Source organism: Oncorhynchus tshawytscha, linkage group LG19 (genome assembly GCF_018296145.1).
Source record: "Oncorhynchus tshawytscha isolate Ot180627B linkage group LG19, Otsh_v2.0, whole genome shotgun sequence".
NCBI lineage: Eukaryota > Metazoa > Chordata > Actinopteri > Salmoniformes > Salmonidae > Oncorhynchus > Oncorhynchus tshawytscha.
Window position 1 is genome coordinate 26,548,614 of NC_056447.1, and position 108,360 is coordinate 26,656,973.

Below are 108,360 nucleotides of genomic sequence, written 5' to 3' on the forward strand. Positions count from 1 at the left end.
CCTTAAGCCATTTTGCCACAACTTTGGAAGTATCAAGCATACTTCCAAAGTTGTCCATTTGGAAGACCCATTCGCGTCCAAGCTTTAACTTCCTGACTGTTGTCTTGAGATGTTGCTTCAATATATCCACATAATTTTCCTTTGTCATGATGCCATCTATTTTGTGAAGTGCACCAGTTCCTCCTGCAGCAAAGCACCCCCACAACATGATGCTGCCCCCCCCGTGCATCACGGTTGGGATGGTGTTCTTCGGCTTACAAGCCTCCCCCTTTTTCCTCCAAACATGACGATGGTCATTATGGCCAAACAGTTCTAGTTTTATTTCATCAGACCAGAGGACATTTCTCCAAACAGTACGATCTTTGTCCCCATGTGCAGTTGCAAACCGTAGTCTGGCTTTTTTTATGGCGGTTTTGGAGCAGTGGCTTCTTTCTTGCTGAGCGGCCTTTCAGGTTATGTCGATATTGGACTTGTTTTACTGTGTATATAGATATTTTCTACCCGTTTCCTCCAGCATCTTCACAAGGTCCTTTGCTGTTCTACTGGGATTGATTTGCACTTTTCGCTCCAAAGTACGTTAATCTCTAGGAGACAGAACGTGTCTCCTTCCTGAGCGGTATGACGGCTGCGTGGTCCCATGGTGTTTATACTTGTGTACTATTGTTTGTACAGATGAACGTGGTACCTTCAGGTGTTTGGAAATTGCTCCCAAGGATGAACCAGACTTGTGGAGGTCTACAATGTTTTGTCTGAGGTCTTGGCTGATTTATTTTGATTTTCTCATGATGTCAAGCAAAGAGGCACCGAGTTTGAAGTTAGGCCTTGAAATACATCCACAGGTACACCTCCGATTGACTCAAAGATGTCAATTAGCCTATCAAAAGCTTCTAAAGCCATGACATCATTTTATGGACATTTCCAAGCTGTTTAAAAGGCACAGTCAACTTAGTGTATATAAACTTCTGACCCACTGGAATTGTGATACAGTGAAGTTAAATAATCTGTCTGTAAACCATTGTTGGAAAAATTACTTGTGTCATGCACAAAGTAGATGTCCTAACCGACTTGCCAAAACTATAGTTTGTTTAAAAGAAATTTGTGGAGTGGTTGAAAAAATTAGTTTTAATGACTCCAACCTAAGTGTATGTAAACTTCCGACTTCAACTGTATAACATGTAGAAATACCTGTGCTTTGTCTTCAAAGATGGATCGTACTCATGTTCTGTGCTCCCTTTTGTGTTCTCCCCTGCCCTGAGGATATTCACCAATTGTACAGAGTAGCAAGGGCTTGTAACTCTTTGTCAGGCATATGTGTATAGGTGGCAGGGAAGTCAGGCGCAGGAGAGTCTAACGGAGTGTAAAATGGAGTCTTTTAATAATGTCATAGTAACATGCTCCATAACACTAAACAGGAAAAAGAACATAAACAAATATGGGTACGAAGTCCCGTCGCGCACCTACAGTGCCTTGCGAAAGTATTCGGCCCCCTTGAACTTTGCGACCTTTTGCCACATTTCAGGCTTCAAACATAAAGATATAAAACTGTATTTTTTTGTGAAGAATCAACAACAAGTGGGACACAATCATGAAGTGGAACGACATTTATTGGATATTTCAAACTTTTTTAACAATTCAAAAACTGAAAAATTGGGCGTGCAAAATTATTTTTTGTGCAAGGCACTGTATACAACAAAAACACTACGCTGACAAATAAACAATCTCTGACAAAGACATGAGGGGAAACAGAGGGTTAAATACACAACAGGTAATGAATGGGATTGAAAACAGGTGTGTGGGAAGACAAGACAAAACCAATGGAAAATGAAAAATGGATCAATGATGGCTAGAAGACCGGTGACGTCGAACGCCGAGCACCGCCCGACTTCGGCAGAAGTCAACTACGGTACATGACCCTAACCCTCTAAACTGTTTTCATGGATCTGACAGAATTGGATGGGTGTAAGCAATATGGTGGAACCTCTATCTAGGCTACCAGAGGACCAGGTGGAACCTAGGGGTTTCGGATAGGGATGCATTTTGGACTGGGTATGAAGGTGGGACTTGTATTTTCGCCCATGGAAGGTGAGACTTTTTAATTCATGAGTGACATGTCTCTTGGCCAACCCACATGGTTATAGATCTTGTTCAGCCTGACCCGTGTGTTGTGGTTGTGTATTCCCCTAGCTATGTGCTACATCTCGTTCCTCTCCCTCAGGGAACTAAGATTACATATCGTAATGAGTCGTTCTCATTACACATGTCATACCTCTACATTAACAGTTGTGTGCTGCTCTACGCTGGGCTTGGTTAGTGTTAATTACAGTTGGTAATGAGAGAACTCATCCAGACTGTGAGACATTGGATATTTTTAGATGTTCAACAGGGTTATCTAACATTCAACTTACTTACTGCTTTATTCCTTTAGAAATAAACAGAGTGCTTTCACCTGTAGACTTCCTTCCTATGTTTTGTGAAATAATATTTTTGCAGCCAATTACATGCAGTAGGAATGTAAATGTGTTAACGATTATTCTTACTATGAATTCAAGTAATAGCTTTAATAAGCTTTAATACATTTTGGGGGGAGTTCTATATTAGTGTATTGTTACATTCAGACATTACTGTATATACAAGTTCTTACAGTTGCTTTCAAAACAAATTCTGTCAAAATGATTTTTTTTAAGTGTTGAACATTTCAAATCAAGTTTCAAGACAATGTATTGTATGTGGTTTGTTGACTGTCTCTGCCCCATGACTGGATTTGGAGAGTGCCCCCATTGAAAAAGCAGAGATTGAAGAGTCAGGGATTGGAGAGGGGCGCTGAGGGCTTTTTAGAGGGGCTGTTTTAATGAGCCTCAGATAAGTGTTATTTCAGAGCTGCATGGCCAGACCAAGGTCTCTGAAAAATGTGTGACACAGGGAACTTTGTGGTGTCCTAATTTACAAAGTAAACATCTATTTCTTTCTTCAATATCATATACCAGATCAAACTGGACTCGAATGTACTGTCTGAGGGGTATTTTCTTCAATCCATTTTTTAATTGGAAGGAAAGTCTCTGGAGCTATTTGTGGGGTCTGGTGCAAAGTTGGAAATGCCAGCTGTCTCCCATCAGAGCTCTGATGGAACCAGTTGTTATCTTTTGTGTTATTGCGACTTAATATTCATGCCAAATATATGATTTGATATTAATACATAATTCATGCATATCCATTTTTTTTAATAGAAAATTAACTTTGTTAACAGACTTTTTTCATACTTCATGATTATATGCTTCCTGTGGAAGAACCGACTGAGTTGAAAGGTGTTGCGTCTACTGCCGTGAGGTAGAGATGAAGGATCTCTTTCCTGAACCGTACATTAAAAGTACTGTAAATCATGTTTATGGGTCATTTTATTGACCAAATAGCGTTTAATCATCAGCTCATGAATACACTAGAGCCACTTTTTATCAGGAAAAGTCATTTTTACTTGATAAGTCATGATGTTTGCCCGTTGAGTGTAAAAAACACGAAGAACACTTTCCTAATATTGAGTTGCACTCCCTTTTGAGAACAGAACAGACTCAATTTGTTGGGGCATGGACTAGAAGGTGTCGAAGGCGTTCCACAAGTTTGCTGGCCCATATTGACTCAAATGCTTCCCACAGTTGTGTCAAGATGGCTGGATGTCCTGTGGCTGGTGGTCCATTATTGATACACACGGGAAACCGTTGAGGGTGAAAAATCCTGCAGGGTTACAGGTCTTTACACACACAAACTGGTGTGCCTGCACGTACTACTGTACCATACCCAGTTCAAAGGCAATTAAATCATTTGTCTTGCCCATTCACCCTCTGAATGGCACGTACACAATCCATGTCTCAATTATCTCAAGGCTTAAGAATCCTTTAACATGTCTCCTCCCCTTCATCTACACTGATTGAAGTGGATTTAACAGGTGACATCAATAAGGGATCATAGCGTTCACCTGAATTCACCTGGTCAGTCTATGCCATTGAAAGAGCAATATGTTGTACACTCAGTGTATATGAATCACAATAACACAATGAGGAAAACCTCCTAACACCTTCTGTGCCCATGACTGACAGCTGCGGCTGGTCCAGAGAGCCCCTGAGCCAATCCCTGTCAAACAACGCATGCCTGGCATGTCTGCGTCCATCTGGGGTCCTACCCTTCAAATTGCTGTCGCCCCACTCCCTCCCGGCAGAAAGACCAAGGGACAGGAGGAGGCAGAGGGTGTGAAGTCAGGCCTCTCAGGGGCAAGAAGGAAAGCATCCAAAGCCAGCTGGTCTGGCTTTGAAGTAGAAAAGAGAGAACGAGTGATACAAAGAAGAGAGACCGAAAGATAAAGAGAGGAAACATGAGATATAGAAAGTGAATCCTTGCAGGAAAAAACCTGAAGACCCTTTACAGCAGGTTCTGTGAAGGCATTTGTGCAACAACCCAAACAGGTGAGACACGCAGTGACATAGGCCTTTGTGTTACACAAAGGTTGGTGGGTGTCATGAGTGGCATCTTTGTCTTGACTTATGGAAGAGGAAGGTTGGATATGAGAAGTGTTACCCATGCAAGGAGCATTGATGTGGACTCAACAGTACTATTTAGTAGGTGATGAAAGCAATGATGGGTGAGCAACAGCTCTTTCTACTGAGAGGTCATTCCCCTGAATCTCTTTAATTCACAAACAAACATGGTGATCATAAGATAGTTATATTTATTGTTATGCCTCAATCATGTGTTGAACTGCTGAACTGTGACGTCACACAATGATGTAAATCTTAGTTGTGTTAAGGATTTATAACCTGGTTGATGATATTTATAGAATCAAAGAAAAAACTATTTTAAATTGGTGATATGCATAGTTAAATCAATTGTTGCGACATGTTATTGCATGAACACACTGTGAAAGTCTATAGCATGTTATAGCATAAACACACTCTTATAGTACATTATAGTATAGTACATACAAAAATATACAAATCCACTTCCACAAACTTAGTAAATTATGCTGAACAAAAATATGAACACAACATGCAACAATTTCAACGATTGTACAGAGTTACAGTTCAAATAATGAAATCAGTCAATTCAAATAAATTCATCAGGCCCTAATCTATGGATTTCACATGACTGGGCAGGGGCACAGCCATGGGTGGGCCTGGGAGGTCATAGGCCCACCCACTTGGAAGCCATACCCACCCACTGGAAGCCAGGCCCAGCCAATCAGAATTTGTTTTTCTCCACTAAAAGGCTTTATTACAGACAGAAATACTCCTCAGTTTCATCAGCTGTCTGGGTGGCTGGTCTCAGACAATTCCGCAGATGAAGAAGATGGATGTGGAGGTCCTGGGCTGGTCCTGGCCTGCGGTTGTGAGGCTGGTTGAAAGTACTGCCAAATTCTCTAAAATGACGTTGGAGGCAGCTTATGGTAAAGAAATTAACAAAAATGATCTGCCAACAGTTCTATATGCTTTCTTATCAAAGCTGGGGCCGTGGAGCAATACACTTTTTCTTCATTAATATCACCAGTAACTGTGTATATGGTGAGGTTTTCAGGGGTACATGGGGAGGTTCACAGGGGTACATGGGGAGGTTGCCAGGGGTACATGGTGAGGTTTTCAGGGGTACATGGGGAGGTTGACAGGGGTACATGGGGAGGTTGACAGGGGTACATGGTGAGATTTTCAGGGGTACATGGGGAGGTTGACAGGGGTACATGGGGAGGTTGACAGGGGTACATGGGAAGGTTTTCAGGGGTACATGGGGAGGTTGACAGGGGTACATGGGGAGGTTGACAGGGGTACATGGGAAGGTTTTCAGGGGTACATGGGGAGGTTGACAGGGGTACATGGGAAGGTTTTCAGGGGTACATGGGAGAGACAGGGGTACATGGGAAGGGGGGTACATGGGGAGGTTGACAGGGGTACATGGGGAGGTTGACAGGGGTACATGGGAAGGTTTTCAGGGGTACATGGGGAGGTTGACAGGGGTACATGGGGAGGTTGACAGGGGTACATGGGAAGGTTTTCAGGGGTACATGGGGAGGTTGACAGGGTTACATGGGGAGGTTGACAGGGGTAAATGGGGAGGTTGACAGGGGTATATAGGTAGGTTTTCATGGGTACTGTATATGGGGAGGTTTTCAGGTATGGGGAGATTTTCATGGTTATATGGGATGGTTATCAGGGGTATATGGGGAGGTTTTCAGGGTTATATGGGGAGGTTGTCAAGGGTACATGGGGAGGTTTTCAGTGGACCGGGGCTAACAAGTGTTTGTGAAACAGATCTACAGAATATGCCTCGCCATGGCAGGACTATTTTTGCAGGTGGCTTGTGCTTTGTCAGGACCAAAGTGGAGCTACAGAAACGGATTAATAAACCCACTAAAATCAATGATAGTACAGCCATAGGAACAATCTAATGTGGGATTAAGGAGAGCTTAATTTTAAGGATTCATTACTGTGACCCAGTTGCTGGATTTTGGAGATCGAACATGCCTGGGATGTAACTCTGTGTCTGTAGAGGCAGGTCTACTGTGTAGTGTACACACCCTGTTTCCATGCAGTCACTTGGTGCTGCTCACTTGTGCTCCTAACACACACACTAGTCTGACATAAGGCCAGTATTTTCCTGATTCCTGTATACAGTCATTTTAAAGAAGAGCAAGAATTTGATACCCCAAATACATTGAGGGTTGTTCATCTAATGAGTTATAGCAATGGACATCTAAATGTTATTATTATTATTATTTTTAACCTCATGGGTAACACTTTATAACATTCATGAATAGTCTTCAATAAACTATACTACATATATAAACTATGAATATCCTAACTTACTAATAAATAAGAACTTAATTATTTGTAACTTGTTATCATGTATAAAGGTTTTATAAACATTGAATAATTCCTAATGGCTTATGAAACTGATGATAGTATTAACCAGCTCATAACAGTGTGTGCAGACTGTGCACATTGATGAAAATAGTGCCAGATCATTTATTTATTTTATAGGTGTTTCCTAAACCCATTCTGGTAAGGTTCAAATGCAAAATCTCATCACAAATTGTCAAGTTACAATAGCGTTACTTTATTTCCACATGCACCTGTTCCTTTAAATCCTGGTAAAAACAATGTGAGCCCCGCACCACTCCTCTTCCTCAGATCCTGCACTTACACGTGACTTTGCCACATGCCAGCTATTCAGATCCCACCTCCCTTCTGTAATTGGTTACTGACCAGCCGCTGAGTATTTCAATTGGATCAGAAACATGTCCTTTCAAAATCAATGTTCCCGAGTTGCTGTTGTCTTTGAGACATATGACGTCAATCGTAGGGAGTGAAGTGAAAGAAGCCAACAATCATAATTAGAATAATTTTTGAAATTTTATTTTATTGCTGAGATTTCAATTTATATCGTCATTTGAATTAATTTGAGTATAGTTGCTGCCACATTTACACTGTCAATCACTTACAATGTAAGATAGCCTACATTGTTGTATTACACTCCCTATGTCTCACTAATTTACTTGCCTCAAGACACAGATGTTGCAGATTTAAAACTTGACACTGGAATACAAAAGGGCAGGGGTGCTATGTTGACACCAAGACTTCCAATTATCATGTAGCAAGAATGCAATTACTATGTTATTATCATTGTAAATTTGATACAAACCATATAAAGTTTACCAAACTGTAAATAGCATACATAGGCTCGGCCTACTTGAGTAACATAGAGCACATCTTACTAATCATGTCATCAGATAGCCTATATCATGCCTTCGCGCACACTCTATTTCACTTTAAAAGTCACATTTATCGAGGTATATAGGTAGCCTACGATGAAAGTTAAACAAGTTTGGGTATAGTTTTTGTAACGATAGACATGAGCGGGAGGAGGTTGATTTCTAACTCGTCTGGTGTTCGTCAGATAAGGGGAGGAGTCTCACTGACAAGAAACTGGCTCTACTGAGTTTGGCTGCTCCCTAAAATAGCAGTTGTGTGTAAATGTGACTGAAATTACGTTAATGTTCCACGCACACGGTATCCATTGGAGGCTCTGATATAGAGTATCTATATACAGCGAGGGACTTGAGAGACAAGGTGAGTAATAAAAATAGCAACAATATTGCACTCGTGTGAGAGAGAAAGCGCAAGAGGGAGACGTAGAGTGAAAAGCCATCCCATACTGTAGCGCTATTATATTATGTCAGTTTCTGTGTCTATGCTGGATAAAAACATTTTTATTTGTATGCCTATGAAAAGGCTACAGTTATTTAATATTCATATCGATCGTATGAACGTGCGTCTTTGTACTTATTGACCCAATCGACTAAGTGAAGAGTTCCGCTATCTTTATCTTATTTAATTTGATAGTTTACGGTTAATTTGATAAACTTTTTCGGAGTCTGTCATTTTAAGGATATTTTTTAGAATAATAGCTTTTTATCATTCGTCTTGAATTACTAATGGCTATGACTTTACTGAAACTAAGTTACAGTGGCTACAATAAGCTATCATAGAGCGCGCAATATCATTTGACAGTCAGTGTCGGGGACTTCTCATACAACGGGAGGCATACCTTTGCTAATTCAATTTAACTTTGTTTTGTATTACCGACACTAAACATGTATTTTACATTCACATAAATGCCATCACATCATCACTATAGTCTACATGCTATTAAACGACTGTTTGGCTTTTGAATACATGGATTGCTTTGAAATCCATTATAATTTTCTGTGCATACTATAATTGCATGACGTACACTATAATGGCCAGCTGATTTAGATGTCTGAACCACTAAAGATTGTGCGATTAAAAGTAAGGATATTGCCTATATCCATTCCATAGGCTTCTTGCTGTCACTGTAAACTCGAATGCATTTTCTTGGTTGTGTACCTGTAGATTTTCTTATTTTAATAGGTGACACAATACCAACTAGTAGCCTAAGCATGCAATGACATTGTTATAATCAAAGAGTATCCATGTTGAAAGTGTCAGTTTATTAGTAATATGCTTTGTATTGAAGTCCTGAAATGTATATGGTTCTGGTCAGCTAATGGCCACTTTGCATTTCCACCTCTGCTGTGGAGAAATGTATGTTTTCCACCATTGTCTCTCTTACTCTCCTGATATTGATTGCACGATTAAGGTGAAAATCTATGTTGTGTAGGACATGCCGATACACGTAATCTGAATGTAGGTTTTGTCACTCACTCCTGGCTGAATTAAGCTTCCTCTAAGTGAAGAATAAACTAAATTAAACAGCAACACTCCACAATGGAATTAGTCCCTGCACCTGTTTGTAGGTTTTAATATCTAATTACAAGCTTGATGGGAGGCAGTCAGGTCATGGGGAATAGTTAGGAGAATGACCTCAACATGTGTGTCTGCTCTCCTGACAGATTTTTAACAGGTAGGAAGGAGGCATTGATTTGTTTTGATAATTTATCTGCCATTGAAAATGACCATAAATAGTTACCAGTAAGTGAACGTTCAACATTATAATAAATTACACTCTGCTCATTTAACATATTTCCACAAGTCCACATGCCATATTGCACCTGTCAGTGTAAATTTAGATTTTTTTGTTTGTACCAATTGTGCATTTTGAACTTGTTAATGAAACATATTGTTTTGTAAACTCACAAACTGAGAAAGTAAAATAATAAACCTGTCCTTAGTATAGTAGATAATTAACTGTCTCAGTCAGTTTAAGGACAAACGTTTATGTCGTCTTCACTTAACCCCATTGTTTATAAATCCAGATGAAGGTAAAGAGTGTGTTTGGCCGAGACTGACTGATAAATGTCTAACGTTCCCTATGGTCTCCCCAACCATGAGGTATTCCTGGCTTGGCACTAAATGAAAATAGCAAAGTTTTTCAGGGACAGCCGTCTTGGCAGCAATATAAAGGCATATCTGTGTGTATTTTTATTGAGTATCTATTTTGGTCCCCTCTGGAGGAGCCCCCCAAACCCCCCACCCCCGTTGCATTTACATTACTTCCCCAGCAGACCGATAGTGACTATTAATGCAGCAGAGCAAAGCACCCTTCAATCCGCCGACGTTAGGTTCTGAGACGCCCAAGGCTTTACCAATAATGAGGCCCTGTTGCTCCTGATGCACTTCATGTGACCTCTTATGTCTAGGGTGTGGATGAGTTACATATAGCAAGTCAGACAGCTTCCACCCATCTTACAGACAAGTGTTGTGTTGAAGTAGAGTAAACTTATTTAAGAACATGCAATATGCTACTGCAATCACCCATATCACCCATAGCCACCCATTACTTGTCTGTAATAGTCTACTGCAACATGAGCTGCATTTTTACGCTCTAGTGTTATGTCAGGGTGCAGTAGAGCAACTTATCAAATGAATTTGACCTTTACCAGGTCAAATTAATTTTACTATTACCACATTACATCATGGGTGTGTATAGGCCTAAATGTCCCTTTATAAAGTGATAGATGTGTAAATACAGCCTTTGGTTTGAGTGGAGAAAGTTGACCCAGGTAAAAGGGATAAGTTCTGAGGTGGTGATTGGTGCAATAAGTGTGGGCCTGGAGGGTCTCCCACAACACTCCTCTTCATAGCACCAGAATATCACAGTCTGATCTCAGCTCCTTCCAGGAGACACAGGAGAAATGTGGAGTGTGTGGGCGAGTCTGATCTGCAATTAATGCTGGTTGTCAGAAAAAGAATGCTGCCGTTGACACCATGCCTCTGAATCACTGAGCAAAACACTTTCTCTCCTCTCCCCCTCCCAGGACATTTTTCCCAAGGAGGAGAAATCTGCAGGAAGCTTAACGCGAGTGAGGGAAGCATTGAAGGCTAAAAGAAGAGACAGACAGACAGACAGACAGGAGCTGGATATTCTTGGTACGATAAAGAGGTTATCACTGCTTTCATAGTTGGGTGAGCCACATGTTCTTTTCCCCCTCTTTCTTGTTTACCTGTTTATTTACTCTGCTGTTGATTTATGTTTGATATACTTACTTTTGATTGTAATTGACATGTATCTCCATTCATGTTTCATGATGATTTGAAAATTTGATTTGATTTGATGTTTTATTTGGTCCTTTTGGTTAATCTCTTTATATACGTTGGGGGGAAATCATTAAGACCATCTGGTTACATGAGAGTTTTAGCTATACATGGATTTTGTAGTGTTCACCATGTTACATCAGTGTACTGTAGGCACAGCACTTCCCCTACAGTACACTGGAGAGTTGAACTGTGTCAACTGCAGCTGGCTCACAGGCACAGATTTATAGCAAATGACATAGCCTTTGTTTGAGAGTTCTACAAGACTAGCTAAATGTTTGTTAAAAAGAACCAGTAGCTAACATGATGAGCTATTTTCATCTTCTTTAGATAGATCGATAAAATAACAAAGAAGACAGGCAAAGAAGAAAGGTTGTGTATTCGGGACAAAAAAAAACAAGTATCTGCAAAGGTCATGATATGAACTTTTTTTTCATCAAAGTATGTGTGTATATTAGTAGTTGTTTCACTGTTTCTCTCTCATTATTCCCTAGTGTGACTGTGACCTTATGTAGCAAGTCCTCTCTTCTTCTCAATGTTAGGTGTGAGGGCACTTTGGCTATTACGTTAAAGATATTTCTCAGTTCAACAACGGGGAGAAACTACTCTTGTTCTCTATGTCCACTTTGCTTCATTTTTTTTCGTTACAAAGCTCTTTGCGCATGCTCTCTGCAACATGATTCATTGTTTTTTGGAGCTCCATCATCGAACTGGAGATTCCAGCATTCTCCCGTGAGACCTGGAGGCAGGATGCAGAATCTTGAGCCCTGCAGATAATGTTTTAGGCCATATTTTGCTTGTGTATTCACTAGACTCTCAGTTCTAAAGGAAAGCCTTCTAAGTACCTTTAATAAATAAAAGGGTATAAATTAAGTTCTTCTATCCCAGAATGACCAAACCATGAATAGCTGTGTAACCCAGAGGAATGCGCAGTGTCCTAGCAGGGTTACCCAACCCCACAATCCGACCCAACAGAGAGCTGAGCTCCAAACCCAGAAACCCCTGGCTGCCTCCTGTCTCACCACCAGGCCACAGAGCCTCACCTTTGATGCTAAATGCGTTAGTTACCCCAGGATACCAGCCAGTGACATGTTTGACAAACATACAAAATCATAATTTAAAATGTGTATCAAAATATTTGCTCCTTGTTAGTTTTTTTCTCTCCTTCAATCTCACAAAACTGAGTCTGTGTTATTGTGCAAATACGTTTCTGTGGAGTGTGCCAAATCAAACTGTCTATCATGTTTTAATGCAGCACAGTTATAACTTTATTAGGCAGGCCCTTAACGTGCTGTGATGATGAATTCCAAACCTTTAGCCTGGGGATCAGGGACCAGCCCTGGCACAGGCTAGTATACCACATATACACTTCATAAATATGGCTTACTTTCCTACATGGCAGTGTGGTTTTCAAGTTAATGTAATTATAATATTTATCAAATCATATTCAAACACTTATTATGCAGAATTCATATATTTTTAAAGAAAAGGCTCATATATATATATATATATATATATATATATATATATATATATATATATATATATATATATGTATGTGTGTGTGTGTGTATACACACATAAACACACAGTACCAGTCAAAATGTTGGACACACCTACTCATTCAAGGGTTTTTCTATATATTTTTTCCTACATTGTAGAATAATAGTGAAGACATCAAAACTATGAAATAACACATATGGAATCATGTAGTAACCATTTAAAAAAAAAAAAAATCAAAATATATTTGAGATTCTTCAAAGTAGCCACCCTTTGCCTTGATGACAGCTTTACACACTCTTGAAATTCTCTCAACCAACTTCACCTGAAATGTTTTTCCAACAGTCTTGAAGGAGGTCCCACATATGCTGAGCACTTGTTGGCTGCTTTTCCTTCTCTCTGCAGTCCAACTCATCACAAACCATCTCAATTGGGTTGAGGTCGGGTGGTTGTGGAGGCCTCCACAATCACCCGACCTCAACCCAATTGAGATGTTTTTTTGTCTGGTACTGTATATATACTCATATATAAATATATACATTTACAGTTGAAGTCGGAAGTTTACATACACTTAGGTTGGAGTCATTAAAACTTGTTTTTCAACCACTCCACACATTTCTTGTTAACAAACTATAGTTTTGGAAAGTCGGTTAGGATATCTATATTGTGCACGACACAATACATTTTTTTCAACAATTGTTTACAGACAGATTATTTCACTTATAATTCACTGTACATACACAAAGTTGACTGTGCCTTTAAACAGCTTGGAAATGTCCATAAAATGATGAGACATCAGACAAAAAATTGTAGACCTCCACAAGTCTGGTTCATCCTTTGGAGCAATTTCCAAACGCCTGAAGGTACCACATTCATCTGTACAAACAATGGTATGCAAGTTTAAACAACCATGGGATTACGCAGCCGTCGTACCGCTCAGGAAGACGACGTGTTCTGTCTCCTAGAGATGAACGTACTTTGGTGCGAGAAGTGCAAATCAATCCCAGTACAACAGCAAAGGACCTTGTGAAGATGCTGGAGGAAACAGGTACAAAAGTATCTATATCCACAGTAAAACGAGTCCTATATTGACATAACCTGAAAGGCCACTCAGCAAGGAAGAAGCCACTGCTCCAAAACCGCCATAAAAAAGACAGACTATGGTTTGCAACTGCATGTCGGGACAAAGATCATACTTTTTGGAGAAATGTCCTCTGGTCTGATGAAACAAAAATAGAACTGTTTGGCCATAATGACCATCGTTATGTTTGGAGGAGAAATGGGGAGGCTTGTAAGTCAAAAAACACCATCCCAACCATGAAGAACGGGGGTTACAGAATCATGTTGTCGGGGGTGCTTTGCTGCAGGAGGGACTGGTGCACTTCACAAAATAGATGGCATCATGAGGATGGACAATTATGTGGATATAATGAAGCAACATCTGACGACATCAGTTAGGAAGTTAAAGCTTGGTCGCAAACATTTGACCCAAGTTAAACAAATGAAAGGCAATGCTACCAAATACTAATTGAGTGTATGTAAACTTCTGACCCACTGGGAATGTGATGAAAGAAATAAAAGCTGAAATAGATCATTCTCTCAACTATTATTCTGACATTTCACATTCTTAAAATAAAGTGGTGATCCTACCTGACCTAAGACGGAATTTTTACTAGAATTAAATGTCAGGAATTGTGAAAGACTGACTTTAAATGTAATTGACTAAGGTGTATGTAAACTTCTGACTGTATATACTAATAATGTACAGTGGTGCGACCCAGGATTAATGTGTACTTGGAAAAGCAAATGAAAAAACACCATTATTTCCTATAGGCCTATATTTTCTTATCACATCTGCCTATTATGTCACTGTAGTATATCAGCAAGGCAACTCTGTTGACAATTAGCCCCCTATCATTCTGACCTAGATATCAATATCCTGAACTACAGTGGCTTATAAACCTCTGATGGCCAGAAACACTGTTTTTAACGCAGACACACTAATGAACCACTCACTAACGTACTGTTTGTCTAAGGGAGCAGCTAACAGTGACCTTTCAACTGCCCTGCCCTTGGCTGTGACCTCGGGTAGTAAGCAGCCCCATACGGCCCACTCAGCACATGTGCTGCTGAGCAGGGCAGAGCGGCTTAAGGATCGACAGCCTCTTCCTGTCTTCTTTGCCCTTCCCCTGCTAGCCCTCAGTCAGACGGAGGTGTCCTTACCCCTCAGCTTTCTCTGGCCATACTGGAGAATCAGCAGTAAGATCCTAAACCAAAGTGGCAGCCTCAATCTGCAGTTAATCCTCTTTCACAACTATCATCCCTGTCTCTTTCTCCCCCTCCCCTGTATAAGTGGCCCACACAGGGTTAAGAGTGCAAGTCAACTTTGAATGTATATTTGTATTTTTTAAGTAAACACTAGAGAAAGTTTGCATAGTGTAAGTTGAGTTAAGGTTTTATAATATAATATAATAATATAATATAATAATATAATAATTACCCTTTTAAAGCTATTAATCATCACAATGATATATTTGAGAGTTTTAAGTACATTCTGATCCATGTGTCTCTCTATACTGTATTGATTTGGACTGTTGCCATTTGAGGTCTCCTGTAGGCTGGTTTTTCAAAGCATTCTATTCTGATGACAGAAAATCCCACCTCTGATAAGAGCGCTCATATTTGCTTAATTTCATAATTTTCCATCAGTTTGCCCTTTTAAAGTCTCAGCAGTAGCATAAATAACTTCTTCTCCAAAGCCAAATTGACACAGGCCATATTTTGATTCCCCATGTACAGTAAATCTACGAGCTTCGCTTCTACAAAGCATTGTGTTGGAATAGCTTATGTGAAATGGCCTATGTGAAATAGACTAGAGCTGTTTTCGTGTTGAGTCATGTTGGATCAACAGTGCACTCCTATCTTTAGACGTATTTATTTATGAGTGTTTTTTTGACAGGCTATCTACAGATGAAAGTCAAGCCAATGCAGTGCCACTATGGTACACATGATACACAAACCAGAGGGCTAAACTGACATTGTGTCATAGAAAGAAATTACTGGCCATATGTGACACACTTAACTTTCAGGTGTACTATTATGTTACTTAATTGGAGTAGGACAAGAACCACACAATTAAGTTTAATCTATTCACCAGTCCCAAGTCAAGTGACTTGACTTGAGTTATAATGGGGCGGCAGGGTAGCCTAGTGGTTAGAGCGGTGGACTAGCAATCGGAAGGCTGCAAGTTCAAACCCCTGAGCTGACAAGGTACATATATGTCCTTCTGCCACCTGAACAGGTGGTTAACCTGTTCACTGTTCCAAGGCCATCATTGAAAATAAGAATTCGTTCTTAACTGACTTGCCTAGTTAAATAGAGGTACAATTTAGAAAAATACTGAGGACTGACAGCAGATATAAAGTGAAAAGACAGAAGTTGTAGATGCATGCTTCTCTAGCTGCAGTGTGGCTTCTGGGGTTAATCTGTGAAAGCTTCTGCTAGGTGGAGTAGAGATGATGGCTTTGACCAGAGATGTCTGGCCTCTCATTCTATAATATTTGTGTCACTATTGATATGTTATCAAAAATTAGGGTTACTTGCGTATAACCAACAGTGGTTCCCAAACTTTCTATAGTTCTGTACCCCTTCAAACTTTCAACCTCCAGCTGCATACCCCCTCTAGCACCAGGGTCAGCACACTCTCAAATTATGTTTTTTGCCATCATTGTGACCCGGCCACACAAAGAGACAAAGAGCAAAGTGACAAAGAGCTCTTATAGGACCAGGGTACAAATAATAATATAAAAATCAATAATTTTGCTCTTTAGTTAGCCATCTTACATATTAAACTTTATTTGTTAATCGAACATTGTGAATAACTCACCACAGGTTAATGAAAAGGGTGTGCTTGAAAGGATGCACATAACTCTGCAATGTTGGGTTGTATTGGAGAGAGTCTCAGTCTTAAATCATTTTCCACACACAGTCTGTGCCAGTATTTAGTTTTCATGCTAGTGAGGGCTGAGAATCTACTCTCACATACAGTTGAAGTCAGAAACTTACATACACTTAGGTTGGAGTCATTAAAACCCATTTTATTTCACAAGTCTGGTTCATCATTGGGAGCAATTTCCAAACGCCTGAAGGTACCACATTCATCTGTACAAACAATAGTATGCATGTTTAAAAAACCATGGGATTACGTAGCCATCGTACCGGTCAGAAAGGAGACGCATTCTGTCTCCTAAAGATGAACATACTTTGGTGCGAGAAGTGCAAAGAAGTGCGAGAAGACCCAAGTTAAACAATTTAAAGGCAATGCTACCAAATACTAATTGAGTGTATGTCAACTTTTGACCCACTGGGAATGTGATGAAAGAAATAAAAGTTTGAATAAATCATTCTCTCTACTATTATTCTGACATTTCACATTCTTAAAATGAAGTGGTGATCCTAACTGACATAAAACAGGGGATTTTTACTAGGATTAAATGTCAGGAATTGTGAAAAACTGAGTTTAAATGTATTTGGCTAAGGTGTATGTAAACTTCCGACTTCAACTGTAGGTGTGTGGTTGCAAAGCGCATCAGTGTCTTAACAGTGCAATTTGCAAAGACAGGGTACTCTGAGCACAGCCCAATCCAGAAATCTGTCAGTGGCTTCTGATTAAATTCAATTTTCACAGAACCGCTTGTTGCAATTTCGATGAGGCTCTCTTGTTCCTGTATCGGTAAGTGGACTGGAGGCAGGGCATGAAAGGGATAACGAATCCAGTTGTTTGTGTCATCTGTTTCGGGAAAGTACCTGCGTAATTGCGCACCCAACTCACTCAGGTGCTTCACATTTGACATTGTCCTTAAGCTTGAGTTCTTTTGCACACAAAAAATCATACAATGATGGAAAGACCTGTGTGTTGTCCTTGTTAATGCAGACAGAGAAGAGCTCCAACTTCTTAATCATAGCCTCAATTTTATCCCGCACATTGAATATAGTTGCGGAGAGTCCCTGTAATCCAAGATTCAGAAAACGTCACCCAGATAGGCCAGTCGTGTGAGAAACTCGTCATCATGCAAGCGGTCAGACAAGTGAAAATTATTGTCAGTAAAGAAAACTTTAAGCAAGTTTTTCAATTAAAAAAAAAACGTGTCAATACTTATGCCCCTTGATACCAGCGCACTTCTGTATGTTTTAAAAGCGTTACATGGTCGCTGCCCATATCATTGCATATTGCAGAAAATACACGAGAGTTCAGGGGCACGGCAAGTGGTACCAGAGCGCCAAGTCTAGGGCCAAAAGTCTCCTCAACAGCTTCTACCCCCAAGCCATAAGACTGCTGAATAATTAATAAAATTGCCACCGGACTATTTACATGTTATTTTCTCGACCATAAGCTGCCTCCAACTTCGTTTTAGAGAATTTGGCAGTACGCCCAACCAGCCTCACAACCGCAGACCACGTGTAACCACAGCATCCCAGGACCTCCACATTCGGCTTCTTCACCTGCAGGATCGTCTGAGACCAGCCACCCAGACAGCTGATGAAACTGTGGGTTTGCATAACCTAAGAATTTCTGCACAAATGGTCAGAAACCGTCTCAGGGAAGCTCATCTACGTGCTCATTGTTCTCACCAGGGTTTTAACCTGACTGCAGTTTGGCTTTCTAACTGAATTCAGTGGCAAATGCTTACCTTCGATTGCCACTGGCATGCTGGAGAAGTGTGCTATTCACCGATGAATCCCGATTTCAAATGTACCAGGCAGATGGCAGACAGAGTGTATGACGTTGTGTGGGCGAGCGGTTTGCTGATGCCAACATTGTGAACAGAGCGCCCCATGGTGGCGGTGGGGTTATGGTATGGGCAGGTGTAAGCTACGGAATGCACAGATATACCGTGACAAGATCCTGAGGTCCATTGTTGTGCCATTCATCTGCCACCATCCCCTCATTTTACAGCATGATAATCCATGGCTCCATGTCGCAAGGATCTGTATGCAATTCCTGGAAGCAGAAAATATCCCAGTTCTTCTATGGCCTGCATACTTACCAGACATGTCCCCCATTGAGCATGTTTGGGATGCTCTGGATTGACGTGAACGACAGCGTGTTCCAGTTCTCACCAATATCCAGCAACTTCTCACAGCTATTGAAGAGGAGTGGGATAACATGCCACAGGCCACAATCAACAGCCTGACCAACTCTATGCAAAGGAGATGTGTTGGCTGCATGAGGCAAATGGTGGTCACATCAGATACTAACTGGTTTTCTGATCCACGTCCGTACCTTTTTTTGGGGGTGTCTCATGTGAAATCTATAGATTAGGGCCTCATACATTTATTGGAATTGACTGATTTCCTTATATGAACTGTACGTCAGTAAAATCTTTGACATTTGTGCATGTTGTGTTTGTATCTTTGTTCAGTGGTTGACATAGGTAAAGTTTTCAGAGCAAAGATGTTTAGGGACCGGGGAGAAAAAAAACGGGAAAGATTATCTATGCAACATTTCCAAATCATTTTTACCAGTTTGAAGGTAATAGAAAGCTGTGAAAACGACCTAAAATGTTTCTGATAAGATTTCAGTTTTGCTTGGATGCAAATGTGACTCGTTTCAGGAAACCTGGCATATGTCGCGGGTCACTACTTCACAGGAGAGCGATTTGAATGTAAACTTTAAAATAAATCAATCAAAATGCGTTTTTTTGGAAGAAATGCCTTCTGGAACATGTGAACTTTCATGTGCCTTAACAACAAACGTGTATGGCATCTGTAAATACAAATAAAATTGTTAAATTAAGCGCCTAGTTGATTTAGCCACAGAAAAAGACACCAATCTTCCCGCTGGTCATGATTGGCTGACATAATGAGTGGGCTGGACATGCCGAGAGATGAGTTCGGATTGGTTTGCCATGTAGAACGCTTCTGTCTATTTGAGCTGGTCAGTATGTGTAGGTAATCCTGTCTTAACGGAGCTTTTGTAAAATATATATCACGTAGTAGAACTACATAAGTGTTGCTCTCTACTTTCTGGAGGACCGAGTTTTGAAATCAGTGGAATTAGAGTAGCATAGCTAAGGAGGTGGAGAAAACACCTGTCTCCAGATTACGTCTTCAATCAAATTGAGGGCAAACATGGCATCCGTGAAAGGGAGAAGCGTCCATCCATGATCTAGCTAGCTACATTTTCAGATATAACACGTCTCTAATTTTGACAGAAAGTCGTTGTCATTTCAAGTTAACGTGTACTGTTCGCTAGCTTGCTAAAGTTAACTGACTAGATCGCTAGCTAATATTACGTGTATGATCTGTTTAGTAATATTATTTGTATCTCAAAGCCATTTGCTTTGCTAGTTGTAGGTAGCTAACATTGAATCTGGTTGGTTAGCTACCTGTAGATTCATGCAGGGTAGTAACGTCATGAGTTGGGATTATGGTTCATTGTTTACCTAGCTAGCTACATGTCAACAAAATACTCCACTATGCAAGTAACAATTTCAATAGAATGTCACTGTGACAACTGTTGATAGTAGCTGCTAAATTCACGTAGCTGTTAAATTCACTCTAAATTCACTATAAACTCAGAAGGCAGGAGTCGTGGTTGCAGGCAATGGTCAAACACAGGTAGGCAGTCAAAACCAAAACAATACCTCACAACCATACAAGCTGAAAGAACTTAACTAAATAGGGAGCTGATGAGACCAGGTGAGAAACGAACACAGGTGAAATAAATGAACAAAAATGAAAGATAGGGCTACGTTCCAGAACACAAAGAAACAGTGCTACGTTCAAGAACACAAAGAAAAAGAACACAAGTTTGACTAAGAAAAGAAAAGCAGAACCTTACCATAGCGCCTCACAATCATCACACATAGCATAGCCGGCATTGCTATCATCCTCTTTCATCACTTCACCAAATCTTTCCCAAACATGACTTTTCTCACCATGCATTCTTTTTATTTTAAACTCCATTTCGTAGCTTTTCTCTTTTTGAATTATACTTTTTGAATTGCCTCCATGGATAGACATGAACTTTTTCTGTCCCTTCCCAAAAGCATTTTGCGATTGGCTTGTAGGCTATTTAGCGTGCGTACAGTTAGGCCCTAAAGCTTGCCAGATAGCCAAAAATAATGAAAGAAAAACTTAAATGTTGCCTATCGATATAAATTGCACAAGAAGGTTACTACTACTACATTTATGGATTTTTTAAGGTATTGTTTTCGATTTATTCAACCTGCCGGCCACCCACCCGCCATTCATCCACACAATATTTCATTACCCTTAACCCGCCCTCCCTGTCAAACTGTGCGTGCAAACTGCGAATCAAATCACTTGCCCACACACACATATTATGCGCACACATGCATACTTATGCCACACACACACACACACACACACACACACACACACACACACACACACACACACACACACACACACACACACACACACACACACTTTTAAAAATCTTTATCTTTAACTCTGCATTGTTGGAAATGGACCCGTAAGAAAGCATTTCACTGTTAGTCTACACTTGTTGTTTACAAAGCATGTGACAAATAGAATTTGATTTGAATACCTACAGTATCATAGATCAAAATTGTTGTATTCATTTTCCCTTGAAGTTCATCAATTTGCTGAGTTGCACTTTGACTGAATTTCAATGAGACTTTGAGAAAGCATATACAGTATCAAAGGAATACATTATAATCTAATTTGCCAGATCAAAAGATTTCTTGTGATCGCTAATATGCTCCCCTGTATCACATTTAAGACGCAACCGCTTAATCTTAACATAAAAAGTCTGGAGTCCCCATGAAGACCTGATTTTTCTTGCTGAGTTTATGTATTTTGAGAGTACTATATATTTACAGTATGCATAGACAAGCAGCTTGTAAAGCCTAAAACATATAGTGTAATGTCTTGCACTTTAAGCTCCATGCATGTAATACAGGCAATACAAAGGCAAGGTTGCTCTGTGTGTGAACATTTTGTTTCTAATCAATGCCACTGATAAACATAGTGTATGCTGCTCCTGTTGAGAAGGCAATCTGATAATGAGTTCCACAGCTGCACCACTGAGAGCATCTTGACTGGCTGCATCACCGCTTGTTATGGCAACTGCTTGGCATCCGACCGCAAGGCGCTACAGAGGGTAGTGCGTAAGGCCCAGTGCATCACTGGGGCCAAGCTCCCTGCCATTTAGGACCTCTATACCAGGTGTTGTCAGAGGAAGGCCCTACAAATTGTCAAAGACTCCAGCCACCCAAGTCATAGACTGTTCTCTCTGCTACTGCACGGCAAGCAGTACCGATGCAACCAACAGGAACCTGAACAGCTTCTACCCCAAAGCCATAAGACTACTAAATAGTTAGTTAAATAGTTAACCAAATAGCTCTCCGGACTGCGTTGATCCTTTTTGCACATCCTTTTTGCTACAGTTTATTAGCTATCCTGTTGCCTAGTCACTTTATTCCTAGTTATATGTACATATCTATCTCAATTACCTTGTACCCCTGCACATCGACTCAGTACTGCTACCCCGTCTATGTAGCCATGTTATCATTACTCGTTGTGTATTTATTATTACTTGTATTATTATTTGTTATTACATTTATATTATTTCTATATTGTCTTTCTCTCCACATTGTTGGGAAGGGCCAGTAAGTAAGCATTTCCCTGTTAGTCTACACCTGTGGTTCACGAAAGTATGTGACAAATATAAATGTGATGTTAGAGGATCAGCAGGATCATACGGTGGAATCTGTGAGCTATTCTTATAGGCACTAGCCATGGTCACAGGGTTGTGTAAGATATCCCAAAGCATTTGGTAGAAAACTATGGTATTTGCTCAGACAAAAGAAATATACAATAATATAGAATTGTATCCCACCAGGGGTCTTCTGAATAATAAACAGATTTGCAGGTGTTTGTTTGGGGATCTGGAAGTCATAGTCCCTAGTGTGATCCCGTGCAGTCAGTAGGTACAGTAGCTGGTGGTGGGAACAATCAGGCCTCCTGCAGCTGGAGCGAGTCAGGCAATGTGGGCTGGAGGAAGAGCCTGGGGCCTGACTGTATCCTTGTTTTTCTGCCTGTCTGTGAAGCCCTCTGAACCTGGACAGCTGGAGGGATGTCGTAATTCCCATTATCCTGCAGCACACAACATGTCTATTACCAGTGAAGGACTCAGCCTAGAGTTCAAGTTCTGCCATCTCTCTGCTGTGAGGGCAGGATGTCTTTACTCACCTTTGCTTTGACACTGTAAAATGATCTAAGCTAGTGTTGGACGGTGTACCGTATACCGGGGTATTTGGAAATACAGACGGGATGGTTTTCATATACCGTCAATATCGTTGAAACTATTTCTTTGAAGTACTTGTAGCTACTTGTTAAGTACTCGGAACAAAAATATAAACGCAACATGCAACAATTTTTACAAGTTTACTGAGTTTCAGTTCATATAAGTAAATGCCTTAAAAAATATTACAGATGCCTTAAAAAAATAGGTAGGGGCGTGGATCAGAAAACCAGTCAGTAGCTGGTGTGACCACCATTTGCCTGATGCAGTGCGACTCTCTTCTTCGCATGGAGTTGATCAGGCAAAAGATTGTGACCTGTGGAATGTTGTCCCACTCCTTTTAGATGGCTGTGCGAAGTTGCTGGATATTGGCGAGAATTGGAACACGCTGTCGCACACGTCGATCCAGAGCTTCCCAAACCTGCTCAATGGGTGACATGGCTGATGAGTATGCAGGCCATGGAAGAACTGAGACATTTTCAGCTTCCAGGAATTGTGTACAGATCCTTGCGACATGGGACTGTGCATTATCATGCTGAAACGCGAGGTGATGGGAGTGGATGAATGGCTCCACAATGGGTCTCAGGATCTCGTCACAGTATCGCTGTGCATTCCGTAGCTCATGCCTTTACCATAAACCCACAGCCACCATGGGGCACTCTGTTCACAACATTGACATCAGCAAACTGCTCATCCACACAACGCCATACATGCTGTCTGCCATCTGCCTGGTACATTTGAAACTGGGATTCATCTCTGAAAAGCACACTTATCCAGTATGCCAGTAGCCATCGAAGATGAGCATTTGCCTACTGAAGTCAGTTATGATGCCAAATAGCAGTCAGGTCAAGACCCTGGTGAGGACAACAAGCACGCAGATGGGCTTCCCTGAGACCGTTTCTGACAGTGTGCGCCGAAATTCTTAGGTTGTGCAAACCCACAGTTTCATCAGCTGTCCGGGTGGCTGGTCTCAGATGATCCCGCAGGTGAAGAAGCCAGATGTGGAGGTCCTGGGCTGGCATGGTTGCATGTGGTCTGCGGTTGTGAGGCCCGGACGTACTGCCAAATTCTCTCAAACGACGTTCATATCTTGAGACATCTGCGGCATTGTGTTGTGTAACAAAACTGCACATTTTAGAGTGGCCTTTTATTGTCCCAAGCACAAGGTGCACCTGTGTAAAGATCATGCTATTTAATCAGCTTTTTGATATTTCACATCTGTCAGGTGGATGAATTTTCTTGGTAAAGGAGAAATACTCACTAACTGGGATGTAAACACATGTGCACAAAATTTGAGAGAAATAAGCTTTTTGTGCATATGGAAAATGTCTTGGATTTTTATTTCAGCTCATGAAACATGGGACCAACACTTTACATGTTGTGTTTATATTGTTCAGTATCAATACCAGCACTCAACGTGTGCAAGGAGATAAAGCGGATTGCATTCTTCGTTTCGCCTGTCACATTGTTTTTTTATTATTACCGTAGTTCCCCTGAACATCAGCCAGTCACATGTTTGTTGTAAACAGCACAACAGGAGAAAGCGGGACCTGATATGTCCATAGCATTCTATTGGTGAGTCTCTCTCTGTTGTACGGCTGACATGAAGTGATGAAGTTACATGTGTATGCTATCCGATTACACCAAGACAGTTGTGAAGAGGGCACGACTAAACCTATTCCCCCTCAGGAGATTGAAAAGATTTGGCATGGGTCCTCAGATCCTCAAAAGGTTTTACAGTTGCACCATCGAGAGCATCCTGCTGGGTTGCATCACTGCCTGATATGGTAACTGCTCGGCCTCCGACCCCAAGGCACTACAGGGAGTACTGCATACGGCCCAGTACATCACCGAAGCTGGATTTGTCTTTATAATTACTTTGTTGGTTTGTGCTTGTTAGCATTCAGCTAAAAGTTTCCTTGAGAATTTTCTATTACTTGTGCAAATTTTTTAAGCATTCTGGTAAAAATGCCCAATACGCTTTTTAAAAAGTTTTTAATGCTCCCTTGTGTGCTATGCCGGTAATACTGTGAATCCTGGGAAGAACCGTATGAAGGTACGAAAAAATGGATACCGCCCAAGCCTAATCTAAGCAGTAGGTACAGCCAATATTTCTCCCCATCAATTTCCCCTACGATGTTCCTACGCTAGTGTAATGAAAGAGACTTGACCCCTGCCTTATTAGGAGAAGTGGAAGCCGGGACGGGGACGTATCACTTTTACTGGGCTGGGCATGACATCATCCCTCTGCCTTTACAGCCCTGGCAGCATCCAACCAGGGAAAACATTACACCACTCCTGTATGAAAACATGTAGTCGCACAATCTCGCTGGGAGCAGTAATACAGTACAGGTTATCGCCTGGAATGTAAAACCAAAGTTTTATATTAAGGCACTCATTTTCTTTCTTCATCGCAAAAATATATATTTAATTCCTGTCCTGGCTGCAGTAGTTGTACCCTAATTTCAGTCTCCAGAGCCTGGCTCTCTTAAGCCTCTGTGTGAGAGTTTGTTGAGTCTGCCAGCTGTCTCTGCCCTCCCTCTCTCCTTCTCTCTCCCAGTCCAGTCTGTCTCTGCCTGGGACCAGACTGTGTGCAGTGTGTGTGGCGCATGTGCGCTGCTGATCCAGGTGAAATAGTAGACTGACTGATCCCACTGGTGTATCAGCTGTTTTCTGGATGTACTCGGCCAGTGTCACACTCTCTGCTCCCCAGCTTGTTCCTAGTCCCCTCCCTCTCTCCCCTCAGCCCTCCTGTCACTGTCCAAGCTGCCAACAGTGTTCAGACCATGCATGGGGGGAGAGGCATCCGTCACCAGCAACTGGGCCTCAGTCAGGGCCACAGGCTATCACAAAACAGTCGGGTTGGAAAGATTCCTGGAGAGGCAGGCAGCAGGGCCAGTGGGTTTCTGTGTGTGTGTGTATGTGTCTCTGTGTGTGTGTGTGTGTGTGTGTGTGTGTGTAGCACACTATGTATGTATGGATGGGAGGATATGTTTGTATGATGATCTGTCAAACAGCTTTATTTTGTGTTTGATCCATCTGTCCTATTGACTTTGAAAATAATGATTTTCATTTAGTATAATATCGACTCAGAGGACATTTAGGAAATTCCAAAAGGCAGAGCTGTGCTTGTAAATCCCAAAGTACAAAACAAAACATGCAAATTGTGGTAAAGATAGATTGTATCAGCTTTACATTCTCATCCATACATAATTCCTGGTTGTTCTCTAGCACTGCTTCTTTATGGAGGTACTGAATCATTATGCAAACTAAGCCAATTCTCTCTGGAATGCCTGGAAATATTCATAATATCGTTTATTTGATGTTGAGCCCGTGGCATAAGAAATACATTCCTGGATCATTTACAGTACATTATTTTTGATCTTGGGACATATTTGCTGGAGGAAAGTTCTGATGTTTGGTTCAGATTTGGTGTTCTGAGCAACAAACAACAAGTATTGATAGAGTAGATACTTTAGAATGTCACATTTTCTGTTCTTTTTGTCCTGTACAAGCATAAAGTTTCCAAGGATATGCCCCCATTCAAACGCTGGTTGCATAAGCGCCAGTCATGCACCAGGCAGACAGCGTTTATATAAGAGCACATCTATATTTCAAAGTGAAAGTTGTTCCTCAGCTTTGGCTTGGTATTGAAGCAAAACAACTTTGCGTCCACTGAGCATTCTCTCTGGTGCCTATATGATGTGGTTGTTTAATGTTATCGCTACTGTACATCTTTCCGCTTTTCCCTGTCGTTCTTGACAAGCACTCCTTTACAATAAACGGAAGAGTTTTATCATGCCAAAAAAAAACACGAAACAACAAATTGAAACCAGTGAACAGAAAAATGAAAATCAGGGCTTTCGTTGCAATGGAAATAAGTGGTTTCACCTTGCCAAAGTGACATGGATTTATTGGCTGTATATTGAGATCAGTCTATTCAAGTTACAATTCTGTTAATTAGCATTATATAATCTTCCAACCTCTGTACCCTTTCCTTACAGGATTAGTGTTATATTTTGTGATTTCCGCGATCATCCATGTAGGTATGTGTTGAGTCATCCATTTTCTTTGTTAAAAAAAATCTAATCAATGTTGAACCTTTCACAGTTTTCGTGAGTCATAATGGTCCATGCTGCTTGGGTTGCATAAACCTTTTATGTAATGGAACACTGAGAAACAGAGGGATGGAGAGCAAGAGAAACATGGAAAGAGAAAATCTAATATTTATTCTAAGCCATTTTTTGAAGAACAAAAAAATCCATTAAAAGAAGCACCAGTGCTCTGTTGGTCAAGACAGGACTTAACACACTATCAACCAACAGAAACAGTGTTGCACATGATGTGTAACACAGCATGGCCAACTCAGAGTAGTTTCATTTGTTTATATAGTTAAATCTGCCTGCTGTTGATCAAACAACATATTTGAAGAATTACATATCTAAACTGTATCAGATTGTTTCATCTGGATGTGCAGTTCGTTTAGTGGGGATGAGAGCTGGTAAATGTAGTTGTGCCGAGACACATTAATGCAATGCGTCCCTAATATCCTTACACAGCGTATTCCCCCAGGAAGAAGATCTTGATTCATCTGTGCTGTTTACCATTTTGGATTTGCGGTCTGTGGAACATCAAAAGGCTGCCATGCCGCTTAACACAGTTTGCAGGGTGCCTTGGGGGCTGAGGGTAGGGGGGGTGTCACACCCCTCTGTGTTGGTGTGATTATCCTCCCTGGGGAGAAGTCCCTGTGATGATGGACAACCATGCAAATGGACACATAGCATCACATCACACAGACAACAGGTCCACAGTCCAACAAGGCTGCCATGCTAACCTTTAGGATGCAGGAATTTGGGTGTGGGTGCATGTATGTTTATAGGAGACTCTGAAAATGGGCTTTTCCTGATATCCCTGAAAAGTTGAGATTATGAAGGATGAAGAAAGTGTACAGAAATGAACAGAAAACTTTCTGGAATGTTCGGCTTGTGCATTTCTTTTAGACCTGTGTCATCTGTGACTCTATCAGATTGATTTAGAAAAGGAGAACTTGGGTGCGCCGTGACACTTGAAGTGCTCATCCATAGAGAATGTCAGATTCTGATGCTGATTCGTGTCAGGAAATTCACTTGTAAAATTGACATACTGTCATAAGGGATGTTGGTGATTAAATGTTTTTGGAGAGAGGTTTTGGCTCAGAGACAGTGATGTTGAGTGACTGTGTTTGGCCGTTACTCCTAATTTGATGTGAGTGCTTAGACACTTAGTCAGTTTCATTTTGGCAGTAGAATATGACATTTTGGTTGATTAGAAGTGATTTGTGACTGTCACATAACACGGTAATACGTTTTGGGATTCATCCAAAAACAGCAAGATGCTCAAATTAAAATAGTTGCATATCATTTGCATTTAGCTTGTGGGTTTGTTCACCATTGCAAATCTGAGCGGGTTTCTTTTTTTTCAAATCTGAATAACCGGGAGTATAATTCCTCTCAATGTATATCATGCATTTCTCAACCAGAGCTTTTTAATGAAGAAAAAATCATTACTCTAAAAGCTTGTGTCCTTTTCTTCCTGCTGAAGCGCTGTACTACAATTAGCATCAGGAGACAAACCTTGAGAAGGAGAGTGGCCTCTGCACATGAAATGGATACAACAGTTAGGATAGGGTCATCGCTTTATCCTTGAGAAACTGAAAATCCATTCATCGGCTCGGCTCGAAAACCTGACTGACGCAAATGGATCATTGGGAATAGAGGCGCCCCAGCAGTAATTATGTTACAACGCTGCTGCTACCACACACGGCTAGAAAGCTGGGGCTGGGGGTGGGGGTGGGGGTGGGGGGGAACTCTTCCATCTCAAGGTTTTATTCCTGTTTCCTCTCTATTCCCTTTAAGTTCACACACACAAACACACGTGCGCTCACATACTCACACTCATACACCAGCTCCAGCACAACGACATCTGTTTGGACTATGACGTTTATCGAGCTCTGTTGTCTGAACTTCAATGCACTGTTCCATGCCTGTAGAAGATACATGAGCAGTCAGGGTAACTGGCTGTCTGCTAAGCCAGTTAGGTTGTACATGTTGGCAGTGATCACAGTACACTGTGTCTCCTGCTTGTTGCAGGTGACTTACTGGCCTCAGATTCTTCTTTACTGTGCCTTCAAGCCAAAGGGAATATGTGTTAATGCCCTCTTAGTTTCATCATACAAGCTTTTAGGATTTAGGATGGTGATAAGTGAGAAAAATATGCCACAGTCAAGTCAATGGCTTTCTGTCATGGACCCCAGGCATTTAGTCAAAGTCACCTTGCATAGTCCTCTCATCCCCTGACATTACTGTGTGACTTGAGAGTGAGGGTGTCTGTCTGCTAGCGCTCAGTTTCACTGTCAGCATCTCATGTTGTGTTTTTCTGTCCTTCTGGATATGTAGCCTATTATCCAGACATTACCATACCTTGAAACTTGCTGATTTCAGCATGCAATAGGAATACATTCAAAAGTAACAATAATACTGTATATCCATCTTGATTGGCAAGACTGTAAAGCTGTATGTTCTGTTATTGACCTCTCTCCTAAAGAGATTCGTTTTTGCAGTCATCTATTTCTCCCAGGTTATTGATGGATGTTATATGATGGTGGTCTAAAACTATTTTCACCAAGAGAAGAGCCACTTAATCCGCTGGGGTTTTCCTGATGATGTCATTGTGGAGGTGATAAGTAGCTTAGTCCCTGTCTGTAACTCCATCTTCCCAGCCAGAGTTAGGTGCTAGCAGGATGGATGATTGTTTGAACTTGCATTGATCCAACGTGGGATTACAGCTGGGTCAGTGGAGAGTTGAAGTGAGGTAGCAGTCATCATTGGGAGAGATTAACCACTCGCAGCCTGGCCTGCTCTGGTCTGCCTCCTCAACACAACCACTCTGTGGTCTGTGAATACTGCATCATTGTCCCCTACACTTCATACTCTCATACATGTCAATGGGAGAGAAAAAAAAAACTTGTGCAAGATAGGCCAACAACTTCAGTCTTCAACTTTTGGTCTGATTAAGATGCGCGCTAAAATAGTTATACAAGTGAAGAAGCTTTGTCATGTCCCAGTAGCCGTAAACTCAATTAACCATTATTACTTACTTTGCAAGCTATGCAGAACATGCTTTGGAATGTTTGTGTGAGTCACTGTCTAACCCTTGTTGTACTCTAACTTAAATTGCCAATGTACGTCAGGGCCGGATCCACTCAAATCATATCAATGAACGTCAGGACCGGATCCACTCAGATTTATATCAATGTACGTCAGGGCCGGATCCACTCAGATTTATATCAATGTACATCAGGGCCGGATCCACTCAAATCATATCAATGTACGTCAGGACCGGATCCACTCAGATTTATATCAATGTACGTCAGGACCAGATCCACTCAGATTCATATCAATGTACATCAAGGCCGGATCCACTCAGATTTATATCAATGTACGTCAGGGCCGGGTCCACTCAGATTTATATCAATGTACATCAGGGCCGGATCCACTCAAATCATATCAATGTACGTCAGGGCCGGATCCACTCAAATCATATCAATGTACGTCAGGGCCGGATCCACTCAGATTTATATCAATGTACGTCAGGGCCAGATCCACTCAAATCATATCAATGTACGTCAGGGCCGGATCCACTCAAATCATATCAAGGTGTATGTCACGTGTGCTCCCTCTCCGGCCTCTAGGTCACCAGGCTGCTCGTTATGGCGCACACCTGTCACCATCGTTACGCGCACCTGCACGTCGTCAGACTCACCTGGACTCCATCACTTCCTTTATTACCTGCCCTATATATGTCACTCCCTTCAGTTCCTTCCCTTTGTTTTGTATTATTGTTTTGTATTCTGTTGGTTTATTTTATGAAAACACTTCCTGAACTTGCTTCCTGACTCCCAGCGCACATCGTTACAGAATGACGCATCACCTCAGGGAAGCATCAGGGAGTGTTTTTTTTGTTTCGGTGGGAATAACGTTGGGTCTGGGAGCTGCTACAGGCTCTCATTTCTCAGCCGGATCACCAGGCCCCCCTGCCTTAGCCGGGTCGCCAGGCTCCTCTGCCTCAGCCAGATCGACAGGCTCCCCTGCCTCAGCCGGCTCGTCGGGCTTTCATGCCTTCACTGGATCGCCAGGCTCCCCTGCTTCCACTGGCTCGTCAGGCTCTCATGCCTCAACCAGATCGCCAGACTTCCCTGCCTCAGCCGGTCTGTCAGGTTCCCTCGTCCCAGCTGGCGACAGGTTCCCGTGCATCAGCGGGGGTGACCGGTCTGCTTCTGATCCCCGGGATCGTCCCTTGGGTTGGCGACCTGCGGCTGGAGCCGAACGTGCCGGGGATGGTGTACCATTAGTTATGCTCTCTCTCCGGCGCTCTAGGTCGCCATGCTCCTGCATCTCAGCTGGATTGCCGGGTTTCCTGCGCCTCTGCAGAGGTGACCGGTCTGCTCCTGTTCCCCTGTTCCCCCTGTTCCCCATTTTGGTCGGCGTCCTGCGGCAGGGGCCGCACGTCAGGGAGGGGGTACTATAACGTGTGCTCCCTGTCCGGCCTCTAGGTCACCAGGCTGCTCGTTAAGACGTCGTTACGCGATACCTGTGCATCGTCAGACTCACCTGGACTCCATCACTTACTTTATTACCTGCCCTATATATGTAATTCCCTTCGGTTCCTTCCCCAGGCGTCATTGTTTCTGTTTCATGTCTGTGCGTTGTTCGAGGTTCTTGTTTTGCATTATGTTTATTTTATTAAAACACTCCCTGAACTTGCTTCCCGACTCTCAGCGCACATCGTTACAGCGTACTTGAGTACAACTACTGTATTATGTGAAATAAAGGAGGAAGACACTTTCTGTTGTAATCTCAATATCATAAAAAAAAACTAATTTTTAACATCCCTTCTGTCAGTAACATAAGGCACTTACTCAATGTAAAATGTTCATTATGAGATTTTTCACTTGGCTTGTAGTGGTTCAAAGTACCCCAGCTATTTCTAAGGGTGTGGTTTATCATGGTGCTAATATAGTAATCATCTTAACTTCTCATAAATGTTTTTGAAGTCATTGTCTAGGAAGATAATGTCACCCCAAGCAATGATCTACAAAGAAAGTTAACAAGCTGTAGAAAGTCCAATATGCACACACATTTAAAAGAGTTTCTTTAGCTCACTAGGCAAGCAGCTCTCTCTCTTTCTCAAGGTTTCTTTCTCACTTATTTCTGTTCACACACCCCTTTGGTAGATCTTATTAATTATATCTCATTAGTTGCCTTGGAAACAGAGGTGAGGGAATGTACAGAGTTAGAGTGAGAGAGAGAAAGAGAGAGACTGAAGGGTAGGAGGGAGAGGTGGAGGGAGAGAGGGAGAAAGAGAGGAATGGAGAAAGAGAGAGCTGGAAAGTGGGAGAGAGGAATGGAGAAAGTGGTTGTTGCAGGATCAGCCGTGTGTCAGATTAGCATCAGGAGACATTAACACTAGTGATGCTGCTTCTGGGGCCACAATCCTACCTCTCCCTGCTGGAGTGGGAGATAAGGGTGCTCTCACAAAGGGAAGTGTAGGAGCAGGAGAGAGAGAGGCTGGCTCTCCTCCACTCCCCCCCCAGGCCAACAGCCCCATTTCCAGGTACAGCAGAGCATGATGATAGGAAGAACAAAGAGTTGGGGTGTTCATTTCTTAATGCACTTATGTCAGGGTCTCATTGAAACGAAGTAGCAGAATCATGAGGGTTTACTTTGCTCCATGTCCCCACACCGCTTAAAGCCTAACAAACTGGAACTGAGCCATTTCCTTCCACTTTCAAGTTTTGGGATTATATTGCTACCATTTTGCGCTGCTGTTTTCTTGTTAAGTGTGAACTCTGTTTAATCAGTATTTTACTGCTCATTAGTTTAGTGTGTGATGGAGTAGTTATTCATCATTATGTAGCTCCGGAAATGTTTCAAGTCATTATCAGTCCTGGCCAAAACAAGGAAAGGCCTGACATCTAACTGAATAGAAAGTGGTGCAGTGCTTGGTGTGGCAGCATGTGCCTGTCCAGCCTGTCTAATGGCCCTGTACTGTAAACATAATAAACACACAGAAAGAATGAACAGGAGATGGAGTCCTGTTGTTGTTTAGTCTCAGAGTTACAGTCAGGAAGGCAACACGTGGAGGAGATCAGAGAGTAAGGGTGTCCCCAAGGCACACTCCCTCCCTTTTTTCTATCCCTCCCCTGCATTGGGCATTTAGAAGTGGTCCTAAAAACAGGAAGTGGAGAGGCAGGAAGTTGAGTCTTGTCTGCCCACTCCGTGACCTGGCCCTGTGGTAGGATAGTCAAACTGAGCTCTTCACACACAGGAAGCACAACTGTCATGGCTATGCTCAGGACTTTGGCTCCTGTCCATGACAGTCAGAGTAATAAGGGAAATGGGTTAGGCTTTCCTCACATTAAACACTCACTTAGACAGTACAGTACACACATTTGAATGTATAGAGTCTTTGAAGAAAGTAAGAGCTAAACATTCAAAGCATTAGATGTTCTTCTTGGCTTTAAGATATATCATTCTAACCACATCATGCTCTGAATGTAGTATGGCCAATAACAGGGTCAACAATAGATGATCTGGTCTCATCCTTTAAATGAAATTAACCATATAGGATGTCGTCTTTTGTGTTGGACAGCAGTGTAAGATGTAATATGAGGTTCAGTAATACTAGGCCTACAGCTCTGTGACTACGTGCAGAGCTTATTCAGGCTTACTGACTGAGAGGGAGTGAGGGAGTGAGGCGGATGTGCTGTGTTCAGTAATTACATGGGAGTGGAGCATGTTTTATTGAGTGTGAAAGGGCCGACCCCGTCACCAACCCTCCCCATCTCCCAGAGGCCTGTCTCACGGGAGGGAGGAAGGGACAGAGAGACAGAGAGCGGCTGCTACTGGGCCTGTCTCCGTGGCCAGAAATCACTCTTAATTATATTAACTCCAAGAATCTAAGAGGACTTTTTAACCTAAACAACAATGCTCAAAACGTCCCACTGTATTTACACTCTTGGTTCGTATGGTTGTAAATGAGGCTTGGTTTCGTCTACACATTCTGTGTGTCATGTAGCTGGTATTGATTTTGATGTCAGCCTGATGTGGTCTCTCCTATAGAGACATATTCACTGTGCATTGATCTCTGTGGTGCAAATGTTTGGTAAGCACCTTTACGAAGTGCTGGACTGGTTTAAATGAAAGGCTAAGTGGTGCAGGTGTACATTATCGAGGTCTTCTAAAGAGTACATGTTGAGATGTATACATTCTTACAAGCAAGGTGAAATGGACAGAATAATCCTATCGAGCGTGATTAACATAGAGTAAAGCTTTAAATGCATAGCTCAGTTAACATCTCCTTTAAAACACCATGGTTGTATGGACCTGGAGAGTCAGTGACAGTTGAATCATCATTTAGTAGAAACGCTTATCCAGAGCAATTAGGGTTAAGTGCCTTACTCAAGGGCACATTTGACAGATTTTTCATCTAGTCGACTTGGGGATTCGAACCAGTGACATTTCAGTTACGGCCCAACCCTCTGAACCACTAGGCTACCTGCCGCCCATTGACATCAGTTATGTTACTTAGCTGCAGTTAACCATTGGCTTCATTGAGCGCTAAACAATGGAAGTGATATGACTCATGGTAGCATGCTCTAGTTAGCGAGTCTTGTGGAGGGTTACGTACATCCACCTGTATAGAGGCGTGCCGTGCCGAGGCTGTGACTGGTGACACGCTGCAGTGCTGGCCCGTCTCCACGTGCTGCAGTAATCCACCAGGATTTAGTGTAACTCTGCATCCCCTCTGCTGCCCCGGCACTGCCCTGCTCTCCTCTGTCACCCAACGAGATTAGGACACAACTCACAGCCAGGATTACAACTCTGCTCTCTACCTACAGTACATACAGTGGAAGTCGTAAGTTTACATTCAGCTAAGCCAAATACATTTAAACTCAGTTTTTCACAATTTCTGACATTTAATCCGAGTAAAAATTCCCTGTTTTAGGTCAGTTACGATCACCACTTTATTTAAAAAATGTGAAATGTCAGAATAATAGTAGAGAGAATTATTTATTTCAGCTTTTATTTCTTTCATCACATTCCCAGTGGGTCAGAAGTTTACATACACTCAATTAGTACTTGGTAGCATTGCCTTTAAATTGTTGAACTTGGGTCAAACGTTATCGGGTAGCCTTCCATATGCTTCCCACAATAAGTTGGGTGAATTTTGTCCCACTCCTCCTGACAGAGTTGGTGTAACTGAGTCAGGTTTGTAGGCCTCCTTGCTCGCACACGCTTTTTCAGTTCTGCCCACACATTTTCTATAGGATTGAGGTCAGAGCTTTGTGATGGCCACTCCAATACCTTGACTTTGTTGCTTCAATATATCCACATCATTTTCCTGCCTCATGATGCCATCTATTTTGTGAAGTGCACCAGTCCCTCTTGCAGCAAAGCACCCCCACAACATGATGCTGCCACTGCTTCACAGTTGGGATGGTGTTCTTCGGCTTGCAAGCCTCCCCCTTTCTCCTCCAAACATAACAATGGTCACTATGGCCAAACAGTTCTATTTTTGTTTCATCAGACCAGAGGACATTTCTCCAAAAAGAACGATCTTTGTCCCCAGTTTCAAACCGTAAGTTGCAAACCGTAGTCTGGCTTTTTTTATGGCGGTTTTGGAGCAGTGGCTTCTTCCTTGCTTAGCGGCCTTTCAGGTTATGTCAATAACCTGTGAATATAGATACCTGATAGTTACCTGTTTCCTCCAGCATCTTCACAAGGTCCTTTGCTGTTGTTGTGGGATTGATTTGCACTTTTCGCACCAAAATACTTTCATCTCTAGGAGCCAGAACGCGTCTCCTTCCTGTGCGGTATGACGGCTGCTTGGTCCCATGGTGTTTATACTTGCGTACTATTGTTTGTACAGATGAACGTGGTACCTTCAGGCGTTTGGAAATTGCTCCCAAGGATGAAGCAGACTTGTGGAGGTCTACAATTTTTTGTCTGAGGTCTTGGCTGATTTCTTTTGATTTTCCAATTATGTCAAGCAAAGACGCACTGAGTTGGAAGGTAGGCCTTGAAATACATCCACAGGTAAACTTCCAATTGACTCAAATTATGTCAATTAGCCTATCAGAAGCTTCTAAAGCCATGACATCATTTTCTGGAATTTTCCAAGCTGTTTAAAGGCACAGTCAACTTAGTGTATGTCAACTTCTGACCACTGGAATTGTGATACAGTGAATTATAAGTGAAATAATCTGTCTGTAAACAATTGTTGGAAAAATGACTTGTGCCGTGCACAAAGTCGATGTCCTAACCGACTTGCCAAAAGTAGTTTGTTAACAAGAAATTTGTGGAGTGGTTGAAAAACGAGTTTTAATGACTCCAACCTAAGTGTATGTAACTGATTTCAACTGTAACTCTTACACCTGTGAACAAGTTGACTTCACATCCATCAAGCAGTTAACCCACAAGCATTTATTTTAGTTCAGTTATGGATTAACTTTGAAGTACTTTTTACTTAGACTTTTTTTATGTTTAGGCAGCTATGTGAAAAGGTTTAGTAATCGACACATGCTACAGATGTACTGATACATAATGCATCAGTGAAGAAGAAAATAAAAACAGTACAGGTGTTGATTGTCTGTCTCCCATCTGCTGTCTCTTTTGAGAACCATGGTTTAACATTCACCAGTTGTTATGCATAGATTTATAACACCTTTTATTATGCTAAAACTGATCTGAATTTTTGTAATGGAAATCAAACTTTTACTGTGTTAAATGTTATTCCTACCCAGCAAAAATGATCCAACTACATCCTGTATATAGCCTGTATATAGCCTGTATATAGCCTGTATATAGCCTTATTATTGTTATTTTATTGTGTTTAAAAAAATATATAATAATAATAGTTTTAGTAAATATTTTCTTAACTCTTATTTTTCTTAAAACTGCATTTTTGGATAAGGGCTTATAAGTAAGCATTTCACGGTAAGGTCTACCCGTTGTATTCAGTGCATGTGGCAAATAAAATGTGATTTTTGATTTGATTTACAGATAGAATAAGGAAATCTATTTCTGTGTTTTCTTCAGATAGTAGCTGTACCAAGCAGAGTGCAGTAGCAAACCTGGTGTCTGAGGGACCTCAGCTTGTCACCTCATATTTACGTAACAGAAATGTCATGACACAAGGCATTATGCCACAAGAACCTGCACTGTACTAGACTGCTATGACAGATCCTCTCACAGTTTAGAGACGAGGTTGAATGTGTGTGGTTCACTGTCTTCAGATGTAGGCCTACAATTGTACAGTAGTGTCAAGAGAAGCAAGTCAACTGCTCTTCAAAGCGAGAGAGACGGACAGAAATACACACTCATACAGACACACCAGTAGAAAAAGTGTCAGTAGGAGTATTTGGAAACAGTGAATGAAAAAGAGCACTGTCGTTCTCACCGACTTGTTGTGATGTGGTTTAGGGAAATTCTTCAAGGGGGTTTGTGTAGTTAGTTTCCTTACTGTGGACAGCCGTGCGTGGGTTGGGGGTTGTTGGCTAGGTGATCTCATGTTGAGTTTGCCTAACAGTGGTTAGATTCAGACAGCCAGACACTATAATGCCAGTGTCTCAAAGCCTAAAATTACTGTGTGCCACTGGAACTGGCCATTTCTGGTCCCATGATGTTAGTCAGCTCTCACTGCTTTTTGGTCTATGGTGCTAACTGTATCTCTGCTGGACCGAGGCTGAATACTACAATGTTAACCTTGCCCAGAGGTTCTTTTCTAAAGGAAATATAAGCATTTTTCCATTTGCTTGTAAATTATCTCCATGCGTCAGTGATGAATGCTCTTTCAGGGAGATATCTATCTCTCATAGAACAGAGATCAAAGTTCACCGGGCCTGCTGGAGTCTGAACCAGGTTACAGAGTACCTCACGTGGGAACTACCTCATCTACCTCAGAGGATTTAAACCTGACTGGGTGTACTCTTAATCATCTGAAGAGCATAGCTGGCAGCGGTCTGGATCAGATGAGGAATTTTAAAAAAATCATTTTTTATTTATTTCACCTTTATTTAACTAGGCAAGTCAGTTAAGATCAAATTCTTATTTACAATGACTTCCTACCAAAAGGCAAAAGGCCTCCTGCGGGGACAGGGGCTGGGATTAAAAATAAATCAAATCAAAATAAAGGATAAAACACATCATGACAAGAGAGACAACACAACACTACATAAAGAGAGACCTATAAGACAATAACATAGCATGGCAGCAACACATGACAACACATGGTACAAACATGATTGGGCACAGACAACAGCACAAAGGGCAAGAAGGTAGAAACAATAATACATCACGCAAAGCAGCCACAACTGTCAGTAAGAGTTTCCATGATTGAGTTTTGGAATGACGAGATTGAGATAAAACTGTCAGTTTGGGTGTTTGTTGCAGCTCGTTCCAGTCGCTATCTGTAGCGAATTGACAATACGAGCGACTTAGGGATGTGTGTGCTTTAGGGACCTTTAACAGAATGTGACTGGCAGAACGGGTGTTGTATGTGGAGGATGAGGGCTGCAGTAGATATCTCAGATAGGCGGGAGTGAGGCCTAAGAGGGTTTTCTAAATAAGCATCAACCAATAGGTCTTGCGACGGTTATACAGAGATGACCAGTTTACAGAGGAGTATAGAGTGCAGTAATGTGGCCTATAAGGAGCATTAGTGGCAAATCTGATGGCCGAATGCTAAAGACCATCTAGCCACTCATGAGCACCCTTACCTGCCGATCTATAAATTACGTCTCCGTTATCTAACATGGGTAGCTGAATCAGCGTTAGTTTGGCAGCTGGGGTGAAAGTGGAGTGATTACAATAGAGGAAACCAAGTCTAGATTTAACTTTAGCCTGCAGCTTTGATATGTGCTGAGAGAAGAACAGTGTACCGTCTAGCCATACTCCCAAGTGCTTGTATGAGGTGACTACCTCAAGCTCTAAACTCTCATATGTAGTAATCACACCTGTGGGAAGAGGGGCATTCTTCTTACCAAACCACATGACCTTTGTTTTGGAGGTGTTCAGAACAAGGTTAAGGGCAGAGAAAGCTTGTTGGACACTAAGAAAGCTTTGTTGTAGAGCGTTTAACACAAAATCCAGAGAGGGGCCAGATGAATATAAGACTGTATCATCTGCATATAAATGGATGAGAGAGCTTTCTGCTGCCTGAGCTATGTTCTTGATGTAAATTGAGAAGAGCGTGGGGCCTAGGATCGAGCCTTGGGGTACACCTTTGGGGAAAGGCAGTGTCTGAGACAGCATATGTTCTGACTTTAAACACTGCACTCTTTGAGAGAGGTAGTTAGCAAACTAAGCCAAAGACCCCTCAGAGACACCAATACTCCTTAGCCGGCCCACAAGAATGGAATGGTCTCCCGTGTCAAAAGCTTTGGCCAAGGAAGAGTGGAGCTTGGTGCTCCGTCTTCACAGGCATCTTAGGAATACTTTTGACTGACTACTGGTGTACATATGAGAGTAAGACAGACACAGAGAGCGAGAGAGAATAGGATACAATTTTTGTTGTTAAAGCTCTGTAATTCTGTCATCCTGCTACTGGTTGTTAGGCTTAAAGATCAAAGCCAGATATACCCAGTAGACATTGACTTGGTTGGGAGTCAACACCAGCTCCACATGGCAACTTGTACTTCAGTAAGAGCTTAATGCAGTCATTTCTAACATAAAATGGAAAAGATAATTTCACACTTATGTATGAAAAGCTCTTGAAAGGCACTTTTATCATTGGTTCTGAATCAGGCCTATTCAACACTAAAGAGCAGATGAACTTATAAATTGTGTTTAGCATTTTCCGAACAGTTTCTCCTTTAAGTCTGAAGTGTTCTGACAGTGGCTCCAGCTGCTGTGGAAGTGCAGGTGAGGAGATAAGGTGCCTGTCTCATAACCTCTCTGTATGTGTCAGGGAATGGAACACAGAGCCATTGGCTGCTTTGTTGTGCCTGAGAAGAGATCACTGGGTGTTATGTTAACTCTGTTCTCTCTCTCTCTCTCTCTCTCTCTCTCTCTCTCTCTCTCTCTCTCTCTCTCTCTCTCTCTCTCTCTCTCTCTCTCTCTCTCTCTCTCTCTCTGCAGATTGTGGTGTGGTCACGAAAACGACAGAGCCAGAGAGAGAGAAGAGAGAGTGTTGTACAATGTGCTAGGAGATAAGGAAGAAGACGAGCTCGGTAGTTTTTCTGATATTCTTGAGGTGTCAGAGAGACCGAACAGAAAGCAGAGATGGGACGGAAGAAGATACAGATCACCAGGATCATGGATGAGAGGAACAGGCAGGTCAGTGTCACCCCTCTCGCCTGCCCTCCACTCAGCATAAAGATGCCTCTCTCTCCACACACAAGCCAATGGCAGCAGGCTACTCCCACTTGTCTACCTGAGGCCTACAGTGTTGTTCCGCTTGGAGTTGAAAACAGGAGTTGTCTTCTCACCGCTTACCACCTGTGGTGAATTCTTGACAGGGACTCAAAGTGCCCACTGACTTCACAGGATTGTGTGTTTTCATATAGCAACCATTTCTATTTGAGGTAGCACTTTTCTCTGGAGTGAATTGGTGACTCAAGTATTTTCAATCCAATAAACACCATTTATTGTTTGTAATAAATTAACATTATCCAGTCCTTTAAGAGAAAGTATATCTCTCCAGTTTAAGGGTTGGAGTAAAATGCCATTTCTATATTGGGTAATATTTTGGATAAGATACCTGTTCTATGGAACTGAAGCTGCTGTCAGTGACAATATGAATCTGAACAGAAAGTCCCCAGCCAGAAAAACAAGAACCATGACATTTTTTTGTCAGTGCAGCCTTATTTACAGACATGATTCCCCCGCTACCCTGCAATTTCAGCAGGAGAAGTTGATGAGGCAGCAGCAGTAGTATAGCAGGCTGCAGCGGGGGCTGCTTGGCGTGGGAGTGAACCGAGAACACTGAGCAGTGAGCGGGGCGAAGTGGGGCGACTGCGGCCTCTCCACACTGGAGGGCTTGTCCCTTGGCCTGAAAGGGCCCCTCGCTGGGCTCCGCGCGGCTCCATGCGGTTGCAGCTGCTTGGTAGTAATTAGGAGCAGCCACTGCACCACACCACCCTCTCATTAGTAGGGTGGGTCAGTTAGCCGGACACAGAGCACCCTTCTCTCCCTCAACTCTAACTGCCATGGATCTGGTACTGGCCAGCCACAGAGAGGAGAGGCCTGCCCTGGAATTCACTCTGTTTGCCTGCTCACGCTAAATATAACCCGCTTAAACAGTACAGTACCGTCCTGTCTGCTCAACCACTGTCTGAGGCCGACTGTATCTGTGGAGAACCGAAATCCCTAGAGTTTTCTTATCTCTGCATTACATATGCAGAATATGTAGATATATGTCAGGTAGTAGGTATTCCTGTGAACAGCAATGTGTTTGATATTTTGCATTACCCATGATAAAGTATGGAGACGTGGTCTTTGAGGCCGATCCAATAGGATTTATCCTATTCGCACCCTCTCAAAATATAATTTGTACTCTCTAGTGGGTGAAACAACTTTTATGCCATGCACACAGAAAGCGAATTGAGGTTTTGCTCACCCTCCTGAGGGTGATAACATGAGACCTCATGCCCCATCTCCTCAATGCTGCTCCCCCTCCCCCCATGTCTCTGACTGTTACTGTGTGGGATGCGGCTCAGCCAAGTGAGAAACCAAAATCTACATGATGGGCCAATTATCAGCATAACACCTGCTTCTGGGTGGGATCCAAATAGCAGTCCAGGTGAGAGCAGGCTCCTGCCAGAGCTTTATTATCTGCACCATCTGCACTGACCTGTGACATCAGCAAAAAAGGAAAAGGAAGTAAGCGACAACATCAGTTCAGGTTGTTTCTGATTGCTACATTGGCTGTGAACCCTCAGGATTATCAGTCTAGCTAACCAACGCGATATCTCAGATACCATTGGCTCGATTTTGATGAAACTTGCGTGAATGATCAAATCAAATCAAAGTTAATTTGTCACTTGCTCCGAATACACCCTTACAGTGAATTGCTTACTTACAGGCTCTAACCAACAGGGCAAAAAATTATAAGGTGAACAATAGGTAAGTAAATAAATAAACCAACAGTAAAAAGACAGTGAAAAATAACAGTAGCGAGGCTATATACAGTAGCCAGGCTATATACAGGCACCGGTTAGTCAGGCTGATTGAGGTAGTATGTACATGTGGATATGGTTAAAGGGATTATGCATATGATATGATGAACAGAGAGTAGCAGTGGTGTAAAAGTGGGGTTGGCGGGTGTTGGGTGGCAGGACACAATGCAGATAGCTGGCTAGCCAATGTGCGGGGGCATTGGTTGGTTCGGCCAATTGAGGTAGTATGTACAGTGGGGAGAAAAAGTATTTGATACACTCCCGATTTTGCAGGTTTTCCTACTTACAAAGCATGTAGAGGTCTGTAATTTTTATCATAGGTACACTTCAACTGTGAGAGACGGAATCTAAAACAGAAATCCAGAAAATCACATTGTATGATTTTTAAGTAATTCATTTGCATTTGATTGCATGAAATAAGAATTTGATCACCTACCAACCAGTAAGAATTCTGGCTCTCACAGACCTGTTGGTTTTTCTTTAAGAAGCCCTCCTGTTCTCCACTCATTACCTGTATTAACTGCACCTGTTTGAACTCGTTACCTGTATACCGTACACCTGTCCACACACTTAATCAAACAGACTCCAACCTCTCCACAATGGCCAAGACCAGAGAGCTGTGTAAGGACATCAGGGATAAAATTGTAGATGTGCGCAAGGCTGGGATGGGCTACAGGACAATAGGCAAGCAGCTTGGTGAGAAGGCAACAACTGTTGGTGCAATTATTAGAAAATAGAAGAAGTTCAAGATGACGGTCAATCACCCTCGGTCTGGGGCTCCATGCAAGATCTCACCTCGTGGGGCATCAATGATCATGAGGAAGGTGAGGGGTCAGCCCATAACTACACAGCAGGACCTGGTCAATGACCTGAAGAGAGCTGGGACCACAGTCTCAAAGAAAACCATTAGTAACGCACTACGCCATTATGGATTAAAATCCTGCAGCGCACGCAAGGTCCCCCTGCTCAAGCCAGTGCATGTCCAGGCCTGCCTGTTGTTTGCCAATGACCATCTGGATGATCCAGAGGAGGAATGGGAGAAGGTCATGTGGTCTGATGAGACAAAAATAGAGCTTTTTGGTCTAAAATCCACTCGCCGTGTTTGGAGGAAGAAGAAGGATGAGTAAAACCCCAAGAACACCATCCCAACCCTGAAGCATGGAGGTGGAAAACATCATTCTTTGGGGATGCTTTTCTGCAAAGTGGACAGGACGACTGCACCGTATTGAGGGGAGGATGGATGGGGCCATGTATCGCGAGATCTTGGCCAACAACCTCCTTCCCTCAGTAAGAGCATTGAAGATGGGTCGTGGCTAGGTCTTCCAGCATGACAACGACCCAAAACACACAGCCAGGGCAACTAAGGAGTGGCTCCGTAAGAAGCATTTCAAGGTCCTGGAGTGGCCTAGCCAGTCTCCAGACCTGAACGCAATAGAAAATCTTTGGAGGGAGCTGAAAGTCCGTATTGCCCAGCGACACCCCCGAAACCTGAAGTATCTGGAGATAGTCTGTATGGAGGAGTGGGCCAAAATCCCTGCTGCAGTGTGTGCAAACCTGGTCAAGAACTACAGGAAATATATGATCTCTGTAATTGCAAACAAAGGTTTCTGTACCAAATATTAAGTTCTACTTTTCTGATGTATCAAATACTTATGTCATGCAATAAAATGCAAATTAATTACTTAAAAATCATACAATGTGATTTTCTGGATTTTTGTTTTAGATTCCGTCTCTCACAGTTGAAGTGTACCTATGATAAAAAATTACAGACCTCTACATGCTTTGTAAGTAGGGAAACCTGCAAAATCGGCAGTGTATCAAATACTTGTTCTCCCCACTGTACATGACTGTATAGTCAAAGTGACTATGCATATATGATAAACAGAGAGTAGCAGCAGCGTAAAAGAGGGCTTGGGGGGGCACACAATGCAAATAGTCTGGGTAGCCATTTGATTACCTGTTCAGGAGTCTTATGGCTTGGGGGTAAAAACTGTTGAGAAGCCTTTTTGTCCTAGACTGATGCACTCCGTTACCACTTGCCATGCAGTAGAAGAGAGAACAGTCTATGATGGGCTGGTTGGGGTCTTTGACCATTTTTAGGGGCTTCCTCTGACACCGCCTGGTGTAGAGGTTCTGGATGGCAGGCACCCTAGCCCCAGTGATGTACTGGGCGGTACGCACTACCCTCCAAGCAATTGCCGTACCAGGCAGTGATGCAACCAGTCAGGATGCTCTCGATGTTGCAGCTGTAGAACCTTTTGAGGATCTGAGGACCCATGCCAAATCTTTTTAGTTTCCTGAGGGGGAATAAGTTTTGCCGTGCCCTCTTCACGACTGTCTTGGATGTTTGTACCATTCTAGTTTGTTGGTGATGTGGACACCAAGGAACTTGAAGCTCTCAACCTGCTCCATTACAGCCCCATCTATGAGAATGGGGGCGTGCTCAGTCCTCCTTTTCCTGTAGTCCACAATCATCTCCTTAGTCTTGGTTACTTTGAGGGATAAGTTGTCATTCTGGCACCACCAGGGTAATATGGTGTTGAACACTGAGCTGTAGTCAATTAATAGCATTCTCACATGATGCGTCTTACCATAGAGATCCATCATTTACAAAATCACACTGATTGGTCTAAGGGTGCGCTGCATCATTCGTGGGGGACGACATGTTTACCGTTGCCTTGATTTTTTCACAATACGATTTTGAAATGTCACACTTCTACATCTCCCAGAATGGTTATCAGAAGAGCCCAGGCGCTGCCATTACTCTTCTATGAGAATAGGGCACACTGTGAAAACACTGGGAGTGCTGCTACAATAAAACTTCACCATGATAATGTGATGTGTGTGTATCTTCTCTCTATGGACCATGAAGCACACAGTCCCCTTTCCCTGGGGTGTGCTCCTAACCAAGGGGGAATGGCCATTAGCATTCTGGCTCATTATCAGAAGACAGTTAGAATCTTTTTCCGCATGGCCAGCAATCCGTATTCATAGCATTAATGGGGAATAACGGCATATTTCTAAAATGTCACTATGTTTCTAAACCCCTCTGACTTGTTGTAGGACTGTCTGTCAAAGTGTGCACCTTTCTCACTTGGAGCTTGGTCACAGGGTTACACAGCCCCCCACTCACTACAGCGCAAATATGCAGAAAATATACACGTTTTGTCACAGCGAAAAAATACTACATTCGGGAAGTCCAGTCGATTGTGAGATATGGCATATACATTTTATATGATACATTTGGGTCTCGGGTTCACATTTTTACATTTTCTGAGATCTCTAGCCAAGCAAAGAGGAAATAGCAGTCAGCTCATGCAACAACACACAGGAGGGTCTCCTCATAAGCACAACACACCGGCCGTTTTCAATATAGCCTACAGACTTTAGCACATCACCCAACACAACACGCCTTTTACTATATTGTCAGAAGCATCATCAGACCTTGGTAGTAGTCTATTTCATTCGTTTTTCAATGCACCGGAAACCAAGCAGAAAATGTTGGCCTCTAAAGATGGCATCGTAGCCACACAAATACACTATAAGGTCAAGGTCATTGTCAGCCTCCTGAGTGGCGCAGTGGTCTAAGATACTGCATCGCAGTACCACTATAGAGTCTGGGTTCGAGTCCAGGCTCTGTCGCAGCCGGCTGTGACTGGGAGACCCATGGGGCGGTGCACAATTAGCCCAGCGTCATCCGGGTTAGGGAGGGTTTGGCCGGCAGGGATGTCCTTAGCAGCTCCAGCGGTGGGCCGGGTGCAGTGCACGCTGACACCGTCGCCAGGTGTACGGTGTTTCCTCCAACACATTGGTGTGGCTGGCATCTGGGTTAAGTGGGCATTGTGTCACAAAGCAGTGCTGCCTGGTTGGTTTGTGTTTTGGAGGACTTACGGCTCTCGACATTCGCCTCTCCCGCCTCTCCCTCCTTGCTTGGCAGAGGTCTCAGAAAAGGTCAAATTGTGAACCCGTGACCCAACTTTATCACATAAAATGTATATGCCATATCTCACAATCGATTGGACTTCCAGAATGTAGTAATTTCTGTGACAGGATGTTTATATTTTTCGTAGATTTGCATTATTCCACAAAGTCCTATCTAGCGCTGCAGTGAGAGTGGGGGGCTGCATAACCTGGTGACGTAGCTTTCGCTCTAGCTCTACCTCGCTCTACCTTGCTCTACCTTGCTCTAGCTCTACCTTGCTCTAGCTCTACCTCGCTCTAGCTCTACCTCACTCTAGCTCTACCTCGCTCTCCCACTTTGACAGACAGTCCAATAATGCGTCAGAGGGGTTTAGGAGCATAGAAACATTTTTGAAATTTGCCGTAATTCCTAATTAAATAGTGTGGTAATACAGGACGCTGCACGGGGACAGCAGCAGGGGTGTTCTCCTAACATCAACACTGGAAGTGCTCTGGAAGGGTTGTTGACCTTTCACGCTTTATGGCAGAAAGATTAGCCTCAAGAGCCCATGCAGAGCTCAGGCAGAGCTCAGGCAGAGCCCATGCAGAGCTCAGGCAGAGCTCAGGCAGAGCCCATGCAGAGCTCAGGCAGAGCTCAGGCAGAGCCCATGCAGAGCTCAGGCAGAGCCCATGCAGAGCTCAGGCAGAGCTCAGGCAGAGCCCAGGCAGAGCTCAGGCAGAGCCCAGGCAGAGCTCAGGCAGAGCCCATGCAGAGCTCAGGCAGAGCCCATGCAGAGCTCAGGCAGAGCTCAGAGCCCATGCAGAGCTCATGCAGAGCCAGGCAGAGCCCATGCAGAGCTCAGGCAGAGCCCATGCAGAGCTCAGGCAGAGCTCAGGCAGAGCCCATGCAGAGCCCATGCAGAGCTCAGGCAGAGCTCAGGCAGAGCCCATGCAGAGCTCAGGCAGAGCCCATGCAGAGCTCAGGCAGAGCCCATGCAGAGCTCAGGCAGAGCCCATGCAGAGCTCAGGCAGAGCTCAGGCAGAGCCCATGCAGAGCTCAGGCAGAGCCCATGCAGAGCTCAGGCAGAGCCCATGCAGAGCTCAGGCAGAGCCAATGCAGAGCTCAGGCAGAGCCCATGCAGAGCTCCGGCAGAGCCCATGCAGAGCTGCGGCAGAGCCCATGCAGAGCTCAGGCAGAGCCCATGCAGAGCTCAGGCAGAGCCCATGCAGAGCTCAGGCAGAGCCCATGCAGAGCTGCGGCAGAGCCCATGCAGAGCTCAGGCAGAGCCCATGCAGAGCTCAGGCAGAGCCCATGCAGAGCTCAGGCAGAGCCCATGCAGAGCTCAGGCAGAGCATGTAAACTATGTCATTTCTAGGAAGTTTCTTGCTTTCCTTTGGATTGACTCATCTGTCAATTCTCTAAAATGTATTAATAACCAAATCACTTTTTCATGAATAGATTTCATGAACTTAGAATTATTTTATGATGCTCACCCTAGGTCCCCCCCCCCCCTTTGGTTCTACTGCGTTCCTTCTCTTCATACTCTAGGTGTATGAAAGATGGCGGCTGAGGTCCTGTCAGGTAGAAACCTCAGCTCAGCCAGTCTCACTGAGCAGAACAGCCTGCCTGACATACTAATTGCAAACCTGTGTAAACGATGAATTCTATAATGGAGCTCGACAACAGAATCACTATGGATGGATCAATCCTCAGCTCAGCCCAGCCACTTGATTTACCCAAGTGCACCACCCTACAATTAATACTCCAAATGATAACACACACCTGTCTCATTTAGAGAATCTGGCTGAATAATTCAAGAGTAGGGGAATGTTCTGAGATGATTCCCTGAGGGGGAATCTGATTTAATAATATAATTTGCCTCACATGACCTGACGAGAAGTGCCTTTCAAACAGAGAAACTCTCTGCTGTGGCCTGATTGTGTTGTGATTGTTATGTTGTACTAGGAGACAAAGACTATGTGAGAGGCCATGGAGGAGACGGTGGGGCTTTTTAGTAGCAGCGTGTGCTGGGGACTCCCTCCCAGTGAAAGGACATTGGAAGGTACAGAGTGACCTTGTTTTGTGGTGGCTCAGTTGGTAGAGCACAGTGCTTGCAAAGGCAGTGTTGTGGGTTCGATTCCCACGGGGGACCAGTTATGATAAAGTATGAAAATGTTTGCACTCACTACTGTAAGAAAAAAGTGTGACTGGCTGTGTCTGGCCCAGGGAACGCTACGTAGTTAGCTCCTCGTGTCTAATGACGTCCTCTGGATGCCATTAAGCAGGCTCACTGGGGGTAATTGCCCAAGTCATTAAAAGTTTGATGATTTTTCTGCTGGGTGGAGGGTTGCCTGCCCTTGCTGTGGGCACAGTGCTGCTCTCTCTTTCCCTCTCTCTCTCTCTCTCTCTCTCTCTCTCTCTCTCTCTCTCTCTCTCTCTCTCTCTCTCTCTCTCCCCCTCTCCCTCTCCCTCTCTCACCAGGGAGCAGCAGAGCACATCTCTATTTTTCATCTCTTTCTCTCCCCACTCTGAAACTCTGAAAGCTCCAGGGCCAACTCCATTATTTATTTAACAGGTAAAAACCTTGTTGGTAGAGAATGGAGAGGGAATAAAGGAAGGTGAAGTGGTGGAAAACAGGGGAGGCTAGGTGGAGTGCATCTATGACGCATGTTTGAAAAAATATAATGTTTAACTGCCTTACAAATGAGAGGGTAGCAGCTATATGTGAAACAGGAAAAATTATGTTTTGTTTTCCAATGGTGAAGTATTAGCAAGAGGTTAGTGAGGGAAGTATAATGGTCTGCTCCTGTTGTCAGATTGAAAAGCAGAGCCAATGAGATTATTCAACCTTTTCTACCCATCAGGACAGACAGACCGTTATGAATTTAATGATTCAAATTACAACCAATAAGGAATGATAATTACATTATTTTCTAGCACCAGTCCTCTCACCGGCTCAGCCGAGTAAACTCTATACATCCAGTATCAATATAGACCTATCAGAGGAGGTTGGAGTGGTGGGCTCATTTCTTGTGGTCTAATGGGAAGGATTGTCCACTTAGGTTCCAAGGTCAAGCCCAGCTGGTGGGTCAGGCCTCTTGATCCTGCGGGGGTCCATTGGCACAGGGGTCCTGGAGCTGTCCATCCTCCCTGTGAGAGCTGATCCAGCCAGACAGGACAGGAGGGAAGGCCTTGTGCCTAGTACTGTACAGCCAAGGAGCCAGGGGGCCTGGGTCACTCTCCCAGCTGGTGTCAGGGCACACATGCACTGCAGCCAACCAAGCCTACCTATCCTTCCACACCCTTGTCTGCCATGGAGACCATTAGAGTGGACATGGAGTTCCATCTCCCTTTTCCCTCAATGGCTCGGCATCACCTCTATCACCCCAAAGCCAGCCCTGATGGCCTGTTTGTCATGTTGACTCCTGGAAATTGATAGACCCGACGAGTGACAGGTCCCTCCATCATTGTCATTCTCTGGAGACAGGATCATTTGGTATTCAGTTCATATCATGGCAGAGCAAGATGACCATGCACTCAGCTTGATCTCTGGCAACAAATGCTATACAGTATAGTAGTTCTACACATAAAACCACCACTTGACCAAGCTAAACATTCTATTGAACATCCTCTTCGTTCATCTTCCCACATTTAATTACTGACTACAGTTGTCAATGGAGAATTTCGGAAGCACAATGCCTGAGGCATGCAGTTCATAGATAGGATGAGGGGTGGAGACCTGAAGGAAAAGTAGTTGGAGAAAGTTTTCTATGAGAGCAGAATTAGCACCCCCAGCTCGTCACTAGCAGTGAGAGAGAATCTGAAAAGGTCAAGGTTTTCAGCCAGGCGCACAATCAGGTGAGAAATGCTAATATAATTACTGTCTCTCTGCTAGGCATTGTGTGGCTTATTATAATGACCTTATCAAAGGCTGCAGAAAGTTGGAGAAATGGATCCATTTTATATTTAGAGTTTAAAATAGTTGAGTCATTTGTTTTTTCTATATTTGCAGTTGATTGCTTGGCAGAGGATAACAGTAGCACACTAGTAACTTGTGGTACCCTAAAGTAGTTTGTTCCACATGATTTACAGTGGATTCTCCTTTCGCTGTCACTGTCATTGCACGAATTAGACGGTACATTAACTAAACATAATCATTACTCTTGAAGCACCATCCAAATTCTTGAGGAACCCATAGAATGGTGCCTATGTGTGTGGGTGTCTTTGACGCGGTGAGCAATAGAAAACCCTGCCTACAGACTAGCCCACGTGACCTCAAGCATGTCTGTGGTTTTCCACTGTCTCACCAGGCAGTCACCCCATAGAGGACAGTGGGTGGGGGGTGTCAACCCAAAGGCCCACGCCTCAGCAAAGACTCAACTCTGCGGTGTAGGCTACTGATAGTCATGACACAAAGGGCTTGGTCTCGCTGCATCTAAGAGCTTTTTTATGATGAAAATATACCTTGTTGTACATTAGTATGAAGCACAGTATGTGGACATATTATTTGCCATGTCTGTATTCTCTTCTTTGATCAGGGCATACAGAACAGAAACCATGTCAGACATGCGTCCTACAGTGTGTCCAGTCAGTGCAAGGATACAGACAGTACAATAGAATAGGGAACACGCCTCTTTAAGGGTAAGCAGCTGTCTCTGCAGGGGCAATGCGGAACGAAGCAGGGTCTCTGTGCTCCTCTGGGTGAAATGAAGCAGGAGCCTAGGTCAGCACAGCACTGTGGCCCTGCTCTTCCACTCAGCACACCGAGAGCCAGCCCAGCCAGGTGGAACAAAGTCCCAGCTCACCAGTTCAGTTCATTCACCCAGTGTTAGCTTCCTGCTTCCTGCTGAAAGGTAATGCTCCCTCCCTCCATGGCTTAGCTTAGCAGACATACTCATCTGCTAAAATGCAGTCCATTTGTTAATCATTTCCCCACATGACAGTAGGTGCTTTCCAGCCGATTAAACAAACAAGTAAGCAAGCAAGCAGCTCTGAGAAGGAGTGTGAGTCAAGGGAGGTCATTGTCAGGTGGTTTGACCTGTCACACACAGGTCCATTAACCTGCACCAGGAGCTACTGTAGCCTACTGTACTGTGTTTATAGTCAGGTCTGATGAGAACGGAGTGGGGAATGGTCCTCTGTGGACCAAGGATACAAAGACTGCACATACCCTTGTCTGCCCTCATGGAGCGTATTACCACCACAGCACAAATAAGCACCATGACATGCACAAAACCAATATATAGAGGAGTTGCTCTCCAGCAGGACTCGTATACATCCATATGTCAAACTTACTGTGAATGCAGATGTTTTTACATCAATATCAAATCTGGGTAACAATTAATAGGCAATTACAAACATTTTCTACATCATTTTCATTATCTCCAGTACATTACCAGTGTTTACATATGTGAAAATGGCGCACTATGTTTTGTAGAAAAAAATCTAAAGTAAGAAAGTTCAACCTGATGACATCATCAAAAGCCAAAGCGGTGATTTTGAAACACTATGAGATTCACAGTGACGTGGGGAGCAAGACAATACATTCCGTTTTGCTGGAAACTTGTTGCAGGTTTTGAAAATCATTTTCGTACTTTTAGTCCTACCCTGTCACGTACAAGCATTGTTTAGGACCGTTCTTATCTATTTAACCACAGACCATAGAAACATACCGTTTTCACATATGTAGACACTCGTATGGTGCTGTAGATAATGTATATGAGGTTGAAAAGTGGTGGAACTCTCTTTCATTGGTCTATTAACTAATTAACTAATTTACTGCAATGTCTGTGATGTCACCAGGCAAGCCCAAACTCCACGCATGCAAAACTGCTCATTAGGGCCTCCCGAGTGGCGTGGCGTTCTAAGGCACTGCATCGCAGTGCTAGATGCGTTACTGCATTTTCTGGTTTGATACCGGGCTGTGCCTCAGCCGGCCCCTGACCGGGAGACCCATGAGGCGACTCACAATTGGCCCAGCGTCGTCCGGGTTAGGGGAGGGTTTGGCCGGCTGGGTTGTCCTTGTCTCTTCGTGCTCTAGCGACTCCTGTGGCGGGCTGGGAACAGAGCACACTGACACAGTCTCCAGGTGTACAGTGTTTCATCTGACACATTGGTGCCACTGGCTTCTGGGTTAAGTGAGCAGATCGTCTTGACCTTCGCCTCTCCCGAGTCTGTACAGGAGTTGCAGGGATGGGACAAGTCTGTAACTAATAATTGGGGAGAAAAGGGGGTAAAATAATAAAAACAATATTACAATTATAATAATAAAAAACCTGCTCATTAGAAGGTCCTGTGTAGATTGTATTTTCAACCAGCAACTGTCAGGAAATAACACTTATCAGACTTTTTCACACTTTTACAGTGTTAGTTTCATCAGCTGTTGTACAATATGATACAAAACACAGGAAAAACAGAATTTCGACGGCACTGGGCCTTTAACATGTTCTAAGACTTCCAACTCATACTATTAAAATATGTCATTTTAGGGAATGTCATTCTGGTATTTGGTTTTGTCATCATGACCACACCTGACATGGGAGCAGTGACTGTCAAATTACATGTGGAATGGGTCTGTGTGTCTCCCAGATTTATAATGGACCTGTGTAATTACCTGTAGTGTGGAACATTTGAAATTCATTTTTCACAGTTGGAGTGACCCCACTGTCTGAGTGGAGACAGATAAGCTATGCAACTCATAGGACTATATTGCATTATGCCATTTTAAATGAGGGTAGCCGCAAGCTGTGACCAATTAAAGTTGAACAAAGCCAGCTCATCTGCTCAGCTCCTCTTAGTAGGTCAGTGAAATTGGCAGAAGTGAATACAGACACATTCACTCTCCTTTGGCCTGAAGCACAGCTTTCACTGGCATATCCATAGCATAGCTCTCAGTGTACTGTAACTGAATGCACTTTACATGACGCACACTGTGAGGATGATAAGCTTGCATAAATGCTATTGAGGAGGTGTTTCACATAAACAACATTACAGAACAGCTTGTACGTTCTCCTTGTTTCCCTGTTTGCCCGGATCAGGTTTTACAATGAAAGAGGGTCATAGCATACAGTACTGCAAAGGCAATAACGCAGTGTTACATAATGACATGTGTATCAGGTACAGGAAACCACAGAGACAGAGCTGAGAGATGCAGGACAGAAAGTCTGCAGAGAGGGTTAGGTGTCAGTACCACTGGAGTGATGCATGACCTGCAGTCCCGTCTGTGGGCTCGTGTTACAGGCAGAGTGATGCATGACCTACAGTCCCGCCTGTGGGCTCGTGTTACAGGCAGAATGATGAATGACCTACAGTCCCGTCTGTGGGCTCGTGTTACAGGCAGAGTGATGCAGGGGCCGTACATGGAGTCAGGAGCTAATGCAATGTACGGATTCCTGTTCCCAATGCCCTGATTCAGCTTACTGAACCGCTACATGACTTTACACTGCCTGACCTCTGGCCTGCTAACCAGTCACACCAGCCTCATATCCTCACTGTAGTTTTCCTAAAGGGATACACTTATGACTTGTGTATTATGAGAGATGGAGATAGGAAAGTGTCTTATTTTTAGTTCTGAAACGTTGCAGCTGCAGCCTGACCCCTTATCGAAGCAGTAAAAACACCCTCAGGCTGCCGTTCAACATCATTTCCAATTCTGTTTAAGCACCGTCTTTTATACATGCATACTAAATTCTGTGTGGATTTATTTATGCATATTTTCTGGATTTGAATAGTAATTTTTGAATCTGATTTTGTTCTGTGTGTAACTGATGATGTTGGTCTGTGTCTCCTCAGGTTACCTTCACGAAGAGGAAGTTTGGGCTAATGAAGAAGGCCTATGAGCTCAGCGTTCTATGTGACTGTGAGATAGCCCTGATCATATTCAACAGCTCAAACAAACTGTTTCAGTATGCGAGCACAGACATGGACAAGGTCCTGCTCAAATACACTGAGTACAACGAGCCCCACGAGAGCAGAACTAACTCTGACATTGTCGAGGTGAGTGGCTTCACATTTTCACTGTGCCATGGCAGGAAAACCATGTATATGCTTATGTTGGAAAAATACACTGTTTGGTCAATGGAAACTGAAGGGCCGGTAACAGTTTCCTTTTAGTTACCAGTCAGGCAGAGGACGTCTGCAGCCTCTGATAAGCTATGAGAGATGAGTTCAGCACAGGCCTACACTCAGTAGCTGTCCAAACAGTATGGAAACCCTGTTTCCCCCAGATACTGTACTGTAGATACATGCATGGGTGAATGGCAGAATTATTATACCACCATTTACGACAAAAAGTCTTTAAATGTTAGGTTTCATTACACAGCATTGTGTAGTGAACATACTTTAGAGATTCATATTGGCTCTAAGAGTGTTGGAGAGAATTCCGGCAGCACTTGGTCTTTCTGGCAGCTAGTATCCGTCTACATGCCCAAACACTCACAGAAGAAGAAGAACCCACTTGTTATGCCAGCCTACCTAATCTGTCGGCCAAGAGCATCACTGAAAAGAAAATGGGGGTGATTATGTGATCCTTCTGGATACAAATACCTCTTACTGACGTACTCGTGGTTTTTCAACCTATTCAGAAACTGTTTTCTGAAGCTGGTGTCTTAATTCGTCACTAAAGGCCTTTGCAGACTGTAAGATTTTAGACGTTTTATGCCACGATTTTGTGCCAGGTGTGCAAAGCTCTTAGAGACTTACCCAGAAAGACTCACAGCTGTAATTGCTGCCAACGGTGATTCTATCAGGTATTGACTTTGGGGGTTGAATACTTATCTAATCAAGATATATTTAAGCAATAAGGCCCAAAGGGGTGTGGTATATGGCCAATATACCACGGCCAAGGGCTGTTCTTAAGCACAAACCCCGAGGTGCCTTATTGCTATTATAAACTGGTTACTAACGTAATTAGAGCAGTAAAATACATGTTTTGTCTTACCCGTGGTATACGATCTGAGATACCACAGCTGTCAGCCAATCAGCATTCAGGGCTCGAACCACCCAGTTTATAATAGTGTTTAATTTTCCATTAATTAATAGAAACAATATATAATTTTTCTTCCATTTTGACATTACAGAGTCATTTTTATAGATCGTCGACAAAAATTACAATTAAATACATTTTCATCCCACTTTATAATACAACAAAATGTGAAAAAAAATGCAAGATGTGGGAATAGTTTCTGAAGGCACTGTACCTTATTATTACTCTGTCCGACAAAGAGACATCAGGAGTTTAACCACTGTGGTGGGCTAAATCAGGGTTTCTTGATAGTCTTAAACAAATCTACTTTGAAACAAAAGTATACACCTCACACACATGGTTATGGGCTTAAAAAAAGAGGACACCTGTACCATGTCAGATATAGAGTTGAAATGTATTCAATTTTGAGTTTGTATCCCAATATTATTCTTTATATACATCACAGAAGAAATATAACAAAACCATTTGACATAGAAACACCTAATTATCTGCGTGTATTATGAAATTATGAAAAATATGAATAACATTCCACCTATGAGGCCACTAGTCATTTGACTGCAGGAAAGGGATACAGAGTATGTATGATACATAAATTCCAAGAATCCCATGTTTTTAAAATTATTTCACTTAGCATCCAATAGCATGAAAGGAGTCAGCTGTGCCTGGTATATTTTATTCATGGTACTGCTGCTAGTAAATTACCTGCTTGGCAGAGCTGCAAAACAGTGCTCTGGCATCCAGCAGCCTCAGTCCCCCACCAGGGGCCCTGATCTCTCTCCCTCTGAGCTAAGCAGGGTCTCACCTGCATTAAAAATACATGGACACACTCCACAATTATGTAAAAGTGACCCTATGATTGTTTTCTGCCGTGACTCGGGAGTCCTTCTTGGATTCATCAGGACCAAAGCACAACAACTAAAACTGTTTCTCACAGATGGAAGAGGATCCATCATTTGCTCTTAATAAACAGGCGTTTCCTTTTTGTAGAGATTCCCGTACAGATTCTACAGTACGGTAGTGTATGCCTTTTGCCATTGTAGTTTATTGATGTATATGTTAGCTGTATCTTGTAAATGTCATGTACTGTACTCTGCAGGGCACACAGTGTCATCTCTAGGGGGCACTGCCACTAACTGAAGTGTAGTGTGTAGTACAAGCTGGTGGCGATCTGTTCATGTCCCTCATAGCCCCTCTAGCCACTCGCAAGGATTCTGCCCTGCTCTTGCAGCGCGATCGAAAGGGGAGAACAATGCAGCGTTGTCCCTGCTCACTCGGCCAGCATCTGTGCAGATATGTGCAAATCCCTCTAACCCTGCTGGCTATGTGGCCAAGGTTCAGAAGTGAAGAAGCAGAGCAGAAGTAACCAGGCCTGTCCAGGCTCCAATTCTGAACATTTCCACACTACCCACCATTCACTGTTCCAAAAAGTGCTGCGGCACAAGAGCAAATGTCAGAGCCGTCAGATAGAGCTCAGTGTCTGCTGTGGGCTTATCTGATCTAGCCCAGGCTGTTGGCTGCATCCTGTTGTGAAGTGTTTATATAGAGAAAGCCAGGTGGCGTCTTCAATAAAAGACAAATTAAATGTTCAGAATGTCCTTTCGTTCTTACAGAACACAGAGATTGCCAATAGATTTATCATTAAAACACGGACGATCCTTTTGAAATAACAAAAGCACAAATTGTATTTTATGCCATGATCTGAATGTCTATCTGTCTGCTGCTTCCCTATCTGGGTGTAGTCAGTGTCATTGGGATATAGACTGCACGCCGAATGAAGCAATAGTTCCCTTCTTAGCGTAAATGGGTGAGAGAAGCACAGAATGGGTCTATAATGGATAGATCTCACTCCCTCCCTCTCTGTGTCTTTCACTTTCTCTCTCTCTCTCCCTCTGTCACAGGAGGTTGGTGGCACCTTAATTGGGGAGGACGGACTCGTGGTAATGGCTGGAGTGGAATAAGTGGAATGGTATCAAATACATCAAACACATGGTTTCAATGTGTTTGATGCCATTCCATTTACTCTGTTCCAGACATCATTATGAGCCGTCCTCCCCTCAGCAGCCTCCACTGGTCTCTGTAGTGATGTGTCTCACATGGAGACACTCACCCTGACACTCCTCTAAATGTAGAAATTGCATTAAACTGATAATTGCCACACAGTCATTTGCTCACCTGCCTTGCAGGTGAGCAAATGAGGCCAAGCAAATCCTTTCTGAGTTTTCATTGGGCAGCATACGTTCCAATTCCATGTGCGAAGCCAAATCAAAGGTCACATTCCTGCTCAGTAGTACCATCTGTAGATAAAGGCTGGGCCTTGCAGTGTGGGAGAGCAATTGCCGTGTTTTCCTCAGATGGAGACATGCCTGGGGCACAGTTTGATAACCCAGTGGAGGGCTATGGATTTTGTCTCAAACTTGGCTCGCTGTGGAGACCAGAGCAGCAGGCTGAGATCGCTGTGCCTGAGCATAAATGTGTGTGCGGTGTGTGTGGTGGTCTGAACTGCAGCAACACTCCGGGCGACAGGTGAACTGTTGCATGAAATCTCCCTTTGTGGATCACGTCCACTTCTCCGTCTGATTACAAGTCTCCCTGTTCCCATCTGATCTCATCTGCGTCTCACCTTTCAAAGACCCGGCTCTCAGAGCAACCTTTTATTTACTGAGTAGCTATGCTGGATGGATTGATGTACTGTTTCCTTTCCTCAGAGGTTAGGGCAAGCCTGTCTGGGTCTCTAAGGACTTTATAGAACATATATTGCCAGAGAAAACGTCATTCCTTGCCATGCCGTTTTCCTGTGCTGAGTGAACACAGGGGCAAGTAGAGAAGAAAAGCTTGCCTTTACAGGATCATTTTAGTTTCTGGTACCCTTTCTTTACTAGCAGTTTGCAGTGAGAAACCTGTGAACCTTTTATCTGAGAATCTGTATTAAGGCTGATGTACAGAGGATAGATCAAATGCATTTCAACTGGATCAATATCACTGTGATAAAGAAACAGACAGACCAGCTTGCATATGTCATACTACCCTGTATAGTAGATCACTGCTGTTCATGTCTGGATTTGGGTGCTGTCCTACAGTGTTGTTGTGTTTATTATTGAATTCTATTTGTACCTCAAATGAAAATGCTGCTGTAGGTAATTAAAATAATCAAATCATCCCTTCTCCTCTTCCTCCCCAACTAATGAAATCTTCCTTTAGCTATTCTATAACCTTCTACTGCAACTCTGAATACAGACTCCTCACTGTCTAGCTGCAATTCCCTGGAATCAACTTCACAGGAATGTCCATCTGTGCTTTTCTTTAGAGCATTTCAACACAATTACGTTTTGCAGCAATGCTTGGATTAATCAAGTTTGCATTTAAACGAAATTGACATTGACTGAACACATTTAAAGTAATCTCATAAAATAGGGGATGTGGATATAATTGCATGGGATTATACAGCTGTACTAGTTTAAACACAACTGGTAGGCTACACTTTAGTCCAGGCTAGTAATAATGTCCTTAATCAAATTTGGAACTGCAGTTTTACTCAAATAGCTGCCTGGGCTTGTAAAGAGCCGGACTACACTTTTTTTGTTTGTCTTTTTACATGCCCGTCTTGTGGAGTAAGTGTAACGGGATTCTTCCATGAAGGAGAGGAGGACCAAAATGCAGCGTGGTTGAAATTCATGTTTGTTTTTAATAAGAAAACTATACATGAATAAACTACCAAAACAACAAACGTGTAAACCCGAAACAGTCCCGTGTGGAACAAACACTGACACAGGAGACAATCACCCACAAAACCCAACACCAAACAGGCTACCTAAATATGGTTCCCAATCAGAGACAATGACTAACACCTGCCTCTGATTGAGAACCATATCAGGCCAAACACAGAAACAGACAAACTAGACACACAACATAGAATGCCCACTCAGATCACACCCTGACCAAACAAAACATAGAAACATACAAAGCAAACTATGGTCAGGGTGTGACAGTAAGTAAGAGCAGTCATATGCAAATTCACCTTTATCTCCCAGCGACATTAGGGAGGCCATCTTTGTTAAATGTGCTTTTGGAAATGAATAATTTGTCATTGTTGAGTGTTCTTAAGGTAAACAACTCATTCAGTGAAAGAATGAGCGTATAAATGACTCTAGATTTATTAGTATTGTTACTTTCAATGATCATCTATTATGATGAATGGCACTCACCATTCAGAATGATAATCCAAAGATATATGTAAATCCTGACCATTTCATAATGTCAGGTCTATTGGGCCTGCTATTCTCTTTCCTCCACTACGTTTCATTTAAATCACTCCGCTCTTTCACCACTAAGCCTGCTTATAGTAACCACATTGGCCATTGGCAGTGGATCATAAAACAAATGCCATTGCATATAGAAATGACTATTTAAAATATAGAAAAGAGCTATAAAAAGCAGTGGTCCCAGGATTTGAGACAGGGGCTGTTTATGTTGTCAATCAAATCCAGTACAGTGATTAAGACTCATCTCTGTCTTAATGAATGCAAATTGGCACATCTGCTATGGTGGGCTAGCCGTCCAGACTGTTCAATTTGCCTGATTGATCAATTATCTTCCTCCCGGTGCTTCTGCGGAGAACGTGAATGTGAAGAAAACTGTCTGCACAGAAAGAGCGAGAGGAAGAGAGGGAAAGGAAAGCCTCTGTTTCAAACCCTTCACTCTACCCATCAAAATACAGATGCTTTATTTGATTAGGCAAAAATCATGATGGAAATTCTTTCATTTTATTATAGTGGAACTATCAATTTAACGATGTAGTCCTCAAATAGACAAAAATACGTTGCTCACTTTGACTCTTGGCACTTGACAAGATGTATTCCTTTCATTTATGGGGATGAATCATGCTTCTCAGGCAGTGGACACCAGACACCTTGCAACGGCATGACATGCTATGTATTTATGCCCGACAACTGCACTTCAATGGCCCACATAATGCAGTGCTGATATGATGGAAACATTCGTCCTTTCATTTTAGTTTATCTCTCCAATCCAAGTAACCACACCAAGGCTTCCCAGGTAATACTTGTATACACACAACTGTTCCTGAAATGCAGGAATCAATCATAGAAATGAATAGTTGAAAAAGCGTTCTACTGTGAGATGGTGCTAGTCTTTGTTGAATATTATGACCATACTCTTGTTGACTTAGGCTTAGTGAGTAAGCACATTGTAATAAACATCAAACGCCTAGTGGCTCCCTCTGTGGAGCATCAGAGACAGATTCAGGCTTGTGTATCTATAGTTGTGACATTCCAAGATAATGGGGACAGTCACATGAGGCTCTGGCTGGCACAGAGAGAAGCTGTCACCACTCCTGAATTCTCTCATACAAATCATTCCTCCAGAGGGCTGGCTCTCTGGAACAAATAATAACAGTAATACAAATAATAATAATAATATTAACAACAATCAAAGCTATATACAGGTGTGGCCAGATCCGGAGGACACGAGAACAGAAATAGCAGAGGTCCTTGAAGGCGTTCCTGAACAGCACTGCCTTGAGCTGTGTCTTAAAGGAGGCCAGAGACTCTGCAGCCCTAATAGTGTCTGGAAGAGACTCAGCCCTAATAGTGTCTGGAAGTGTGTTCCACAGCCGTGGAGCCGTGCAACTGAAAGCCTTGTTGCCCATAGTGTTTAGTCTGCTGCGGGGCTGACAAGGGGGACAGACATGGAGGAGTGAAGGGTGCGTGTGGGGCAGGAGGGTAGAATGAGGTCAGACAGGCACTTGGGTCCAGAGTTGTGGATAGCTTGGTAGGTGTGAAACAGGATTTTGTAGTCGATGTTCAGTAGAAAGTAGTGCATACAATGAAGTCTGCTGTAAACATGCACCTAACAGTATTTGTCTCAATAAAACAAGACAAAGGTGTAAAAAATCCAAGCTTCAGTCTAAATTGAATACTTAGTTTCAATTTCAGACATTTTGTGTGAGTCATGAACAGTCAGTAATCACCATACTGTATCATATTATGACACAGTGTTGCATCCCAGGAGAACATAGAGCTGCCGTGTACTGAGGAGATTCCCCTGCCTTAAAGTTACTGGCATCACACGGATCATGGCACTTACAGATGTAGGATCTTCATTTGATCATTTGATCACTCTTTTGCCGCAGAGAATTTTCCCACCCAGCAGGAAATTCAAACTTGTAGTGTATTTGAGATTTTAAAAGGCTTCTAAAGTTTGAACTGTCAGACTTGATTTGCCCTGACGAAAAGTGTATCACCCCCTACAAAAATGTCTATTATAATCCACATAATAATGATAATTTCCTGTTGCTGCAGGATTTTTTCCTGCTGTAGCAAACTGGCTCAAATTAAGATCCCACATATGTACCTCACGCTCCAGTGATGTCACTGACTCGCCCAATCCTGGATGATTAACCAAGTTTGAAAGATTAATCTAAAAGGGGTCAGGGGCCTAATTTATGTTTGATATGCACAGATGACAACACAAAAGACAATATTACATTTTAATTGGCAAGTGCTTAACGTAGCGACTTGACTTTGGGTTGGCCAGTGCCCAGAATCCCTCTGTGGTCCACTAAAGCCTTGTTTGACATTTGAGATGGCTGAAGGGTACGCATAGTTAGCTGCACTGGCTCGTCTGCGTAAGGTCGCTTGGAGGGAGAATCTAAAAGCCCACTTTCCCTAATTAACACATGTTTTTACTAAACTTTATTCTACATACAATGTCCACACTATACATCAGGGTTACACTGCCTGCAAAGTGATATAATCTGGCAAGATTTCAGAACGCATTGGGCAGTACTCTCTTCCTCAGTTTAAGCATACAGTATATCTAACAAAGTAATTTAGGCAGTCTGAGCAGCCTTTTTATCTTTATAGTACCATCATTTAATTTGATATGTTCCCATAAGTTGTACTTCATCATATGTTGTGACTAGTTTACCTCATGGTCTAAATTCCTCATCTGTTTTCTTCAGCAGCACCTTCTCATCCTTACTGCTATGCAGCTACAGCTCTCTCTCTGAGCATCCATGATATTAGAAATACACCTTAAGCTCAGTTAAATGTTAGTTCTATTGACATAGATGTATTAAAGTAGATTCAGGGCATTCTGATACACCAGCCGATCCCAACTTTAATATTCCAGCAGAAAAACAAATATGTACTTTTGGGCTCTCAAGCTTTATTAAAATGACATTAATTTGCTTTCCCCTTCACTTTTATAACCTATGATACATGAAATAATTTCTACCTATGCCTGGTTTGTATAATTATATCCATAGAGGGGGTTTGGTAGAGTACTATGCATGGTGAGATATATTAACTGTAATATTTAGTATCTGATAAGCTGTATTGGCGACTTTATCTCAGAAGCCATCTCTGTATTGATATATTTGTCGCAACAGGATTCTTTATGGGATTGGTCTGTAGTGAGTAGGATATGAATAGAAGTGTCAATTTCTCCCCATACATTCATACTATAAAGACTGAGGCCGTCAGTGTCTGGGAACGTGCTCTGCAAATGTGACTTGAAATGGAAATGCAAGGGTCAGACCTGAACATGTATTTAGGCTTATCTTTAATAATTTTTTTTATTTTGTTCTAATATTCATATTTAGGTAATGGATTTGATTTGAAAAACGAAGCAAAGGGCTATTTACCTACATCTCTGCTGTCTGTATCCAGTTCAGTACAGGTGCTTGAGTGTTGCTGTTGCTGTGTATTCCAGGAAAGTCCTTTAAAGGTGCAATCCAGGATCTTAAGCACTTACAAATTCGTAATAAACTGTATTATACAAAATGCAAAAATACAGTGATCTCCAAAAGTATTGGGTAGGTGACAAATGTTTTGGCTCTGTACTCCAGCACTTTGAATTTGATACAATGACTAGAAGGTTAACGTGCAGTACTCTTTGTACACAGTCCCCCCATTTTAGGGGAGCAAAAGTATTGGGTCAAATTCACTCATATGTTTATTAAAGTAGTCAAAAGTGTAGTATTTGGTCCCATATTCCAAGCACACAATGACTACATCAAGCTTGTGACTCTACCAACTTGTTGGAGCCATTTTCTGTTTGTTTTAGTTGTGTTTCAGATGATTTTGTGTCCAATAGAAACAAAGGGTAAATAATGTAGTGTCATTTTGGAGCCACTTTTATTGTAAATAAGAATAGAATGTTTCTAAATACGTCTACAGTAATGTGGATGCTACTATGATTACGGATAATCCTGAATGAATTTTGAATAATGATGAGTGAGAATTACAGACGCACAAATATCATATCCCAAAGACATCCTAATAAAATACCAAATACCAATACATGCTAACCTCTCCCTATTACAATAACAGGGGAGGTTAGCATGTCTTGGGGGGTATGCTATTTACGCCCCTGTAACTTAGTCACCAGTTTTGGCTCGTGAGCGAGCACTACATTCAAAACTGCTGTCTGAAATGATACAAAACCGTTGAAGCATCACTTTAACCTGTACAATCAGTCTGCACCATCAAAACAAACACAGTATTCTGAGCAGGCCAATGAGCACAGGCATATATATAAGCACCTATAAATAAACAAGGAATCACGAATGTATAACTTGAAAGCAGAAATAGCAGCACTATCTTTGCATAAAAGACCAGATAAAACACTTGTGATATATTTTTGTTGATTGTGGTTTCAGGAAATATGCTTGGCACTGCAATCCTCTTTCACCCGAGTCATTTCATCTGCCTCCACATGTGACTAGGGAGCGATACTAATACGTTCACTCTGATTTACAGTAACACACACTGTACTTTATCACTACACGATGAAAGAATGGCACACAAACACTACTCCATTTTACTTCCAGTGTCAAGTTGTTGGTCAGGCTTTGTTGTACAAATGTTTTCTGTCATACTCTGAAAGAAGCCAAGCTCGTCTTGTCATATATTTTTACATCGTTTGATACATTTTTCGGATTTCTTCTTTGTAGTTCTAGATAACAGAACCGTTACCCTTTCGCATGTACTGAGGTGCAGTACACATGTTGGTTGAAAAGCCTTCCTTTGCATGGCTGAGTGAAGGAGTGCTAATGGTTTTGTAGCCAGTCTCCTGCTGGGTTTCAAAGTGCACCTCTTTATAGGACAAGGACTCCTTTTCCTCTGGGCTTTCACTAGAAACAGGGTCACCACTGTCTTCGGAGTTTTTTTCTTCCATGAAAAAAACAATAGTGATAATTTGTATGTAAGTCTTTCATAGAACATCCTATTTCAGTCCACATTTATGTAACAAACTGTGAATGGACTATGATTGTCTCTTCTCCCTCACGTTCACTGTGACTTGGTTGCTGTGGAAACCCATGTTAGTGTTTGAGAAAAACAGAGGACATGAACAGTGAAATCTTCCTCAGTTTATCACAACCAGCAGAGTCTCCAATGAAGTGTGAGAGTGTGTGCATGTGTGTTTGTTAGCCATTTGCCCCTGTTCGTCAACAAAGCCTCTGCACTCTTCACTTTGATGCTTGTTACCAGGTTACAGCCAATAGTTTTTTGTTTTCGGGCACATGTCGTGCTTCATTGACGTCAGAGTTTTTCTCCATCCTTCCCTCTCAAGTGTGATACGTATTTTTCATTTCAAAACTAGGTCTTCTTGGAGAGGGTGGAATAAAAGGAGAGAGAACAACAGCCATGGCGGTCCCCGGTAAACATTACTCTCCAATGACACTAATGAGCCATGCTCTAATCTCAAGTGCTGAAGCTCTGCACTCGCAGCTTTGTACAAATAACACTCACGCTCATTCACAAAGGGAAAAAAAGAGAGATGACACACGAGTACATGTTTTTTAGACTGAATGACAAATTACACAGCATTCGGGCTCTTTTTGTTATATATATAACATTTTCCTTCTGCTGCTCATCTGAGTAGGATTTGTATTATGTTGCTTCTTTGTCATGTACTGTGTCCGTAGCTTAGGGAAAGGCGCTGTGTGATTGAAAGGTGTTACTAGTGTTTCAGTGGTTTATGTCCTCAGACATGTTTGTGATATAACCACTGATGGTTTTGTTGCTGTTAAACTCTCTTGTGTTAGAACTGGTTGGTGTGGGTGCAGTTCACTTCTTGAACCCAGTCTTGGGGCAAGTGAGACAGATCCTAACCTGTCCCTAGGTTACCTGGCACCTGGCAGGGGGACAGAGCCCGCTGGGCTGGATTACCTGGCTCATCATGGCCTGAGTCTGAGCAACAGCATGAGCAGCAGCATCTTACACAAGCAACACTACACAGACCTGAATATAGAATATAGTCTAATGATATAGTATAATATAGTATAGATTGCATTTTGATTGCTGTTACAGTGCTATTGGGGTTGTTAATTGGATTCATACTGACTTTCCTTTTTCCTTTTTAAAACGTTTGAATTATTTGTGTACTTATTTGTCATTTTACTGCATTGTTAGGAGCTAGTAGTATAAGCATTCCGCTTATAGCGTTCCGATATAACATCTGCTAAACTGTGTACGTGACCAATAAACTTTGATTTGATTTGAAAAAGAAAGCAATCATTTGCACCTTATTACATGTCGACCAACACTTCATTTATGAATCCACAAAGTGAGAAAGATTGAAAACTTTCTGTCAGGAAAAGGAACAAGGCATAGAAAATGACAAAATGAGTGTTCAACCTAATTATTACACATATACTGAACAAAACTATAAATACAACACACAACCATTTCAAAGATTTTACAGTTCATATAAAGAAAATAGTCCATTTAAATAAATAAACGAGTTCCTAATCTATAGATTTCACATGACTGGGCAACGGCGTAGCCACGGGTGGGCCTGGGAGGAAATAGGCCTATCCACTTGGGAGCCGAGCCCAGCCAGTCAGAATGAGGTTTTCTCAACAAAAGGTCTTTATTACAGACAGAAATACTCCTCAGATCCCGCAGGTGAAGAAGTCAGATGTTGAGGTCCTGGGGTGGCGTGGTTACACGTGGTCTGTGGTTGTGAGGCTGGTTGGACGTACGGCCAAATTCTCTAAAACAACATTGGAGTCAGCTTATGGTAGAGAAATTAACATTCAATTCTCTGACAACAACTCTGGTGGACATTCCTGCAGTCATCATGCCAAATGCGTGCTCCCTCAAAACTTGAGACATCTGTGGCATTGTGTTGTGTGACAAAACTGCACATTATAGAGTGTTGTTTTATTGTCCCGAGTACAAGGTGCACATGTGTAATGATCATGCTGTTTAGTCAGCTTCTTGATATGCCACACCAGTCAGGTGGATGGATTATCTTGGCAAAGGAAATGCTCACTAACAGGGATGTAAACAAATATTTTTGTGCGTATAGAACATTTTGGGGATTTTCTTCTCAGCTCATGAAACATGGGATCAACAATTTACATGTTGCGTTTTACATTTTTGTTCAGTATAAAACAATGCATAATACGTTGCATTGCATTCTAACAAGTCTCACACCCAGCCCTTTGCTAATGCTAACACCAGAGCTCATCCCTAGCCCTTTGCTAATGCTAACACCAGAGCTCACCCGAGCCCTTTGCTAATGCTAACACCAGAGCTCATCCCTAGCCCTTTGCTAATGCTAACGCCAGAGCTCACCCCCAGCCCTTTGCTAATGCTAACGCCAGAGCTCACCCCCAGCCCTTTGCTAATGCTAACACCAGAGCTCATCCCTAGCCCTTTGCTAATGCTAACGCCAGAGCTCACCCCCAGCCCTTTGCTAATGCTAACACCAGAGCTCATCCCTAGCCCTTTGCTAATGCTAACGCCAGAGCTCACCCCCAGCCCTTTGCTAATGCTAACGCCAGAGCTCACCCCCAGCCCTTTGCTAATGCTAACACCAGAGCTCATCCCTAGGCATCAAACCGTGGCTAATGGAATATTTCTATGATCCTATTGATTCAACTTGAGATCGTGAGGGAGAAAGCATCTCCAACACTCAAATACATGATTGAATGTAATAACTGTAACACCAGGAATGAAGACCTTTACTAATACAATTCTTTGCTCTCTACCTCATTGTTCTGGCAAATGTTTGTGGATTACATTTAGCTGACATCATCCCATAAACACTTGAATGATCTCAACATTGCCATGATATATGATTCCTTTGTGTTTTACTTTATTAAAATGTCTTAAGTGATGTATTGTTTAGTTTCTAGAGGCATATGGCACTGATTAACTGGCACAGGCCTACCATGGCGTATGGTAAAACTCTTTGTAAAGCAAGGCCTAACTTGTAATGAAAAGAATTCATTACATGCAGCTCAGTGGCAACATGCAACACCATGTTCAGAGAATAACCACTTCATTATTCTTTCAGGTTCATATAGGAACAGCCAGATTGACAACCTTAACAGACACGTCATAAACGTCAGAATATGTAAAATAGGTCACACATGAGCTGCCCTAATTTGGTTTGAACTACTTTAATGACAGACATGCCACCATTAGAGCGCCTTGGTGCCCGCTGTGTAGTGCAGAGCTGACATGAGAGACCACAGTGACCAGAATGGACAGAGAGACAACCACGAGCCCACCCCAATGGGTAGTGTGAGACGCCCCACCCCTCCCCTCTGCCCAGGGGCGAGGGCAGAGCAGAGTTACTTGGAAGGAGGAGGGTGTGGGGGTTAGCTGGCATCATACCACCCTCCCCGACTAGCCTGCCTGAGTGAGGAGGGGGTGTCAGGGAGGGAGGAAGGGCTGCTGATTGATGAGGCCAGGTCTGTGGTCTGGGTATAGAGTGTTGCAGAACAGACGTCCTGCTGGCACATCCTGCCCTTTCCCTCCGCTGTGCGCCCCCAGCCCTCCGTGCCCACACCAGCCCTCCACACCCGCCTTATCGGAACTCCTAATTGTCCTTATGAATATTTTAGAAGCGAGCAGGAATGGGAGTTGAGGGCGGGGGTACGGTTTCAAGGGCTCTGACAGCTAATGATCCACTCTGGGGGTACAGGGAGGAAGAGATGGAGAGAGAGAGAGAGAGACAGAGAGACAGACAGGGAAAGAGACAGGGAGGGAGAGGCGGAGAGAGAGACAGGGAGAGAGACAGGGAAAGAGACAAAGAGAGAGACAGAGAGAGAGACAGAGAGAGACAGGGAGAGAAAGACAGGGAGAGAAAGACAGAGAGAGAGACAGGGAGACAGACAGGGAGGGAGAGACGGAGAGAGACCGGGAGGGAGACAGGGAGGGAGACAGGGAGAAAGACAGGGAGAAAGACAGGGAGAGAGACAGGGAGAAAGACAGCGAGAGAGAGAGAGAGAGAGAGAGGGAGACAGTGAGGGAGGTCGGGAGGGGAAGATGTGAACTTAGTGAATGGTTATTTACTTAAATTGTATACCTTTTTACACCTTTTTATGTTGAATGTAATCTATTTTCATCTAAAATATACCCACATGGTGCTCTATAGATGTCTAGAGCTAGTTGGATGTAATGGAGCGTGTTCGTCTCATTTGTTCCCAATCTTTTAAAGATGTAGATAATGATGACTTTGAGATGCCTTTATCCTCAATTTGGACTTCAATTCCCAGTTGGCAAAATTTTCTGAAAATATCCAAGCCGCTGATTGAAAGTGTGTTCTCTTTGACTGTGGCAACTAATATCTTTGTCGCGTCCATCAATCAACAGTCTCTGAGCAGCTGTCTCTCTGAGGGAAAAGTATTGCTCGCTGCAGTGCAATGGATTCTTATTCAATAATATAGCGGCTATATTTATCAAAGTGATAATCTAGCCGGTCAACCACAGTAATTATCTGCTTTATTGTATATTGAGCTGAGACGGAGGCTTTCTCTTCCCTGTCTGCCTCCTTTAGACACACGCAGACCACTGCTCAGTTAGGCTCACTCTCCTTTTATATGTCTGCATGTGTTAGTCTTTTTGGTGTGTCAGCTTGGAACTAACTGTTGTCTCGCCATTGTCCTGTTTTTGGAGGGGATTGGATTACAGACTGTATATTGTTTCCCAAACAGCTGCAGACCGATAATAATAACCAAACAAAATGCAGTCCGTCCCATCCAACTGAGAAGGAGGCCCTGCTGCTATATTTCCTCTGATTTGAGGAGTCAGACAATGGTCTGACAGAGAGGTCATATCCTGATATCACTTAGATCACTGATGATGTGGAATGGTCATGAGATTGAACCAGATATGTCTGGGAATCAAAACCACTTTCCTTATCTAGCCCTCCCTACTTCCCTACTCCCATACCAGTAACATGACCAGTACCAGGGAGTAGACAGGAAATGCTTATAGGGCCCTTGGTAATGGCATACAATACATGCAGCCACTAGATAGAGTGCAAACGAGAACAACCAACAGTTCCTTTCCCCCCCTCAAGTGAAATCCACAGCACCAAAGGAAAAATGGGAGCATACTCACACTGAAAGACTTGTCTCTTAAGATGTTATATAAGAGAAATATATTTGTGAGCAGATGAAAAGCCTTGCTATCAGCCGCCTCCCCATGCTGATTCTCAACTGCCTTCACACTCAAAGAGGCCCTTTTGATAAGCACATTAGATGGAACGGACTGGACACAATGGTGATGTCATGAGGATTAGCATGCTACCTTGCTTAGTGCGGCAACAGGCACAACAAGCTCATTCACAACAGTGCAGAATGAGCAGGGTGGGGATGAACGCTACAGAAGGAGAAATAGTTCAACTATACATACTTTGTATAGACTATAATACAATAATAATGGCTCTTAAAGTATGATCTTGGTGTATGTTCTGTGTAGCTACCTTTGCACACTGGAAGACAGCCTCTACCTGCCTTCTCTCCACATTGGAGAAGTTTGGCTTTTATTCACTGTCTACTTCCAACCTCCCTTTTATTCAGGTACAGTACATGAATAAGTGAAATCTAAAAAGCTCTTGACACAAGTGGGGGGCATTGGAGTGTAATGGTGTTCTATCCAAGGCAGACTGTTTCAGTGAAAGAGCTTCACAAGGAACAGGGAATGTAGGTGGCTTACGCAACAGCTTCACAAACAGCCTCAGCTCCACTTTATTTTTAACTCCTGAAATGATGGTGGCCTCAAGTTTTGAATGTGTATGGGGCTATGATATAAACTCTGCCTTTGGCGTTCAACTCAGCCAATTGTAAAAAAAAAAAAAAAAATACCCTGTCAGTCTTTTGAGTGTTACATTCATGTTTATTTTATGTGACATAAATGCTGATCTTCATAGAACACTATACTCTATGCTGGGTGAAATGTAATATAAAAAATATAACGATTTTTAAAGAGTACAATTGACAGTACAATTGACACACTGCTCCAAAAACTCCAAATACTCCTGTGTATGTTTGTGAGTTTCAGCTAAATGAACAATTATTGGCACTATGGAGGAGATGAGTGATACAGGTACACTAGATGTTATTGTCAGTATGTCGGTTTGGCATACAATACTGAGAATGGAGAGACACATTTCAAGGCCTGAAAAGCAGAAAGCCTGTTCTCTTACTGCTAAATTCACACACTCACTATGATGTCCAGCTGGTTTGATGTCAGAATCCCCGACTAACATGTTTGGTGTATAGAGACACATTTCTATCAATCCAGGTCTGGATAGCTGTGAGAAAATAGCTGCTGGCCTGGTTCCCACTGAACTTTATGAGCCTCCACGGGCCTTGTGAACAGATTACACAAGTTCACTCGTCACTACTCTCTGACTGCAGCCCCGTACACAGACAGACCCACCACCCCCACCCAACCTCCATTATAAATGTTGTTGAAAATCTCTCTGTTCAACTGTATTCATACCCCTCCAACTGTTCTTTCTTAATAAGCATAAAACTACACAGCTTGACATGACTTTTGACATTTCGTTTCAGAGCTAGAATTTGAAAAGCAATAGAAGGGACGCTTGTTGTATTTTGGATTTTGTTTACCATACTTCCCACGGGGCAAAAACTGTTTGAATCAACGCTGTTTCCATGTCATTTCAACAACAAAAAAATAATTGTGATGACGTTGAATCAACATAAGATAATTTCATGTTTTTTTCCACCCAACTCTTAACCTAAATGCAGTGACATGGTGAAATGTTTTGTTGATTTCACATTAGTTGACAACTCAACCAAATGTAAATCAAAACTATACATTGAAAGGACATCTGTACCCAATGCGTTCAGAGTTGGTTGGTTTTGTTTTCTAGGTTTTGTGTAAGATTTGAATTGCTTTACCAATACTTTGATGTATTTGTATTATGGAGTAAAATCCTTGGCTGGGGGAAGGTTTGATGGCCTTCAGGGTTCCATGTGGCCCCTTCTAAGGCCATGTCGGTGTGAGACTGTTTGTGATTGGCTGGGCCGGGGAACCAGGGCCTGACAGGTGTTTGGTAGAGAGACACCTGTTTGGCCATGTGCTGATTTAGTGATCCATTTACTGGGAGCTGCGGGCAGCGTCTGTGGGACACCAGAAACATGCCAAGTCATTTAAGGAGGAATAACGGCCATGCTGTCCCAGACCTTCACTCTTGAGCATGCTCAGCTAGGAGCACCTCGGAGGAAATATTCACTCTTTCTTAGGTGTGCATGATTATGTCCTCATTTTAAGTGATGTTGCATTTCAGGACATCTCTAATCATAGTGATACATTTTCACTTATGAATCCATCTCTTATGGACAATGACCTAGATATGAGCACTCGTTGTTAGGCTCTGTGTTGTTTAGTCTCAGTGCAACATGTTCCATGGTTTGTTCTGAATGCTGAGTGTCCCTGGCACTGGATGTTTCCACTGGCCCCTCTCTGAGTGATCACGGCCAAGGGCCAGAGGGGTGCGGCTGGTTGGAGGCTTGTTGTGGAAGTGCTGCCTGCTGCCCTGCCCATCTCACACAGCCATGGCCGACCAGCCCAAACCAGCTATTCACATAATGAGCAGGTCGGGACTTTAATTTGCAGGTCCCGATCAGATCTGTGGCAGTCTGGTGGAGAAAGTGCATAGTTTCCGTAGTAAACACAGCCTTTACGGGAGCCTAACTAAAGAACAGCCTTAGTAAACAGGAAGGTGTTTTTTTTGTTGAGAAGAATGCCCCTGCTCTGTACCACACCAAACACAAGTGCATCTAACTGCACATTTACACATGTTGTGTATCATTCTCAGGGCCGGCTCTAGGCATAAGCGACATAAGCGGTTGCTTAGGGCCCCCGGCCTATAGGGTAACTCAGTTGGGGTCTCAACTGTTGAGAGTTAGAATAGTAGATTACACAAGGTGCAATTTCAACATTTGATTGTGCATCAGCAGTTTTTCTCATGTTATGTCAGCCACTGACAGTCACTCAATTAATGCATGTCAGCATTTTTTTTTAGATTGTTAAGTTACTCTAGCCAGCTATCTAAACTTGTAGTAATCATGGTCAAATTATCGACCGGGCACGAAGGGCACTTGCCCAGGGGCCCTGACCTACAGGGAGCCCCCAATGAGTTTATTAGTCAATCTCACTCAGATATCGTATTAACATGGCATAAGTCATGGCTAAATGTGTAGAATTGCAGGAAATTAACTCTGAAACATGTTTTTTTCCTATTTGACATTCAAAACGGGGGCCACTAAAAAAATTGCCTAGGGCCCCCAAAAGGCTAGGGCCGGCATTGATCATTCATTACTCATGAGACTTTCTCTCTCTCCTCAGCAACACTGTCAGACAGATATGACTGATGAGATTTAGGTACTTTTCAGTTCTCCTGCTTAAGCTTTTATATTCTACACCATTTCATCATGTGCCTAAACTAGAGTAGAGGGTCGTTTGATTCAGTACTGGTCAATTTGCTGGGATCAACTGAGCCTTGGTAGACAGGTACATTGTAACCAAGTTATGTTTCACAGCATTTCAAGCCTAGGAAATCCAACAGTAATGTGTCATACAGAGCTCGTCAGCGTGTTGGTAGCGACTGTAAGCAGGGTTGGATAAGACACGTTGTTAGATAGAGATCAGCCGAGACACCACTGTACTGTCAGAGAGCTGTCAGCAGACGCCAGCTGCTGCTGCAACAACCATGAACACACACACACACACACACACAGCAGCCAGTGCGTTACCTCCAGCACCTCCAGGGTGATGGAGACGGAGGCAGAGACTAAGGGCTCATTAGTGTCTTTGGGCCCAACTACACTCCCTCACACTGTGACCTCTCCATCCAGAGGAGTCAGTGGCCTTGCTGTAGATACCTGGCTCAGACGCAGGCCAGAGACAGGGGAGGTCACAGCTCTGGACCTGCACCAGCGTGCTAGGGGAACCTGAACAACACACATATAAATTAAGCTTGATTTGCTCTGACTGGCTTGATATCACATGCTGTCACGAGCTGTCATCGGCTCATGTAAGCACCGTCATTCAGACTCTTAACAAAGACAAGAGAACCACTCCTCTGATAGAAAGTTACCACAAACACAACACTGGTTTTATTTCCTTTGTTTTATAGTGTGGGATTCTTTTAAGATGTAAAACAAATCTCATTGGACTTCTATATCACAACACACCATACTGTGTGCTCGTTCCTCTTACAATAATCGCTCCATTTCATGCTCTAATAAGCGTCTTTGACCACATATAATAAACTATTTTATTTGCTACATTACTTAACATTGATAAGATCCTGCGAGTGGCAACCATGCAGAATTAAAGTCTGCAACGGTTTGAACTGCTGCTCTGTGGGATCCTCTTATGCCGTGGTGTCTTCCAGCTGGGTGGCTTATGATAACTGAAAGATAATGAAATATGTATTGAAACACACGAATGCAGCGAGTGAGAGGGAGGAAGATAGAGGAGAGAGAAAGGGAGGGGCGAGAGAGACAACGAGAGAGGGCAGAGAAAGGGTCAGAGACAGAGACAGATAAATATTTAGTTTCTCCCATGTTGAAGATCTCTAAATGATGAAAGGATAAGGAGTGATATTTCAATGTCTCTGTCATTGTCAACCATTGCATAGGAGTACAGTACCTGTAATATATGTTTATATTTTTGACAATGTTCATGTTTTGTTCTGGGAACAGGTTTGTAGGGGATGTATTTTAACCTAGCTAGACAGAGAGTCATGTGGTAGTAGACTGAGTTTCCTGCAGTATACATTGTGTGTGAATTGTGCAATTTTATTTCAGAAATTAAGAAACAAAGGCCATAATGACCTGTGTGCCAGTCCTGATCCAGATGACTGTTTTGGGCACAGCCCCCTCATGGACGACCGTTTCGGCAAACTAAGCGAAGAGAGTGATTTAATGTACAAGCGCTGTGGTGTAAGTACTTCCTCCCTCTCCTGCCATTTTGTGTTGATTCCTGTTTTTATGTTGATGTTCACTACAGGCGCTAAACAAGAAAGAACACAGAGGCTGTGATAGCCCGGACCCTGATGCCTCATATGTCCTCACCCCTCACACAGAAGAAAAGTATAAAAAAATTAATGAGGAGTTTGATAATATGATGAGAAATCATAAAATCGTAAGTAAATGCAATGTTCTTGCTGCTTGGCTTTGTGGCACAAAGGATTTTGACCTTTTGGTTCTTATTTGTTCTTATTTGTTCTTATTTGTTCTTATTTGTTCATTATCCCACCCTGCAACCTCTGTCAACTACTATAAGCAAAACATGGACTATTCAAGCATAACCTTTTTTCCGTTCATTGGAAGTGTAATTGTTAATTTTGTTTATTTGTACTGCAACTTATTTTTTGGCACAGCCTGATAAGATCACATTGTTGTTGATAGGTTTAACCTTTTCAAAGATCTTTTGGAATTATCACGTTTCTTCACATTATTTGAAACATTTGAAAACTATATGAAAAGGATAGTGCATTTTTTTTATTCCAGAGGAGAAGCTTCTTTATTATCAATGTACATTTCCCCCTGGAAAAAAAATTATATTCCCATTCTGGCTTAAATATTGACTGGTTCTCTAGCTTTAGTGATTGATGTGTTTTTTTCCCCCCAAAACTCAATTTTCACCCCCAAGCAAATGTGAAAATTGAATCTCTTTTAGTCCCACAGTGGCCAGATCATGTGACTGGGGAAATAAAATAATGTTTATCTCCCCTTTGCTCATTGTATGGTCTTTCCTGGTTCCCCATCTCCTGGTGGGGCGTCCTCCATTCACCTGGGCAAATCATACAAAAAAAAGGGTGCTATCTAGAACCTAAAATCTTCTTTGGCTGTCCCCATAGGAGAACGCTTTGAAGAACCCTTTTGGGCTCCACGTAGAACACTCTGTGGAAAGGGTTCTTCATGGAACCCAAAAGGGTTCTACCTGGAACCAAAAAGGGTTCTTCAAAGGGTTCTCCTATGGGGACAGCTGAATAACCATTTTAGTTTCTAGATGCCATCTTTTTTTCTAAGTGTATGATTTTCCAAAGTGAATGGAGGACGCCCCACTAGGAGATGGGGAACTAGGAGACTGTACAATGAGCAAAGGGGAGATCTTTTTTAAAGTGTACAGTCCTCCTAAAGTACAACATCAGTGGACTATCACTGTGTATTTTCCAGTCCTTCATCAAGCTACTACCATTACACAGAGCTTTACCTTGAGACAAGAGTGATCTTATTGCGGGTGGCAATCATAGAATCCTGCATAAAGTATAGTGCTTCAACTGTTGTTTTCTCTAATTCTGACATGGAGGGCACCACTGTTTGCAATTAACACACTAATAATAACACTAACTGACTGCCTCACTGGACTATGCTGAATGGAGTGGTCTCACTGTCAACAGTCACTCTCACACACTGTGGATAGTTAGCACTGCACAGACATGGAGGAGAGTAATATTAACGTCACGTGATTATAACTCATCATTCTTACTATACGTTTTTATCCAAAATGCTTTCACATTGTTGGAAATGACACAATTACACCATCCTGGTTAAAAGAGAACATGTTGTTTTGCAGTGCTGACTATTACAGTGCAAGACTGAACACCTGGTACACTGCTAATGGGCATGTTTTGGAATATGTCATGTTTTCAGTGATGTGTAATGATTTTATATAGAAAAATGATTGTTTTGTGCATTTACAATAACATAGTGTTAATTTATACATTTTTTGCAATATTATTTATAAATATATTATACAAGTTTATGACAGCATCATATGTAGTACAGCAATTTTTCAGATTCCACTTTAAAGCATATTATTCAAGAGTTATTATTTAATCCCATTACAAACCAAGGGTATATTTATTTGTGGTCATTTCTTGGCCATTCAGACTAAATGCGATGTTAATGGAAGTGAATGTGTAAGAGTGTAAGATACACTTGTATAATAAGCAACCTGGATTAGGAACATGAACAACTTGCCAGCTGCAGTTGATTTGCCATCAGTTAATAGGACTGCTCTGTTAACCATACCGACATGATTGATGTGGCACCATCACAGATGCCATCTCTGCCGTCTCCTTCCCCCTGTGACCCTCAGCCCAGTGCCAGGTCTTTGATTCTCCCCATGTCTGTGTGTTTCCCTCCTGTAGCCCACAGCGCTGCCCCAGCAGAACTTCTCCATGCATGTGGCAGTGCCAGTCTCCAACCAGAACACCATGTCCTACAACCCAGGAGGCTCCATGAGCAGCCAGGCCCAGGCCGCAGCCTCTCTGAGCGACAGTGGGATGCTCTCTCCCGCTCAGGCCTCCTTACACAGGAATGTGGGCTCCAGTGGGGGCCAGCAGAGGCCCCCTAGTCAAGGCAATGCAGGTCAGTACTGTTACATTTCACTGTTTTTCTCTCTCTCACTACAACTGACTCTACATCCATGGTGGTAAAGATTCAGATCTTTATCCACCAGTTTCACTCTTGCTCTTCCAGATATAACTTTCTCCATATTTGCCTGATATGTGATATGTTTGCAATGGGCCTATTTGCATCTAGTTTATGAAAAAAAGTCCCATTTATTTGAAGGGATCTTTCATGACTCAAGCACATGTCCAGTGGTGTCAGTGAGCTCATGTTACCACTTGTTTACCGCTCCTGTTTATAGTAATGGCTGCATTATGACTCATGTTTGACACCTTTTTAAGACTTGTATTGCTCACAGGAAGTGGGATGAACTGGTAATGTTTTGACACAATAGCTACATCCTCTGTGTTGTGCGGAGGGGCCTGTGCATTCAGCCAGTCCATGCCTCATCAGGATGCAGAGTTCTGTATGGTAAAAATAGCACTATGCTTGAAGTCCATCTGCATTGGAAATAAGTAATGTGTGGCTTTTGTATTCATTTCAGTCACATGAAAAGTGGTAACCACAACTGCAGCATGACCACCTAGCTGGGTAAAATACAATTTCTCTATTCTCTGGGGAGCCACTGAAACAGCAGGGCAGTCTATAGCCTTACTGCCATCTCATTCACCCAGTTTACAGCTGAATTCATGTGCACTGTGCCTGTAAAGTACCTACTGTACCCAAACACATACAGTACTGCTGTATACCTATTCAGTGGGTAGATTTACAGGTAAATAATATTTTGTTGTTCAGTTCCTTGTACTAGGTTATTACCATAATATGTAAACAAAAACAAGGCTACTGGCTGGTGGTGTTGTGGTCAGAATACTAAAGTGTGGACCTGAACATGTCCCTTTTACAAACTATGGAATACTGGCATAGTTGCCTTAAAGAAAACTTAGGGCCATTCCTTGACAACTTTGACTTGGATGACTGCACAAAGTAACGACAGGGCCAATGGCCCACTCACCATAGAACCAGAGAGAATGCATTCCCTCTCACTGATAGCTCCCAGTAGTGGTAGAAGTGATGGAAGTTGTATGGTGTTGCATGTTGTTTCCATGCATTCCACTATTAAATCCTAAACATTTCCAGACACCTCATAATATGCTCTACGGCAGTGGATAACTGAGAGAATGACCCCAGCCTCTTTGGAGGGATTGAGTGCAGCTCTTCCCTGATCCCTGTGGCTCCCAGCTGAAGGATACAGATGGTTAATAATATCATTTCGTGCATCTCATTAGGTGGCATGCTGGGTAGGACAGACCTGGCAGTGCCAGTGTGGCGTGAGCCCCAGCCCAGCGGGTACAGTAGGTCCTCCAGGAGGAATTCATTAGGTCTTTGTGGCTCTGCCCAATAGGCCCTCACCTCACTGTCTGTGGCTCTGCCCAATAGGCCCTCACCTCACTGTCTGTGGCTCTGCCCAATAGGCCCTCACCTCACTGTCTGTGGCTCTTCCCAATAGGCCCTCACCTCACTGTCTGTGGCTCTGCCCAATAGCCCCTCACCTCATTGTCTGTGTCTCTGCTCAATAGGCCCTCACCTCACTGTCTGTGTCTCTGCCCAATAGGCCCTCACCTCACTGTCTGTGTCTCTGCCCAATAGGCCCTCACCTCACTGTCTGTGTCTCTGCCCAATAGGCCCTCACCTCACTGTCTGTGTCTCTGCCCAATAGGCCCTCACCTCACTGTCTGTGTCTCTGCCCAATAGGCCCTCACCTCACTGTCTGTGTCTCTGCCCAATAGGCCCTCACCTCACTGTCTGTGTCTCTGCCCAATAGGCCCTCACCTCACTGTCTGTGGCTCTGCCCAATAGGCCCTCACCTCACTGTCTGTATACATGTACATGTGCCTGCGACATGGCCTGCGACATCGACGGCTTTCGTCAGGTTCTTGGTCATTTATTGCATGCGAGAGGACTGTATTTGTTGTCTGTCTGTGAGTATTGGGAACATTGAAGGCAGTAAGTTAACATGGTCTTCATATACAGTGGGGCAAAAAAGTATTTAGTCAGCCACCAATTGTGCAAGTTCTCCCACTTAAAAAGATGAGAGAGGCCTGTAATTTTCATCATAGGTACACTTCAACTATGACAGACAAAATTAGGAAAAAATCCAGAAAATCACATTGTAGGATTTTTAATGAATTTATTTGCAAATTATGGTGGAGAATAAGTATTTGGTCACCTACAAACAAGCAAGATTTCTGGCTCTCACAGACCTGTAACTTCTTCTTTAAGAGGCTCCTCTGTCCCCCACTCGTTTCCTGTATTAATGGCACCTGTTTGAACTTGTTATCAGTATAAAAGACACCTGTCCACAACCTCAAACAGTCACACTCCAAACTCCACTATGGCCAAGACCAAAGAGCTGTCAAAGGACACCAGAAACAAAATTGTAGACCTGCACCAGGCTGGGATGACTGAATCTGCAATAGGTAAGCAGCTTGGTTTGAAAAAATCAACTGTGGGAGCAATTATTAGGAAATGGAAGACATACAAGACCACTGATAATCTCCCTCGATCTGGGGCTCCACGCAAGATCTCACCCCGTGGGGTCAAAATGATCACAAGAACGGTGAGCAAAAATCCCAGAACCACACGGGGGGACCTAGTGAATGACCTGCAGAGAGCTGGGACCAAAGTAACAAAGCCTACCATCAGTAACACACTACGCCGCCAGGGACTCAAATCCTGCAGTGCCAGACGTGTCTCCCTGCTTAAGCCAGTACACGTCCAGGCCCGTCTGAAGTTTGCTAGAGAGCATTTGGATGATCCAGAAGAAGATTGGGAGAATCTCATATCGTCAGATGAAACCAAAATATAACTTTTTGGTAAAAACTCAACTCGTCGTGTTTGGAGGACAAAGAATGCTGAGTTGCATCCAAAGAACACCATACCTACTGTGAAGCATGGGGGTGGAAACATCATGCTTTGGGGCTGTTTTTCTGCAAAAGGACCAGGACGACTGATCCGTGTAAAGGAAAGAATGAATGGGGCCGTGTATCGTGAGATTTTGAGTGAAAACCTCCTTCCATCAGCAAGGGCAATGTAAGATGAAACGTGGCTGGGTCTTTCAGCATGACAATGATCCCAAACACACCACCTGGGCAACGAAGGAGTGGCTTCGTAAGAAGCATTTCAAGGTCCTGGAGTGGCCTAGCCAGTCTCCAGATCTCAACCCCATAGAAAATCTTTGGAGGGAGTTGAAAGTCTGTGTTGCCCAGCAACAGCCCCAAAACATCTCTGCTCTAGAGGAGATCTGATCTGGAATGGGCCAAAATACCAGCAACAGTGTGTGAAAACCTTGTGAAGACTTACAGAAAACGTTTGACCTCTGTCATTGCCAACAAAGGGTATATAACAAAGTATTGAGAAACTTTTGTTATTGACCAAATACTTATTTTCCACCATAATTTGCAAATAAATTCATAAAAAATTATACAATGTGATTTTCTGGATTTTTTTTCTAATTTTGTCTGTCATAGTTGAAGTGTACCTATGATGAAAATTACAGGCCTCTCTCATATTTTTAAGTGGGAGAACTTGCACAATTGGTGGCTGACTAAATACTGTTTTGCCCCACTGTACATGTTAGAGTGATGGTACACTGTCCTTACTGTATAGCAAAACAACCAAGCTGAGTGTCAGCGTGTTCTGTCCTCAGAACCCTGACAGAGATGCTGTATGTTCAGTATATTATTCAGACTGCAGCTAGACAGGTTGGTGAAGTGATTGCATCCAAAGCTCCAAGAGTCAGTCCAAAGGGACAGATCTTTTTTGCCAATGTGTTCCAAAGAAGAGGCGTAGATGGTTGAGTACAGTAACAGAGGAAAATGGCAGCAGCTGCTAATGTCTGGCCAACCGCTATGGTGACACACAATCAAACCACCAAGGACACCAGGAAGGTCACATGTCCATCTGTTCCTCCTGGATAGTAACAGATCAAGAATGCCTCTTGTTCTCAATCGGCTGCTCACTTTGTGTCGCTCCAAACATGTTTGTGGTACAAGTTTTGTTTGGGGTTTAGGGATGACAACAGTCACTATATATTTTCTTAGGACTATCCTTTCATTGTGAACTTGTTTGTGCCTGAAAGGGTTAACATATTAAAAGGTAGGGTTCAGGCGGCAGATTCTCTTTGGAAGGTAAATAAAACACAGTGTTTCCTTTAAGACTGACACCTCCATCCGACCCTCCCTCTAGTTTCCTTCCCTCTATTGACAGGTGCATCTGTTTTTCCCAGTACCATGGCAGCCCTTATAAGGCTGGAGAGAGCCTGCAAGATGCCTAGGCCAGCAGAACCCTGGAGGTATTCCGGCCATGACACCCCTCTAAGTCCTCTGTACACAATGACCGGACAGCCTGTCATGGCTGCTATGTGCTGTGTGAGAGGCAGAGGCAGGTGGACGTTAACCCTCTACCTACCAGACAGGCCACTGTGTCTCATATGATACAGTATTATGATAGTAGTGAAAATACATTATGCAATCAACAGATGCTATATTTAAAGCTATAGATTATGCATTTAATTATGTCCTGCTTCGTGAGCATAGATATGCTGGGTATAAGTTTGAGTCTGTGGTTGGTGAGGTGATTCGATGCTCTCAGTCAGGGCTGAGTGAAATATTTGGTCTGTCTGTATTTGGTCTTTGGCAGTGCTCGGAGCCCTGTCCCTGTGCTGGGTAAGCGGTAAGGTTGTGGGGTGCTGAGCCGCCCCCATGCCAAGGGAGGGGTGTCAGCCGTTGGCACACTGGCAGGAGACTGCAGCTGTTGTTTGTACCAAACTGGGTAGAACAGCAGACACAGACTGCTTGGAAAAGAAACCTCTCTCTCTCCAGTGCTGCTGTCAGATGGCCATTCCTTACATAGCTCTGATTTTTCACAAGCAGCAGCTATTGGGAGAGGAGAGGCCTTTTGCACCAGTTCTGTCTTGTTGCTCGCTCTCTTTTCTCCTCCGGTGGTGTGGCTTGATATCGCCACTAAGAGGGGCTTACAAGCACGGAGAGTGTCCTGGGAAATGCTCCGGATCGCTGATTAAGCCTAGGGAATGGTGGCACTGATCCAAACCCTAATCTCATCTGATATGCCAGCACTTGTCCTCAGAAAGAAAACTCTTTCTTCAAAATTGACGTACAGCGGCAAAGTGCAAATGAATCATTTTGTCCATGGACATGACATGGCATGTCATTGCACCTTAGCTTTTCTCTCCTCCACACTGTGGAAGCATATGAACTGTAGCTTGAAAGCTTTTCGGAGCCGTTTTCGTAGTTTCCTTTCTGCAGCAGTGTGAAGGAGGTCTTTACCACATGTGATATGAGTTGACTATATGTGTTCATTAAGAATGAACATGAGTCTGGTTTCAATCTGAGATCATAACAGGATTTGGCAGCTGACCAACTAACACATGAAAGTGTGTTTCTGTTAATACACCACATCTTACATGGAGCAGAAATTAGATTTTCATACAGTCATTTCACTCCTAGAACATTACAGGCACCTCGGGTAAATGAGGCTCTGCAGAGGGGTGATGTTAATTTAGCACATGAGTTGCATAAAAGCCCGTGTTTAAGATTAAATAAGGGGGAAGGGCTCCACTATTCTTCCTGCAGTCTTAGGAAAAAAAGGCGCCTAAAAGAGTTATTTGCATGTCCCTATTGGAGAACCCTTTGAAGAACCTTGTTGATTCCAGGTAGAAAGGCCCATTTGCTTCCAAGTAGCACCCTTTTTGGTTCCAGTCAGAACCCTTTTTGGTTCCATGTAGAGCCCTTTCTACAGAGGGGTATAAGGGTTCTCCTATGGGGATAGCCAAATAACCCTTTTGGAACCCTTTTTTCTAAGTGTGGAGAGTTCTCACAGTGGCTCAGTCCCAGTGCTCTGCAGACATGAATCAGGATCAATAAGGAGAGTGGAGAGCAGTGGGCTCCACATGGTAGTCCGGGTCTAAGTGATCATGACTTAAGCCTAGTGAGGGTCAGAATATTCACAGAATATTCACATGCAGTATTCTGGTTTTGCAGGCAAATTGTTGTAGCTGTATTTTAATTCTGTATTTTCAGAGAGCAGTTTTTGATAGCAATTATTTTTCAATTGTTCTGTCTAAAATGAGCCATCTGTTTTGGCTCTCGTTCAAATACCTAAACCTTGGCTCACGAGAAGGCTATGAACTTCTTATGCTTTGCTCAAACATAAATGATATGGATGTAATTAAAGCAACTCTGTGATATCATTTTTTTACACCTAATTAGCAATCCAATGTGGAATTATTTGTGTGATACAGTCACACTCCTCAATGCATGAGAGATGCTTTGCACACAGTTTCACTCTTTCCATGCTCTCTCTCTCACTCTGTTGAGCATTAAGAATGAGAGCTTGTCAGAATGTTAGGGGATGTGACTCTTCTCTCTCTTATGCAATATGCCTGCAAGCGGTGCAGATTCCTTCATTAATACTGGAGAGTTACAGGCTCTTAAAGAGTGATTGCAAGGGCTGTTTGTGTGTCAAAAAGAGTCTATCTGAACATATTATTCCTCTATTTCTTGAGAACCGTGGAAGCCGTCGTTCCCAGTGGAGTACCACTTCCAGTGTGTGTTTTGTCCATTAAGAAAGCATTCTAAACTCTATTTGTTTTTATACTAAGGGGCCCTCCAAGTGGAATATGGATTTCTTGGAACAACTCACTAGTGAGTGAGTGACTGCACTGCAGTCTCACAAACTGTGGCCCTGCTCTCGGTTTCCTGAGCCAAAACAATACCAGAGCACCCGCTAAAGAGTTTCTATCCAGGCTCATTAATGGACGCTATTATTAGAATTTGCTCTCTTTTCCACTTAATCTATTAGAGGCTCTTGATTCACATCCATTAATCTTTTCTCATTCATGTATGCATATTCTCTTCCCTCACTGAGACTCAAGTTCCTCTGGTGTTTGCCTAATGACAGTCAGGTCTGGTCAGTTCTGCATCACTTGCTCTTCAATGCATTCTAGTGAAAGCACAATTTAGTCAACAGTGTTTATTTTGTCTTACGTTCAGATGAAAACTAAATGTTTGAGTGGTACATACAGCCTCTTATGTAATCCTGCTCCCACGGTGGGCGGTGTTAATTATTTACAACAAAGAGTATATTTATTTACCCAAACACAGAAACTAAACATTCTACATGTTCTAGGTTCATTCACTGATGATTTGATGGCAGAAGAACCACTGGTTCAGATAACACACAGAAAACAAATGTGCAAAGATGTTTCTGCCAAAAGGCTTGTGTGATCATGTGATCTCTGCATGTGATCATTTTCTTGTTTTAAAATGTACTTTAAGGTAGAAACAGTTGTTCTGTCTTGTAATGGTGCCCCGTTTTAGTGACTGTTTTAAATGGATACTGGTTTCAATTACGTCTAATTCAATTACGTCTATTAAGTCTTTTGCTAATCAGCAATTTCAGGCATTATGCTCTGCACAAATGTACTTTACAATTCTGCATGTTGCTTTTGTGCACAACTGGCTGTAGGCTATGTACAACTAGCTTCAAGGAGCATGTTTTTTCTCCATTACGCCATAGTTGCTGCCTGAAATGCCTACACATTCACGTTTGTGAACAGATTTTCATTTTGAACTGATTCCCTGTGATGATACCGTAGGCCTCGGATCATTATCAGAGCTGTGTTGCTGCACCTTTTACAGTCAGGACCCTCCCCCTCCAAACACCAGCCCAGATATTGCCTCGCTTGATTTGCCCACCCACCCCCACAACTTTTTCTGAGTAGAGCCGAGAAGAAACCTCTGTGTGGAAATACACAACCAGGGTTTTGTCTGATCAGAAAATAATACATCTTTCTCAGAAACAAAGAATTATAATTTAGACAGATTTATCACATTTTTGATAGTGAAGATACCTTCTTTGCAACTGTTGATGACCCATGTGGTACTCGTCCTCCAATTAACCTATATTTATGTTAAAATATTGGATTTTTAAAAATATAAGCAATAACAGTGTCTCCTATTTGTAGGGTTTGGATAATTTACATAGCTAATTATATGCGTGCACCTTAGTTTTTACTGCAGTATAAGATGAAAGCGAGTGCTGGGAGCGATAGTAGCTTGCGTTGCGTATGCTGTTGATTCAGCTGTGACATACCATTGTATGTCTCATAACTGTTTATTTGGCTGTGTATTGTGGGGGTTCTTATCTGTAGCTAGAGAGGTGATTGTTCCATTATGTCACTAGGTCCTGCTTATCCTGCAGCCTGCTTGTGTTTCACTGGGCTCTATACAACACAATGGAGTGCTCAGTTACTTGTTGAAGTGTGACACTGATCTGTTGATGAAATACTAGATAGCATTGATTCTTTCATCCCTCTGTTTCTCATTATTCTCCAGATTCTGATATCCATTTTTTCAATGTTCTGATGCATCAGAATGGTTATAGCTGAATAATGCATCAAAAAGAGATATAAACTGCTAGTGCATTTGCAAATACTCTCACATTGATTTCATAGCATAGCATGTAATTGATTTCATAGCATATATAGCTCACTTCAGCCCCAGTCCAGGCATTGTGCGACATGTACTGTACTGGTCCTTCTCCTGATCAGCTCTGAGATGGTGTCAATGCCCTGTGCCTGCTTTCACTTTGTTTTAGAACAGTTGCCGCAGGAAGTGACTCTGGGTGGGGGGTAAACCAGCCTTATGACTCATTGTTCTGTAAATCTACCATTAGGGTAAAGAAGAAATGACAGTCCGCACATACGTATATAGTACTACGAATACAGTACAATGAGTACATAGATAGTCCTGCACACTGTAGCAAGACATAGTATTCTCATATTGTCACACCAAAAAAGTACCATAACAATCCTTAGCAAACAGTTTTACCCAACTGTAATGGATTGCTATTCCCAACTTAAACAGCAGTCACAGTACATTTGTTAAGGGAATTGCTCCTCATCCCAGGATACAAGGAGTTGACTTTGATATCGTCACTCACAGCAAGAATGAAAGGCTCATAAATTCTGAAATGGACGTTTTATTTTGGTAAATGTGCAGGATAATTATCTGAGACTATTAAAACTTCCCAGAGGGTTGGGAACACTTAACGTTGCGTGCCGTGGCAAGCTATGCAGCTTTGAAATGGTGCGTTGGAGATTTGGCAGATGACTGTTGTTGTAGTGTCTCACAGTCCCATGACTGCTTCTGTCTCTGTCTCTCTCTGCAGGGAACGGCTTTGTCAACCCTAGGGGCTCTCCGGGACTCCTGGGCGCAACCAGCGGGAACGGCCTGGGGAAAGTCATGCCCACCAAGTCTCCACCGCCCCCTGGAGGGAACATGGGGATGGGCAACCGCAAGCCAGACCTGAGAGTGCTGATCCCCCCGTCCAGCAAAGGCATGATGCCCCCACTGGTGAGTAGCCTACAGTCCCCACTCCTCACTGCACATGAGCTGACTGGTAGAACACTGCGTGTATCTACCTCGGGGCTGCACCGATTTTGGCTTCTTTGTACCTCACATGTGTGTAACAGAGGGAGTTTTATTTTCCCCCTCACAGGATTGTGATGGTGTTATTGTGGTATAGTGTGCAATGTTGGAAATGTTTTGGAGCAGGAGAAATGGTCCTCCTTGCTTGAGGATATCAGTGCTGTCTGAGGACCTCGTGCTTCATTCCTGGTTTACTTGCAGCCTACATTCATTTATTACATCAACAGAAATCGGCGAGCGGCATTCGTTCTCATGCTGCATTTGTATTTGATCACCTACAGGAGCTAGACTCTGGACAGTGACAAGAACACAAACAGCACAGCAGCTAGCTAGGCTATACTGTATCTCTGAGGCCCAGAGATACATTTATAACCGTTGCGTACATTTTACAAATATATTGTGATTTCTAAACTTGGCGCATGCCAAACATACACTCTTCCCTCTATACGGTAAATCAGACCTATCGTAAAACTGTGCATGTGTGAACGAGCATTTTAACGCCGCCTAAAAAATGACCATTATTAACCTTTTATGGTAACAATAACCCCCTTATTTGCTGCATACTTTGGAAGTATTGGAATTAGGCCAAGAGAGTTTCTAAAGGAAATAGCAATGGCAACGTGATCAAATGTTTTTGGAGGTGTTGGAATTAGGCCAAGAGAGTATCTAAAGGAAATAGCAATGGCAATGTGATCAAATGTTTTTGGAGGTGTTGGAATTAGACCAAGAGAGTATCTAAAGGAAATAGCAATGGCAACGTGATCAAATATTTTTGGAGGTGTTGGAATTAGGCCAAGAGAATTTCTAAAGGAAATAGCAATGGCAACGTGATCAAATATTTTTGGAGGTGTTGGAATTAGGCCAAGAGAATTTCTAAAGGAAATAGCAATGGCAACATGATCAAATGTTTTTGGAGGTGTTGGCAGAATGTTTCCTTTTGCAGTGACATTTGCTGTGTCTGTCCGTTTCTGAAACAATGGAAAATGGTTGTGGACCTGTAAACAGATCGTTTGAATTCAATACTGTTTTGCATGTACTTTTTCCCGAACCTAAATATGCGCTGCCCGTGAATTCTGAAACATTGTCTGTTCGGGAAAAAATGTAAACTACAATAGGCCTACTTACAGTGGTAGTCTATACATTTCAATGCGGAAGATCAACTGTCTGTTCACCTGTTCAATTCTACTGTAAGTTATAAACCGCGCTCCCTTTTGGATGAGTAAAAACAATTGAAATTATAATAGCCTATCTAATAGGCCCAATTATATGAGAGATGCGCATGGTCATTTGTTGTACGGCCACTTTGGGATTATGAACTCATCGTGGCCAGAGAAAGTGAGGAATTTATGCTGCAATGGTTATGATGTAAATAAATGAAATACTGTCTACCCAAGAAATTTCACATGACAGTATTCAGGCATCAAACGTCAATGGAAAAGGTGGCTCGTCTGTTCTACCATTAAATTCAGCTACACTTCGGATTTTTGTTATGAATAAGAGGGTCATCATACAGTATATTCCCCATTTGCACAAGGCTACTATAGGGTCGTTTTTCCTTCTTGCAATACAATGCAATACTTCAACCACTAGAAACTGTGTAGTCCTACACATGGCCTAAAGATTGCGGGACGACAAGCACATTCTCAAGTCAAGTTACTTTTTTATAAATGCCAACTTTTGCGTGTTTTGGAGCATATTCTGTGCGTACACGAGGTTTATAAATGAGGCCCCAGGTGCGTTAACAGTTACTCAATTATAAATATTGAAATTAGAGGCCCTCTCTAATTCTGATAATGAATGTGCAGAGAGCTCTGACCACATTGAGCATCTGAGGCTGCACTACACTGCCATGGCCATAAATCTAAATGGGAAGAAAAGGTTTCAGACATTAACCAGTCATTGACTCTTTCCAACCTAACTCCCATTGCTGAGAGCTGGAGCTCTCAGCAATGGGAGTTCCTCCAAGACACTTGTATGGTAAATATACCTGGGGTTACCATAGCGTGGGTACCCCTGATACATCTACCAGCCTGGAGCAAGGGATCAACATGTGTGTGTTACCATGCCAACATCTGGAAGTGGTAGAGCTCCCAAACCAAACCACAGAGCTTCCAGTGTTGGAGAGTAGTGAACTACATATAGTAATTTAACTACATGTGCAGTAGCTTGGTGGTAGTTGAACTAAATTCAAATCTAGGTAGTGTTTTCAGTAGTTAATTACTGTGTAATGTGTACCATGTAGCGGTGTAGCTAACTACTGGAACTACACAATACTTTTTTAAAGTAACTTTAGTTCAACTTTTTTTCCATAGGGGTGGCATTAGTGTAGCTTAACTTCTTTCAGTGTGAAGTAATTGGTAGCTTGGTAAACTATCTTCTCAGAGTAGCTTCCACAACACAGAGATTCACACATCACAAGGACAAAGCAATTAAGGCTGCATTTAGGCAGGCGGCCCAATTCTGATATTTTTTCCACTAATTGGTCTTTTGACCAATCACATCAGATCTTTTCACATCAGATCTTTTTCAGAGCTGATCTGATTGGTCAAAAGACCAATTAGTGAAATAAGGATCATAATTGGGCTGCCTGTCTAAACGCAGCCTTAGTGTTCATTATTAGAACTATTGAGCAGGATTACAATGTTTCAGACAGAGAGATTCTAGAAGTCCTGAATGTGTCAGTAGTATTGAGACAAAAGGGAGGGCCTGCTCGGCTCTGCTCTGTCAATGTAAACGCAGCGTTCCAGATGGGTTAAGGCAGCGTTGTGGGCTGGCAGGTCTTCAGACAGCCTGTCATTAGGCCATAATGGTATTAAATTAATCACATCTCAGTGTGACAGAGTGGGGATGAAGGCTTAATCAGGGGCCCAGAGTGTGAGCCAGATAATATCTTGTCGCCCTTGTCGTGTCTTCCTGTCGCTATTGATTGAGTGTGGGTATTATTAAGACAGTCCTGGCCAGGGCACAGTCAGTCCCTCAGCACAGGGAAGAAGGAAGATGGGCTTCCAGTTAGCCTCTTGTCTAGCAGAACAGTAGGCCTCACATACAGAGACTCCTATAATCTACTAGGTGAAGCAAAAATGCACAATATGCAGGTACCTCATTGACTACTCTACTTTATTCATTGTACCTCATTGACTACTCTACTTTATAGATAGCTACAAATATTTGATGACATTACAGTTTGCATTGAGTTGACCTAACTAGTCAGTTTTAGTTTCTTGAACTCAGTTTTATTTAAAGTAAGCGGAGAGCCTTCCAAATGAGTCAAGCTATAGCCTCAGGATTGATGATGTAATTAGATGGATGCATGAGAGGTTAAGCACTTATTCAATGTGAGTCCAAGTCATTAAGTGTGTTTGCTGACTTAAACCATTCTTGCTGGAGTGTCTTTAATAATTGACTCTAAAGTTGACCCATTTTGGTTTTACACCAGTAACCTTCTGAGTAGCAAATAGTTATGGGTTCAAAAACGATAGGTCTTACTCTGAAATGGTCACAAACCCAAGCTAAAGTGTTATAACATGGTCATTTAGTATTCACTTTTATCCAAAGCATTGTACAGTATTGCCTTTGACAAAGAAGGTTTTGCAAGGTAACATGAATAGTAGTGGGCAGAGTGAATATTTCAGTCTAGAGGACAGAGTGAATATTTCAGTCTAGAGGGCAAAGTGAATATTTAAGTCTAGAGGGCAGAGTGAATATTTAAGTCTAGAGGACAGAGTGAATATTTAAGTCTAGAGGACAGAGTGAATATTTCAGTCTAGAGGGCAGAGTGAATATTTAAGTCTAGAGGGCAGAGTGAATATTTCAGTCTAAAGGACAGAGTGAATATTTAAGTCTAGAGGACAGAGTGAATATTTCAGTCTAGAGGGCAGAGTGAATATTTCAGTCTAGAGGGCAGAGTGAATATTTAAGTCTAGAGGGTAGAGTGAATATTTAAGTCTAGAGTGCAGAGTGAATATTTAAGTCTAGAGGGCAGGCACGTCTAGATGACTTTTACTCGTGGAATACAATCAGCCAATTAAGACGTTGGTTTTCAACATCAAAAGGGTGACTGTAGAAGCCATCCTGACCTTCTCTTGTAACCCTGCCTCTCTTCTTCTCTTCTGTTGAGAGCAGTCGGAGGAGGAGGAAATAGATTTGGTGAGTTTTGAGAAGAAAAATGGCTGAATGAACACACTTTCAATTTCATCGTAACAACAACAAGAGGCAAATAGATCAGTAATAACATGTTCAGGAGTGAAGGCTGTTCTTGAACTGTAGATTTGAATACCTTGAGTTTATTGAATTGATTTGATTGAATGGATTTTCTTTTTATAAAGACTAAATTGAGAATTGAAGAGCAGCGTCAGTGTTTCACTGCATGTTATGAACCTGGCAAGATGCCTCAACCTGTCTAATGTCCTGTGCCCCACAACACCGCCACTCCCATGTGTTGTTCAGGGAATGCTTTAATGTTTCTGTTTGTTTGTGAGCGAGCACACGATGCACACATTCACTAGAACTATTAGACAGATCATTATCACTCCTGCGTCTTGTTACTTCAAGAAAGTAGTTTGGACACACATCGTTACATACAGGTGAAGTCGGAAGTTTACATACACTTAGGTTGGAGTCATTAAAACTCGTTTTTCAACCACTCCACAAATGTCTTGTTACCAAACTATAGTTTTTTTTCGCAAGTCGGTTAGGACATCTACTTTGTGCATGACACAAGTAATTTATCCAACAATTGTTTACAGACAGATCTATTTCACTTATAATTCACTGTATCACAATTCCAGTGGGTCAGAAGTTTACATGCACTAAGTGTTACGCCCTGACCTTAGAGAGCCTTTTTATTTCTCTATTTGGTTAGGTCAGGGTGTGATTTGGGTGGGCATTCTAGTTTTCTATTTCTTTGTTGGCCAGGTATGGTTCCCAATCAGAGGCAGCTGTCTATCGTTGTCTCTAATTGGGAATCATACTTAGGCAGCCTGTTTTCCACCTTAGTTTGTGGGATCTTGTTTTTGCATAGTTGCTGTGGAGCCTGCAGTACTTTACGTTCGTTTGTATTTTGTTGTTTTTTGGTGTCATTTGAAAATAAAGTAAAATGTACGCCTACCACGCTGCACCTTGGTCTCCTTCTAACGACGGACGTAACACTAAGTTGACTGTGCCTTTTAAACAGCTTGAAAAATTCCAGAAAATTATTTCATAGCTTTAGAAGCTTCTGATTAATTGACATAATTTGAGTCAATTGGAGGTGTACCTATGGATGTGTATTTCAAGGCCTACCTTCAAACTCAGTGCCTCTTTGCTTGACATCATGGGAAAATCAAAAGAAATCAGCCAAGACCTCAGAAAAAGATTGTAGACCTCCACAGGTCTGGTTCATCCTTGGGAGCGATTTCCAAACGCCTGAAGATACCACGTTCATCTGTACAAACAATTGCACGCAAGTATAAACACCATGGGACCACGCAGCCATCATACCGCTCAGGAAGGAGACACGTTCTGTCTCCTAGAGATTAATGTACTTTGGTGTGAAAAGTGCAAATCAATCCCAGAACAACAGCAAAGGACCTTGTGAAGATGCTGGAGGAAACCGGTACAAAAGTATCTATATCCACAGTAAAACGAGTCCTATATCGACATAACCTGAAAGGCTGCTCGGCAAGGAAGAAGCCACTGCTCCAAAACCACCATAAAAAAGTCAGACTACGGTTTGCAACTGCACATGGGGACAAAGATCGTACTTTTTGGAAATGTCCTCTGGTATGATGAAAAAAAATAGAACTGTTTGGCCATAATGACCATCATTATGTTTGGAAGAAAAAGGGGTAGGCTTGCAAGCCGAAGAACACCATCCCAACCTAGGATTAAATGTCAGGAATTGTGAAAAACTGAGTTTAAATGTATTGGACTAAAGTGTATGTAAACTTCTGACTTCAACAGTAGAATTATTTTAAACAAAAGGTTTTGTAATATGTATAAAATTACAAAGTAATTTCCAAAGAACAGATTTCAAATCTTGGATTGTTCTTCATGGGGAGGGGCAGATTACTTCATTGTGGATTATGTCATTCTTAGAGAAGCTTGTTTTTGGATGATGTCATCTGTTTGGAGAGAGTAGGAGCAGCGGATATTTCCAAGGAAGTTATCAAACTGTCATGATGCAATATTGCCTCAAATGAAACCCTCAACTGCACTATATTACAAATTGCCACACCAGAGCTGCTCAGATCACAGAGTAATCATATGATATGACATGCTGTATGTGTTTCCTAGATTGATGCAGTAAAAGGTGTCTCTTGATGTTAATACCCCCCAGATCACAAACAGCCCTGCAGCTCATGCTAACTCTGCCATTTTGCCTCTGTTAGGTGCTAGCAAAATAGTCTCACTTTCACATCAGAACAAAAAAGTGTAGCATTAAACGTTTATATTAGAGGGTACATAATGAACAGAATACTATATTCTCAGAAGATTTGACTAAAGAATCCATAGATCTATAAATGACCCAACATTTGACCAGTACGTTTGTGGTCCTAATGAGTGACTACCATGATTGGCCTTCTCAGAGCGTGTGTGATCCTGTTGCTGCTGCATGAAGGCACTGTGTTTTGTGTGCTTGGGACAGCATGCAGCCACTGCACCCAGGATTGCGTTTTTTTTTTATAGGAGATATGTAGTAGCTACTATATGTTATGAAAAATTAAGGAACTGTCTCTCTTTCTGGCAGTAGTTGTAAGAGATCTGTTTTTTTTTTTTTAGACATCTTTGGTAGTAATTGAATTGACCGTTTTCTTTATTCACAGTCTATAAACAATTTGAGTCCTGAAGAGCATTTGCCTTAGCTTGTAAGGAAATCTGAATACAACAACGAGTGCATGTCAGCACAAAATCCCACTATTGTGTAAAACAGTTTTCTATTTCAAAACATTATTCCTGTTTCTGATAATCTGTTTACAGATTTACCCACAAACAACATTCAATTGATCAATATTGGACAAAAACAGTCTTTAAGTCTTTATGGGATATCGTTTTTTTCTTATTGCACATATTGTCAAACAGTCATCATATAATACAAACATGGCTCAATACGTTATCTGGATTGTAGCTACATGTGACATGAAGCTACAGTGCTACCTCTTGGTGGGAAGTAGTATTGCATTTTTCATTGCTAAGTTATTATAGTCTTATCATATTATGACTTTAAAAAAATGCGGTGCAGCTGATTTATACACAACACATCTGTAACATGTTTTTAGCTATATCAATTTACCATCTTGCACTTTGGGTTCACTACAGTAAGCCTTTACAGCACCCTACAGGGTTGTTTTGTTCATTAAACCTGTTTTCTTTGTACTGTTTACAGAACACCCACAGGATAAGCAGCTCCCAGTCCCAGCTACTCGCCACCCCAGTAGTGTCTGTCACCACCCCCAGTCTGCCCCCCCAAGGCCTGGTCTACTCAGGCATGCCCACCGGCTACAACACCGGTGAGTCTACCCCTCTGTCCCCTGCCACGGCGCTGCCTGTCTGGCTGTTACTGATTGGTCTGGTCTCCTGTGGTGAGAGGTGCCGCTGCAGTAGCAGTGGGAGGGGGAGTGTGTGTAACTCACTGTTCTCTGGTGCTGTTGTTGTTGCAGAGTACTCCCTGAGCAGTGCAGAGATCTCCTCCCTACAGGGCTTCGGCTCTCCAGGGCTCTCTTTGGGCTCCATGTCGGCATGGCAACAACATCAACTGGGCCAGGCAGCTCTCAGCTCTTTGGTGTGAGTAACACACTAGCAAACACACACACAAACACATAGACACCCACACATTAATAGAATATTCAGTGCATACATTATATACACGTTCAAAGTACATAGCTTGGACTCTTTCAAATGTCCATTTTCCAACCACCACTCCAAGCACCTGATCTATGTTACTATCCAAATGGCCACTGACCCCGTGCTGTTCCTCTCTACAGGGGTGGTGGTCACCTACCTCAGGGCTCCAACCTCTCTATCAACACCAGCCAGAACATCAACATCAAGTCAGAGCCCATCTCCCCACCGCGGGAGCGCGTCACCTCCTCTGGCTTCCCCCAGCAGCAACAGCAACAGCAACAGCAACAGCAACAGCAACAGCAACAGCAACAGCAGCAACAGCAGCAGCAGCAGCAGGCGTCCAGCCGGCAGGACCTGGGCCGCTCGCCTGTGGACAGCCTCAGCTCCTCCTGCAGCTCGTACGATGGCAGCGACCGCGAAGACCACCGGCCGGACTTCCACTCCTCGTCCATGGGGCTGGGCAGACCCCCAGCCGGAACCGAGGACAACAGGGAGAGCCCCTCTGTCAAGCGCATGCGCATGGACACCTGGGTGACATAGAGTCACTCAGTCAGGCCTCCAGTCACCAGCTAGTCAGACGGAAGGAGGGAGGGGGTAGACTTGGGGGAGAGATGGATGGGGTAGGAAAGGTCCTTATAGTTATCATTATAATATTATTATTTAACTCCATTTCATTTTGTAAGAAGGAGAATGGCAAATAAATTAAATACGTCTCACATTAATAAGAAAAACAATCAAGTAGTTGGACTGAATTATGTACACAAACAGATGTTATCAGGTACTGGGTGCGAATTAGATGTTTGCAGGAGTCTGATGTTCAAAGGAGAAAAAAAGAAGAAAAAAACTAATCTAGATTATTGTAGTCACTGGTCTAGTCTGGCACTTGTAGTTGCTGTTGTTGCACTTGTAGTTGCTGTTGTGGTTGCAAGTTACAAACAATCCAAAAAGTCAAGAGTGTTGCCTGCTGGCTGAGGGCCCCTGCTTGTGGCGTCCACTGTTAGAGCTCATGTTTCACTACATGGTGTAACCTCATACGACTTTAATCTCATACAACTTTGTCTCAATTTGTCTCTTCTATGAACTTATTAAATCAATAGATGTGGAATCAAATTTTAAAACAATTTCGACCTCAGAGACTAAAAAGAGTTGTTTTTCATTTGAAAGAGGTTTCCCTTGTGTGGTTTTAGACAGGAAAAGCTATCCTGTATGGGAAGGACATGGCTCAGAGTCATGTGTTTAGTTCTAAAATAAATAGGAAAAAGTATATTGCAATAATAACATTCATTTTATAATCTGATATATGGGACATTAACATTATGGGAAATTGTCCAGTTGAACTGGTAACATGGTAATAGCAAGGCATCTTCTCATTGCTCCAACAATTCATTGGTAATGTAAGCCAAAGCTGTACTGTACGTTTCTTTCTGTTATTTGTAGCTATGGTTTCCTAGCAATTCTCTCAAAAAACAATTGTTCATTTTAGTTTTGTTTTTACTGTGCTTTGTTACAAACATTATAAAGACATGCAAGCCAGATCTTGAATCAATATCTCAAGCCATGAACACTTGCTGTTCTGTTTGTTAAATTAAACATTTGAGCCAAACACTTTCTTTTGTTATGTAAATAGCAACTTTAATATATATATATATATCACCTTGGTGTAAGTACGTATGTATTGTACCATCACCAGATTCAAGAAAAAGGTATATTTTTGTGGATTACTGCCATGTTTACAGGGCGAGATCCTTATTAAGTAGATTATTCACTGGTTAATATTTACTATTTTGTTAATTATACTGTACTTTCTTCAAAATTGAATTACTACCAATATAGTCAGTGATTTTCTTTCCAGAGAGTAGTTTATTGGGTTGTTTTCCCTTTAATAGTGGTGAATGTCTGTCCTTAAGAAATTGTAATAACAGTGATGTAAGGTTAAAGTTCCACTATATCTTATGTTGTGAAGGATAATCTCAACGCTGAGGAAAATATGGTTTAGGGTTAGGCTATTTACCTGTAGCTGCTGAATACACTGCCAACTTTCAAACCCAAGGTCCCATCTCAGCATTGAAAAACCATCCATTGTGATTGTGCTTTGCTCGATTGAAAGACATGCCATTTCATGAACCATGCCAATAAACCTATTTGGGTCGCTCCACGAAAAGAGTGCCTTTTGCGTCACTTTGATATTTGAAGTAGAAATTGTGCACCAATATTGCATTTTAAAAGCCTGTTATGTTAAATTAAGTGCACTTTAATATACACTGAGTGTACAAAACATTAAGAACACCTTCATAATATTGAGTTGCACCCCCTCTCCCCTTTTGCCCTCAGAACTGCCTCAATTTGTCAGGGCATGGACTCCAGAGGGATGCTGGCCCATGTTGACTCCAATGCTTCCCACATTTGTGTCAAGTTGGCTGGATGTCCTTTGAGTGGTGGACCATTCTTGATACACACAGAAAACTGTTGAGCGTGAAAAACCCAGCAGAGTTGCAGTTCTTGACACAAACCGGTGCGCCTGGCACATACTACCATACCCCGTTTAAAGGCACTTAAATCTTTTGTCTTACCCATTCACCCGCTGAATGGCAATGATACACAATCCATGTCTCAATTGTCTCAAGGCTTAAAAATCATTAGTTAATAACATGTCCCCTCCCCTTCATCTACACTGATTGAAGTGGATTTAACAAGTGACATCAATAAGGGATCATATCTTTCACCTGTATTAAGCTGGTCAGTCTGTCATGGAAAGCGTTTTGTACACTAATAAACTTTTTAATATGAATAAAGGCTTTCTAATGTGCCCAAAATCTGCATGTCCCGTGTCACTTCAAGGAAGATTTTAACCCACTTCATCCCAAAATCTGCATGTCCCGTGTCACTTCAAGGAAGATTTTAACCCACTTCATCCCAAAATCTGCATGTCCCGTGTCACTTCAAGGAAGATTTTAACCCACTTCATCCCAAAATCTGCATGTCCCGTGTCACTTCAAGGAAGATTTAACCCACTTAATCCCAAAATCTGCATGTCCCGTGTCACTTCAAGGAAGATTTTAACCCACTTAATCCCAAAATCTGCATGTCCCGTGTCACTTCAAGGAAGATTTTAACCCACTTAATCCCAAAATCTGCATGTCCCGTGTCACTTCAAGGAAGATTTTAACCCACTTAATCCCAAAATCTGCATGTCCCGTGTCACTTCAAGGAAGATTTTAACCCACTTCATCGCAAAATCTCTCCAAGTTTCACCATCATTGTAAAGCCCTAGTTATTTGATTGCTTTGACAAAGTCATTCCTGGAGATTATTTATTTCATGTGATAATGATTAATTTACATTCATTTATGGTCAACACAGTTACGGAACTGAACTCTCGTTTTAATATGGTGAAACTATTATTTTTTTAAATATATATTTTTTCAAAATAAATCTTGAACATCGAATGCTCAAATCATACAGTAAAAGCAGGTGAGCTGGTTCTACTCTTTTTGGCAATTATCTGGTGTTTTGTGGTGGAAAACTGAGTGGGTTGAGCATTATACGTCAACCTTGTTACTCATAGATAGACGGGCTAGAATTATTATTTTATTTTTTAAATGTGTGAAGCTTGCATTCAATTGCCACTCTCTGTTGTACACAACAAGCTTCCATTCCCCATGTCACGAGGGGATTTATGGCTGATTCGTTTTTAGTTTTATTCAGATTGTTCAGGGTTGCTGCAACACCCTCAGCACCCGTATTTCCCACACTTCATTTTTTAAATTTAACATCTTGAGATGGGAAAACTAGTTTATGAAGTTGAACATATGCTCTTTATGACAGAATGTAAAAAGTAGGTGGAATCATTATTTTTTTTTAACCAAGTTAATACTTCTCAAAAGGCACTGAATTGGTGAAACGACCCATTTATGGTTAATTAAATGATCCATTGATGGATCACTCTCTGGTGAAAATTTCACACTTATGAGTAAATTAAGTTGCAAACATTGTAAATAGCATAGCCTAAATGTTATCCTCAGTCATGATTATGTATCAAATTAATCCGTTTTTTTAAATTGGCACAGCAAAATACCCTATGTTTGAGGCCCATCACTAGTAGGAAATGAACAACCCTGAAATCATGATCCCATAAGTGTGTAGTACTGGTGAGTGGCAGCAGCCATTTTCTGTTTCACTGTTGTATATTTGCCTGTGTGGGCATATCAGACCACGCAAGCATGTACGTCATTGTCTGTTACATGTGGCCTTGGCTTGCATTATACCCCATCCCCACCGTGGTAAAGTGTCAGACAATTCAGCAGCTAATACACACTTAGAGACAATGCAACAGAATAGACTTGATCCGACACTGGTGGATTGCACACATTTGTATGAGAAGTTTGCTGTACAAAAGGAGTATCTCTTTACATTTGCTATATTTTCCCTTGTGTGTTTCTCCTCCACGCCTGTCTCCACCCCTTCATTTGATCCATAGCAGTTGGCAATAAGCCAATAGTGATCTATGCAGTTTCCAACTCATACTCTGCCCAGATGCGGACCCTTAAAAAACATCACTTAAAGGGTCTAATCTACCAGTAAATGTTATTGCATGTCCCATAGAGTCAGGGAGATGGATAGCCAGTTGCACATAACATTTTTATCAATGTCTACCTTTTTGAACAAATTATTTTCCTCAGTCTTGATCAATTCTGAATTATTTTAGACATGCATAAGAAACACAGCATAACTGATTTAATATCCATTTGAACACATGTCAGGTTACAGAACAGCAATAATACCATTACACTATTCCAACAAGACTTTAGCAGTCTTTTTTTCATAGCTTCATTACAAATGACATGCACACTTTAGCACTTGATAGGACATCAGGGAATTTTTCTAGCTTCACTCTTGATATGCACGGTTAGAAAATAGCCTTATCCCAAAGAATGACTCATGTTATAAATCAAGAAAAGCCTCACATAGCTCCAAACTAACGCCGCTAATGCAGCTGACATACATTACAGAACATAGAGACTGGTTCGTCTTTCCCACTCTGCCCTCCCGTGAAGTAAGATTCACACAAGGAATGTGTATAGAGAACGTAAAGTGATACACTTGCTCTTTTGGTCTATGTGCTGTGTAAAAACCTGCACAACTATTGAATGTGAAAGAACAGGATTATATCAGACAACGGAACTTTGTTGAAAGAGCGTTCTTCACTTTGCTGTGCAAGAGTACACTGCTTTGCTGTATGGCTTTTATAAACTGAACTATGTATTTGGTAATTGTTTGTAGTTAATAGTTCACTTCAAGAAGCTGTTTGCGGTTTGGATGCTCAAACCGTTTGGCGGCACAAGCTGGACTTTGTTGCCATGAATGAAACAAAATCAAGAGAGAATTTTAAGTTGATCTGCATTTTATTTCCCTTGAATGTGTTGTTTTATCTTCATTATACAATAAATATTCTAGTGAACTTTTTATTGAATGACTAAGATACCATGCTAGAGATTGTTGTAAAAATGTGTATTCTACATTCACTAAAGTAAAACTATTGGCTTCTACTGTCTATTTTAGGTTCTCTCACTTATTCTGTAAATTAAGTGAACAACTTTCTTACCTAGATTTTGTCCACCTGTGATGTCCCAAACAATAGAGACTGTCAGCATTATTAAACACCTCAATGTGTGCTCAAACACTAACTCCATGTGCCTTCATAAGGGAGTGATGGAGAGGAGAGTCATAATTATTCACATGCATCATTTTATATAGATCAGCCCAAGTTGGCTCTCATAATACATAAGTGCAGTAAGTGCATTTTGAAACTGAATAGTTCACATTGCTATTACTGATTTAGTATAACATATTTCACTGATATTTTGGGAAAACTATGATGTAGACAGGCAAGAATGTTGAACTAGTGTGGAAGAGTGCAGTACCAATACTGACCAGCAGGTGGTGTAAAAACAATCTATTCACATCCATATCTAACACTGGAACTCCTGCATAGCCTGACCATATTCATTCAATTTATTTACCACCATGAATATGCTAACATTATTACAACCAGTAAATAGTGGACCCTACTGTCAGGGGTGTGTGAATCATAAGGAGTCAGATGGAATCGGGTGCAAAATGCTGTTTATTTAAGGGTTTTGGGCTAGAAGGTGAGCTGGATCCATGAGTAGGCCTATTTACAAAATGTTTACGAACTCTGTCCTAGAATGAAGACTAAAATAACAGACAATATGCCTAAACTAAATAGCCAATAACTGAAGCTATGACTGGATTCTGCAGATCGCCTCCAAACAGTGGCGGTTGCATGGGTAAATATCAGTTGGGAAGCCAAGCCAAGTCAGTGAAAAAGCCAGAATTACAACCTGTTGTCCTAATTGTGTTGTTTGCTTTATAACCCATTTCTTCATACGCCACCGTGATATACAATAAGGCAGACAACAAAAACACTACAGTCACACAGTGGCGGAATAAATTCAACTACACATACGTTGGTTTCATCACAAAGTCCACAACGTAAATATTGCATGTAACAAACAGTTATGACCTGCAGCATGGTCAACTACTGATTTAGAACCACGCAGTTACCGCAATCAGCAGAAAGATAACAGCAGCACTGCCTCAGCTATTCCAGCACCATTTCAAGTTAAACATTTAAATCATCATATCAACATGGCTATATGCTTTGTTTAATACAGTGAAAACAAACTTGAAGATACCTGAAACAATTTAGTCAAATCAATGTTGCTAAATATCATGCGGCTGTCCACGGTATTGAATTCTCTGTGTGTGTGTGTGTGTGTGTGTGTGTGTGTGTGTGTAGTAAAAACGATTTTTGGGACTCAACCTACGTGTAGACTAGTTAGTTGAACGCCCAATGCCATCCTCCTCTCTTTCTTTCTCTTTTTCATCAATGGGGGACATTTCTGGTGAGTATCCAGGCCAAGAACTGGGATAATTTCAGCTTCCAGGAATTGTCTACAGATCCTTGCAAAATGGGGCTGTGCATTATCATGTTGAAACATGAGGTGATGGCGGCGGATGAATGGAACGACAACGGGCCTCAGGATCTCGTCACGTTATCTCTGTGCATTGAAATTCCCATCGATAAAATGCAATTGTGGTTGTTGTCTGCAGTTTATGCCTGTCCATACCCTAATCCCACCAAGGGGCTCTCTGTTCACAACGTTGACATCAGCAAACCGCTCGCCCACACGACGCCATTTGCCCGCTACAGTTGAAACCGGGATTAATCCGTAAAGAGCACACTTCTCCAGCGTGCCAGTGGCCATCGAAGATGAGCATTTGCCCACTGAAGTTGGGTTACAACGCCAAACAACAGTCAGGACAATAACCTGGTAAGGACGACGAGCACACAGCTTCCCTGAGGCGGTTTCTGACAATTAGTGCAGAAATTCTTCTTTTGTGCAAACCCACAGTTTCATCAGCTGTCCAGGTGGCTGGCCTCAGACGATCCCGCAGGTGAAGAAGCCGGATGTGGAAGTCCTGGGCTGGCATGGATAAACGTGGTCTGCGGTTGTAAGGCCGGTTGGACGTACTGCCAAATTCTCTAAAACTACGTAGAGAAATTAACATTCAATTATGTGGTCACAGCTCTGGTGGTCATTCCTGCAGCCAAATGCACGCTCCCTCAAAACTTGAGACATCTGTGACATTTTGGAGTGGCCTTTTATAGTCCCTATCACAAGGTGCACCTGTGTAATGATCATGCTGTTTAATCAGCTTCTTAATATGCCACACCTGTCAGGTGGATGTATTATTTTGGCAAAGGATACGTACTAACAGGGATGTAAACAACCTTGTGCACAAAATTTGACAGAAATAAGCTTTTTGTTTGTATGAAACATTTCTGGGATATTTTACTTCAGCTCATGAAACATGGGACCAACACTTTATATGTTGCGTTTATATTTTTGTTCAGTATAGTTAACGTGAGCATAGTCTACATCTAAGTCAAAACAACAAGTCCAAATCCCCATCTCCATCCATGGATTAGGAAAAGGACGATTTAGAAAGCTAGCTTCTGCAGGATAACAACATAAGTAGACCAGAGAACGACAAGTTTTTCTGAGAATTACATTTTGCGATGGATGTGATTTGATTGGCTGGAAGCCAAATCCAAACTGGCCTCCCCTTTGAGGGGGCGTTTTGCTGTGCCAGGACAACCCACAGTTGAGCTCAGCTCAATACTGATTGACTAATTTTTTCAGACGTTTTTTTTATCAAGGGAGGCCAAATGCTTTCTGGCATCAATCAATCAAATGCTACAGTGGCAACATGTCATACTCTTTTGGTTCAGACAGTGTCAGAAACATGGGCTACACATACTGAGACAGAGGGGCACTGTTTCCCTCATTCGGATGATTTCTCAGGTGAGATTCAGCCACTTGCAAATTGAAGGGAAATTATGAAAACACAGAGAGACGAAAGATACATTATTTTATCATTGCCATTATTTATTGGTCAAATATTTGGAGAAGCCTGGCTTCCCTTGGCATCCATGAATACACATCACTGACTCCAAACTAGGCATAGCGCCTAACTGAACAGGAATTTAATCGATAATCATTACTTCTCAAAAGCCAATATACCAATAATAAATAGCCTAAAATCACAAATATTCAATGGGTAAAGATATTAGGAAAACAACCCTCAGCATATAACACAGCACGCACCTGCTGGATAATATCTAAAGTGACCAGCGTATGCTTTCCAAATCACTCTAAGTCTACAAACAATCTGCAGTAGTGAAGAACTTGAGTAGGCCGCAGGTTGTTGACACAACGTAACTTTTCTTTGCGTCTCATTGTGTGATAACCGGGGGCATGTCTATCAACAGGAATATGTGCTGGTAATCGCATAATAACCGGGGGCATGTCTATCAACAGGAATATGTGCTGGTAATCGCATAATAACCGGGGGCATATCTATCAACAGGATTATGTGCTGGTAATCGCATAATAACCGGGGCATGTCTATCAACAGGAATATGTGCTGGTAATCGCATAATAACCGGGGCATGTCTATCAACAGGAATATGTGCTGGTAATCGCATAATAACCGGGGCATGTCTATCAACAGGATTATGTGCTGGTAATCGCATAATAACCGGGGCATATCTATCAACAGGAATATGTGCTGGTAATCGCATAATAACCGGGGCATGTCTATCAACAGGAATATGTGCTGGTAATCGCATAATAACCGGGGCATGTCTATCAACAGGAATATGTGCTGGTAATCGCATAATAACCGGGGGCATGTCTATCAACAGGAATATGTGCTGGTAATCGCATAATAACCGGGGGCATATCTATCAACAGGAATATGTGCTGGTAATCGCATAATAACCGGGGGCATATCTATCAACAGGATTATGTGCTGGTAATCGCAAACCCACTGCACTTCACTCATGTTTGTGCAGATCAAGTATGCATATATTTGCGCAGTCTTGCTAGAATTGGAACATTTTGTTGCTGGCGCTCACTTTGCCTTCCTTGTTGTTTTCCTTACACATAATAACTTTGGACATGTGTGCGTTCCTATCAAAGTAAGCTCCTTATTTTCTGTATATTGTGTTGTCATTTCTACTGTAGGCGCATACAGTATGTATGTAGCATAATGTATTCACATTTTCAAGTAGTTGTGCCAAATAATGCATTCCGATTATTGCATCTATTGTAATGTACACCTATGATGTGTGTAAAATACTTTTGGAGGTTGTACTGAATAATGATATTTGCTAGCTATGTGTGGCACCATGTTTGATGACATTATACAATGCATTCTGGGTGTCACGTAATCTGTCAGACCAAAGATGTTTTAATAAGGTGAAGGAATGGTTCAGTCATCTTTCGGGTAAACTTCTGGAAGTGAATGAAGGGAAGTGTAACGTTCTGGTTGTAGTGGGTGAGAAGTCAGGCGCAGGAAGCAGAGAGTTCAGGGTAGTGCTAATTGAATGCACAAAACGGCGAACATAAACTAACCCCACGAAAACACAGGGCGTACAACAAAACAAACGCCCCAAACACGGGGACTTAAACTGTCCAGCAAAACCCATGAAATGGGAAACACGTAATCCACAGACAATCCCGCACAAAGAGCAGGCGGGCCGGCTGGCTACTAAAGCCCAACTAATCAGCAAATACACAACAGGTGTAACCAATAAACAGACAAGGGCGGGGGAGAATCAGTGCCAGCTAGTAAGCCGGTGACGACAACCGCCGAGCACCACCCAAACGGGAAGGGGAGCCACCTTCGGTAGGAGTCGTGACAGGAAGTGGATAATCGTAGACTACACACCCCCTTCAACATGCATACAAGCTACCCATCCTCGGATTTCTTTCTAGAAAGTGTTTTACTCAATTATTTCAATCAATGGTGAGCTCACCCGTGATGTGATTAATTATATATAGTAGTTGCTATTAGCTAATTCATATTGTAGTTTCTGTCAGCTGAGAGTTATAAAAATATGACCGCTTGTGTTAAGTCAATCTCTTAGTTAGCGCTAGGACAAATGTAGCCTACATTTTCCGGGTTTGGATGATTGTGTTATGCTGCAGCTACTTCTGTGAATGTCTTTACATTGCATCCAAAAATAAACTGGTCACAGTCTGGACATAACTTTGTAAGGACTGTGTTTGTTTGTTTTTTAATTTTTTTAAATTTCACCTATATTTAACCAGGTAAACTAGTTGAGAACAAGTTCTCATTTGCAACTGCGACCTGGCCAAGATAAAGCATAGCAATTCGACTCATACAACAACACGGAGTTGCACATGGAATAAACAAAACATAGTCAATAATACTGTAGAAAAAATAAAACAAAAAATCTATATACAGTGAGTGCAAATGAGGTAAGATAATGGAGTTAAGGCAATAAAAAGGCCATGGTGGTGAAGTAATTACAATATAGCAATTAAACACTGGAATGGTAGATGTGCAGAAGATGAATGTGCAAGTAGATACTGGGGTGCAAAGGAGCAAGATTAATAAACAAATAAAATATGGGGATGTGGTAGGTAGATAGATGGGCTGTTTACAGATGGGCTATGTACAGGTGCAGTGATCTGACAGCTGGTGCTTAAAGCTTAGTGAGGGAGATATGAGTCTCCAGCTTTTTGCAGTTCGTTCCAGTCATTGGCAGCAGAGAACTGGAAGTAAAGACGACCAAATGAGGAATTGGCTTTGGGGGATGACCAGTGAGATATACCTGCTGGAGCGCGTGCTACAAGTGGGTGCAGCTATGGTGACCAGTGAGCTGAGATAAGGTGGGGCTTTACCTAGCAGAGACTTGTAGATAACCTGTAGCCAGTGGATTTGTGCAAAATGTTTCTATGAAAAAAAAAGTGTGGCCAGCTCAAATGCTGAATGTTGTGTCAATCAAAAAATGGACGTTCTATATAAGCATTCTAATCAAGCGTTCTAATCACACCGGTTTGATCGTACACAACAGGAACCACTATAGAACGATCACACCCATTTGTTGGTACTTCACGCTCCAAATATCTCTAAAGGTTGCCCCAGCCTGAGTTGTTTTATGCAAGTGATGTCAGAATGCACTCACTGTTACAAAATGTGATTGTTACGCAACAGGACAGTTAGCCTACAGATAATTAGCAGGCAGGACAGGTTATATTTCAACCTGTACATTTTTAATTATTTTCTAACAAGTTTTATTTTCTAATAACAGTTTGAATTGAGGTGTGTTCCGGCCTCCTCATTAATTCACATAGAAGTATCCCATTTCGCTGTTGCAGGCAATTTATGTTTGAGGCATTACTGAGTCGGACAAACTTGCCTCTTCAAGGAGAGCCCAAGCACTTTCCCAGTGTTTCCGTAGATCAAGTAAGCAGACATTTCTGTAGTCTTGCACAAACATTTTTCCCCTAATACATTTTCTGGCTGGCGCTCGCATTGCCTTCATTGTTGTTTTGCTAACAAATAATAACAATAATAATGTGTGCGTTCCTATCAAAGTACGTGCCTTATTTTCTGTATATCATGTTGTCGTTTCTACTGTAGCATACAGCATGTATGCGTGGAGCATTATGTATTTACAGTTTTATTCACGTTTTCATTTAGTATGGTATGTTACATTTCATTGTTATATATTAATATGTGGATGTCCATCATTCATTTTGTATGATATGTTACTAATTACAATTCGAAAGATTTGAGATTACGAGTTTGCAAAACGCATGATATGGTACAAATTCCACTAAGTTGTGGCTAATGCTAACGTTAGCTAGGCTATGGGTTAAGGTTAGGGGAAGGGTTAAGGTTAAGGGACAGGTTAGCTAACTAAGTAGTTGCAAAGTACCTACTGTAACAAGTAGTAAGTAGTTGCAAAGTTGCTAAAGTTGTCCATGATGAGATTTGAACACGCAACCTTTGGGTTGCTAGACATACAACCCTCCTTTCGTTTTTGCCTTAAGTAACCTTCTGTCTTATGTAATCATACCAAACTTAACATATCATACTGATATGAGTGTCCGGGTTTGACGTTTACTATGTTACATCTAGTCTATGAGACCAAAGTACCATCTCTGAGACTTCCAGCAGGTTCTAGAATTCACAATGGAATAACAGTAGCAATAACTATGAAAGTGCAGCGGTAGCGTGCGCATACAGGCTATTCAAATAACCAGCTCTAAATGACTTATGTGTAACTGTATTGTAACAGTACTGTTATCTTGCAGCTAAGGTTTGTGTATTTTAGATTGTGCATGTTGTTTACATTGTCTAAGTGCCAGCATTGCCTTAATTGCATGAGTATTTGCACAGTTGGTGTTATTGTTATTGTACTATGCTTGGGCGGCAGGTAGCCTAGTGGTTAGAGCGTTGGGCCAGTAACCAAGCTGACAAGGTAAAAATCTGTCGTTCTGCCCCTGTCCCTGGTAGGCCATCATTGTAAATAATATTATGTTCTTAACTGACTTGCCTAGTTACATAAAAAATAAACAAGTACTATTAGTAACTAAGCATCGTTTAGCAGCATAAAAACCCAACAGTTGGCCCCATAACTCACTTTCTACGTGCACGCACAATCTTCCTAGTAAACACTTGGTTACCATCCAATACTTGTCTTCTTTCGATGACTAATGTCACGTTTAAAACAACTAGGAACTTGGGAAAATACGATGTCAAATCATGACGTCAGTGTTTTTCAGGATGGAAAGCTGAGTTCGCGAGTTGGAATCCAAATCGATTTTTCGCAATCGAAGCTCGTTTTTTTTCAAGATGTCCCAGTTGTTTTGAACGCACTGAAGTCGGATGTCAGAGAGTTCCGAGTTCCCAATGGTTTTGAACACGGCAATAAACACTAGTTAAGGGCGGCAGGTAGCCTAGTGGTTAGAACTTGTAACCGGAAGGTTGCAAGATCAAATCCCCAAGCTGACAATGTAAAAATCTGTCGTTCTGCCCCTGAACAAGGCAGTTAACCCACTGTTCCTAGGCTGCCATTGTAAATAAGAATTTGTTTTTAAATAAAGGTTTAATAATAAAGGTTACTTTTGGGAACACTGATTGGCTGAAACCAAAGCGCTGTGATGGACAGCTGAGTGAGTGCGATGTCACCAAAACAGGACTGGGGGGAACTAAGGGGACTGTGAGGGAAAGTTAGGTTGAGAGGAAGGGAGCAGATTGGGCTTTTTTATAACATAGTTTAGTCTAAATAAATATCCTTGGGTGATCATCATTCGATGCGTGGATTTATGGGATCCAGTGGCAGACGCCGCGCCCGCTTGTTAAAACAAGCAACACCAGTTACACCACTCCTGTCTCACTAGCATTTTCAAATACCAACCAAGGTAGGTCTGTACACATTGAAACAAAGGTCAAGGTAGGGCCCGACCCAAGCCTAATACCGCCTAAGTAAAAAATACATTTTAGTTTATTTAATATCTATGCAGGCTAATACCCAACACATTACAATAAGGTTCCATTAGTAAGGGGTTTAATTACGCGATTAACGATGATTTAATCATATGTAAATAAACGGTTATATCACGTCAAAATAGTGCAAAAACGGGTCAGTGTTTGCCAAAAACGGAGCCAATATTTACCTAGTTATTAACTATTTATAAATGCACGTACAAATGCTTATAAGATTAACCCATATGTATCATCATGCGACCTTAATTTCAATAGCTGCACACTGAAACAATTATTTTAACACTTGTAGGTGTGATGAATTGGTGCTGTCCCAGGAACAGGAAATGTTGGTTTTCATGTGTCTTGATCCACCTTTGAGACCCTGGCCAAATGTACATACGGAACATTATTCAATCATCAATCCTAACATATTAGCCCTTACCAGATATTTTCAACACACTTACCACTTCTCTGTGACAGTCCAAGTATGGTGAAGTCCTTGATGTGAAATGGTAACTGTAATACCTTTGGTTGG

General features: G+C 42.3%; 1 protein-coding gene across 4 annotated transcripts; it reads left to right on the plus strand.

The window, feature by feature from the left end:
* Positions 1–4,205: 4,205 nt before the first annotated feature.
* LOC112218561 (myocyte-specific enhancer factor 2A) lies at positions 4,206–96,096 on the plus strand. Of its 4 annotated transcripts, none has more exons than XM_024379449.2 (10): positions 4,206–4,451; positions 10,772–10,919; positions 40,020–40,217; positions 53,751–53,954; positions 74,253–74,387; positions 76,402–76,621; positions 85,853–86,037; positions 93,476–93,599; positions 93,750–93,873; positions 94,074–96,096. In XM_024379449.2, the coding sequence occupies exons 3-10, from the start codon at positions 40,164–40,166 to the stop codon at positions 94,471–94,473; spliced, it is 1,446 nt and encodes a 481-aa protein (XP_024235217.1). In that variant the 5' UTR covers positions 4,206–4,451; positions 10,772–10,919; positions 40,020–40,163; the 3' UTR covers positions 94,474–96,096. The 4 variants fall into 4 exon arrangements, with proteins under 4 accessions (XP_024235217.1, XP_024235215.1, XP_024235218.1 ...); XM_024379447.2 differs by lacking the exon at positions 4,206–4,451 and adding an exon at positions 7,931–8,102; XM_024379450.2 differs by lacking the exon at positions 4,206–4,451 and adding an exon at positions 7,931–8,102 and having other exon boundaries at positions 10,772–10,883.
* The last annotated feature ends 12,264 nt before the right edge of the window (positions 96,097–108,360 follow it).

Coding starts and splice junctions, on each gene's coding strand:
- LOC112218561 (XM_024379449.2), top strand. CDS start 40,164: ATGGGACGGAAGAAGATACAGATCACCAGGATCATGGATGAGAGGAAC. Junction 74,388..76,401: donor TGATGAGAAATCATAAAATC/GTAAGTAAATGC, acceptor TCCCTCCTGTAG/CCCACAGCGCTGCCCCAGCA. Junction 86,038..93,475: donor AAGGCATGATGCCCCCACTG/GTGAGTAGCCTA, acceptor TACTGTTTACAG/AACACCCACAGGATAAGCAG.